This window comes from Ictalurus furcatus, chromosome 19, assembly GCF_023375685.1.
Source record: "Ictalurus furcatus strain D&B chromosome 19, Billie_1.0, whole genome shotgun sequence".
In the NCBI taxonomy this organism is placed as follows: Eukaryota; Metazoa; Chordata; class Actinopteri; order Siluriformes; family Ictaluridae; genus Ictalurus; species Ictalurus furcatus.
In genome coordinates this window covers 14,868,987-15,013,165 of record NC_071273.1, presented here as the reverse complement: position 1 = coordinate 15,013,165, position 144,179 = coordinate 14,868,987, and the positions used below count along the sequence as shown (strand labels likewise).

At 39.3% G+C, this 144,179-nt stretch overlaps 1 protein-coding gene across 2 annotated transcripts; it reads left to right on the top strand.

Moving 5' to 3' along the window:
- The first annotated feature begins 27,233 nt into the window (after positions 1-27,233).
- dock4b (dedicator of cytokinesis 4b) lies at positions 27,234-138,756 on the top strand. 2 transcript variants are annotated; one of them, XM_053650738.1, is made up of 52 exons: positions 27,234-27,485; positions 60,828-60,911; positions 66,131-66,171; positions 66,368-66,423; positions 66,630-66,726; positions 66,972-67,120; positions 68,358-68,442; positions 72,341-72,492; positions 78,835-78,916; positions 79,025-79,085; positions 79,250-79,382; positions 81,648-81,736; positions 84,325-84,450; positions 88,301-88,425; positions 88,758-88,920; positions 89,325-89,431; positions 91,915-92,068; positions 92,257-92,354; positions 93,456-93,539; positions 95,182-95,282; positions 97,285-97,366; positions 97,601-97,771; positions 100,872-101,064; positions 101,755-101,882; positions 104,665-104,799; positions 105,857-105,955; positions 106,410-106,504; positions 106,605-106,680; positions 106,953-107,053; positions 107,306-107,364; positions 107,489-107,637; positions 107,747-107,832; positions 110,751-110,846; positions 112,067-112,127; positions 112,613-112,706; positions 112,836-112,984; positions 113,892-113,978; positions 114,094-114,198; positions 114,765-114,906; positions 117,567-117,733; positions 118,947-119,033; positions 119,137-119,313; positions 121,953-122,036; positions 122,332-122,451; positions 122,565-122,686; positions 123,035-123,155; positions 123,639-123,720; positions 124,650-124,759; positions 127,174-127,246; positions 128,100-128,201; positions 131,418-131,479; positions 134,925-138,756. In XM_053650738.1, the coding sequence occupies exons 1-52, from the start codon at positions 27,449-27,451 to the stop codon at positions 135,324-135,326; spliced, it is 5,841 nt and encodes a 1,946-aa protein (XP_053506713.1). In that variant the 5' UTR covers positions 27,234-27,448; the 3' UTR covers positions 135,327-138,756. The 2 variants fall into 2 exon arrangements, with proteins under 2 accessions (XP_053506713.1, XP_053506714.1); XM_053650739.1 differs by lacking the exon at positions 128,100-128,201 and having other exon boundaries at positions 134,925-138,755.
- The last annotated feature ends 5,423 nt before the right edge of the window (positions 138,757-144,179 follow it).

The window sequence follows — 144,179 nt, the reverse complement described above, 5'->3', positions numbered from 1 at the left end:
CAGTTTTTAAATGATAATGTTATTTATTGAAGAAAAAAGTTATTCAATACCAACTGAGCCTGTGTGAAAATGCATTTGCCCCCATAGTTACTAATTCCCAAAAGCTATGAAACTGCATTCAAAATGGAGTTCAACTGGACTAGACACAACCAGGCCTGATTACTGCAAAGCCTGTTCAATCAAATCAACACTTAAATAGAACTTTTTCAACAGAATGAAGTGGGTTAAAAGGTCTTACCCAGTAACACACTATGCCAAAGTTGGAAGAAATTCCAGAAATGATGAGGAAGAAGGTGATTGAAATACTATTTCAAAGGTTCTGGGACTCCAAAGGACCACACTGAGAGCCATTATCTCCAAACGGAAAACTCAGCATAGTAGTGAATCTTCCCAGAAGTGGACGACCTTCCAAAATTCCTCCAAGTGCACAGCAACTACTCATCAAGCAAATCACGAAAGAGCCAAAGAAACCATCAAAGGAACTACAGGCTTTCCTTACATCAATAAAGGTCACTGTTCATGACTCCACTATCAGAAACACTGGGCAAAAATGGCATCCATGGAAGTGTGGCGAGGTGAAAACCACTGCTAACCCAGAAGAACATTGAGGCTCGTCTGAATTTTACCAAACACACCTTGATGATCCTCAAAGCTTTTGGGAGAATGTTCTGTGGAGTGATGAGGCAAAAGTGGAACTGTTTGGAAGACAGGGGTCCTGTTACATCTGGCGTAAACAAAACATCAAATTCCACAAAAAGAACATTTTTGAACCGCGTTATCGAATGGGTAGAACTATTATTCCAACCACCACGGACAGTTTCATAAGTAAGCTGTCTGAACTGTCCTAACTGCGCTGTGTACCTATAAATAAGACTGAACTTGATATGGTGACTAGCAATATGGGCACTATGCTCTCTCTCTAGATAAGGTTGCCCCTATCAAATTAAAAAAGATTAGAGAGAAACAACCTGCAGTGTGGTACAACAGTCATACTCATGCACTCAATAGAGCAACTCGTAATCTTGAGCGCAAGTGGAAAAAGACTAATATAGAGATTTTTCAAATTGCGTGGAAGGACAGTCTAGCTATAGACAGGCTCTAAAAGCTGCTAGGGCAGAGGATCTACGTAAACCCATAGAACGTAACCAAAACAATCCTAGGTTTTAATTCAATTCAATATCTAGATTAACAAATAATAAGATGTCGCCCAAACTGAATATTCCAACACAGTTTAGTAGTAATGACTTCATGAATTTCTTCACTGAGAAAATTGAAAGCATCAGAAATATAATTAGAAATGTACAACTAACAGTAGCATCACAGGTTTTAGCCTTCAATATAGTCTCCCAAGTACAATTGCAGTCCTTTACCGCTATTGGACAGGAAAATTTACAAAACTTATCAACATATCAAAATCAACCACATGTATTCTAGATAACATACCCACTTATTTAATGAAAGCGTTGCTTCCTGTAGTAGGAGAGCCTCTTCTCAATATTATTAACTCCTCATTATCTCTAGCTCACATCCTGAGTCACATCCTGGTTATTAAGCCTCTCATTAAGAAACCATAACTAGATGCTAGTAAACTAGAAAATTACAGACCAATCGCAAACTTTCCATTTATGTCTAAAATATTAGAAAAAGTTTTTCAGACAGGTTTCAGGCCCCATCACAGCACAGAGACTGCACTTGTCAAAATGACAAATGATTTACTTCTAGCATCTGACCAAGGCTGCATTTCACTGTTTGTTCTACTTGATCTTAGTGCTGCATTCAACACCATAAATCATGACATATTCTTAGATAGATTACTTAGATAGATTACAACTACATTAGTATTCAGGGACAGGCATTAAAATGGTTTATATCCTACCTGTCTAACCACTACCAATTTGTTTGTTTAAATTATGAACTTTCTAACATAACAGCAGTAAAGTATGGTGTGCTGCAAGGATTGGTATTAGGCCCCCTGCTGTTTTCTTTATATATGCTGCCCCTTGGAATTATTTATTAGAGAACACAGGCTTAATTTCCACTGTTATGCTGATGATATTCAGCTATATATTTCTACAAGACCAGATGAAATTTCTCAATTTTCCACATTAACAGAATGTGTTAAAGACATTAAAGACAAGCTGACTGGTAATTTTCTTTTACTAAATTCTGATAAAACAGAGATATTGCTAATTGGACCAGAAATCTGTACACAAAAGCTCTTAGAATGCACTCTGTATTTAGAAGGATGTACGGTTACTTCATCCACTACAGTAAAAGACCTGGGAGTTATATTATACAGCAACCTGTCATTAGAAAATCGTAATTCCCAAAGTCTTCTTCCACCTTAGAAATATTGCAAAGCTACATAACATCTTATCTTTTTCTGATGCAGAAAAACTAGTTTATGCATTCATGACCTCAAGGATAGATTATATAATGTACAGCTAAGTGGTTGTCCTGTATCCTCAATAAATAATATACAGTTAGTCCAAAATGCAGCTGCTAGAGTTCTTACCAGATCACGAAAATATGAACACATTACCCCAATTTTATCATCTCTACACTGGTTACCTGTCAAGTTCCATATCGATAATAAAATACTGATACTCACCTATAAAGCCATAAACGGCCAAGCTCCTTTATATTTAAGAAATCTTCTATCACGTTACAATCCTTAACGCTCTTTAAGGTCGCAAAACTCAGGACTTTTGATAATACCAAGGATATCAAAGTCTACCAAAGGAGGTAGGCCTAGAGCTTTTTCACATTTAGCTCCTAAACCCTGATAATGTTCGGGGTTCAGACACACTCTCTGTTTAAATCTAGAATAAAAACACATTTCTTTAACCTAGCATTCACATAACACATCTCATAACCTTGTTATGCAGTCACCTCTGATAAAACAATAACAAATGCACATGGTCATCTCTGCCTGAAATTCAATGAACAGCAGCCATGCTAATCCTTCTCCATTTGTTTCCTGTTCCTGGTCATCAGTGAATGTAGGGTTAGGGTTAGGGTTAATGCCAGCTCCAGCTCAGAACCAGCCTCTACGAAGACTCCAGATGACTCCAACGCCTGTGAAGACTTTGGATGATACCAATGCTCTACACGTGTTGCTCCTGGGATAGCAGTGGGCCTGAACTGTTCTGCTCTCTGGGCCGGCCTGGACCGTCCTGGTGCCCTGCTTCTGGATTTCTTGTCGCTTTGAGGCCATTCACTGTTGCTCAGGATGGCTCCATATGGACAGCCTAGGGACACTTGGAAGCCGTGGAGATGGCATTGGACTGCAACTGATGCGGGCAGTTTTGGTGCGGTGTTTTTTGTGCCCGGGTCTCCATCAGTGGACTGTGCATGAGTTCAGCAGAACAGACTTCATGTTGAGACTGTGGTGAATCTCCTGATTACACAACTGCACTTTTGTTTTATCATGTAGAACACAGTTATAAAGGGGATATATTTATAATTACACTATCCGTTGTTACCCAGATGAGGTTGGCTTCCATTTTGAGTCTGGTTCCTCTCAAGGTTTCTTTCTCATTTCATCTCAGGGAGTTTTTCCTTGCCACCATCGACGTCGCCTCTGGCTTGCTCATTAGGGACAAATTTATCAATTCAAAATTTAGATTGGAAATGTATATATTTCTGTAAAGCTGCTTTGTGACAATGTCAATTGTAAAAAGTGCTAAACAAATAAAACTGAAACTGAAACATCATACATACAGTCAAGCATGGTGGTGGAGTGTGATGGTGTAGGGATGCTTTGCTGCTTCAGCGCCTGGGAAACTTTGAAAACAATAATTGAGGGAATCATGAATTCTGCTTTCTACCAGAAAATCCTAAAGGAGAATGTCCGGTCTTCAGTCCGTAAGCTGAAACTCAAGTGCAACTAGATTATGCAGAAAGACAATGATCCAAAGCATAGGAGTAAATCCTAGTCCTAGAAGTAAGTGAAAGACTCATCTCCAATTATCGGAAGTATTTGATTGCAGTTATTGCTGTTAAAGCTGGCACAACCAAATTTTAAGTTTAAGGGGGCAATTAGTTTTTCACATGGGTGATAGGTGTTGGAACACTTTTTTTGCTTCAATAAAAAAAGTAAATAAATAAAAACTATTGTGTTTACTCAGGTTGCGTTTTGTTTTATGTTGTATTTTGTTTGAATATCTACAACTATTCAGTATGAGATATACACAAAAACAGAAGAAATCAGGATATAATATAAAAAAGCAAATACTTTTTCAAAGCACTGTGTATATACAGGCATCAGGCATACAGACATGGACGTCCACAAACATCCATTGATGACGGGACATAGGTGCATAGTCCCTTATGTTTGGAGACTATTGGGATACACTCTAAAGCCATGCAACTCAATCTGATGATATCATCATTAATCTTACATGTGTACTGATTATGATGTATGTCCTTTTGTTATGTTCTTTTAAAAGTATCTTTTATCTTTTATTAGTATACAGTTTCAGTTGCAGTGACCTCACTCACTGAGCATGTTTAAATCACAGTTCTAGTTCAGTGTACCAGGGTGTTTGGCCTCATTTCTTCACTGAGAACTTGTTTTGATGGGCTCAAGTAAAGTTTGCAGTCGATTCAGACAGCTTATTGTCGAGGCACGGCTCCTGACAGCAAAAAAGGATGAAAGAATTTAAGCTGGGTTTTTCCTTTTTTTTTTTTTTTTAATGAAAGCTTGTCACATTTGCTGTGTGCTTTGATAGCAGTGCAATGACAAAGGAACAGTACACATTTTCCATTTAAAAGTTTTTGCACTGGTCTGCAGTCTCTTTTAAGCCAATGATGAAAACAAGTTCTTAGTTGTCCTTTGCTTTATTAATAATGCCAAACAGACAATTCTATTTTGACAATGTGTGCATTAAGTAATGTTTATTTGCTACAGTGGTACGTGAACCTGATACTGATGCAGTAATGGAACATGATCAGTTAATTCACATATGTTTTATGTTAGGACTGCTGTGTGCAGTAAGAAATTAGAGCAAATGCATGTGCTCTAGGTTTATAGGTTGCAGTTTACTAAATTGAGTGCACAATATTAAAAATTTATTAGCCATAATATTAAAAGGGAATAGAGGACACTAGGGGGAGCCCTTCTTTTAAAATACGTGCCATCAGCATACCGGCATACTGTTATGGAAATTCATGCTAATGGGTGACATTGATGAATAATTTATAAAGACAACAGTGCTTGTTGTTGGAATATATGAAAGGATTCCTTTGATAGTCTGCACTCAATCAGATTTAATTTAAGTTAAAAACATAGTGGATATGTTCACCATGGTGTTAGTCTTGGATTTTGGGCTCATTTGTGGAAAATCTCAAATAGGATAGAGCATTTATGGTGCATTTTCTGGATCTGTGTGAATTTTTGTCAAGCAGTTTGGCCGAGAGTAGTTCTTATAATACCGACAGACCTACCACCACCTAAGCTAGCTGTGTGTGAAGTGCAGGGTGAGTTTTACAGGAAAGGCTAAACAGTTCCTTTGTGGTTGTGCTCTGTGTGCCGGTCACGTCCTTCTAACGGAGAGTATCCCTTGCCAGGCCCATGCCATGTGAATGCAGATGACACACAAAACAGGTTGTGAAAGAGTTCAGCCTCTGAAATTGTGAGCTGTACTATGTTCAATAATTCATATGACATGGCCTAAGGTGACTCATCACATGGTACAGCGCGGCATACGTAAATTGAAAGGAAGTGGGTGCTGATGGAAACCACAGCAATTTCTCAGAAATCACAGAAAGCTAAAAATCTAGTTTTAACCAATCAATACAATAGTATACTGATATAAATTAGCTATGTTGTCTTTCATATAGGCCACACTTTCACAGCCTCGGCATCTATTTATTTTGAGCAGCAGCACACTTTCGAAAAATTGCAATACATATGTTTGTCAAAGTTCCTGTTAGTAAACCCCAAGCTAGCCTGGAGTATCCATGATGCTGATTCATTATTTCCATATTAGGGATTTAAAGTCAGATGGCTCCTGGTCTAGTTTGTGCTTTTCTTTGATGCCTGGTGTATATGGGTCTATGGAACCAGAATGTGCCTGTGGCCACCTGCTAGTTATTAGTCCACTTTCTCCATGTGTTAACCTCCAGCTCTCAGCAGTGCTGTGTGCAGTGGTATCAGCTACTCCCACATTCTCTCTGGATGAAGAGCTTTTTTACATTGAACATTGCTGGAAAATGGTGAGTGAGGAAACATGCTCTTGTAAAATCTTACAGTATGTTTGAAATCTTTAATTCATGTCTTTAAGAAAGTGTCATGTTCTTATCAATGGATATGTTACTAATCAACATGAAATTGGATGAATGAACTCTTCTATAATTGCTCGATTAATGACACCTCTGATCATTCACCATCTTCAGAGGAAATACTGGTCCATCATCTGTAGCTAAACACACTCAATCTCACTATGTTTCATGAATATATTTGGTTTCTACAGTCATGTGAAATAGTAAGTGCACCCCATGAATTATTTTTTGTTATTTATTTATTTACATATTTGGACAAGCAAACATTTGATCCTCTTTGAAAAAGCGCCTATTAATAAAGGTGATAGATTCTGTCAAATGGCATAAAATTGACATTTTGTAGTAATTTTCACAATTTAAATGAACACAAAACAGATCAGGCACGTGGAAAAAGTAAGTACACCCCTACTTTTATCCATCCATCCGTCCATCCATCCATCCATTTTCTGTACCGCTTGTCCATCCACGGGGAACCTGGAGTCAATCCCAGGGGGCATGGGGTGCAAGACGCGGGACACCCTGGATGGGGTGCCAACCCATAGCAGGGCACAATCACACACAAATGTTCACACACTACGGACACTTTTGGACATGCCAGTCAGCCTACAATGCATGTCTTTGGACTGGAGGAGGAAACCAGAGTACCCGGTGGAAACCCCTGACGCACGGCGAAAACATGCAAACTCCTCACACACAGAGCCATGGCAAGAATTGAACCCTGGAGGTGTGAGGCAAACGTGCTAACCACTAAGCCACCGTGCCCCACCCCTACCTTCAAATCCATAAAATTAGAATCAGGTGGTCAAGATTGGGTGCCAGTGATTAGAGCCTGCTTAGGGAGTGGTGGTGGAACCTGTCTTATTTATACCCCTCTCATATCTAGTGTCTGGTGTTCCCTTTGTTATTGAGGTGTGTGGTGTCATCATGTAAATATCTAAAGAGTTCTGTAAGGCCTTCAGAAAAAAGGTTGTGGATGCCTATGAGTCTGGAAAGGCATTTAGAAAGATCTCAAAATTATTTGAAATACATCATTCCACTGTAAGGAAAATCATCTACAAATGGTGTAGATTTCAAATGACTGGCAATTTGTCCAGGACTGGCCATCCCAGCAAATTCAGCCCAAGAGCAGACTGTCTGATGCAAAAAGAAGTCTCCAAGAACCCCAAAATTTCATCACAGGATCTGCTAGTAAGTCTTGCAACTGTTGGTGTCAAAATGCATGCTTCTACAATCAGAAAGAGATTGCACAACTTTGACCTGCATGGGAGGCATGCCAGGAAAAAGCCTTTGCAAGAATACAGTTGGCTGATGGGCATATGTGCAAAGACCAGGCCTTTTGAAATAATGTGCTCTGGACAGACTTATCAAAGATCGAGCTGTTTGGCCACAGTAACAGCAGACATGTTTGGCGCAGACCAAAGACAGCTTTTCAGGAGAAACACCTCATACCAACTGTGAAGCACAGTGATAGATATGTTATGGTTTGGGATTGCTTGGCTACCTCAGGGACTGGACAGCTTGCAGTCATTGATTCAATTATGAATTCTGCATCATATCAAAGAGTGCTTGAAGATAATGTGAGGTCATTTGTCCAAAAGTTGAAGTTGAACTAAAAGTGGACCTTTTCAACAGGATAATGATCCTAAACATACTAGGAAATCCACCAAGGAATGGCTCAAAAAGAAGAAATGGAGGGTTATGGAATGGCCTAGTCAAAGCCCAGATTTCAATCCCATTGAAATGTTTGATTTGAAACAGGCAGTACATGCAAGAAAACCCTCAAACATCTTACAACTGAAAGAATATTGCATTGAAGAGTGATCAAAAATTCCAAGTTATTTCTTCTAAACGGGGCAATACTAGTCTCTGAGGCTAAGAGTGCACTTAATTTTTTCACAGAAGAATGTTACATCTATTGATATTTCTGTTGAATAGATTATATATATATATATATATATATATATATATATATATATATATATATATATATATATATGTATGTATATACGCAGTCGGCCAGGTGTGAATGGACTAAGGGCTTGGCGGGATACTAGACATAACCCTTTTGATGCATGTGATGCATCCGGTGTGAATTCTGATTTAAGCTGGAACACCTGTATGGTAGTGCAAGAGAGAGAGAGAGTTTTCTGAATTGACAGGTAAGTTGGTCGGGTGTTAATGGTCTATGTCATTTCTGTTTTTTTCTACACAGATCCTGGGAATCCACAGGGACTTGAGATTTAACTGTAAGCAAATATTTCGCTCATACCTGCCAAAAAGTGAGGAGAACCTCAGTTTTGGGTAATCAATCTGTTTTGAGTAAGTTGGATAAAAATAAATGGTTAAAAGTCAAAATATGGAAAGTGTATTGTGTATTTCTTTTCTTTTCTTTTCTTTTTTTAGTGCAATTGACATTTTAACTCATATGTACACTTGTGAGCACTGCAATAATGTAGTATACACTTTAACACTGTGGGTGTTCATTTCTACTGGATAATGCACATTATCATTACCATCCTCATCACCTTCAGCGTTTTCCATGTGTCACAGCCACTATGTGGCTCCATCCTGCTTCACATCACCAGAATTCTGAACATCTGCCCCTTGTTTGTCCATGTTCCTGTGTTTCTTTATTGTCTTTCTGAAGTCCTGCCATTGTTCCAGACCCAACCTGTTACTGTTATGTCTAGCACTGCTGTTTTATGGCTTTTGTCTTACTTTTAATCATTGCCCCATTTACGTAGTCACTTTAAAACCTAGTGTACTGAACAATTCAGTTGTGGATTATACATTTATGCACTGAAAACAAGGAAACAAATTAAAATGCTCCAAAAACCCATTTGAATATATAAGATTGCATCTTGACTCTTTAAAACCAAATGACTGTTTTCATATAATAATAATAATAATAATAATAATAATAATAATAATAATAATAATAATTATTATTATTATTATTATTATTATTATTATTATTATTATATGACAATGATTATTGTTATTATTATTATTATTATTATCATTACTATTATTATTAGTAGTAGTAGTAGTAGTAGTAGTAGCAGCAGCAGTGGTAGCTCATCGGGCTACTGATCGGAAGGTCATGAGTTCAAGCTGCCACTGTTGGGCCCTTGAGCAAGGCCCTTAACCCTCAGTTGCTCAGATGTATAAATGAGATCAATTTAAGGGCCTCCCCAAATGACATAAATGTAAATGTAGTGGTGGTGTAATAATAATAATAATAATAATAATAATAATAATAATAATAATAACATCATACATCATTAATTATTTTGCAATCCATGTGCCTTAAAGAAAAATCCATCCTGAACAACTTGCATACTAGTCTTTCTAATTAACAGGTGATCTTTAACAGCACCCAAGGTTTATTTTATAATGAAATTCTGAATTTACTTAATTTGATCTATTTTCACTTCGGTTAATGGTTTCCTATGTTACCCACAACCTGCAGATAGAGGTGCCAATGGGATTTTGTCCTTGTATTATCTCTACCTAAAGAAAGTGATGCAGCAGCACTTTGGTCCTTTAATCTGTTCATCTTTCTCACCTTCTCATCTGAACACTCTGCTCAAACAGATCAGCTTCCAAAGCTTCAACTTCCATGCTAATACCAATGTCTTTCGCAATTGCAACTCACAGACCACTAACTCACAGACCACTAACTCATAGACCACTAACTCACAGACCACTAACTCACAGACCACTAACTCATAGACCACTAACTCACAGACCACTAACTCATAGACCACTAACTCACAGACCACTAACTCACAGACCACTAACTCATAGACCACTAACTCACAGACCACTAACTCACAGACCACTAACTCACAGACCACTAACTCATAGACTACTAACTCATAGACCACTAACTCAAAGTCCACTAAGTAGTGAGACAAATCCCTGCTGTATCTCCTTTTGTAAAGTTGTGTTGTATTCTGGAACTTTAAGCCTTTAAATTAAGAGTTTGTTATCTTCACTTCTACATTTGAGTTTTCATTAATACACTGAACCCTGGAAACTGGAGTTAACAGCATGGCAGTTATCCTTCATCTTTGAGGGTTTTTTATTATTATTATTTATCTTAATAAATGTTATTTTCACTGCACTAATTATGTGATGCCCATGCAAACAACAAACTAAGTTATTGACTCCCAAAAGAAGGAACCGAACTTCTCATAATACATCACAAATAATAAAATTTAAACATATTCAATGCGTTTCGGGTGGACTTTTCCTTGTCATAATGCTTTGCTTTGAACTTATGGGAAAGCAGGGCAGCTCTTTGTTCCTTGAGCTTAAGCTTTTATTTGATATTACCTTAATGCTTCAACACACACCCACACACACACTTACACACACAAAACATTGTGGTTTTTGTCATATTTCAATAACATAATTGTTAGTATAATTCTTTTTGTGTCCCTGCCAAGAAAAGTGACCAAACTGGTGTGACAAACTGCTGTGTGTATGGGTGTGGTTTTTTCCCCCCTCTCCTATTAGGTTAATTTAATTTTGACTGCTTCTGCTTTAGGCAATCATTGACAGGTTTAGATGGAAAATACTTCATTTAAAAAATCCTCTTGTTGAAAGTTGTATAAACATATTTTAAAGGACACGTATTATGGTTTTGAAACATGTCTAATTTTGTTTCAGAGGTCTCATACAATAGATTTACATGCATCCAAGGTCAAAAAACACTTTAATGTGCTCATAATTTAAATTGCAGCATTACCTTTTTTCCCCCCAGTGTCACAAACGACTCGTTAAAGGATTCGTTCTGAAGGATTCAGTCTAAACTCCTCCTTTCAGAGAGCATACTCTGCTCTGATTGGTCAGATGTCCCAGTCTGTTGTGATTGGTCTACCGCTGTCAGCGTGTTTCAAAAAGGAAACGCCCACTACCATAACGACTTTCAGCTCAGTCTGTTCTCGAGCAACCGATGAAGACCAGAGGCGGGGTTTTTTGTTACAAACCTCCGTAGGTTAGTACAGGAAGTAAAGTCTGGAATCACTTACGACTCGTTTCAACTGTTCCTTCTTTTGGGAGTTTTTTTAAACTTTGCAGATGTTTTTACATTCACAAACAGCTCTATAACACACTACATGAAAGGTAATATTAGAAAAACCATAATAGGCACACTTTAAAAGATTTGACAGGTAAGAACACCACACCCATGACTCACTCCATAACTGTTCACAATCCACTTTAGTTTTGAGAACTACAGGTCTGTGTGAACAAATGTAGTGTAGTAAGTAATAGGCCTGATCAAAATGTAAAATTCATATACTGTAGTACACTAAACATTGCTAGTTAACTCGGCTAGCTAATACCAGGTACAAATAAACACAATCTAGCACTATTATTTAGATTCACGTGCTTTTTGAACAATGAACTTCTCATGTACAAACGCACTGGAAAGTAGTAAGCTGTTACAACGGTACAAAGCAAATAGTTGCAGGAATGAGGTCAGAGGCATTAACTACTAGAGATACATCTGAGTGTTGTCTGTTGTCGCTGATGTAAAACTCAATCTGGTAATAAAATGCTGGGGGATTACCCAGGATCCTGTGCTTCCTAATTACATTCCCACACAAAATGCTAGGTACTGAGGGATTTTGTGAATGTAGGTTGCCACTTTGGCTTGCCAGCTGCCCTATTTATCCTGAACTTTGAGAGAGTATGTGTGAAGCGCTTTTAAGCCAAACATGATCATAACAATAATGGGATTAATAAAGTGATTCCTTGGTTAATGTCACTGTCTGGCATGCATTCTGTCACCTGACAAATTTTGTGGTCTTGTATGGGAATGTGTGATGGGGAATGGAGGAATGACTTTCAGCATCGGTGCTCTCTTGTCTCTCAGGGACATCTGACAAGAGGACAAACAGCAGAGCAGCAAGGCATTTGCTTGTAGAGCAGCTGTGTGTGTGTGTGTGTGTGTGTGTGTGTGTGTGTGTGTGTCTGTGTGTGTGTGTGCATTTGTGCATGTTTATATGTTATTAGGAATATTACATTATATTTGTCAGTTCTGTGATTTTATGATAATGAGCCATTAGGTTTTGACCAATTTGCCAATGATTACTTTTTTTTTAATTAAAGAGTGGTACGTTTTACTTTGTATCCATTTATAGTTACATTTTATAGCGTGGATGATACAAATTAGTTCTTGTCACTTTCATTAAAGCAGCTATAAACACCAACCTTTCTTCTTTTTTTTTTAAAGTTAATGTGCCAAAAAAGTGTTACTGAGAAACTGAAAAAAAAAAAGTCCTGAATTCTTAATGACTGTTAAAAAATGCTGACACTGGTGACTCCTTCCCTAAAAGTTATATACAAACTACACCAATATCAGCAACTATATGTTTTCCTTTTTTAAATAACAACACATTTATTATTATTATTATTATTATTATTATTATTATTATTATTATTATTATTATTATTATTTGAATCACAACACTTTCTGACCAATCAGAATCAACCTTACTTCAACAGCAGGGTGGTATAATTAACATTAACTTCTAGTCAGATAGGATCTGATATTTCCAAATGTCAATATATTGTAATATATTGAAAAATCAGTGTAAAATATTTATGCATATGAATGTTGAAATATGCACATTTTCCCAATGTTTATTCATTTATTCATTTTCAGTCTGCTTTTCATGATAAGAATAATACATATGCTTTATGCCACTTTTTGTGTTCCAGCCTTCTGTCAGCACAAAGCTCCACTTTTGTTATCATTGTTAAATAAATACAGTGCTTTGTGTTTCTTGTGCTGCTGTAAGACTTCATGTATGATTAAATTAAACTCATGCATAATTAGATGCGAAGGGCAGCACTGTTGCACAGTGGATAGCGATGCCACCTCAAAGCTCCAGGGTCTCTGGTTTGATCATCAGCTCGGGTTTCTGTCTGTGTGGAGTTTCTGTACATGTTCTCCCTGTGTCGGTGTGGGTTCCTCCAGGTTCTCTGGTTTCCTCCCAACTACCAAAAACATGCCAGTAGGTGGAATGGTGAAGATAAATTGTTGTGAATGAGTGTGTGAATGTGTGTGCATGGTGTGCTGTGATGGACTGGTGATCTATCCAGAATGTTTTCCCACCTCACACCCACTACTCCCAGGATAGTCTTATTGAAGATGAAGAATAATCATATGCACGCTATACAATAATCAACCTACACCCAGAGATTCATAGGCTCCAGCCCGATCTCCTGAATCCAGATCCCTATCCTCTTCACTCCAGACATTATTATCTAATAACTGCTTGTGATTTTATCCAATCACTCCACCTCATTGTGGCACTGAAATATGAAACTGCTTGACACTATGCTGTATATTCTTCCATATTATAAAATAATAATAATTTGTACATGGCAAAAAAGATCTATCTTATAATATATTTTAACAGAAATACATTTTTAATATTGTTTATATGTTATTGATGTACACAAAAGAGAAAGAAGGCCTGACTGAGATATTGGCCCAATAGAATTATATTATATTATAATATATGTGCTTTGCATAAGGGTGTGTGGCAGGAGGTTAGCTCTGTCTTTGCAGTACAGCTTTCAACTGGAGATAAACACACCCTGCTTCTTGGCAAGCTCAGTTGTGGATAAGCCTGGAGGAAACTGAAAGGTTTTAGCTGAGACATGGCACTGCCAGGACTTTGCAAAGTACAGACAAATAACCTCTTGTACATGATGCGCCTTGAGCACCTGTTTGGATGGGGTGTGCAAGCAATAAATAATATTAAGAGAGCGAGAGAGAGAGAGAGAGAGAGAGAGAGAGCTGTGGGCATTATTTAAATGAATTTGGCAGTGAAACACAGCTCAGTGTGAATTAATTCATTGCAATGCTCAGTGGGGTTGTCTAGCTGTGAGCTAGCTAAAATGAATATATACAAATCTGAAAAGAGCATATAAAAATCCCACAGTGCTTCTCTCTCACGTGCACCTTACTCCTCTCTCTCCCTCTCACAGAGCCTGGCTCAGCACTCTGGGGCAGTATGAGGCCAGTAGGTCCGTTCAGGCCCAGGATGATCACTCTCTGTGGGTGTGTGTGAGTGTCCTGCTCCAGGTTCACAGTAGCAATAGAAAAATATAGAGATCAGTATGGTTCTATAAAACAGTATCAAAAACATGGTACGTGGGCCTGAAATAGGTTTTAGTCTGGTCCATCAAATGATATTAGAATCTGTCCTCTAAATTAAAATTGTCTTGTGGACCATACATGAATTAAACTATTTAAGGAAACAAAGAGAAAAAAAATCACTGTTACTCCACTAGAAGTCAAAATAGAGCAATAAAATCAGGATCATATACTTTGCTATTGACAAAATGTGCTAATGATACCATCCATCCATTTTCCATACCGCTTATCCTACACAGGTTCACATGGGAGCCTGGAGCCTAACCCAAGGAACTCAGGGCACAAGGCACGGGACACTCTGGACAGGGTGCCAACCAATCGCAGGGCACAATCGCACCCATTCACACATTACAGACAATTTGGAAATGCCAATCAGCCTACAACACGTGTCTTTGGACTGGGGAAGGAAAGCAGAGTACCCTGAGGAAACCCCCAAAGCGCAGGGAGAACATGCAAACTCTATGCACACAGGGCGGATGTGGGATTCAAACTCCCAACCCCGGAGGTGCAACGGTAAGCTGCTATCCATTAACCACTAACCCATCATTCCCCCTGTGCTACTGATAAATAGCACCATAAATATGTCCATTTCAGTTCCGGGTCACATAAAATCAGAATCAGAAATCACATTAATATACTGTACATGAAACCCCAGGGCTCAAGTGTTCTACGCTAGTCATTATCCCTCTACCTCATCCCCCAAATCCTCCCTCTCTATGCATAGCCATGCTAAAACCACACCCTCACCTATTACATAGAAGTTTTGATTAAATCTCAAATTAAATTGTTTCAACTGACCCATCACTATTAGAAAAAGGGTTTATTATTTTTAAAAAGAGGTCTACTTGGAACCATTTCTCATTTCTACAGCTGTAGAGAGCAAGGCTTTGAGAATATTTACAGTCAGTTACAGAATTACTGGCACCCTTAAATAGAACATTTACATTACATATAATGTTAAATATATATGTCAGGTACGATTGTGCAGACACACGATTATAAGCCATATTGTGATGATGTTTAGAAATGTATTATGTCAAGGTGCACATAATTTAATTCACACAGCTTTTTCCTTCTCTGCATTTAATCTTCATCTACTTACAATTTACAATGAGCACGTCAGCAGAGAGCCAAAGCCATCACGCCACCTGCAGTGGCCACCAGACTATAATATGCTCCTCTTCCTCACGTGTCTGCTCTATTTACTGCGCCTCTACATCATCTGTCCCCCACTGAGAGCTGGGCTGAGCGTCTATGTTTCGGGCAGTTTCCGTGCTCAGCTTTTTTGGTGCCCTGCCCTGCACGTGCTGTCCTTTTCATACCCACTATCTTGCATTTTCTTGCAGTTGTGTGCACAATTGAATGCCACATAAGCCTTGTGCCAAAAGGATCCTGCAGAGCTTTAGGGAGATACAGCTGTTTCATGTTTATGTGTATAAAAGGCACACTAGAAATAGAACACAACAGCATTGATTGTGTACCGAGGCTGAACACCTGCTCCATTCATCCTGTTCTGATACCGGAGACACTAGACTTCCATTCTCTGCCTTTATTCCTTCCAGAGAAAAAATTAAAGCAGCTAATGTGTCTGTAGGGCTTCCCTAAAACACACAAGGCACTATTTTTTCCCCTCTGCATTCATTGATTTTATGTTTGACATGCCCACAGTCCCTGAGGTGCACCTTTCCTTGCTGTAGCTGTTTATGAGCTTGTGTGTGTGCATGTGTGTGTGTGTGTGTGTGTGTGTGTGTGTGTGTGTGTGTGTGTCTTAGAGAGATTGTGTGTTTATGTGTGAGAAAAACAGTTTACCAATATTAATGTATCTTCATCATGTAGTTTATGATCACATGAAACATATATGTGCAATATTTCAGAGTAATACCAGCAGAACTAGTAACAGGCCTAATAGTATTTTCTCTTTTTGTTTGTAACAGTGAATGAATGAATCATTCACAATTCTTTACATCTGATAATCATTAATCATTGAAACACTATTATAACCCAATAGTACACATGTTGTGCTTTCTAAGGAAGGCCACTAAGTATGTTTTTTATCAAATGTTCTGAGCCATTTGCACAGTATTGTACATTACCCATATGGAACATGAGAAGACTTTGTTGTGTAAAAACAGGAAACTGATTCTAAAACATCAAAAATACAGAAGTGGGAAATATTGTGCAGTGTACTCTATCCATAGAAGGTACTGAGCATATTAAATATGTTGAAAACATCCTTTGAAAAGCCCCTACTACTGTGGAAGCTATGTTACACTCCTAAATACAGTCAGCGCAAAACCACTAAAGTCAATAAATACACAGTGTAACTTCAGGACACACACACACACACACACACATAAATAGACCTGTTAGCTGTATAAGAAGAATCAAAAGAACTGAAGTGCAGGAAGAACCAGCGAGTTTGGACTGATATTGGTCAAACATCTCAGAAAAGAATTACAGTGGAGTGAAATCAGTGAAGTCTACACCTCTGAATGTATTAATCCTGATGAGAAAGGCCAACGCTAAACGCTTATATGAAAGCCAGACCCAGCGTTTCAGCCACTGCTGTCTGATCCAGGCACAGGGCATGGGGAAAGAAGTGTGATCTGTGATCTGTGTTTATGCAGAGGAACGTGGCAATTTTCCACTCAGGGAAGCAGATGGAATAACGTGTTCGCACAAAAGGAGCGACAGGACATGGCAAGAGGAGGAAACAAATGAAACAAGACATGCACACTTAGATACACACACTCACGCTGACTCACAGACTTGCTAGGCTTGTCTGCGTTTGACAGCAGACATCAATGCTTGAGGTGATGGACCATCGAACAGATCTCAGCTGCTGCACTTTTCTTCTCATTCTCCCACCATTACAGTGTGTGAATCGAATAACCATAAGATATTTATATGGCATGAAAAGCTAGTTCTTTGATATCACATGACAACCACCAGTCTGTGAGGGTGAGGGCTAACACATGATCCCTTCAGGACACCAGAAGCAAGGAACCACATCTTTCACATCATAGGGCAGATGCTTGAGATTAGCTGATGTGACTCTGATTCAGTAATGGAAGACCACTCACAATCTCTCAACAAGCCTTCCAATGGACTGGCATCCTATTCAGGGTGTATTCCTGCCTTCAGTTCTTCTGGATCCACCGTGACCTTTAATGAGACAAAGCGGTTACTGAAGATGAATGAATGAATGAATGAATGAATGAATGCCTTTATGAATTTCTCAAAAAGCAAGAAATGTTTAGACCACTGAATCGCTCTGGAACGATTTTTTACTGAAAATGATGTGCACAGTCAGCCATTGTGGGTAAAAGGCATGAACTTAGGCCTTGTGCACCTTAAATGTCTTATCTTTCTGAGTGATAAGCCTAGCTCAATATCTTCTCTGCAAAGACAGATGAGACTACACTCCAGACATAGCTCACCTCATGTCAGCGCTGATATAAGCACACACATATATCTAGTGCCTCTGGTATTCTCTGCTCCTCAGCCATATAGATAATGTTTGTGTGTGTGTGTTTCTGGTCTCACTTACAAAATTCAAATCTATTAAGCTAATAAATAAGCACGACCTTACTCTCCCCAGTTTACTGCATAAACAACGAAAAACTGTCAACACTGCCACACACACCAAATTACAGCAGAACATGCAAAGCCTCTGTGAAATACAGCATCTAGCAGCAATTTTCCCAGAACATGAGGCTTCATCATGCAAGAACACGAGGAAACACCACATGTGCTTGCTTTGCAATTAGAAGTGTGAGCCTGTACTCAGTTATTACTGGTGGTCATTGCTGTTCTCCACTCCCACATGTGCATTAGTAAAGCCTTAAAGACATGCTTGCCACTATGTTTTGCTTGTGAGTTCAGTAGCTCTGATGGCTATATCTATGTTTGGTGACGTGCACCCACTAATCAGCTCTTGAAGGCTGTTCAGCGATTTTATAATGGCAGCCTTGCAAGACTGCTGGCGTTGTTAATGACTAACATTGAAGAATGACTCAGATGTTTTTAGAAGCGTGTCACGGACAACATGGCTGAGGTTATATGTATCATATACCTTAAAAAATAATATAATGTCTTTTATTTTTACAGGCAAAAAAAGAGTTTAATCTAACAGCCTAGGGGATCCTATGAGTTTGCCACCTTACAACAAAGGATTTCATTTTATACAAGGCATTAAGTAGAACCTCATTTAGATGGCAGAAACTGTTCACCATCCAAAGAAACAGAATTTAAAAACCAAAATTTGCCAATAATCTAATAATGTGTTGTACATAGAGAATCACTGCGGTTTCCCTGGTAGCTCACACCACAGCCGGTTAAAGAGTCTTATTCAGAGTGTCAAAACCAAAGGCGTATTTTCAGATGGAGTAGCACAATTAATTAAAGTGTATTCTGACTGACTGGTTCTATATTCAGTCTACAATGATGTGGTGTGCTGATATAGGAAAATAATCAGCAATGACGTTACCACACAGAAGCTTTTTTCAAACCCCATTTTCTCCCTAATTGGTCATTTGCAAATTCCTACCCACTAGCTTGCACTCCTCTATCTCACAAGAGCTACCAACCTGGAAGGGTGAGGGTTACCACGTGCTTCTGCTGAGACATACAAAGCCACTGCATCTTTACAAGTGCTGCTCATGCTACATCACAGGGCAGCTGAACACACTCAAAGGAATGCACGAACTGCCCTCTTTCACATTCATGAGCTCACAGTTGTCAAAGATTGGCTAGTGTCTGGATTTGAACTCCAAAATTGTTTTATTCATCTTATACATCAGGAATTTGTCAATACTAACAATGTTTTATTCATTAAAGGATAAAAAAAACATGTATTTCTGTTTATATTTACATATAATAGTATGAAAACAAGGTAGTTCCTGACATCAAGTACATTATAGCAGCTATAAATGGTCATTCATTCATTCATCAGCATGTCTTATGTTCTCTCTCTTGAAGTTAATAAGAAAAAATGCAGCTTATCATGTTTACAAGAAACTGAAAAGGTGTCCTCCCATTTAGGAAAACTATGATACTGGAGAGGTTTCCTCTAGGTTTCCTCTAGGTCGACATGTATTGTAAGCTGATTGGTATCTCTAAATTGTCCATAGTTTGTGTGTGTGTGTGTGTGTGTGTGTGTGATTGTGTGTGTGTGTGTGTGCCCTGCTCTGGGTTGGCACCCCGTCCAGGGTGTCCACCACCTTGTGCCCCAAGTCCCCTGGGATAGGCTCCAAGCTCCCTACGACCTTGTGTAGGTTAAGCGGTATGAAAAATGGTTTGATGGATGATACTGGAAACTCCTTCTTTAAATGTTCAATATGTCTCCTTATAGAACACATCACCATATCCATGACTATACTTTTTCTTTAGTAAATAACAACATATTTTTAATCTGTTTATGATTAGCTTCAGATTACAAGTCCCTGTGTATAAGCCGCTACTATAGACAAAAATTGCCGCTCATTAGCAAAAAATCACAAAACCCTCCTCCCTGTTTCAGAAAGCCTAAAGTTACAGCTTTACCTCTGAATGTTACAAAGCGCTGACACTGAGCACTCCTTCCAAAAATGTTAAATAAACATCTCCATGTAAACATCACCATATCATTAATTAGACATGTTTATTAAATCTGGTCATGTGGCATGTTATTAATGGTTAATTAATTATTATCAAGTTAGTTATTATAGAAATTATAACATATTACAACAAGCACAGCTGAACTGTTGTCAGGGCTGCTGTTAAAGAAAATTAATCACCACCTTCTGACCAATCAGATTCAAGAATTCAACAGTTCTTTGGCATTAAAGGCCCAAGTATGGCTTGCTTTAGGTTCTTCAAAAGTTGCACCACGAAAACAACTAACTGATTAATTTGAAAACTCTATGCTAACAGAAAGAGATAAATGGATATGTATATATGGTTATAGCTCATTATCTAGGCTGAGTCATAGCAGGAGGTCAGGTCAGGGTTGCAGCATGGGTGTGTGTAGGTGGTTGCTGCTGTGTAGTAGTTGGGATGAATACTGACTGTATTTTCTGTTGCGTGACACAATCTGTGATTTCATGCTGCCCAATTGCTCAAATGCAGACCCTAAAGAGATGTATGGGGGGTAAGATATGATCAAAAGTTTCTTTTCTATATGACAAATTTCATTAGTCACAAATGTATGATGCCGTTGTTATGGTTAGAGTTATAATATTCTATAAAACTTAGCAACGTCCTGGAAATAGAAATCTTATGTCAGGTGCAGTTTAAAATATTTATAAGCAGGTTGCTGGTTATTTTACAAGCACACTACCCTTCTCCACCCCCACTGTTGCAGAGATAAAGATCCGACTGGCAAGAGGATTGGAGTGTGCTTCTCTTTGAGGAATCTTGCTACACTCCAATTCTACTCTGCATGTGGGAGTCAGGGTTAGACACTGCTACTGAGATAGAAAACACCCCTGCACACACATAGAGAGAGTGAGTGAGAGAGAGAGAGAGAGAGAGAGAGAGAGAGAGAGAGAGAGAGAGAGAGAGAGAGAGAAAATTCCATATTTGAAATACCAGGATTTTGTAAATATAAAAAATAAAAAATAAAACTGCTCCGTTGCAACCCTGAGCTGAAAAGCAGTCACACAAAAAAAAGATTAGAAATGTCTTTTCATTTCATTGATAGATGGAAAGACTCTCAGCACAAAAAAAAGGAGAGCTGTCGACTGCTTTCACATGTGCTACACAGTTTGCAGACCCCTGCTTCCAAGTCCTCCTGTGTGTTTTCCACATGTTCAGAAGATATAGTCACATATCCTCCTCATGGGTTTACCTTTATGTACCTGCATATGTGATTTATGTGAGATCAAATCCCTAGAACAAAAGACAGGAAAGCCACATTAAACCATCAGTGCAATAGGACCTTTAGTTGCTGAGCTGTATATGAACCTCATAACTTCACAATAAAACCCAAGTCCTCTTTTTCTCAAAGGACTCGGTAATGTTAGTGCTCATCTGTGATGTGCTGTGCTGGCAAGATTGCTTAAAAATGTGCAGTACTGTCTTTCATATCGGAGGCCATACGGCAAACATTTAACCTCTTTCTTCATTTTAATGCTCCTGTAGTCTATTCACTAATGCTAAACATCCATCGTCAGTAAGAAGAGGAGCAGATGGGTTGGTCTGAGTCCCATTTATTGGACAGCATGAATCAATAGTTGCTGAAAACCTACAGCAGTTATAGTATGCAGTGATTATTGGCTGCTTTATTACTTTCCTTAATAGAGCCAGTTACCATCCAGTCAAGCACTATTCACTATTGACTCTTGTCTGTAGTATCTCTGCCTTAATTTGAAGGTTGGAGCACAGGGCAAGCTACTACTAGTGCACTTCTGTGTGTATTTAGTATGCAGGGTTGGTTGTGGACTGTCTCACAGCCCTCTGTGGATTATTAACACAGTGTTCTGACTTTCAACAATGAGAGGGAAAGTGGATTAATATATTAATAATTGAGCACTGGCACAAAGTAGGATGATTATCTGATTGTCTTTCATCTTTTTCCTTCCTAACAGTATGCTATGGTGTGTTCACTATGTGGAATTTATACATTTGTGGAAAGGAAATGGGAAGGTGAACATATGACACATTCTGACTTCAAGTGCAGTAATTAAAGTCATGACAACACTGTTGTTAGGCAACTGGGAAATATGTATGCTGAAGCAAGCTAACTAACTAAGACTAGCGATTACCTACGTAGCTAGGACATAGCTAAGTCTCTTATAAAAATAATGTAAAGGGATATTGACAGAAGAACTGAGGAAAAGCTGCCTGGAATATTAACATTTTCCTCAGATGTGTTGCTAAATTACTATGAAAAGACTCTTTATAACTAAAATTATGGGTAAGTATGATGCGGGTAACAATACATCACAAACAATTCTGGTTTTCCAAAAAGAGGACACCGTTTTTTTTGTCTTAATAATGTTCAGAACAGTGTTACTATGAATGCAGATTTTAATACACTGAAAAAGACACACTATTAGCACCATTAGCATCACATAAATATATATATAAATTCCTAGAATCTTTTGAATGTCCATGGAGTAAAATAAAATATTAGATGCCACGAGTGTACCTTCTGCTGCTTCTGCCATCATTTACACATTTGAATGGCCATGTAATACGAAGCAATATGATAACATTCAATTAAAAATGACCTTATATGGCCATGGGCATTGTTTCGACTCAGGACAGCTGTCATTTGCTGCTATTTGTCAAGCAACTGTTTGACGCTGTACACAACAGCGCTTCACCTTCACACAGTCGCTGAGAGAAGTCTAATGGTTTAGAGGCAGGAATTTGGCCAATAGTTGCTGCAAGCCTTTTCTAATCGACCAATTGCTGTGTGAGAAGGCGGGAATTACAGAGAGGGGTTAAATCAATGCAAACATGTGCACACATGATGCAGTGTTAGACCATAAACACATCATAATGAAACTAAAGCTGAATCATGGACATTTTCCCAAATTTAAAAATCCAGACGCTTTTTTAAGGTCTGAAAAAGAGGAGGTAAGGTCACCCTAACAAAAGCATTTCAGAGAACAATTTGTGTTCATTTCTACCAAATTAACTTTGCACAATATTTATTTGCGCATGCACCAGGAGTTTGCTCATGTGAGCCATGGCTGGCAAGAGAGAACCAGAACTATAATCATGCAGCTGTCTATATTGTGTTATGTCAAAAGATTCATTTCTTTGCTTTTAAATGAAAACAAATTTTAATCCTGATAGTATTCCCATTTTTTTTACAAAATGTACCCGTAATCTGATTACTTTGTTTTTTGATGGAACTGTAACAGATTACAGTTTCCAGTTTTTTGTATCCTGATTACATAATGCTGTTACAGGTATTTCTGTTACTGCCCAAGTCTGGCAATAATTAAGCTTTTGAAATGCTCACTTACCTTGTTTGTAGTTTGCCCCTTGTTATTCTGCTCATCCCTTCATTACCAGTTATTCGTACCATTCATTAGAACAGGAACTGTAACTTATGCATGGCCCCCAATCACTAAATCTGCCCCTGCATATGGAGAATTTAAAAGCAGACTGAGTGTGGAATTTAATTTTAAAAAAACCCAAGACATTAGGAATATCAACATTTCCCTCAGACTAATCCAGGCTCTTGTTATCTCAAAACTGGACTATTGCAATGCACTCTTGGGCCTCCCAGCCAGTTCCATCAAAACCCTTCAGATGATTCAGAATGCAGCAGCACGCCTTGTCTTCAACCAGCTCTAAAGAACCCACGTCACACCCCTCTTCAGCTCTCTCCACTGGCTTCCTGTAGCTGCCCGCATCAAATTCAAAGCTCATTCAAAGCAAATTCAAACTCAAAGCTGTCTGGAACAGCACACCCTTACCTCAACACTTTCCTTGAGGACTATGTTCCCTCACGCAACCTGCGATCAGTTAACGACCGATACCTGGTAGTGCCTACTCAGCGAGGCATGAGGTCCCTTTCCAGAACCTTCAAACTGACTGTCCCTCAATGGTGGAATGAATTTCCAACCTCAATCCGGACATCAGAATCTGTCACTATCTTCAAAAAATGGTTAAAAACCCACCTCTTCCATGAACACTTAACTAAACCATAACTTGCCCCCCCCAAATGACACTTGGCATGGACAGCAAACATACTGGAATATATCAGCATTGCATTACAACAAGAGATATTGTTTATAAGAAAACTCCTATGGAAATCATGTGGAAGCTTCTTGTGAACACTATAAATCTCTTTGTCTAAACTGTCTGCTGTTTGCTGTCTGTTTAGTCCTGAAAAACAAGTGAGTCTGTTATTCAGCACATCCCCACATGCAGCACCAGCTATTCTTCACATGGATCACTTTATAAGAGCTATAAATAGCTGTTCCTTAAACAGCATCTTGTATTTATTTCTCTCTTTTGAAGTTAATACGACATAAAACACAGCTTGAACTCTGAAAGGTCAAAGTCTTATGTCCTGAAGACTTACCGACCATTACGAAGTGGTGGCACTGGAGACTCCTTCCAGAAATTTTCACCATAACAATGATTATACTTATTCTTTTGTTAAATTAATACATTTTAATCAGTTTGTTATGAGATGTTGGTTGTGTGGAGCATCTGCCTTATAAGTCCCTGTGAAGCAGCTATAGAAACTATCATTTTAGTACGAGCGCATAAATATATCATAACACACACTCTGATGCTCTTGCAGTGCTTCATTATGACTGGCTTTCTCCTCCTTTTGCCCTTTCTTTATTCTTTTGTGATGTGTGCAGTTGTATTCCCAAAGCTCTTTGCTCAGACAGCATGCCCGTTCATGCATGTAGGGCATTTGATAGAGGTTACTCTGGCATCATTCTGTGTGTGTTTGGCTGTTTGTGTGTATGGGATTAAACTGCTACGAAACAAGCACTCTAATCTGCCAATGGCAACTGAAAGAGCAAAGCATCATTACACAGGCACAGAAAATACGTATATTCACTATTATAATGAGTATGACCTCAATTCTCAATATGAGTTCGCTTCACAGCTAGCATACACAACGACACAGTATTCATACTGTTACTGAGGGTTTTTTTTGGTGACTGACAGAAAACAAGAGTATTATGAGCATCTATTAATGCTGACATTATCAGTCATTATACAACTAATTAAGACGTGATTCAGTGATAGGTTGTTGTTTTTTTGCGCATATGAGGAGACATTGTCTTTTATATCTCATCAGAAGATCTGAATATGAACTGCTGTGTGAATAATACATTATGATATCATACAGTGTATAACTTTACACTTTATATTATAGTTTATACATTTCAAGTGTCCTGTATATTCCCTTGCACATGTATTGTATATGTGCTTTCAGCATGCCAGAAGGTGAACCTTATTTATTTTCCATGTTCAGACACCACACTCAGAAACCATACAGCTTGTCCATAGGGTAAAGGGCTCTTCTTTTCATGTGAGCATTTACTGTATGTATACATTAGGTGGATGGCACATTCAGTTTTTTTGCATAATATTTTATAATATCTAAATCAAACCTCATTGTTTTAATAGTATTATGGTAATGGTTCAATCACAGTGCTTGGACCCCATACAGTACCCCAGGGCTATTCTACCTTGTAACAGGTGAGCCAGAGTGAAAAACAACAACACCACCAACAACAACAAACAAACAAACAAACACATAGGGCAGGTGGGCTGGTCGGTCTTTCCTCCTGCCTCCTTTCCTTCCTTACTTTTTATTTCCAATTGCCTTTCAGGTGATCCCACAAGGAAACTATTTCAGAATGATTGATGCTGGGTCTGACAGTGCTGATTCTCAAAGCATTCTTTCATAACAGACGCTCATAACTAAAACTCTTAACACTGATTTGGGTTCATATTGGTAGGTTTCCTCTTAACTTTTCTCTTTCTGCGCTTCGGCAGAGATTTTTTGGATTTAAAAATATATATATATATATTAGCACAGAAATCGCTAGCTAACAACTTTTGCTTGTTACAGCTAGCCAACATTCCAAGATAGATAGACAGGAAATACAGTGGCGCCAAAAAAAAAAGTATTTAGACACTTAAGCCACGCTTACAAATGTATGAGTTTGACTGCATTAGAAAACAGCATGTCAAACCAAGTACCATTTATTTTAAAGAAAGGTACAATTTTCAAGCAAAAAAAAACATTTCCCAGAAAATTGATTAAGTTTAAAAATATCTATTTAAAAATAGATATACTGTTCAAAATTAGACAAAACGTCATTCGATAGTGGCTTCATTAGAGATTACAGTTATAGTGTTTTAACATTTTGTTTCACAGAACGTCTCAACATCTGGGCATGGAATCAAACGGTTTCTGTAACAGTTGTGGTGAAAGATTCGACAAAACCTCATCCACACTAGAGCTTCAATAATATGCTAATTTCTTCTCCCATTGTATCCCATAGATGCTCTATAGGGTTTAGGTCAGGGGCCCTGGAAAGTCTTCTTTCAAAAGGCAGGAGGTCTCATTTGGATCATTATCCTGCTGAAAAATTCCACTTCAAAGTTCACTTCTAAATGAAGCTCACCAACGCCACTGGAGGAAAATCAGCCCCAGTCACCTCAGTGCTTTATACTGTGACCAAGCGGTGACTGTGGCTCAGGTGGTAGAGCAGGTTGTCCACTAATCGTAGGGTTGATGGTTTGATTCCTGGCTCACGTGACTCCACATACCGAAATGTCCTTGGGCAAGACACTGAACACCAAGTTGCTCTTGATGGCAAACTAACACCTTGCATGGCAGCTCTGCTACCATTGGTGTGTGTGTGAATGGGTGAATGAGACACAGTGTAAAGTGCTTTGGATAAAAGCAGCGACCATTTTAGCATTGAGAGGAGACGTGAATCTGTACCATTTTGTACTGTAACATAAATAAATGACCCATGTTTGTGTATGTATATTCTTTATATAGATGGCTTAGCAATGAGATATTTATTTACCTAGTGAGATGTGGCAGCCATATTCCCTGCTTTTATTATTAGACTCATAATGTTAGCATTTTCCATTGGTATTTTCCCATTACACACGTCACTGTGGTACACGTCAGAGCGTGGACTCTTTTCATACCTTGTTTCATCGACATTTAGTTGGACGAAGACGATTACGCTATAATCACACTGTTTTTTTTTCTTTTCTAAACTACACAACCTGTGCAACTTTTCATCTGACGCTTTGTGAGGACGTCATTGCACTACAGCTCCCAGAATGCAGCGCGGCGCAGCCGCTACGCTGGTACGAGCGCTGTCGCTCTCGCGCGCCCGTATACTTGGTTGCTCGGGCACTCTGAACAATGAGTGTCGGCGGAGCGCGAGGAGCCCGGAGAATGTGAGCGTGTGATTTAGCACCAATGTTCAGCGCCGTGCGATTCTCCTCGTGTGGTCTTTCAATGGGCGAAAAAGCGTAAACATGTGGATACCGACGGAACACGAGAAATTCGGAGTGGGTAAGTTTTGCGCGTGATTTTGCGTGACAGAAGTGTAAAGTGCGCGTGAGCTCGAGTCGGAGCCGGAGAGGAAAAGAGAGGAGAGGAGATTAGAGGAGAGGAGAGGAGCGAGTTTGGTGAATATGTGCCGCTATTTTATGTCTCTCACTGGAAAACAAGTCAAACGCACAGCTGGTGCGGTGTTTATCCCGGTTTTGTTTTGATTAATGCAGCACCTGGAGTGCAGTTTATTTTCCAGGAATGTTTGTGGCGTTTCCTTCACCTTCTCCAAGTGTTTGGAAGACGTTTGTTTGTTTATTTACGTGTGACAGACCGTGTGTATTGTGTAGCAGTTGGCTATTGAATACCTCGTTCGTGTGGTCACGGTGTTATGTTTCCGTTTAAAAGCAGGCGCACACACTTTATTTATTTATTTGTTTATTTATTTATTTATTTATTTATAAGAAGCACCGTTTTACAGCGGCTTTAAGTCGGCGAGAGTGAGCAGAGAGGAGAAAACCCAGCTGTTCACACAGCATTGTTTTAGCAGCATCCTGGAGCTGAAGTGCCTCAATCTGCACACTGAACCAAAATCAGTGGGAGAAAACACACACACACACCCCCACCTTACTATCCTTATGAGGACCTTCCATTGACATTAATGCTGTGTAACCCTTGTAACCAAAAGGAAACATTTTGGCTCTTTTTTTGTTTTGTTTTTGTTCGTAGGACAGAACAGATGTTCCTACAAGGTCAGAGCTGTCAGATATTCCTATACTTACTGGGACATTTGGTCCCCACCAAGATATAAAAACATGCCCACACACATGGTTTCTAACTAGTTAGTTAGTGTGATGCTTCTGTGTCAAATGGTCACATCTGTCTCTGTTTCATTCATTCATTCATTCATTCATTCTTGGGGAGTTGCTCTTTTCTTTGCTCTCAGAAATAAAGGTTCCAAACTGTACTTTTTTCTTCTTGCTTGTGTTGTGCCAATTACATACACCACATACACCATCCCAGGTAAAAGATACACAACACAGCTGAGATCCCTTGAATAGTACCACCCCAGAGAAACAGAAGAGTACACATTGGCACCTTTATTTCTGAGAGTGTTTTTTCCCCCCCAAGAGCTGATTTACTGACAAGAAAATCTTAACTCGAATTCTTCTGCTTTCTTTCCTCGTTCCTGTGAAATCTTTTTTTTTTTAATGCTTGATTGATTCTAGGCTGATGGAGAGTTAGATATTTTAACTCTGTTAGTCAGAGTAGGTTCTGTTTTATATAAAATCGCTTCCTTGATGTTATTTTTATGCTTTCGATAGTAATCATACATGTCTTCGAGGTTTATTAAATGGCATGATTAGTTTGAGTTGAGTTCAGGTTGTTCCTGGTTAACACCAGCTATGCATTGTTTTCACACACACCAAACCAATAGTGCCAGTTTCATGTTCCATGTGCTTTTGTAAAATTAGTTTGGAAGGATTTAAGGTAGGAGTTACACATTTTGTGCTCTTAGAGCTCAGTTTTTAAATCGCAGCTCATCAGTGCACCGTGCGTGGCCACGTTGTTAATAATTGTTTGTTTGCTTTCAAACTTCGCGAGTCTAAAATCAGGAAATGGAAGTTGACACATAGTGACACTGAAAATGGAACGTAAATATAAATTACTTCTGTCAAATTCGTTTGAATATTAACTGAACGTCAGTCGTCGACGATTAAATATTAATCCCAGCAGGCTCATGTTACAAAGAATGCATCTTTAGTGTATGTGCAATTACCACAGGCGTGAAATTCAACACATTTACCTATACTGTGCAAATAAAAGCAGGACGTCACTCATAATAGATGTTTTTACACGAGTCAAACAAAACTCTGCTTAAATCGCTGTGTCATGATTAGTTAGCGGTCCATCCACAGAAAAATCTCTGCTCATTTTGCATCACTCCTGATCCAACATGCCGCTAATCTTTAGGGGAAGTGGCTGCTGCTGTTCAGACAGAAACTGTGCAGTTTCCCCTGCGCCACTGCGATCTTACAGAGGAGTTCTGTACAGTTTTCGCTGTTTGGTTTCATCTCAGTTAAATGGGCCTGGGTTCTTAAAGCGTGTTTGATCTTGGTTTCAGATTTCACCAAAGACAGCGATTTACATACCAGTGTTTAATTTGAGATTTTGAGATGTGTTTGATGTTCACATGGGTGAGATGCGGAAGTGGGCCAACCGCCAGCTATTGATAAAATATGAATAGACTGACTAAATTGTCACAAATATTAACCCTAGATTGGGTCGGTTTCTCTCTCTCTACCTCTCTCTCTACCTGTACCTTATTGAATATAGATATTCAGTTTGTGCCACTTCCATGGTCAGTTTGTCCACTTGTCTAGATCAGGGGTTCTCAAAACATCCCCAATACAGGTTTTATTTATTTATTTAATCCCCCCCCCCCCCCCCCCCCCCCCAGCATAACACATTAGGTCCCATAGGTCATGGTTTACAGTCCTACTTGTTTTCAAGTTGTTGAGATCTGGATTAAAGGCATCTGATTCAAGTGAGCAGTTAAATGAGGCTATATGAATTCAATAATAGTTATAACTGGGATTATGGTGGGATGTGATTTACAAAACTGTAACAGAAAAGAAAAAAAATGGATGGAACCTGTTTTGAGAACCGCTGGTCTAGGTGAACTAGACTTGGGCAAAGGTGAAGGAATGTCATGCTGCGATTGGACAGCTGGAAATACTCATATGCTTCGGGGAAGTGTTTTAACATTTTCCTTCTTCTTCATCTTCACAAGACTGTATGAGCTGGAAATAGCTCAGAATAGACAGAGCGTGAGACGTGTCAGTAGCTAGAGGTGTTTGTCCACAGCTTTTATTGCTTGATTTCTAAGCGAAAAAAAAAAATGTCCCTCATTAGGTGTGATATTACAGTCAGCCAAGCATGTTATAGCTCATCATAATTTAGTGCCACAATTACTCCTTGGGACGCATCAGTGATTCTTGTGTGTGTTTAGTTTCCGATAGCTCTTTAAGAATTCAAAAATTCAAATGAACTTTAGTTTCTCTGGGTCGATTCAGTGTTGTGTGAAGCTATGCAAATGTTTCAAAACTGAAGGAAACTCTGGCAGGAAAAGGGTTTGAATAAAGAGGTCCTGAATATTCATGACAAACCGGAGATTTTAGGTAATTTTGTTCCCCCTCAGACTGCTGTCGATTTCCATCCCCGCCTCCTGGGGAGGGCAGCGAGAGGGTTGGCAGCGTGTAATTTGCGCTCGTTGTATAAGCAGCCACCCTGCACGATGCCCTGTGGGATTAGCAGGTTGTTTGGCAGTGCTCTGGACCATTCCTTCATTACACATCGCATGCTGTAATGACTGGAGTCCTGAGGTCAGAGGAGGTGGGCCCAAACAAACACCTCCCCGAATGTAATTGTCTCTTCATCTGCTGAGCTGAACCACATATTTAGAGGCGAAGCTGTTTCGGGAGTCGATAGCCTGATTCAGTCTGCTGCCTGGGGAGCTGCTTTCTCTTCTCATGTAGTCCTTTTGATATGAATAGCATCTCACACACACACACACACACACACACACACACACACACTTGCAATACTGAACATGTAGAACAAATAGTACTAGTTTCATGTTGCATGTGTGTGATATTTGATAGGCAGGATTTAGGCAGGAATGCTTTTGCAGCTTGTCAGTGCATTGTTCCATTCCCCCATGTTATTAATTGCTTCCCTGCTAAAATCAGGAAATGGAGGTTTACACATCATGATGTGTAAATTTACAGATTGTAAAAATAAATTTGGAAGGCAAGTCAAGTTCTTTTGAGCGTTAACTGAATGTCACTAGCTGACGATTAAGCATTAATCCCAGTGTTAAAGAAATACTTGTGCGTTTTTCAACCTAATGTCTATTTACTGTATCTTTAGTGTATGTGCCACAACAGGCCAGAATTTCAACACATTTACCTGTACTATAACTGGAAAACGGGATTTTTATGATCCCTCTTATTTTGTTGAAAGTATTAAGATTTTGTAGATTCTACAAGGGATATGTAAACTTTTGGGCACAACTGTAAGTAGGTTGTCACTGCTTCAACATGGAAAAAATATACTGCTGTAAACTGACAGGGATACAAAGAAAATATACCCAAATATATCTAACGTCTAAGCAAAATGCTGTTTTGTTAGACCCCCATGTGCTGTTTTTTTTGTTTGAAGAACATCAATTACACGCAGCCACATGTTGTAGGGAAAGAAGTTGTTGTGGTAGCTGTGTTTTCTATTGCTCCTGTCCCTGTGTGTGGCTGGGCAGAGGGTGATAATCTGTCACCCACAGCTCAGTGTGACCACGGTGACTAAAGCAGGATCACGTTGACAAATCAGGCTCACAGACTAGTGTTCGTATTTAATCAAGACTAACAGAACGGCTGACTCACTCTGAACACAGCAGGGAAGTGCTTTATGTCATTTCCCTGCAGACTTGAAACCATTTTATTGTCCCTGAATTTTCTTTATAAATCCTAATCTGGCTGCAGTGACCTGACCCTGTGACCCCTTGTGACCTTAAAAGTCTGGCAGATCAATGATCGTGTGTAATTAGGTGCAGTGCAGTTTTTTTTTTGTGACTGTCGTGTTAATATACAGATTCTGATCTGAAAAATACTAAGCTCAGAAACTTTAAACACAGCTTTTTGAAAATGTCTTCAAAGGCAGAGACATTTGAAAATGTTTTATGCCATCTTTGTGTGGATGGAAAGATATCGTATATTTTTTTTTGAAAATGCTGATGTTACAGCATCAACCAGCAATGTAAGAGCAATTCAATGAAGGCTTTACTTTTCAGTGTTGTACGTTTTCTCCATGTCATTAATGAAACACAATAGTGTTTTTTTTGGGGGGGGTCAACTTTTTTGGCAACTTTTTGGCCATAAGTTGGGACCAGTGTCTGTGGAGGAAGAGATCCTGACATTTGAGGAACGTGGTTAGCTGTGGCTTCCCCAGGTCCAACACAGTGTTTTGGCTCCAACTTCATATAGACGGGCAGTTGGAAGGGCCCGATCCAACCAAGCGGCTAATCATGACATGCCCTCGCTAGATACTGGCAATTAAATCAGCTGTATGTTTCATTTCTCTGCAGGTGGTGGCTTAGGGTCAGTTGATCAAGTTGAACCCTCTGTTTTTCTTGCAAGAGTATACCATCTTGCACTAGGCCATAACTCTCCACAGTTGGAGCCCCATTCCTAAGAGTAAGAGTAGAGGCTGGGTACTGATCCTACTGACATGATAGATAACTATCATTCAGTGGAACTGTCGAGGTGTCAAGGCAGATTTTGAAGTGCTTCAGTGAGTAGCCATGATACCCAACCCTCTTGCTTTTTGTCTCCAAGAAACACACATAACACCAGACAGCCCTATGTCTCTGAAAAAGTTTAAGACCCAAACATAAATCGTTACTCTGGTGGAGCAACCATCTTGGTTCGACATGATATAAGTCACAGCCAGATCACAATAGACAAGGGTAAAGGTTTTGCAATCCACCATTCAAAGAAGACTTTGAGAGCAGAATTGTAGAGGCCATACCACAAGATGCAAACCACGAATCAGCAGTAAGAATCAGAAATCCAGATTGGAATTCACAAAGAAATACAGAGATGAGCCACAAAAGTTCTGGAACCAAGATAAACTTCTACCAAAGTGATGGAAAGGCCAAATTGTAGAGAAAGAAAGGATCTGCTCATGATCCAAAACACACAAGCTCATCTGTGAAACATGGTGGAGGTAGTGTCATGGCTTGGGCTTGTATGGCTGCTTCTGTAACAGTCTCAGTGATCTTTATTGATGATAGCAGTAGAATGAATTCAGACGCCTACAGAAACATTCTGTCTGCCATTTTACAGAGAAATTCATCCAGATTAATCTGGAGGAACTTTATCATGCAGTAAGACACTGATCCAAAACAAACTGCCAACTCAACAATGGACTTTATCAGGAGGGAAAAGTGGAAGGTTTTAGACAGGCCAAGTCAATCACCAGACCTTAACCATATTGAGCAGCATTTTACCTCCTGAAGAGGAGACTGAAGGGAGAAACCCCTCTAAACAAACAACAACTGAAACAAGCTGCAATAAATGCTTGGGAAAGCAACCAAAATTTGTCATTTACTTTAATTCACTTCAAGACTTATCTGTTCTTATACTTTTGCCCTCCTACAATTGGTTGTGATACAAAAGGCTCTACGGTATTCTTAAAGTAGTTTAACACATCTAGATGTAAATACCAGGAAATAAAAGCTGAAATCCTAAACTTTTGTCTCATAAACAACTTCTGATCTCAAACACCAATGTGTTTGGTGTATAACACAAACAACTGAATTGGCCTTGCTGTTCCAATAGTTTTGGAGGGGACTGTATATAGTTTTGTAAATTGTACATCTTGTATTGTTTACCGCACTGACCAGCATTAAAAATCAATAAACAAACTATATTTAACATGAGGCTAATAAGGATACATATTTGCCATCTATTAAAAACCTAATTTCACCAAGAATAAAATTATTGCAAATAAAATGGGAATTGTAATATTTTGCAGTTGTATTGTAAAAAAATTGCTCAGTGAATAATAATAAAAAATTAGATTTATTTAGCTGGTTGGCTGATGAAATAATTTTTAGTGTGTCTGGTGCATTAAATTCAATTATTTATATATTCATATATATTCTGTTTGGTTACATATTTTGGTGGCCTGTCTGTGTCAATATATCCAATATATTTGTTTGTTGTAGCATTTTTTTTAGCATCTGAAGGTTGCACTCAGTGTAACTGGGGAGTTTCATTTCAATTGAAAGTTTTATACATTTGAAGAAACGCAGGCTTGTAATGTAAAAGTGAAACAAAAGGCTAATTTCTGCTGAAATTCTAACATGCTGTAGAACTAAAAATTAGTTGTCGCATGATTTCAGTATTGAGCCAAAAAATTGTGCAATGAGTGATTGAACAAAGAGAGCCATCATACAGCCCTAAGTATTAAATTATCATTACTAAAAAAGGAAATAAAAATATTATTTTTATTTTTTCGCGCTACCAGACGGGGGGTAGTGTTCAGGGCTGTGTTCAGGCTGGGACGCCCCCCCCCCGCATCTGCCCTTCCACTTCTGAGTCCTTTGAGTCTGAGAATTGGTGAGGGGGGAGGAGAATACATTCTGTCCTGTCTTTTCCTTCCTCTTATTCTTTCCCCATTCTTTGTCTTCTTTCCTTTGACATTCTTTGAGCAGTGTTTCTGCTTTTCTGCCTCCGGTCTAAGCTTGTGCAATATAAGTTTAATTGTCCCTACGTGATATTACACTGCCATGATATCCAATGACGTTTACTCTGATTTTACTCTATTACCAAATCTGCCTACCTTTATGCATTTTGTGTAGGTGTGATGCAGTTTAACATGAGTATTCTAGTATGAGTTATCACTAAAAATATGCTAAACGAGCAGTCTTTTTCCTTCCCTTTTTCTCTAATGGGAGATGAGCCACTCGGCATATGAATGTGTAAAGATTTGCGCATGAGTTTTTGAACTGACACCGCCTGAAAGCTCCACCCCCTTCCCCCATCTCACAGGACCTCGACTAGATTTCGGCGGCTCCCTTGCTTTCGGTCAGGGTAAATGCAGAATGGTTTGAGTTCATTAATGTGAAATACAATGCATCAGTGTATGTTCGACTTGGCTAAAATTAGACAAGTATTCACTTAACATCAGTTAATTATATTAATTATGGACCATTTTCACCCCAAAATTCTCAACAATGCCTCTTTAGGTTTTCGGCCTTGAGAGAAACGAGGGTGAAAATTTTGACCTATTGGCCTGCAATGAACTGCCATTTGGAACACTACAAACAGTGTTAATGGTGATAATAATTTAAATGCTCAAAGAGCACTTTCAGCTGCAGATCAACAGTGTAAAATGTCATTTGGACATTAGACATCCAGTTTGTAAAAGCATTGTATCAACAATGTACTTTTATTAATTTTTTTTTTTTAAAAACAGTTTACTGCTCATTACTGCAGAATCACTTAGAAATCTACCATTCAGCTTTATTTATCTATTTATTTATTTTTGTGATTGCTGCTGCCAGCAAGCAACACCCTTCCATTGGCAGCTGTGGCTCAGGTGGTAGAGTGGGTTGTCCACTAATGGCGGTTCGATTCCTGGCCCACATGACTCCACATGCCGAAGTGTCCTTGGGCAAGACACTGAACCCCAAGTTGCTCCTGATGGCAAGTTAGCACCTTGCATGGCAGCTCTGCTACCATTGGTATGTGAGTGTGTGTGTGTGTGAATGGGTGAATGAGACACCGTGTAAAGCGCTTTATATAAAAGCGCTATATAAGTGCGCCATGTACGCCATTTTACCTTCCATACGTTCCTTAAACCTGAAGTGGTGGAAATGCATTGTGTCCTTGTCTTTTTTAGGTTATTGCATTTTGGTGATTGAATCCTTTATCATGACTTTTTAAACCATGAGCATGGAAAAATCAGCATTGCATAAACCTACTCCTGTTTCTTTTCTCATACATTTTTTTAGTCACCCTGTTTTTCTTCTTCGCCGTCTCCTTCGCCGTCTCCTTCTTTCCAATTTCCCCAGAGCCCTCCAGTCTTCCTCCTCTGTAATATCAAGTCTGTACGTTGTCTTCCTTCACACAAACCAAAACTGTGTATGATGATGATAACGCCAGACGTCCCAGATCTGCTATCACAAGCAGCATGTAGGTGCCCTAAAGATAAAAGTATATATCCAAACGTGAACAACTGAGATCTTTGCACATTATGGTTTTATTTTCTGACAGAAGTTATAATTATCCTAATATCAGGCTGCTTGTTTTTACGAAACATGCAGCGTTGTGGGCAGAAATCTTGCTGTTCTGCAGCTCTGCCATGAACATAGACTTCAGGGGGCTTGTTTTGTTGACTTGTCATGTTTCTGGTTTACGTCTGTGATGAAGAACACTGAGCATTCTGGCTAAATTGTGTATAATCACAGGCCCCACATTAAGAGCTTCTGCCTGTGTGAAGTCCTCTGTCACACAGTGTTTCACTCGTTCAGGAGCAGTGAGGATGGGCATGCGTCCAACGCGTGGGAGATTGAAGTGTAGACAGGAAGTCTTTTATATCTTTGTCTGAATTTTTCTCCAGACAGACACACACACACACACATACATCTCTTTAGATGTCCTTAGATCCCCTCATCGTTTCGCATGATGGCAGCGAACTCAGAGAAGCTTACCTGCCAGGTGTGGAATTTCACATTCACTCAGCCTTGCTTGGCTGCTGCTGTCAAGTTCACTGCACTGAAACTACAACCCCAATTCCAAAAATGTTGGGATGCTTTGTAAAATGTAAAAAAAAAAAACAACAACCCAGAATACAATGATTCGCAAATGTCAAACCCATATGTTATTCACAATAGAAGATAGAAAACATCAAAAACTGAGTAAATGTACAATTTTAAGAAAAATAATAAGGTAATTTTGAATTTGCAATACATGTCAAAAAAAGTTGGGACTGGGGCAACAGAAGGCTGGAAAAGTAAGGATTACTAAAAAGAAACAGCTGGAGGAATATTTTGCAACTAATTAGGTTAATTGGCAACAGGTCAGTAACATGATTGGGTATAAAAAGAGTATCTTAGAGAGGCAGAGTCTCTCAGAAGTAAAGATGGGATGGAATCTGAATGGAAGCGTATGTTGCTCTAAAACCTGTATATACCTTTCAGCATTGATGGTGCCTTTCCAGATGTGCAAGCTGCCCATCTTGGTCACTTTGTTCACTTTTAAATTTAGGAACTTGTAAAGAATTAAACATTAAACACAATGGAGCGGTTTCCAATGTAGTTAGTTTTTAGGAAACACTGGGCAAAGTTTTGTTAACTGTAAAAATGGCTTATTTTGCAGATTATTTATAATACATATGTATAACAACAAAAACGGCAACGTCTTTAGTTAAAGAGTGCTATTTTGTTAGATAGTCTAGCAGCAGTAAAGACAGAACTTTTGTTTAGAGGTGTGCATTGGGAGTCACAGGAGTGGGTGATTTTTACTCTCATGCAGGTTGGACTGTGCATCAGATATGAAGCGCATGGAACTAAGAAAAGACACTTTCATTCACAAAGAAGCATCTTCAAGATATGCTTTCTATTTGCCAGGGACAATGGTCTAAATTATTAATCTGTTGTATTGTGGGCAGGCACTAACCAAAACTGCATGAGTGAGCAGGATTAGACAAGCTTTTTGTGGGAGTGAATGGAATTGGTCAAGCTTTCTATAGGAGTGGGTGCAATTGGTTAAAATTTCTGATGGACTCAGTGGGATTGCTCAAACTTTCTGTAAGAATGGGTGGGATTGGTCAGGCTTTCTGAGAGTGGGTGGGATTGGTCAAGCTTTCTGAGAGTGGGTGGGATTGGTCAAGCTTTCTGAGAGTGGGTGGGATTGGTCAAGCTTTGAGAGTGGGTGGGATTGGTCAAGCTTTCTGAGAGTGGGTGGGATTGGTCAAGCTTTCTGAGAGTGGGTGGGATTGGTCAAGCTTTGAGAGTGGGTGGGATTGGTCAAGCTTTCTGAGAGTGGGTGGGATTGGTCAAGCTTTCTGAGAGTGGGTGGGATTGGTCAAGCTTTCTGAGAGTGGGTGGGATCTGTCAAAATTTCTGCAGGACTGGGTGGGATTGGTCAAAGTTTCAGGGTGGGATTGGTCAGATATTTTGCGGGAGTCGCAGGATTAGTTTAAATTTCTGCGGGAGTGGTTGGGATTGGTCAACCATGCACGGTCATCAATGCATATTCACACTGGGGATTTTTTTTTTTTTGCCCTGCCAACAAATGGTTTTGCAGAATCCCAAAGGACTTCTTGTTCACTAATTACATGCTCTACCAAAGGCACACTCTATGTTGTGCTCTACCATTTTGAGATTCAGCCACAGAAATAAATGGATCTGAAAAACAGCTTAATGTTACATGGTATTACTTTCAGTAATGGTATCAGTCTTTTTATATTTACTCAATATAGATCACAAATTAAATCCCCATTTAAAACTACTTTTACAAGTACAATTTAATATATATATATATATATATATATATATATATATATATATATATATATATATATATAAGTCTACAGCATGAGAGAGACTGCACATGAAGCAGTTTCAGCATCATATTTACTCCCATCCTTCACTGGTATTGGGTTGTTTAATTACAATACTCTGATTTTTTTAAAAAAATACTACTTCCTGCATTACACTAATGCTGGGTGCTTTGATTTGTGTCTCTGATTGGAACCTTTCATCACATTACAATACACTAGCGTAGCAGATTTAGTTTCCTGGAACAGGTTTGTCCTGTGCTGCTACTTATCACAGAAATTTGTCATATAGCAGTGATTCATGCCAGGGCAAATGGAGGCATGTGTGTCAATCTGGTTTGCATTTGTCTTTATTTCTATGTTGTCTGACAGCAACCTTTTTGCCAGACCCTGTTTCTTTTTTCCACCTTTTCCCTTTTCTTTGGCTTCCCCAGGGCACATGCTGGCCCTTAAACGAAGTGCCACTCAGCATCAGGAGCTGTAATGTATCTCTTTAGTGTGGATGAACGGCTGTGTAAGTCTGTTCTGTCCCCACAGGGATGTCTCTGGTACAGTGAGTTATTGCAGCCCATTCTCTCCTCACCACGCCCAACGTCTAATGTAGTGCAAACTGCAGCATAACAACACAGCCACTTGCATTGTGTGCTGAGTTCTCATGATAAAAATAGCACTGACCCAAATCTACTTTACTCACCAGTCTTTGGAAGAATTGACACATTTCAGGCCAGGGCAGTAACATTGGCAATGAGCTGTCTGCTTCCTGCTGTACTTAGTTTGGAACAAGTTTGCATCCTCAAGGTCGTCTAAGGATAAAAATAGAGAAACATGGGGTGTTGAAACATCTTGCTTTGATGGGAAACCAGTGCAATGTATTGGATTTCAAAACATAGCTCGGCTCCATCATCACACTTCTCCTATTGAAATCCCTAGGGGTACCCTAGAGTATCAATTTCAGTGCAATATTAATGTCGGTTGAAACCTGATACCTATCTTAATGTCCTCTTAGGGTGCTTCCATATATGCACTGGTTAGTTTTTTGAAAGAAACCCTGATCTGTTTTACCTCTTGTCGTTGTTCAGTAACACTGATAGGATTACATAGCAGTCTCACTTGAGGTACCAGAATAATCAGGTTCCAAGCGTACTTTAGCATGGCTTGATTGCAAAGAAAGCGAAAGTAATTTGAGTTTGATTTGAGCCAACTGCAGGAATTGAACCAAATAAACTGTGTATTATGGGTTGCGAGCAGCATTTTTCTTTAGAAGTGAGCTACTAAATTGAGCCATAACTGAGCAAAATGGGCCAAAGGGCAGAGCTGTAGAACTTCAGAAATGCCATGTGTTCTGTATGCAATACACAATGTTTTACATTAGTTGTTTATCTCAGAGTCCGTATTCTCCATGCTTGGGTGAACGAAGCCGTCGGAGTAACAGTGCCTTAGTAACCTGGACAACTCTCTGCAAAGTTCCTGCTGCAAATTTATGCAAAATATCAAGGGAGCAAGGGGAGCCAGCTTTAATTTGTATCTAAAACAAGCTCTGTCATGTCAATCAAAACCACACACATTCACAGGATCAAATATAATGTAGCCAGCATTAAATTCCACCCAGGACTGAGCCACCATTTCAGGACACTACCAGCCCCAATACTGCTACACTGTGTTGGATCAGTGCATCCATAGATACCCCTTTTTCTAATAATAGCCCTACTCAACTATTAGAGGGCAAATTCATTAAGCATAAAAGGTTGGACGCTGTTTAGAACATGACTGATTGCTGTATGTAAAGGCAGTTGTGTGTTTTTGAGGTCAGCACAGACAAGGCAGTATGATCAGCCTGTCTGTGTAGCCTGGTTAGCATAGTGAGTGGCAAGGCTAAAAATACTGAAGTGCAAATAGGACACACTGCATCACACACATGTGTCCTCAACAACGACACAGTCTTCAAATAGTACCAAGTGGCACTAATATAAAAGAAGTAACATTCTTCAGATCATCCTAAATAATTTGGGACCTACCAGTCTTTCATGGCATTACCAGTCTTTCATGGCAAATCTGTCCTTCAATTCTCAGTATAACTCGAACAGTGCCCCTGAGAGAAAACAGGATTATATTGGGGAAAGAGGACCATGAGAGTTTTCATATGTCTATTCTAGGGATGTCCCGATACCAAAAATCTAGTAGTCAGTACCGATACCACCAAAAGTACTCCATACCAAAGTCGATACCACGGTGTGTATAAAAATAAAATTAAAAAAATTAAATTAAAAACTCTCCTGGAGGGGACACAGACGCACACACAGACGCGCGCACCCGTTATACTCTGAATACAAGCATTAGTTTAAAGACTGATATGGTGGCAGGCCATAAAGATTTATTAAAATCATGAGCATGTGAATAATTATTAGTGACATTAGGCTACAGTTTGCTGACAGGACACGAGCTGAATGGCGATGCATGGTGGCTCATTAGGAGTTAGTTTATAACATCGCGATGTGTTTGCATCGTTAACAAATAACTGGCTATCGCTAACATTACATGGAGTATAACATTAGCTGGTTTCACGGCAACAATGCCAGCTGTCTCAAACAAATATAATATAGGACCGTCTTTCAGGTGCTTCGTCAAATTCCAGGTGTTTCCTCGCTTTGTTTGAAATGAACGATGGCATCGGTTGCACACCAAAAACTGATACTAGCTTTCCTCTCTTTTCCTCTCAACTAATCGGGGCGGAGCTAAACTTGTTAAGCTAAGCTAAGCTAATCTTCTGTAGTTTTTCCAGTGTGCTTGTAGGCGTTCTTCTTCTTCTTCACCACTTGTGGACCGACTAAAACACTAGCGCGTACTTGCTGCCCCCATCAGGTCCGGAAGAATTGCAACCTCGGTACCTCCATTAGAACCGGTTCCAACGATAGTGCAGAAAAACAAGTACTGTCACGTTTTAAGAATGTTGGTATCGAAGTATCGGTTCTCGTGACATTCCTAGTCTATTCTCTTGGGTCTAATTTTATCTACCAGTACTTTCCTGAGTCATGAAGGTGTTCTTCTCATGGAAGGAATATTTCACTAACTTTTATTTTCATGCATGTAAAGTAGAATTGTAATTTTATTTGATATTAGATAGGCAATAGACATTGCCACAAAGCAGTGGAAGCTTCAGATGTACCTGAACAACATGCCATGTGTTACTTGCTCAGAAATAAACACTGCAGACTAGGGCTGCAACTAACGATTATTTTGATAATTAATTAATCGATTAGTTGGATTAAAAGGCCAATTTTTATTCAGTAATAAAATTTTTATTCAATTTATAAGAATGTTTTTCAGAAAAAAAACATGTTCTTTCACATCCTGCTTGAAAGTTGTCCTTCAAACATTGTGCAGCTTGAAAGCTTTGAAAAAGGTATTAAATGGAACCATGTGAGCTATGCTATAGATTGTGCAAAGACTTTATATATATATATATATACACACAATATATATATATATATATATTGTGTATATATATATATATATATATATATATATATATATATATATATATATATATTGTGTATATATATACAATATTAACATGTTTATTTCTTTTCATAATATAAACTGATTGTCCACAAGCTTTAAAGCAGAAGTTAAATCACTATATGCAAATGCTATAAAAGAAAAACAAAAGCACAAACTAAGTGTTAACTGGTAAGAGGATGAATGTTCTGCAGTAACACACACATTCACTCATCTGAACACAATAACGTTACTTTATTCTGTAAATGTATGGCACTTCCTGTAAATATATGGAACTTCCTATTATTCCAATCATTTTTTGTACTAGGACATTTATTTATGCTGTGCATTTCAGTGTTAAATTACAGTGCTCCAGCTTCATTCAATTTCATCAGACATATGGTGTTCCATGCAATTCCAGAACATATGACAGTTCAATAAGCATTCCCTGACTGGATTCAGTAAGGTCTATCTAGCACATTGACCACAGAGGAGAGATGGAGCTATATAAGCACCAGTGCAAGCAGAAATGATAAAGGCCTCATACCTAGATATTAACTGAACAAATTGTAAATATAAGAAAAATAACTCCCATAGCTCTCTCCTCATGAATCATTCAAGTGAATCTCCGTTATAAAAATCTAAGGCTAAAAAGCATTCAAAGAGTTGCTATACATCATTGGCAGGAAGAAATTGCTATTGCTTTGAATGATATTTTTCTGCCCCATTTTACCATTTGAAAATGTGCCGTGGGACTATATTAAAGAGGTTTATTCTGAATTGACAAGTATTTGTACTTAATTATTTCTCTTTGTTTAAGTAGTCTATGTTAATGTTTTTAAACAATAATACTGTGTTCAAGTGGACTGTAATCTGCTGTGCACAGATTTGTAGAGCTGAATATGACTGACTGACTGGAGCTGCACAGTGTACAAGCAAACTGTTACTGCAGCACAGTTTATCAGATTATTTGTAATACCTAGTTACTAGCTAGCAATAACTCACTTTGTGTAATTAAGATACAAGTATTAAAAGGGAACTGGGGCTTGGCTTGATTGGTTAGTGTTGGTACTGCTGTATGCCACCTCCCCCTCCTCTCTGCTTGCTTCCTGACCCCGTGCTGCATTCATGTCACCTCTAAGCTGAAAATAAGGCATGTTGTATTCTCAGAATGAATTAATATATAGGAGTAGGACAAAATAAACCTGGGCGTTTATCACTATACCTAGACAAGTATCACCTAAAGTCGTAATATGCAAGTAGACGCAAGAATACAGCAGTACCGACTACTGGAAAGTTTAAAAGAGAAGCCAACAGAACATAAACTCTACACACCATGCCATAAAAACAAATATGCCAGGGCAGTTGGTGTGAAATCGCTAATGTTTTACAGGACAACATAGAAACCTGTCTGCCAGGGATGCAGTCTAACTCTTAACACTCTTCTAGAGATTTCTGTGCAAGCTCCTGCTGTTTTTTCCCTCCCCTTCATTTTTGAATGCTTGCAGTCGCACCTCATTTAAAGCTCCTATTTTCCTGGCCTCTGGGGATGTGTAAAGATGGGACGTTTGCATGGATGAGTCTGTTTTACCATTTTGTTGATGCTGCAAACTAGAGGATGCAAAAGAAATCCATATTCACAGCATGCATCCTGGATGTTTTCTCACTCATAGCTGTCTGATTGTACTTTGGAACAATTTTAGCGTATTTTTCTCAGGTTTGGTTTATTCTAGCTATTTATAGAGGGTGTAAATGATCGCTTTTGACCCACTTTAACGTGGAAACTGGGGCATTAGCTGGCTTCACCCGGTCGATTTTTGCTCATACTGAGCTCAGCATGAACAAATTAGCCAAGTTTAGCCTAACAGTGTCACGGGCAGCTGTTTCCAAAGCAAGTAAAATCAAGGCGCTTTCTGGACTGCCTGTCAATTTAATCACGCGTTAATAGACTGATTAGAAGGACCTGCTCTGCGAAGTGCACTAAGTGCTGAAGTACTCTAGTGAAGACAGCATAATAAGCTTGTGGCTGTGGTTAAGCTATAAGCATACATGTGTCTCATTAACAGTGGAGTAGATAATGAAGCGCTTTGAAGCACTTGTTCATAGAAGAGGGGAATATTGACCTCCAGATCGCAGTGCAGCCTCATATAGGGCCTCTCTGTCTTAAAGCTCTCTCTCGCTCTCTCTCTCTCTCTATCTTTCCGTCTTCATGAAAACACACAGGTTGTGTGTGGCTCCTTGAAACGCAGCGAGATAAGCAGACAGCTGAAGCGCTTAGCCTCTGTGGAATTTTAAACCATTATACCACGTGTGCCTGCTCACCTTTATACCTTATACTGCCACTCATGTACCCAAGTGTTCTCTTCTTACAAGCAAAGCTGTATGTTCGATGAAGGATGTACATCTGATTGAGTCTTATGTACACCTGATTCTGAAACAGAGTGATTTGTTTGCTGTGTTCGGCTGGATACATGGCGCTCCACGTTAGCCAAGGCTGTGTTTCAGATTTGTGGCAGTTGGATGGATGGGAGTTTATTGACTCTTTTTAAGCTGAAGCAGATGTTGAGGGCGACCCTGGTATGCCAGTGGCTTACGCTCTCGCTGCTGCCCAGTGCACATACAAGGAAAAAATGACAAGCACATTCACAATGCTGCTGTGGTTTTATTCTCTGTGGCTGGAGGGGAAAAAAAACACTCTGGACATGGACTCATCTTGGACAGCCTGCCTGGATGACTGTGGTCTTCTTTCTGCAGTTTGTAGGATTCCAAAAAAGCTGAAGTCATAATAAGCCGTTCTTCTCCAAATAAAACAGCTATATAATTTTATTTAAGACATTGTCCCTTTGTATTAATTCTGTGTTCTTTTCTAGAGTTTCCAGCTGTGATGGATTAAAGGTGGGGTCAGTGATTTCTTTTTTTTTTTAAAGGTTAAAATAAAGTAATATTTCACAAAGATTACATTCGGCAGCTAACAGAATATTGACTTGAAAGAAAACCACTTATAGCTGTGGTTCCCCAGGCTTTGTAAATATAGGGGGGAAAAAATATTTTTTTTGTTTGAACAATTGTGTCAAGCTTTAACAGGCAACCAATCAGGACAAGATGTTTTTTCTGCTCACCTGTCAATCATGTTACCGGTCAATTCAGAAAGCTCCAAAACTAACATTGTGTTTTAGGGTTGTAGCTTTGGATGAGGCCCTGAAGGATTTGTTCTGGATATGTTTGATTTTTTTTTAGTTTGACAGCAGCTATATATAATATCTCAAACACAGCGCCCTCCAATAATATTGGCACCCTTGGTAAATATGAGCATAGGAGGCTGTGAAAAATTTTATTTATTGTTTAACTGTTTGTGAAATTTTTGAACAAAAAATCAAAAATACTCTGGTCTCATGGATATCAAACAATTGCAAACAAAGCACAGGTTTATCCAGAAAATATATCTTTGTTAAATGTAGGTGTGCAACAAGTATTGGCACCCTTTTATTCAATACTTTGTGCTACCCCCCCTTTGCCAAGATATCAGCTCTGAGTCTCCTATAATGCATGATGAGGTTGGAGAATAAATGGCAAGGGATCTGAGACCATTCCTCCATACAGAATCTCTCCAGATCCTTCACATTTCGAGGTCCATGCTGGTGGACTCTTGTCTTCAGTTCACCCCACAGGTTTTCTATGGGTTTCAGGTCAGGGGATTGGGATGGCCATGGTAGGACCTTGATTTTGTGGTCAGTAAACCATTTTTGTGTTGATTTTGATGTATGTTTTAGATCATTGTCCTGCTGGAAGATCCAACCATGGTCCATTTTAAGCTTTCTGGCAGAGACAGGCAGATTTTCATTTAATATCTGTTGATATTTGATAGTCCATGATGCCTTGTATCCTAACAAAATATCCAGATCCTCTGGCAGTAAAACAGCCCCAAAACATTAAAGAGCCACCACCATATTTAACCATGGATATGAGGTACTTTTCCATATGGCTACATCTCTGTGTGTGCCAAAACGACCTCTGGTGTTTATTCCTCTATTTTGGTTTCATCTGACCATACAACCCGAGCTCATTTGAAGTTCCAGTAGTGTCTGACAAACTGAAGACGCTTGAGTTTGTTTTTGGATGAGAGTAGAGGCTTTTTTCTTGAAACCCTTCCAAATTACTTGTGGTGCTGTAGGTGACTTCGGATTGTAGTTTTGGAGACTTTCTGACCGCAAGACGTAACTAACTTCTGCAATTCTCCAGTTGTGATCCCTGGAGATTTTTTGGCCACTCGAACCGTCCTCTTCACAGTGCACTGAGACAATATAGACACACGTCCAATTCCAGGTTGATTCATAACATTTCCAGCTGACTGGAACTTCTTAATTATTGCCCTGATGGTGGAAATGGGCAGTTTCAATGCTTTTGCTATTTCCTTATAGACACTTCCCATTTTGTGAAGCTCAATAACCTTTTGCTGCACATCAGTCATGCATAACAATGGGTAAAACCAAGGAATATAGATAAGCAAATTTTCCCTAAGTGTTACCTCATATTTATACCCATGTGAAACAGGCAGTCACGAATAATTTCTTGTCACCCAGGTGTACTAAAAAATGTAAAATGCATTGCACACCTATATTTAGCAAATATTTTTTTTTTTTGGATAAGCTTGTGTTTCCATGAGAGCAGAGTATTTTTGTGATATATATATATATATATACACCTTTTGTAACACGTTTCTACAAGTCAGAAAGTTAATTAGCAGATTTGCATGGTGAGAAAGCACAGAAATGATGTTTATAAGTCATTCACAGTGTGAATTAAAAAGCACAGCTGAGTGGTTCTGGCTTGCCGTCCTTGCTGTGTTGCTTCTGGTGTAAAGCGGGTTTTATTGACGGCACAGCTGAGTTTATGACTTCACTGTGTGTTATTAGCATCTCTAAGCCAAGAAAACAGTAAGCCATTATTGGCCCATTTGTGCTCCAGCGCCTATGCTTCTCTTCGACAGGCTGACTGCTTACTGACAAAATGTTGGTTGTTTGTCCAGAAGCAAAGGAGCATCAAATTGCCATAGCAGGAATTATTGAAGTGTTTCAAGTTCTCACTGTCACACTCCCTGCAGTATGATGCTGTCTAATCATCACTCAAGACAGCTCTTCCAGGGCATCTCACAGCTGGCACACTGCCAAGCTGTACCCTCATTGCCTTTGTCCCCATGTGCCACAGACTACTGTCAGCTTACTCTAAATCAAATGCAGTGAGGTAGTGGTTGTGCCTTTTTTTTCATAGAAGCTCATGTTTTAATCTGAATATCTAGTCACTGTTTAATTTCATGTTTAATCTGAATATCTAGCCTCTGTTTAATTTCATGTTTAATCTGAATGTCTAGTCACTGTTTAATTTCATGTTTAATCTGAATATCTAGCCACCGTTTAATTTCATGTTTAATCTGAATATCTAGCCTCTGTTTAATTTCATGTTTAAGCTGAATGTCTAGTCACTGTTTAATTTCATGTTTAATCTGAATATCTAGTCACTGTTTAATTTCATGTTTAATCTGAATATCTAGTCACTGTTAAACTCTGCATATATCGAGGCTCAGGCATGCCATAATTTTCCTCAATTCAAATCAGGAGCAGCTGAAGTGGCTGCGTCCTTCCTGACCATGTGTTAAGCCAAAACACATGCTGGTCACAGGCCTCCAGAAGACCACTGGTCCTGCTGTCTGTCCACCAACATATGGACGGCCAACCCGGTCACATGATTCGCCTGTTCACCTGTTACAGTAATGTTCCACATCGGTGCTCTGTGCTTCAAGCCTTGCAAAGATTGCATTCGTTTCTGCCCGAAGGTTCATTTCTATGGATGAAATATTACATGACACAAAGTGTCATTCTTTGCTGTTATTTGCTTGGCTGCTTCTCTCCTCTTTATATGACAACACAGCAGGAGGGAGGTGTGTATGTGGAATTGTAACTGCAAATTGTTCAATTTTGGAGGTCAATCAAGTTCAGGTTGATCATGGACAATGCTCAAGTCCCAACGCTTCTGCTGGGAAGAGGGAGGATAGTGGCCTGCCAGCTGGGGCTTTCTGGAGTGAGACAGAGGGGGACACAAACAGCAAAAGAGTGTGTGTGTGTGTGTGTGTGTGTGTGTGTGTGTGTGTTTGTGTGTTCGAGTGTCTCTTTGTGTGTCTGTTTAACCACTTGTGATGTGTCCTTGTCCTTGTAGTTGAACATCTCTCTCAATCTGGCTGAATCTCTCCTCGGGCTGGTTCTGCTCTTCCTGCCCCATGCTGCTCATATTCTTGTATATCATTGTACAGATTCATGATGTGAATGTCTGCTGTTTGTTGAAATGTAAATAGCTGGTGGTGTCATTAGTTATGTTTTAATGGCTGAAAAGATTTTTGTGCAACTTTTTACATGGATATTGTCCATTATGTGAAGATCATGTTTTAGACATCTTTTATTCTTTTTTTTGTTTGTTGTGGTGGTCAATTTGCTCTCTTTCAAGCCCTTCTGGCTATAGGCTGATTATCTGATTGTCAGCAATGATGAACGATGATGTAAATGAAAAAGGTAATAATGATTAGTGTGATTATATATATATTTTGTCATCTCCAGTGTGATGGTGGTTGCCAGTAGCTCTGGGCTGTGTGTTTGGGGGTGGGCTTGGAGAGAGGAAACTGCTGTGAATGTATGGTCTCATACAGAAATGACAAGCATTGATTGAGACTATCTAATGTAACCACTACTCTCTAGTGCTCTTCGCCTCAAACCAGTTATGATCTCTCAGCAGGACTACAAACTGAGAATTGCTATTCAGGATGGTCAGTAACCCATTTACCTCAAATAATGTGCAAACTAATGTTGTCCATTGTAAATATATTCCAGTGTATATAAATTCCATTGTATATAAATTCAGCTACAGAGCAGATGCTTTCTTTGACAGCTTTCAGTCAACTGGTGAAAACTGCATTATTGTCAAACTCATTATTGGACAGCAGTGTGAAAGCTCACCTCGTGAAACAGCTCATAACCACTGTGTTTTAGCTCGTCCTCTTTGGCCCAGAGGCAGTGCTTATAATCAGATTAGGCAGCAGTGCGCTGACCGTGGCCCCACGGGGAGCCTGAATGTTGGGTCTGCTGCTGTTGCTGAACCTTCTGTCTCCACACCGCAGCAGCTGCCTCCACACTTCACCTTCATTTATCTTCACTGCAGTGGATCTAGATCAGTTTTTAATCAGAGAGTGTGGATCGGGATGGAGATGTGCATGGTAGTACCAATACAATTGATTGATGTGCAGTTCATTACAGCTGAGAGTAAGCACTGATTATTTACTGTGCATAAACACCTTACAAGTCCCTGTGTTTATAAAAGATGAATCAATGAGTGTGATATTTGTGATAGAGATCACTGGGTTATATATCACTGTTCATTGGTTCTGTCCATTAAATCATGAGCTGTCCATTGATATGGATTAGACACTAGTTCATTGTGCACAAATGGTAAAATAATTTGCTTCTCAAACTTTAATTCCTTTTCAGTCCTCATGGCACTTTTAGGCTATTAATGTTTCTTATCTAAAAGCTACACATGGCCATATGGGCTTCATGTCTCATTGCAGTTTGGCGATATGTTGATAGCTTGATTTCTTATAAACTGAATCCCTGAATCCCATCTGTGTTGCCGTGGGGCATTGAGCAGCCACAAAAATACTGACATCCTGGTTGTTTCTTGGACACTCTGGAAATAAAACTCGAGTAATAGCTCTAAGTACGAATGGAAAACACCATTGCTGTCCCATTTCTGGAGCTGTGTGTTTTCTGTCTGAAACACACTGTCCTGTTTTTCTTTTGTGTCTGGAACGTAGCACTGTGTGAGCCACATGAGCTGGGTGCTTTTCAATGGAATGTCTGCTGGCCTTGAAGATGAAATGATCTGACGAGCTTTTATCTCTCACACCCATTCTTTACTCTTTTCTTTTTATATAGCCTACATCTTTATTCCCCACCCTTTTCCACCTCTAACTCCTACTTTGTTGACTCATTGGTGTAAAGTCTTACATCTTCCTGTTTGGACCACCAGTTTTCTGAGCTCTTGACTGGAGGCGAAATGTATCCTAGAGTCGTTAAGGCCTGTTTCTGTCACATCTTGAGCATGGAATAGACAGTGAGGATTGTAAACTTCTATGAGTTCTGAGAAAAGGGAACTTTCTTTGCACACACAAATGAAGAAAGAAAGAAAAAATGTTGTACTTGACCTCTAAGAATGTTATCACTATGAACCATGCCACAAATATGTATTACTTATGGGGATGAATAAATCATATTCAGTAGCAAGCCAATGGTGCATGGATAAGCTCCAATATACCTGCGCAGACTCATGTTTAGTTGGCAAGAAACCCAATTAACTAGGCTAAAAGGGTAGATAATGGAATTTAACCCCAGTGTAGGACATGTAAGACAAACAACATCGCTAGATAAGTGAAGTAATACAGACTAATGAAAAAAGTGAATGCTGGAACCCTCCGGGAAGGTACACTATGTGCTTTATTCTATCCTGATAACATTTGATGTAGCATATTGTGCTGTCGCCCTCAATACAGCAGCAGTCTATGGCTAATGCTTAGGCTATGGGCTGTAGTTTTATCTCCTTACAAAAAATATTTTATTGATGTCCAGAATGTGATGGGACACTAGGAACCACCGTTGCACCAAAAGGAAATATTGACCAACTAGCGTGTGACATTTATATGTACGTATCAAATAACATTGCCTTGTGAATATAAATAGGGCATTTTTCTCTGGTTGGTGAATGAAAGAGAAAAGAAATACTGACTACTTTTGCTGGACAGCTATAAATACAGAGGCAGGCATAGAAGCCACACCTCATTCACTGGGATACTGGCGTAGAGGCCACGCCTCCTTCACTGGGATACTGGCGTAGAGGCCACGCCTCCTTCACTGGGATACAGGTGTAGAGGCCACGCCTCCTTCACTGGTATACAGGCGTAGAGGCCACGCCTCCTTCACTGGTATACAGGCATAGAGGCCACACCTCCTTCACTGGTATACAGGCATAGAGGCCACGCCTCCTTCACTGGTATATAGGCGTAGAGGCTACGCCTCCTTCACTGGTATACAGGCGTAGAGGCCATGCCTCCTTCAGTGGTATACAGGCATAGAGGCTACGCCTCCTTCAGTGGTATACAGGTGTGGAGGCCACGCCTCCTTCACTGGTATAGAGGCCACGTCTCCTTCACTGGTATACAGGTGTAGAAGCCACGCCTCCTTCACTAGGATACATTGTGGATTGTCAGGATGCTTTAAGGAGCTTGTGGCTGGTGGATAGGCTCTGCTGATTTCAAACACAGTATGCATCTGATCTCATCTCTGAAAACCATGTGTAAAAATGCAAACCCATTGGTGTGTCACATGACTCCTCGTAGCTCTCTCCTTTCTCTCTGGAACAGACAAACTTGGCGAGTCCTCCTCCTCTCTTGCATTATATGGACATGTATATTTATTTACTGCTTTTTAAAGAAAAGAAAATCTTCTTATAAAGAATTTCCATTGCTTGGCCAAGTTATTTCTGCTGGATTGTGCTTTTAGCACATTACCAGGCTGTAAAAAGCACTAAGTGGAACATTCCATTCTCGAACAGATGCCAAACCCAGGCTGCTGTCTTTGACTCAAGTACTGAAATTGTGGCTGCCTTTCAGTGCACACACTGTTTTAGTACTTTCACACTTAAAACCCAGGACATTATCAGAATACCTTTTGCTGGTAATGTTTATGGTTTCAAACATTCAAACCCACAGCCTTCAACTCTTTTATGGGGATACTTGAAGTTACTTGAAGGGTGTGGAATAAAATGAATGAATAGATTTGGTTGAATGTACACTTAAAACATGTGTTTTATTTATTTATTTTTATTACACAGTTTTCCCAGAATCATTAATGACTGCATCCTGTGCTGAGCCATTGTTCTGTTGAAGGACTGTGTCCTTGGCACACATTTCTGCAGCTGATGGATATATCTCCTGTTATTTTTCAGACTTTTCCTCCTATTGGTGCTTCACTGTGTTAATGTTTTAAGTCACTTGCTGTCATTGGATACATAATCATTAACAGCCTTTATCCTGGTCATTTATGGAGTTCTGTTCAACTGAAGCCTCCACTAATTTCCAACTTGCAGTAATTGCAACAACTTTATTAAGGTATACTTTGACCTGTAAATTCACAAACTTTGCTCTTGTGAGACAACAGAAAACAAGAGGTGGGACAGTGATCTCTTTGGTTGGTGGAAAATGGAGGTAGCAAAACTCTTGTAATTGCCTAACATTGTTCATATGATCATCATGTGGTATCAGAAATTGGCTAAATGTACAGTGGCAAGAAAAAGTATGTGAACCTTTTGGAATTTCATGGTTTTCTAAATAAATTTGTCATAAAATGTGATCTGATCTTCATCTAAGTCAAGGGTATTGACAAATATAATGTGCCTAAAATAATAACACAAATTCTGATCCCTCATGTCTTCATTGAACACACTCATTCAACATTCAAAACGGCAGTGGAAAAAGTAAGTGAACCCTTAGAATTAATAAATGGTTGACCTCCCTTTGGCAGCAATAACCTCAACCAGGCACTTCCTGTAGCTGTGGATCAGAACTGCACATCCTTCAGGAGGAATTTTAGCACATTCTTCCTGGCAGAACTGCTTTAGCTCCATCATATTCTTTGGACGTCTCATGTGTATGGCTCTCAAGTCATTCCGTAGCATCTCTATTGGGTTGAGGTCTTTGCTCTGACTTGGCCACTCCAAAAGGCAGATTTTGTTTTTCTGAAGCCATTCTGTTGTGGACTTGCTCCGGTGTTTTGGGTCGTTGTCCTGTTGCATCACCCAACTTCTACACAGTTTCAGCTGATGTACAGACATTCTCACATTATCCTGAAGAATTGTCTGATATACTTGGGAATTCATCTTCCCCTCAGTGATTACAAGCTGGTCAGGCCCTGAAGCAGCAAAGCAGGCCCAAGTCATGATGTTTCCTCCACCATACTTTACAGTTGGGATGATGTTTTCATGATATGCCGTGCCCTTTCTACACCAGATGTAGTGCTGTGTGGTTTTTCAAAATAGTTCAATCTTAGTTTCATCAGTCCACAAAACATTTTGCCAGTACTGCTGTGGAGTGTCAATGTGCTGTTTTGCAAACTTCAGGCTTGCAGTAATGTTCTTTTTAGTAAGCAGTGGCTTCCTTCGTGGTGTCCTGCCATAGATACCCTGCTTGTTCAATGTTTTACGTATTGTAAACTCGTGAACAGAGATGTTAGCCAGTTCCAATGATGCCTTCAAATCTTTGGCTGTCATTCGGGGTTGTTTCTTTACCTCATTGATGAATCTTTGTTGTGCTCTTGGTGTCATTTTGACTGGGCGCCCACTTCTTGGTAGAGTAGCAACAGTCCCAATGTGTCTCCATTTGTAGAATGTTTACCTAACTGTAGACTGGTGAATTTCTAAAGTCTTTGAAATCACTTTGTAACCCTTGCCAGCTTTATGTAAATCAACCATTCTTGATCGTAGATCCTCTTAAAGCTCTTTTTGGTGAGGCATGGCTCACATAATCATGTGCTTCTTGTGCAGAGCAAACTCCAAAAGTTTGAGGGGTTTTTATCAGTCAAAGTAGCTGTAGTCCACACCTTCAAACTCATTTTCTTAATGAGACTCCAATTAGCTTTGAGGTCATTAACTCAAGGGTTCACATACTTTTTCCACAAGCAATGAGGTTTTTTTTTGGTTGTTCTCAATAAAGACATGAAAGATCAGATTTTTTTTGTGTTATTATTTTAGGCACATTATATTTGTCAATACCCTTGACTTAGATGAAGCTCAGATCACATTTTATGACAAATTTATTCAGAAAACCATGAAATTCCAAAAGGTTCACATACTTTTTCTTGCCACTGTATTCACACAGGTGTCATATGCCTTATTTGTTTTATTAAAATTATTATATTTTTTGTACATTTCTATGTCCTCAGACAATGCAAAGGGAGTATGGTGTTGTGTTGCAGTTTCACATCGTTCATTATGCAGTCTGTACTTAAAATTTCTTAAATATATTATATCTTACATTATTAAATATATTGTGTTCCTATTTGGTCAGACAAGACTTGTTTGTTTGAAGTAAGCTTATACACTCAGCTGGTTGCAAAATTCAGTCCATACAGCATTTCATGGATTTAGGTTTTTTTTTTGATTGTTGCAGCCAAAAATGCTTTGGCTTTTTTCACAATTTTCAATTTGTTGAGTTTTTTGTGCTTTTTTGCGGAAAACTACTTGAATTGGCAAAATTGTTTTGCACTGTCTTTCACAGTGATGTTTGTTCGGTAAATGAGACCTTTTTAGCTATACTCATGTTTGACGCATGTGAATCAAAGGGGGCTTTGGCTAAATGCGTGTTGTGATGATGTCACATGATTCGTCTTGTGGTAATTTTGAAAAATTGCAAGCTCCTACGAATATGGTGGCGTTTCCTTCCTCGATCACAAAATCGCAAAATCCTGGAGGGACTGAACGTTTCTGCAGATTGCAGTTATATAACATTTAAACCAGTGCATTTTATATCGTTTATGATGTTAGTATGGAGTTGTCTCATCCAATGTTATGTGCTAGGGTCTCTGTGGTAAAATTCTGTATTTCTCTCTGATTTACTTCTTAGCTTTACTTGTTGACACTTCTGTGACTACTTTCTAATGAATTATCAGCAAATAAATGCATTAAAGTGTATCTGTGAAAGAGGGTTTTATAACTTGGGCATGTCTGTGTGCCATCCAGAGATCCAGAGATGGCACAATCGGCGCAGACATGCCAAGCCAAATGCCAAAGAGCCTCAAGCTCCTATTTGAAATCTCACATGAATCACTGGTTTGTGTTCCTGGCAGTGCATTCAAAGTCGAACATCTTAAAGCTTGTGTTACATGAATGCTGCGCAGTGTGGTTGAGGTCTATAGGATTGAAATGGCTGTGAACTGACATGCAAATTCCCCAGACTGCTGGTGGTAGAGCGCAAAGTGCCAGGCTTTTTCTTTGCATGAGGAGGAGTCCGTCACATCCCACATCTAATACCATTTAGTGCTGATTAATTGTTTAACAACTTCTGAATCAGTGCAACTACAGGACTGTTCCCGAATGTTGCATAATTTATCCGGCTTAGCACATTCCAGAGGGGTAATGGGGACGTATACCTACAAATAATGTGTTAATAATTTATGGCTGTTTAAGAGGAGGGTCAGGGATCCTCCCATCACTTACTATGAGCTCATGAATATTTAATGAGATGAAAGGTGGATGATTAGCGAGGGTGCATGTTAGGTCACAAATCAGAGGGAATGGGGGTGTGTTTGATTTTAATGAGGTTAAAAGCACATTTAGAGGTCCATTTAAACTCAGATGTTCGATTTTGTGCATGTGCGAGAGAGAGAGAGTGAGAGAGACGGGGGTCTTCTGTGCTTCTGGAGGTGATGCAAACATGATGCACTCTGAATTTGTAAACATTTTTTTGTAGAATTGCTCAGAAGAAGGAAAAAGCTCTGGAACTGTTATATATGTGGCCTGTCCTGTGGACTGAGCAGCTAAATCTCATCATTCTGCTCACTGCAGCATGCTGTACAGAGCTTAGACCAACCACTGCTTCTGCTTTAAAGCTAATCCTGAACAACTTTCATGCTTCTTTCTGCCTCTCTGTCGGTTTCTCTGATTTAAAGAAAGATTTAATGCCTTACAGAGTTTTCAGCCTGCTCTTTCCTCCCCCTGGCTCTGCTCTTGTCACCTCAAATCCCTCTGTTATTTTTTCACTTGCCTCACATTAACTGAGTCACAGTTCATTGTTGATTCCGTAAATCTTCTCCGGCTTAAAAGAATACATATGTAATAGAATACCAGATATATGAATTACTAATGGCTCGACAGTTCTACACAAGCAACCCCCCCACTGCATAGTGCGACTCTGATGACATAGAACTATACCATCATACATCTTTGGAATTGATGTTGCAGATGCCGAATATGACTCTTGGTTGAGGAATTAAAGCACTAAAATGCATAGACACTGCCTGGCCCAGAAAAAAAGTCGCACACACTAAAATTTCATTGTACCACCTGATCACACTTTGATCACACTATACATTCACCATGGCATTGTTTCGACAACCTTGTGCAATATGACATTTATTTCCATCCAGGGTTGCATACATTTTTGGCCGAGATCTCTTGTTGAGGACGGGAGAGTCAAACCACTCTGTAAAGGCTTCTCTAGCACATCCCAAAGATTTTCAGTGGTCAGGACTCGGTGGTGGCCAATTCATGTGAGAAAATGATTGCTCATGCTCCCTGAACCACTCTTTCACAATTTGAGCCCGATGAATCTTGGCATTGTCATCCTGGAATATGCCTGTGCTGTCAGGAAAGAAAAGAATCCATTGATGGGATAACCTGGTCATTCAGTACATTCAGGTACTTATCTGACTTCATTTTATTGCCACATAATGTTGCTGAGCCTAGACCTGACCAATTGAAGCAACCCCAGATGCCTCCAGAGGCTTGTACAGTAGGCACTATGCATGATGGGTCCATCGCTTCATGCACTTCCCTTCTTACCTTGATGCATTGCTTTGGAATATGGTAAATCTGGACTCGTCAGACCACGTGACCTTTCCATTACTTCTCAGTCCAATCTTTATGCTCCCTAGCAAATCTCCTATCACGATCATTCAAAATTTTGAGCATTCATTTTTCCGACCACATTTCTTCCTAAAAGTCAAAGTTGACAGTTCACCACTCTCCTTCCAGGTGTTAATAATGTGTTGGACAGTTCCAGGGATTTCAGCAATCTCTATAGTTATTTTCTTCGCTTGGTGCAGGGCAATAATTTGCCCCTTCTGAAACACAGTAACATGGTTGTTTAAGAAATAAGCATTTACACACCGCATCATTTAGGGTTAAAAGAATTGTTGCCAGCTGAAACATATTAATCACTGCAAGAATAATCCAGTCATAGTCTCTTAACTATTTGCTTATTTAAATCCAAACAGCGACCTTTTTTTGGCCAGGCCGTGTATCTATATCATAAATGGCTCACAGTTTCTGTTGTCTTGCAGAGTGTGAGTATTAACTAGGGATGCAGCGATGCCGATACCAGTACTCGGGTGTCGGCCCGATACTGTGCCCATGTACTTGTACTTGTAAAACTACCCTGATACAACCACACCGATACCACTTTATGACAACGTGACATAGCCCAACCTCTCGTCAGTTGAGCAAATAGTCGGAAGAGGAACAATGTCAGCAATTTGGAGATATTTTAAGATAAGTGATGATGATAAAAGTAGAGCAGACTGCAAACTCTGCTCTGCTAAACTGTCAAGAGGAGTGGTAAAAAATAGCTCATTTAACACAAGCAATTTGATTAAACATCTAAAGAACAAATATAACGCCGAGTGCAAAGAGTTTGCTAATGCTAGCAGCAGGAAACAGCAACAACCAACTTTGCAGCAAACGCTGGAGAAGCGAGAGAAAATAACCAGATACAACCCACGGGCAGTAAAAATAACAGAAGCTCTTACACAGTTCATTGCTCTTGATGACCAACCGTTGTCAGTTGTCGATAATACAGGATTTCGTCATCGTCTTGGTGTACTTGAGCCGAAGTATGAGATTCCCAGCCGTCACCACATTACAGATACTGCAGTACAAAAGCTGCATGACTTGGTGGAAAAGCACATCAGGAACCTGTTGCAGGACATTTCGGCCTTCAGCTTCACCACTGATATTTGGACTATCAGTGTCAGCCCAATGTCTCTTATAAGTTTAACAGCACAGTGGATTGATGAGGATTTTACCCCCCAGAGAGTCGTTTTACAAGCAACGCAGTTTAGGGGTTCGCACACTGGCCAAACCATAGCAGGTACGTTTGATGACGTGCTTCAGACGTGGGGCATTCCGAAAAGTAATGTCCACGTTGTGTTGCGGGATAATGCCAACAACATGATCAAGGCTATGAGTGATGCTGGACTGATTGTGAAGTACTCGTATCGGTACTTGATATCGGCAAGTACCAAAATGTAAGTACTTGTACTTGGTCTGAAAAAAAGTGGTATCAGTGCATCCCTAGTATTAACTATAGTTTCTATGCAACCAGAAATGAGACTGGGTGAGCACATAGGATCTTTCACTTACCTGAGTGGCTCAAATTCGACTCAAACATAAACATACGAGGCAGTTTTGTAATGACAGGAGAGAAAGGACACTCTGCTTATCCCTGATGAGGCCTGAGCATAGCATGAATCTTAGCTGGAGGGTACAGCGAAGTGCTGAAGCACTTAACAATGCTCATAGTGGACGGGCCTTCAGGGAGCAAGGGCAGTTGGAAGAAACTTTAATAGTTTAACCATGCAGAGTTTAATTTCACGTCTTTGACTTTGACCGGTTTGTGCCAAGGGGTGTGGGGGTGTGTGTGCCTGTGAAAGTAATGAAGTAGAATAGAGAGAAAGACATGGACATAACTAAACCTGAAACTGAAAGATTTTTGCTCTGTCACATCTGTCCTGCTTTAAAGCTCATATAGGCAAACTGTAGTGTACTCTTAATGTAGTGAGGGAAGAATGAGTTGTTTAATCTTTAAGGTAAATTAATTTCTTCAACACACATGTAGGGGAAATCTAAGAAAGGTATTAGAAAGCTTTGATTTTTGACATCCCCTCCATAGCATGAAATTAACTTTAATTAAAATCTAATATATTAAATTAACACGGTATGCATGTCAACATGTTCGAGCGAATTGTAGTTTAAAATGTATGTCTCACTCGCGCTCTATCTCTCTCTCGTTCTCTATGTATGTGTCTTTGTCTATCTGACCCTCTGAATTGCTTTTTATGTCCCTGTCTGTTTTCTCAATAATACACGGCTATTAGATTATATTACAAGAGAGTAACAAAACAATGAAACCAATAGCCTCTGGGGAATTATTAGCTCCCAGGTAATTTAATCTAAATGGGTTGCACAGAAAATTGAAAAGCACCTATATAGTGTGAGTCTGAATACATAGAACTTCACTCACATAACTACAGATCAATCCCCCCCCTCCATTTCTCTCTCTCTCTCTCTCTCTCTCTCTCTCTATCTCCTGTTAATGTGTCACATGATATCAGCTGTGTGTGTGGCTCAGTGGTATCCCACCGCAGGTTCACAGTGAGTCACATGGAAACAGACGTGTGTGTAAGACCGTCACAGCAGTGAGCTTGTTAGCTGAGGGTTTGTGTTGTGCTGCTTCTGGGATTTGATATTCATCTGATTCAGAGGTTTTGCTAGACTTTGTACTTCACCCATAATGGCTGTATCGAACTTCCCTTGGGGAAAAAAAAAGAATCCCTGTTGCGAGACTACTGTTCAAGTGTCATCATGGTTGGATGCTTGCCAGCCCACTTAGCAGCCAGACAACAGCTGGGATGTGGAATAGCAGGAAGGAGCTGAGCTCTGTCAAAATATCACCTCTCAGCTGATGTATTTAGCATGCTGCTGCTTTAAATAGCTGTGTAGAACCCATTTTACAGTTAAATCATATTATGTTATAGTTTGAGCTATAATTATAGTAATATTATCCCTTTATACATGCCTAGATGCCATTGGTATGTATTACTTTATAAGCATCTTTCTGTGGAAAAGCAAACTAAAAATGATTACTGAAAGACTTGTTTGAATATCATTTAATACTGACTAGTTAGTATGGTCATTCACTAGCTTTCTAGTGACATGTAAATCATTAGACATAAATAATTTCGATTCTTTAAGTAAGTAGAGTCTTTAGTAACTTTCTTTAAAAAAATAGTGAAATGTAACACATCAGACATGAAGATTTGATTTCGCGGCGGCTTTTTTTGTGCTTTTTTTTTTTGCAGAGAACTACTCGAATTGGCGAAATTGCAATTGCACTTAATTGTTTTGCACAATCTTTCGCAGTGATGTTTGTGGGTAAATGAGACCTTTTCGCTGTACTCATGTTCCACAAACATGAATCGAAGAGGGCTTTGACTAAATATGTGTTGTGATGTCACATGACACATCTTGGCCCAAATCTGCAGTAATTTTGAAACATTGTGGCTTTTGCTTGGTTTTGCATTCATTTCTGCGAAATCCTAGAGGGACTGTATGGAGTAGACTGCCATACTGTTAGACCATCAGAAGAGGTTTGACTAATTTTATGTCTGCCATCATCACATATACATTTATGTTTACTCATTTGGCAGACGTTTTTATCCAAATCGACGCAGAGTTGAGGTGAACACTGGCAGTATGGTGATCCTGGGATCTGAACAGCACTTATAGAAGTTGAACTCATATTAATTTTTCTTTATAATGGTTTTCCTTCAAGTGGAGTGATCTGGCCTTTGCTGCTGTTGTAATAACAGGAGCTAGCTTGTTTTGCAGACATTCCACATAACATATTGTTCATTAATACATTTGAAATAACGTAATTGCTGGCACCACTTTGGGGTGGTAACAGTAACTCTGGCAGCCTGGCCTATTTAATAGTAGGGAGAGTGCTGCAGTGCTCCAGTAGCACACAAGGCTTGCTGTGCATCACCGCAGCTGGGTTACTGAGTTTATAGGAACCTAATTTTCTACAGAGGTGAGTGGACTGATTTATGAGCTGTTTGTTTACCCTCCCTGTCTTTGTCTGTTTTTGTATTGCAGTGCTGGCCAGTTTTCGGGGGACGGTACAGCACGGCTTGCCTCTGGAGATTGGTGACACGGTGCAGATCCTGGAGAAATGTGAAGGTACGACAATGCTTTAGACCTGCTCGAGCTCCGTTGTATCCACTGGTACGTCAAGGGAGCAGTGCTTAAGCTGACATGATACTATACAAGGCCTTACCCATCTTTTTTTTTTTTTTTTTTTGCACAAGCTGAATGTGTGGAGACATGGGAAAACCCTTCACATTTGTGAAACTTCAGCATTTTCTACCATGTAGTTCTGAAACTACACGCTTTCCTGAACTGAAATATGTTTCCTTTTTTGCATGCATCTCTTCCAAATGCTGGTTACCCCCAAAAGTGAAAAAAGGAGAAAATTGCATCCAAAGTTTTCATCCCAACTCCGCTGAAACAAGCCCTGCCTTCCTGTATATTTAATCTGAATAAAATATAATCTAAACTGCTTATGGAAAAATAACATTGCTGCTGCACTGTAAAGAACGATCAGTTTACAATAGGAAATGAGTTCTCACTTTGATTGATTGCAGAATTTAAACACCAGCTTCATTGTTGCCTCTTCACTAGACCGATCTTTGTTCTCAGCACAGGAGCATCACAGTTATTTGACACTTTTTATTATGGCTGCAATTAATGATTATTTTCATATTTGATTAATCTGCCGATTTATTTTTTTAAATTAATCAATTCATCTGATTAAAAAAAACCCCAAAACTGCAGACTGAAGCTTTACATTAACACAAGTATTTGCCATATATATATATATATATATATATATATATATATATATATATATATATATATATATATATATATTTGGAGGCATTATTTTTTTTTATAGATGCACAAAAAAGCTCTGATAAATAAACTACAATCCAAAATTAATAATACAATCTCCCTTTTACTGCACCTTAGGTTTTCTGTCTTTAGGCATATTGTTTTACTTATGTTTACTTTGATCGTACCGTATTAATGAGACATTACAGATCTCGCTTGCACTCCCACTGTTCATTATCGTGTCTACGCTGCAAGTGACGAGCAACGCGGCCTCATTACAAATAGATTGCTCCCATTATAATAAACCACTGAATCTACACCGCAAGCACGCAAATACAGCATATAATGACAATAAACATGAATTAAATGAAACCTTTTAAGCAAATCCCCAGTTTCCCCAACTCCTTGCATTCCGTGTAGTATTTTGGATATAAATATAATTTTGTGCTCGTGCATCGCTGTCGTGCTTCCGTGTTATACAAGCTCCGCTTTGTAAAGTTTGCAGGTTACAATGTTATTCACGGCATTGAATATAAAAAGGCCCTACGCCTTATTGGGTCACACAATTTATTCTGCTGTCACTTGACGATTAATGCTCTGTCTGATGGTGACTGATGTCATTATAATAAAAGGTAACATTGGGAATAAAAGGTAACATTGACATGATCAGTAAACTGAAGAAGCTCATTGTTGTTGACTCTGGGTATCCGCTAAAGCTAGCGGCGTCGCATTACGTCCGTTTGGCATCATGTGCCATCGACTAGGAAACGGCTTATACTTCCGATTAGTAAAAAACGGCTAGTGTTCCATTTGAGATGATATTACCTTTCTAAAATTCATACACTAGACAGTAGAGTGCACAGTGTAAGTGTATAGTACGTCATTTGGGACACAGCTTTGGTCTGTACTCTCCAATGCGTATTTTCGGACCCGAAGTAACACAATGAGTAAACGAGCCCTGTGCTGTGCACAGACCAACTAATCCATAATGAGATTCATTGACAACAGTTTTCATAGTTGATCATCCGTTTTATCAATAAATTGTTGCAGCTCTAGTTTTTACCCCCATGTTTGTTAAACTGGCTTAATTACCCAGCATGATCTTTGTGAGAAGCATAGGCAAGGCAAGAGTGAAAATATAAATGAAAACATTTTTATTCAGCCACAGTGACATTCAATATGTTTTCCCACACCATCACACGTTAGAGAACTGTATAGCTGACAGAGGGACACTCCCCAACAGTCACTCATACTCTCAACCGTCACTCATACACTCAAGGGAGGTACCAATCCCATCTCTATTTTATCAGTCAACATCACATGCATTCATGGCACAAACAAAAGCATTAGCTGAGCAGATCAGAATTTATTGTTTTTGATCTGATACTGATCCTGTGTTTCAGGCTGTCATCCTTAATTCTGATGCTTTTTATCAGATTGGAACAGTACTTTTTACTACCTTGCATTTCTAGTCTTTTCTATATCTATACGAAATGTAAAACCATTTTTTCTGCAGATAACATCATTGGATTGATCTCAATATAAGTACATTTTTGTTTAATAAATAAAAAAACAAACCTGACCATCGTAATCAATGATAATTTCTTTATACACCTGAAAATTTGTTCCATTCCACCACCTGCCTTAATCACTCATGTGGAGCCTTCTCTATACTAATTTAATAAATGACTTAATGACTTGGTGGCACATGTCTCAGTTCATCAGTCTTACTGAACGCACATGCAGATAGTGAAACAGTCACACACTCATTCACACAAGCTGTTCAGCACTACTTTGTGACCTGATCTTGCCTCCACTGTTCGTCCTTGTTTCCTGTTTCCACTCTTTGAAGGCATACTCCTCCAAGTTCGTGGTGCACACGTCTTACTTCCTGTTTTCGAATGATAGAAAGCTGACTGTTGGTTGGACGGCATAACCACTATTACAAGGAAAGGAAATGTATCACACTAGATGTGTTTGATATGAGTAACAATGAGGCTCACCACATTGTCGTCACACATCTTAGTAACAAATTTTGTGTATATATATATATATTTTTAAAGTTATGTAAATGTGTAATTATGTGAATGTGCATAGATGTATTATACGGTGAAATTCAGAATTCAGTCTTAACTCAAACTTTGAACCCGACCTAATATCAAAACTGACGTTTTAAACCTTAAAATTGTACCCGAATTAACTTTTTTTTTAGTTAAAATTAATGTCATTAAAAAGACAAAACCCTTTGAACTATTTTTTATTTTATTTATTTTTCTGTAATTGTCCATCTAAATGCAATGACATTTAACTGCCTCTAAACATCTGATTATTGATTACATCACTGTGCACTCGTGGGCAGAGATAACAGCATTGATTTTATATCATGTTTGACTATCTTTCTCATATTTTGCATTTCCATTTCGCATTATCTTTATAATGAAGAGATCCGGGCTTCTGAGACTGTCTTGTGACTTTATCACGCTGGTGACAGTGGGCCTGTTGACAGTGATGTGTGAGGGTGTATGGGTGTATAATATATTGAGTGTTGACCTTGTGCACTTTTTTTTTTTATCACTCCTCTGTCTCTGGACAAAGAAGGCTTCAGTCAGCAAGTGAACTGGTATTTAGCACAGCCATTTAACAGTGGCTTCATTGATTAAGAGGGCAGTGTCATTCAAGCCAGAGCCTACACACACTTTCCCACCCAGTGTGTGTGAACGTAGAAAAGCACATACTCATAAATATCTAAATAGTCAAATGGCAGCACTCTCAGAAGTTGGAATGAGTGATACGGCAAAAGCATTGTCGCCTGGTACTTGAATACAGCTTCATGAGAAAAACAATTGACCCCTGACTTAAATACTGAATAAATAGGAGTAAAATATGACCGGGTGTGCTGTTATTGGCAAAATAATCAGTGACATAAGTTGATTGTTTTCTTATGACAGCACATGCTGAAGGGTCTGTTTTCCACTGAAACCACAGCAAATTTACATTACATTACATTTATTCATTTAGCAGACGCTTTTATCCAAAACGACTTACAAATAAGGAAATACAAGCAAAGCGATATATCAAGTGGAGAACAGTACAAGTAGTGCTACTATACAAGATTTACGATTGAGTTCTAGAAAAGCAAAATGTGCAGAGTCGAGGTGTAAGTGCCAGAGTAGGTGTGTGTTTGTTTATTTATTTAGGATAATGTGGGGTTGGCATTTTTAGGGGTTAGGTGTTCACGGAAAATTGCTATGACTACGTTTACATGGACAGCAGTAATCTAATTGTTGACCTTACCCTGAGTAAGATAATGTGATTAAGATGTTTACATGAGTCGCTTTTATAATGCTCCTTTCTTGTACCCGTTTTACATGTTTTAGAACATAATTAGATTAACGGCACACATCATTACGTCACCGCGCCACGCCGTCCGACGTCCCTCCAGAATTTCACGTATCAACATACAGTTAGTCTTCGTTATGGAACCGTATACAGTTTTGGGTGTTTTGATTTAAATTTTTTACGGACTCTTTAAGTGCAGTTAATTATTTGTCATGCTATACGTGCAAATAGACAACTGCTTGAAGCCGTGGGCTGCGTCCCAAACCGCGTACTTACCGTCTATATAGTAGCCGATACGTGTATTTTTCCCCACTACAGGCCTATAGTAGGAAAGTAATTAATCAGATTAAGGTAATTAAAAATTGCTGTTTACATGCTAGTTTCTTAATCAAAGTATCGGGTTATGAGTGGATTATTGTTGTCCATGTAAATGCACTGTATTACAATTTTTATTTGCATGATTTAACATTTAATGCTGTGGAGCATAAATGGAACAATTTATTTTCTTTTATCACTTACTTTACTTTAAAGAGATTCCCTCAATTTTTGATACTCGACAAAAAAAAAAATCCAACTTGTCATGTTACCGAGAAACCGCAAAACTAAACATCCTCCGTTCATAGACTCGTGGTGTAAAACTTAAAGGAACAGCTTTAAGGGCTGACACTGGAGACTCCTTCCATACGTGTTACATAAACATCTCCTTACAGAAAGCTACAGAAATTTTATATAGTTTTTGTTAAAATTAACAGCACATTTGTAATCGGTTTGTGTGTGTGGGGGGGTTTGCCATACAAGTCTCTGTGAATGAGTTGTCACTACTGAAACAATAATGTATTAGAACAAGCTCATTAATAGAAGCATGTGATTCTTATTACAGCCATCACTTCTGACAGAACTGCTGTTTATAAAAATAATCAATAACATCTGACCAATCAGATTAGAGAAATTAGAGGTTTTTATATAGGATATTATAATTATAGTGAATTATGGACCGTGGCCTTATAGAAGTATTGATGTTGATGACATTGGAAGGTCATGAGTTCATACCTCACCACTGCTAAGCTGCCACTATTGGGCCCTTGAGCAAGGCCCTTAACCCTCATCTGCTCAGTTGAAGGTGTCTGCCAAATGCCATAAATATAAATGTGACTGTTTTGTCTCTGTAGGCTGGTACAGAGGCTTCGTGCTCAAAAACCCAAATGCCAAGGTAATCCAGAGACAGACACATGGCTTTTTATATAGCCCGCCTTTTTCTGAATTCTATTTTAAGATGTAGATGTATCTGTCGAGACACTCTTAGTTTGTAGCCTATCCTTACACATTCAAGATGGAAACATTGTGTTGTGTCCTCTGACCTCATTATTAGTATTGCTCACATGTCTCTTACCTTCTGTCTGTTGCAGGGGATTTTCCCATGTAGCTACATTCATTTGAAAAATGCTCAAATCAAGAACAAGGGGTGAGTAAATGGAATGGTCCTGTTCAAAAAGGAAGTGCTTTTAATAAACCTACCACAGTTCACACTATTTATGCAAACCAAAGCATTTAAATGGTGTCATGGGTCAAAGCTACAAGTCTTTGGGGGGGACCTAGTAGAGCTCAACGGTACTAATGCTGTGTGATGTGCTCTATGTGACTGGGTACTGTTTGCATGTTGACCTGCAGGCAGTTTGAGACTGTGGTGCCCACAGAAGATACAGTCATTACAGAGATGACGTCCACATTGCGGGAATGGGGCACCATATGGAAGCAGCTTTATGTGGTAAATTGTGTACTCCGAGTTAACACACTCTGAGAGAAATGTCTGTCTTTGTAACATCTCTCTGTAAACTGCTGCCAGTGCAAGAAAGATTTCTTTTTATTTATAACCCATTTAAAGCACCATCTGAGACATTTTCCAAGAGGAAATGGCAGTGAGGATGTGTTTGTAAAGATAAGACAAATCAGGGCTAGATCTCTTCATCTGTCACTGATGTCACTGAGTCTCTGTATCTCACTACTCCACAGAAGAATGAGGGAGACCTCTTCCACAGATTGTGGCATGTGATGAATGAGATCTTGGATCTGCGGCGGCAGGTTCTGGTTGGTCACTTGACCCATGACCGCATGAAGGACGTCAAACAACACATCACTGCACGCCTGGACTGGGGAAATGAGTGAGGGAGTCTCTCCTTTGTCTCTTAATCTCTTTCCTCTAATCTCTTAGTTGCTTTTTCTTGGACTGCCAAATTTTAAAAATGACTTTGTACTCTAAATGTGTGTAAGATTTACTGTGTGTATGCTTTTGAATATTGACGAATCTTAGACAGAACAGAAAATAGCAGAAGTGCTAAACTTAAACAATATCGCATGAGAAAGGGTGCAGTTATACTGAATATCAGGACGGCTGTGATTCGCCATAGGCACAAGGCCATAGGGAATTACAGCCTTGCTGATATTCAGTAAAGCCACACAGTTGGGTGTGCGATATTGCTTTTATGCAACCGTACTATAAACAAGAAATTAATATCAAGCAAGGGACATTTCAGGCACAATATGGTCAAATGTTCTGTTTATTTTTGCTCCGCTAGTGGAAATAGATCCCGAAGAAGCACACACTCACTGATAGCCCGTTGGCTAGCTGGCTAACTAGCACATATTGATTTGTACATTACCATTAAAGGTGCTTCCGGTGAAATTGATGTCCCTTCTTCCTCTTCAACTGATGAGCTTTCATATTTGAGGCCAGAAGTTATATTCCTGAAAAGTATCATTTGCCATGTCTGCTGATGTCGCTAGCTACTGTAGTAACTGTTTTGAACTAGGAAGTGGAAATTTACGTGGTGAACACACACCAGCGCAGTGATGCACACAGTGAAATGTTCCAGTGCAGTTATAAGAAATATGCTGTCTTGGAATGCAATCAAATTCTCTTTCCAACCCAGTTAACATATTATTCACTGTACAAAAAGCCCAATAACTGTGTAGTTATTCATGCCCTTGAGATGTTCCTTGAGATTCAGTGATTGATATATAGTGAGTATCACAAGAGTCACAGTAAATCATGTGTTCTTTTTAAATTAAACTAAAAAACAACTTGTAAAAAATTGCTATATGACAAATTATACAACAAACTATTTATTGTGGTCCCTTTTCTTATGTCAAGCACAAACTTCGATGATGTTAAAACATTTAGGAATTAATTTTAGCTAGACGTAAGTTGCATGACTAAAAATGGAGCCCGCATGCCATTTTTGAAAATATTATGAACATTCAAATACTACTCGAATAATGAAATGTGTTCTGGCAGCACTAACTCTGTCTCAGTATTTTCTTGTAAAATTGTGTTGTGTTGTATGTATGTGATCCTGAAGAGACCAAAGTACAAAGTTGTTTGTGTGTTTGAACTTATAGGCAGCTGGGTCTGGACTTGGTCCCCAGGAGAGAATTCAGCATGGTGGACCCTGATGACATCAGCGTCACTGAGCTATACAGACTGGTAGGCCCTCTTCTGGAAATCGCATTGCCACGGCAACGGCATCCTTTACTGCCTCAGGGCATCATAATGCGTTCTCTGAACATAATGTAACCACCTAATCTCTTTCTGCTAAACACAAGAAGCTGAAAACGCCTAATGCGTCTCCATTACGAAGCGGAATAGAGCACTATATAATTACAGTACTTCAGCAAGCAGGTGACAAGGTAAAACAATGGCAATTAGTGTGTTCACAGAGGCAGGAGGCAGCCAGTAGAGGATAGGATGCTGCTTGACAGTGGGGAGTCTTCTGTGTTTCACAATTGCAGCTCCAACATGTGACCTCAAGTCTCCATCATCACTGCTCTAATGCAATCTATAGCTGCATATATATATATATATATATATATATATATATATATATATATATATATATATATATATGTGTATATATATATATATATATATATATATGTGTATATATATAAAATATATATTTATACATATAATTAATTTCCCTCTATATCATAATTTCACTTACTGGATTTTTTAATCAGTAAATGTGGAGAAATTAGCAACATAAAGATGCCTTAAGGAGGATTATGTGGCTCAGCAGAAGAAATGACGTTGTTATTCAGCCTGCTTATAAAAGGTGATGGTTGTCTCTCTGCTAATTCTTGATGCAGTCGTTTCTATCTTCTCCCCAAAATGCACACAATGAATCCTGGATGTTCTGTTGTATCTGTTTGTTCTAGTCCAACAGAAATTTCCTTTACCTACACTTGTTAAAACTCTTCATATTTCCTACAAACCCTTGAACGCTTTAAGAGCAGTCTCTACATGCCAGCACTCTACATAAGTCTATACACAGTGATTCCCTAATGAAGATGGATGGAATAAGAGCTCATTTTCTCCATGCATGTCTGCAAAATAATACACCCATTGATATTCTTTTAATGTTATCCCAACTTGTCTTAACAAGGTTTAATTCTGCTGCATCACAGGACAACATAACACAACATAAGGAAAGCAAAGGAAATCACTATCTGCCCTGTTCCACATACATGATCTCACAGACGCTTCTGATTGGCTCTTGTCACTGTGATTGACAAGACAAGAGAAAGTAATACCATCCAGCGTGGCTGGTTTTGCTCCCTTGGTTCCTGGCCACGGATGGCTGCGGCATTGTCAGGATTTGAACTTGTGATTTCCTGACACTTTTCTACTGCGCCACTTGTGAACCCTTTGTGAGTTGATTCAGATCAATGGCACCAAAATAGAGGATGCCATCTTCTTTGTTGGATTTGTTGGTGGAAAATAAAAATCCCTGTGCAGGTTAAATGACACCATTTTTGGAATAACTACCTGTTCAGTTCTTTCCTTCTCCACATTTCACCCAGCTCTGCAGTATAAATGCTGTATTGCATCACCCTGGCTCGAGCATAACCTCTTTTTGGACATGATACATGATGTTAGAAGAATTTTCAATTCATTACAAACCTACAGACTCTCATTCCTTCTTCAAATACAATTTTCCCATTTCAAGCCACGGTAAAAATCTGTTCCTTATTCACCGGCTACTGAGACTTTAATCACGTTTGCAGCAAGAATGAAGACATGCTCTAGAAAAGAAATAATGTGTGATTATTTATATAACTGTGAAGTCTGTAAAGAGATGATGCCATGGCTTATGTTACTGCTTTTGAGAGAATGGATGCACTGAACTATAAATAATCCATTACTAAGATGCAATGAACTCCTTTGGTACTCCTGCATCATCTCACTAATAAAAGAGCCACTTGAATTATGGGTAGAACCTTTCTCCAAAATCCTTCAGAACTGTCTGAGACTGCTTCCTTTTATTAATATTAAGCATTTTTGTTAGGAATTATTCGAGTACGGTTGGTGTCTTTATTATTCAAGTACGATTAGTGTCTTTATTATTCGAGTACGGTTGGTGTCTTTATTATTCCAGTACGGTTGGTGTCTTTATTATTCCAGTACGGTTGGTGTCTTTATTATTCCAGTACGGTTGGTGCCTTTATTATTCGAGTACGGTTGGTGTCTTAATTTTTTCTTGACATGTTTACCCACCAGATGCCATACTGTGCATGTTGTGCTAGCAGAAGTGTTAGATTACAACTTTACTCTGCACTATTTTGCACTGTTTTGTCAGTGTTTTCCACAACGTGCATGTTCCTGATGATGAAAATACTGTTTGTCATCTGTTCATGATGATGAATAGTAAAAGTAAAAGCCGATTTTGCCAAATTTAAAATTTTGTTTCTTTGTCTGGTTGTTGAACGAGACAAGAAAAAACACTGCTAGTCTGCTGGACAGCTATGAATACAAATCTAAGAGCTTGACTTCTTGTCCTGAATGGTTGAGCTAGTGATTTTTCTAACCTTATATTGTGCACATGTGCACATTACATCTGTAATCGCTACCCGTTACACAAATTCAGACTGAGTTAGATTCAAATTGAATTTATTTTGCTCTAACAAAGTTTGCATTCACTTATCGGCACTGAGGATTGTGTCATGCTGACATGTGTGTGGGTCTGTGCATCTGGTGGTGTAGTGCAGTTTTGAGTTCTCTAGTGGAGTGTAGCTTAAATATTTGTTTTTATTGACTCATTAACAGTGACACATTCAGTACTGTGTGATAAATGGCACAGGTCTAAAGCAGGTCCCACACTCCACCCACACACATTTTTATTAGGTGCTGAGGAATCACTGAGTGCGTGTGTGTGTATGTGCAGGCAGGCAGGAGAGGAAGAAAGACACTACATGGGAAAGCAGTTGCCGAGAAGTTTGACATCATTTAATACGTCAACCTAGTTTCAGGTCCTGTTTTTCTTTTCTCCTCGCACCCTTTTTAGAAGCGATTTTGGCATTGAAACACGTCCCGCCTCCACAGTGGTCACTGATTGTGGTCATTGTGCTTTATGTGAGTAATGCGAGGACACGGCTGCCCTTTGGGCCGTGATTAGCAGCAAGACTAAGAGGTTTAAGGACTATGTACAGTTCTCTGTTCTGTGAAGAGGAGGTGAAATCTTTGATGAAATTCCACCCACTTCATCACATAATCCTGTTCATTTCAGATGTTGCATAACCGTTCCTCTATTTCATCTCCTTTCTTTATTTATATCATCTCATCCCTGGTTATGTGCAATATTATCTTCCTGGCCTCCTTTCCTCCTGTCGGTCCCCCCCCCCCCCCCCCCCCCCCCACTGTGCGTCAGTCAGCTGTATGGTAGCTGAGGAAAAAGGATGCAGAGCTGCTTGTTGGCACCTCTCTCGCAGACCATCTGGAAAAGTAGGGGGCTATGTTCTTGGCTGAATCCCTCAAAGCTAGCCATTACTGTTTCTGTACACACACGCATGGTGGGACTCCAGGATGTGGCTGTGGCATGTGTGCAGCTCTGCTAGTCTTTTTATAAAGCCTTGTGGCATGATTGTGTGGATTGATGTGAATTCAGGGTATTTTGTTTTGGAAAGACTCGGTACTTTAAAGAAAACCTTCAACTACCACAGTGTTATCCTGCTCAGATATGATTATTCTGTGCACTGTTCGCCTTTCCTCTTAACAACTGTGCACTGTAATGATTTAGAAACCCTGATTTATGATTTATAAACCATTTTCCAACGTTCCCTTTAGAGTTGGAGTCCTCTCAATGTTTCTTCCTCATGTCGCCTCAGGGAGATTTTCTTCTGTTGTCTCTGGCTTGCTAGTTACGGCTCTAATTCTAAACCTACATCCAGAAAGCAAATTCTGTAAAGCTGCTTTGTGATGATACCTGCTGTTAAAAGTACTATACAAACTATATTGAGTTGAAATGAATAAGCTGTTGGTGAGAAGGATTGTATTGTGTGTATCTAACTGGCGATATGCGTGTCTGTGCATGTGTGAACAATCTCAGATGGAGCATCGACACCGTAAAAAGGACACGCCGGTCCCAGCCAGCACACATCACCTGTTTGTGCACATGAAGAGTCTGATGAGCTTGAACTTGGGCGAGGATCTGGATGTTTTCTTCTACATCTACGATAGCAGAGAGAGTCGACCTCTCAGGTGAGCCGCTAGTACATCACAACACAGAGGAGCTGTTCGTTCATTATGCAATCTTTTATTCACAGTTTGGAGTTTACTGCTGATTGTTAATGTTGTGATTTGGTGTGACTTTTGCAGTTTCTTAATGGTGCATTAGGAAAACTTCACCAAGATTAGGTCTCTAAAATTTAAGTCGGTGAAGTCAACAAGTTCAACTAGAGTTAGCATTTGCACAGAGTGTGACATGACTTTCAAGTATCATAAACATTGTTCGTTGCATTGGAGTTAGCTAGCATTACATGGTTCATCGAAAGCATTGCCTTACCTGGCCCTTCAAGTGATAAAAACTTGATTCATTATGTAAACAAGCCATCCAAAAAAATTTGAAGCTTTATACAAGACTGCTTTGCATACCTGTTGAGAAGCGATTATGCATCCAGCTTCACTGCGGAGTTATGGTGCATTTGGGAGTGGCTACAAAAAGACTGACAGAAGACCCATGTGAACAAAAACAAGCACTCTGGGTTATAACACAGTTTTCCAAACAGGTTCTCTCTGCATCTTTAACCATAATATTCATACAGTTTGAACGATGTGTACATGATTTATATCCTCCTGGCAGTGGATTTGTTGAGAAAGTTTTAAACTGGTTGTCAGAATGATTTCCAACCATTTTGTTTTGATCCTCTCTCATGGATTTTACTTCCTTATGAGTACAGTGAGAAACAAGTCTAGGGTTATGGAGTCTACCTCATCCTGAGAAAAGAGGTGTGTGTTGAGCCTTTCAGAACTGGAAATTTTGGCAGTGGTGTCTCAGCCGTTAAGGGTCTGCGTTACTGATCGGAAGGTCGGGGGTTCAAGCCCCAGCACCGCCAAGCTGCCACTGTTGGGCCGTTGAGCAAGGCCCTTAACCCTCTCTGCTCCAAGGGCGCCGTATCATGGCTGACACTACGCTATGACTTCCTAACAAACTGGGATATGTGAAGAGAAGTATTTCGCTGTGCTGTTATGTATAGGTGATGAATAAAGGCTTCTTCTTCTGCTTCTGCTTCTTCTTCTTCTTTTTCTTATTCTGCTTCTTTCTCTTCTTATGAGAAAGGATTCAATGATTTATTAACATCCATTGAGTCTTAATAAATCATCTCAAACTTCCACCTTCATCATCTTTTTGTTGTCATCGGTTAAAGCGAAACTCCACCCTAAAGCACATTTCATGGGTCTGTATTGAATGATGTGTGATGTGCTAGTGATCATGGTAGTTGGTGCTGTATTTTCATTATTCCAGTGAGACGTTCGTGGTTGTGTCCTATGCTATGCTGATGTTATATTGCTAGCACAGTTGAAATGACGTTTAATAAGAGAAATTTGAAGATTTCAAACATAAGTGAAAACAGCCAGGATTAACTGTTTGTTTTTTTCCCCCCACTCATTTACGTCTATGACTTATGATTTTCCAGTAATGTTTTATGTATTGATGAGACCTCCTAAGTAGAAGTAGTGAAGACAGCAATGCTGGACTCAAAGTTCCTGAATGACAGGAGTTGCGCCAAGTTAAAGCAGAGATTCAGCGTGTCTAGTTCGTGATCTATGAGATGACAAGTGTGATGGCGCTGATGGATATTGGCATGAACGTTGAGACTTTGGAAGCTGATTTGTTTGAGTGTACAGGTGAGGAGGTGAGAGAGCTACACAGACAAATCAAAAACAGCAGGTAGTTGACTGGCATTGTGGGTAATGTAGGAAATGTAGGAAACTAAACTTTCAATGGACCAGCATGTTAATAAATGGACTCATTAGAAGACAAATCAAGGATGCCAGTGAACATGTTAATTATTCACATTCATTTTGTTTAGGAGTTCCTTTAACACTCTACTGTGTGCTGCCTTATCACAGTCTCTTTGTATAGAATACAGCAGATTAGGTATGTTTTTGTTGGGTAAGTTGACAGGGTTAACACTAGAATAAATGTTGTGTGTCCTCATCTGATGGACCTCAGGGTCTGAAATTGTGTTCCACGGCTCAGTGGCAGCTCCATGCATATTCCAGTACTCATTTCTATTTTGATATTTTACTATACTGCCTTGCGTTTGAAAAAGGGATCTAATCACCTTTTCCTGTGGATGATTTTAAAAAATAAATAAATAAATAAATAAATAAACTAATTAAAAATGAAAGAAATTGCTGTGTCACTTCACATTATACTGAAATTCTTTTCCCAGCTCCTCATATTTAAGCAGGACATTGTTTACTGACTCACGGGCATTTGGATCAGTTTGCAATTTCCATTTTATAAGAGGATGAATTCCAGTAATTGGTGGCTTGAGTCAGACAGGCACTAGAGCAATTGTTTGAGGATCCTTTCTTTTTTTTTTTTTTTTTCTTTTCTTTGGGTAATGAACAGGTTATTGCTTGATGGATTAGAGTGTTGTCAAAACCATAGGAAATATTCTCACCTAGGTGAAGATGTGAAAAAAAGAGCCACATCTTTTATAATGTGTGTGTGGGTTTAGCTCTCCCAGCTATTGTTAATTATGGACTCTGGCAGACTTAGCGGAGCGATACGGCTGCTCCGGCTCTTCTCCGATGGTCTGTGTGTTGGGGGATTTGTATCTCATCCTGCTGTTGCCTTCAAGGAGAATCTGCTAATGGCTCTCTTCCAGGATGGCTGCTCAGCTGGCTGGCTTCCAGCTAATTATTCTCTCGGCTATAGCGTGAGGTTGGCGTTCGGGTCCAGATGGCATGACAGCGCCCAATCTTTCCATACCGCTGCCAGAGACACTCAGGTTCAAACCAGGCAGGTTGCTGGGAATTCAGTCAAAGAGCCGTTCAGCTCTTAACCTTCGCGCTGACATGATATACACCCCTGACTCGTATTATAGCTCTCCAAAGCAGCATGTTTACACTTAGACTCACGTTATCATGTTCTCTCTCCTCTGGGCTTTGGATGACTGTTGCAGCAAGCCTAATCCTATCTCCTCGTGGCTCACACACAACATGCAGCTGTGTGTGTGTGTGTGTGCGTGTGCAGAAGGAGGAAGAGGCAATCCACTTTCTTTCCATCCACAGAGGGATTAAGATGTGGAGCTACTGCCTTTTCATATAGAGACCAACAGGGAAGAACAGATGTCATTGTGTATTCCTGGGGGTATGTGTGTGTGTGTGTGTGTGTGTGTGTGTGTGTGGGTGTGGGTGTAGAAGAGCCCTGCATCTCTGTTGCACAGAGCTGGATTTATCGGCAGCACTGAGTGGCAGGCTTCAGGATAATGACTTCCCCTCTCTTTTCCCGGGGGGCCGTTTTTGTCACGGTTTATATCTTCAGCACTGTGCACGGGGATCACTTATGGGCATGCTTAATTTACCGAGCCGTGTCCGCAGAGGTCATTTAATTCACGGCTCCTGTCTGAATGCGTCATCTGACAATCACACACACCATGGGAGTAAATATCAAGTTCCGGCAGAAGCGCTTGGGGAATATGCGCTTCAGTTATGGCAATCAGACCAACTGATGTGTGATCCGTGTGATAAGAATCCTTCAGTGACCACATGCTGCTGTTCCGGAAGTGCTGCTGAAGCCTTATCACTGTACACACAACCCACACACTACACTTCAACCTAATTGAAAACTGCAAATTCAGTTACACACAGTTAATAAGCAGCTGTGTGTATATTTTTGTGTGTGAGTGCACGTGTTTATCTGTTGGCTTTAGTTATGTACAGTGTGCGAGAGACAGTTAAGCTGTGTGTGTGTGTGTTATGGAGGTCTAATTGCTGTACTACTGTCTATTACAGAGTGTAATGGGCTCCACTACATGAGCAGACTGCTTTCCTCTGCTTATCACACTGCTGTGAAAGTCACGTAACCGGATTACATGACCACTTGGCAGGAGAGAGTGTGTCTCTGTGTGTCTATTTTGTGTGCATTTCTGTCCATGTGTCTGTTTCTGTGTTTGTCTCTGTGTGTATCTGTGTCTTCGTATGTATTCGTCTTATTGTATGTGTGTCACTGTGAGTGTCTTTCTTTGTGTGTGTGTGTCTTTCTTCATGTGTGTGTTGCTGTGTCTCTCTCTCTCTCCCTCTTTCTCTCATGCTCCCTCTTTCTCTCTCTCTCTCTCTCTCTCCCTCTCCCTCTTTCTCTCACTCGCTCTCTTTCTCTCACTCTCTCTCCCTCTTTCTCTCACGCTCTCTTTCTCACTCTCTCTCTCCCTCTTTCTCTCACGCTCTCTTTCTCTCACTCTCTCTCTCCATCTTTCTATCTCTCCCTCTTTCTTTCTCTCCCTCTCTCCCCCTTTCTCTCACGCTCTTTCTCTCACACCCTCTCCCTCTTTCTCTCACGCTCTCTTCCTCTCCCTCTTTCTCTCACTCTCTCTCTTTCTCTCACTCTCTCTCTCCCTCTTTCTCTCACGCTCTCTCTCTCCCTCTTTCTCTCACTCACTCTCTCCCTCTTTCTCTCACGCTCTCTCTCTCTCCCTCTTTCTCTCACGCGCTCTCTTTCTCTCTCTCTCTCTCTCTCTCTCTCCCTCTTTCTCTCACTCTCTCTCTCTTTCTCTCACGCTCTCTCTCTCCCTCTTTCTCTCACTCTTTCTCTCACTCACTCTCTTTCTCTCACTCTCTCTCCCTCTTTCTCTCACGCTCTCTCTCTCCCTCTTTCTCTCACTCTCCCTCTTTCTCTCACGCTCTCTTTCTCTCTCCCTCTTTCTCTCACGCGCTCTCTCTTTCTCTCTCTCTCTCTCTCCCTCTCTCTCTCTCTCTCCCTCTTTCTCTCACTCTCCCTCTTTCTCTCACTCGCTCTTTCTCTCACTCTCTCTCTCCATCTTTCTATCTCTCCCTTTCTTTCTCTCCCCCTTTCTCTCACGCTCTCTTTCTCTCACACCCTCTCCCTCTTTCTCTCTCCCTCTTTCTCTCACGCTCCCTCTTTCTCTCTCTCCCTCTTACTCTCACTCTCTTTCTCTCACGCTCTCTATCTCACTCTCTCTCCCTCTTTCTCTCACGTTCTCTTTCTCTCACTTTCTCTCTCCATCTTTCTATCTCTCCCTCTTTCTTTCTCTCCCTCTCTCCCCCTTTCTCTCACGCTCTCTCTCTCACACCCTCTCTCTCTTTCTCTCATGCTCTCTTACTCTCACTCTCTCTCTCCCTCTCACTCTCACACTCTCTCTCTCACTCTCACACTCTCTCTCTCACTCTCTCTTTCTTTCTCTCACTCTCTTTCTTTGTCTCACTCTCTCTCCCTCTTTCTCTCACTGTCTCTCTCCCTCTTTCTCTCACTGTGTCTCTCTATTTCTCTCCCTCTTTCTCTCACACTCTCTCTCTCACTCTCACACTCTCTCTCTCACTCTCTCTTTCTTTCTCTCACTCTCTTTCTTTGTCTCACTCTCTCTCCCTCTTTCTCTCACTGTCTCTCTCCCTCTTTCTCTCACTGTGTCTCTCTATTTCTCTCCCTCTTTCTCTCACACTCTCTCTCTCCCTCTTTCTCTCCCTCTCTCTCTCCCTCTTTTTCTCACTCTTTCTCACTCTCTCTTTCTCTCACTCCCTCTTTCTCTCCCTCTTTCTCTCACTGTCTCTCTCCCTCTTTCTCTCATTCTCTTTCTCTGGTTGTGTTTGTTTGTGTGGCTCTGTCTGGACAGCACTGGAGTGCACTGCATGCCATATGTCCTGTACACACTCCAGTTTTTCTTCCATTTTAAGTTCACAGTGTGATGAGTTATGAACTTATTCAGATTTTTAATAGAATGTCTCACATCTGATTAAAAAAATAAGATTCTCTCTCACTCCTGCACTGATGCACAAAATGTTACAATTAGACATTTATGATCTGTTTTAAAAGTAGACAATGGCCATATTGGGTAAACTAGATAAATAGTATAAACTGCAATGCATAAAGAATGTTTTATGCTGGCGGGTTGCCTGAGGACTCGCACTGCTACTTCTGATAACATTCAGAGATCTGTGTTTGCAGATTTGCCTGTCCTGCCTATTTTAAAAGGCATTATTTGGCGTGACGTCTGCTCCAGTTTCTCATCAGCTCAAAATCAATGTAGAAACATCATTTGAGGATGTGAGATTAACTGAACTAATGTTTTAGCAGAAATTGTGAATTAAACGAGTTTTCAATTGTAGATCCATGTGAAGCGATTTGGTTTCAGCAACGCTGGCCTGTAAATAATTGAGCTGCAGCGATTCCTCTCCCATGTGGGTTACTACGGAGCAATCAGTTTTCTGTGTGTTTAAAAACCATTCGTCTCGGTGATGAAAAACACGATGCTTTGTGAAGCCTTGGGACCACATTGGTGCTCTTTGTCTCTCCTGTACTATCTGTCTCTCATTTTCTCTTTTCATTTCCCCCTCTTTGCCATCCCTCCCCTCCAGTGAAAGGTTCTTTGTGAGGCTAAATAAGAACGGAGTGCCCAAGTCTCCAGAGAAGACAGAGACACACTGTACCCTTTTTGTGGTGAGTGTTAAGAGAGTGTCAAAACAATTCTACTAATTGCACAAAGAGAAGGCTTCTGCAGCGTTGCAGCAATTTGTGTCCATTAAAGATTGCTCTGTTTTCATTTAGGACTTGGGGAGCAGTGACCTGAGAAAAGATGTGTATATTGTTGTTCACATCATTAGGATAGGTAAGAGTGCTCATTTATTTAGTTGCATTTAATGATTTATACAGCTCTTTCATCTATACTTATCCATCTGGTACCCATTAGCAGTGGTTGGAATGGGAATAAATTTGTGTGTGTGTGTGTGTGTGTGTGTGTGTGTGTGTGTGTGTGTGTGTGTGTGTGTGTAGGGAGGATGTGTGCCGGTGAGAAGAAGAACACATGCAGCGTGCAGTACAGGCGTCCGTTTGGCTGCGCTGTGGTCAGCATCGCAGATCTTCTCACTGCTGATACGAAAGACGACCAGGTCCTCAAAGTCTATGCGTGAGTGATGCACCATCACTCCTGCCTTATTCATTGCATAGACACGATGGATGGACACAGATATACATGCTTATGGACACACATACAGACACAGATGTGGCAATGAAGTGTTTCTTGTTTCTATTGACCACTCTTGGTAAAATTCAGTATGATTTATTGAATCCAGTTGTCAGATATCTCACTGCATTATTGCACTGTTCGTTCATTTAATGCGTACTATTTCCAGTGGACTGCGCAGAACGCGTGATAATCTTTTTTAAAGCCTAAGACAGCAGGACTCCAGTGAAGCCGTTTCTATAAGCTCCTATGGCAGATTCAAATACTGTGTCTTAATGGGAGTGAAGATTAACGCTGATTGGACAACAGGCTTTTAATATGTCACTAACTTTTACAATGAAATTTAACTAGTTTGTAGCAGCTTAGCTAACAGACCAAACAAACATCAAACAGCTAAAATAGAATACACACCGACATACAATAAATAACAGATAAAACTAAAATAAAAGATTTTTAATATAAAAGAACATTCACACACATACTAGGGATGGGTGATGTATCGATATAAGATTATGCAATATCGTTGGTATGGTGATGTTTTTAACGTTTTTAATAATTACAAATTAAATGGTACTGAATGGATGTCATTGATTTTACTTAATTTTTTTTTAAAAAACATAATCATCTTTGTGTTGTCTTCAGTTCATCCATTTTTTTTTTGTTTAAATTACTACTGTTTTGCGAACAGTTTGTTAGTTAAATTAAATATCCTGATGCGCATCGTGTATCGTAGAAATGTCCTCAGGTGTTGTGATATGATATTTTTGTCATATCGCCCAGCCCTAAATATATACAGTACTGTGCAAAAGTTTTCAACACATGCAAAGAAATGCTGTAGAGCAAAGATGCCTTCAAAATAATGAAATTAAATGTTCCTACATAAATTTTTTTTTAAAAATACTGTAAAGAGCAGTACACAGTAGTAAATGAAATAAAGTCAATATTTGGTGTGACAAAAAAACATAAATAGTATTCTCCGGTACAATTAGTGCAGTTTTATAAGCAAATGAGCTGTAAGTTTTATTGAGCATTTTGCAGAACCAGACACGGTTCTTCTGGAGACTTCTGACTGTCGCACTTGCTTCTTATTTTTGCAGCAAAATCCGGAAGCCTTCATTGTGTTTTGTCTGAAAAGTGTCTCTTACCTATAATATGCTGCTTTCTTTATTGGCATACAAACATTTTATTTAGAGCTAGAAAACTAATGTTTGGGAATCTAAAATGTTTTTGTACTGACTTGATAATGTAGAATTCATAAAATAAAATAATAATAAAAAAAACTATAACAAAGTTTGTACTAAAAAATATATGCAGTACTGAACATACCAGAGTTCCCGTTAGCCGGAAAATACAGATAAAATCAAAAACTGCCAGACACAATGTCCGGTAAAAATATTTAAATAAAGCAGATATAAGTTGGACAAAGTACGCTTGCATTTGCATCTGTGCAATTATTCTTTTCACATGCTTCTCCTGTAAATTGTACTCTGCTTTGCTTGCATTATTCAACTCATTCAACTACACACACGCACATGTCTTTGTGCTGCTTGTCTCTCTCTCTCTTTCTCTCTCTCTCGTTATGGGAGGGACTGAAAGCACAGACACACACAAGGAAATTCAGACTGATCCAACACAGGTCAGAATCACACGTTACCTGCCAATTCGACCCGCCTCTTCTACATCCACAGCTAACGCTCAACCACGTCCTCGCCCCCACAATCGCATATACTATGTGTAGTCCAAAACATTACAGTACAAAATAAACATCGGAATGAGATGACCGGATTTTTTCCTGTCTGTCCGCTAAACTTTATCATTCCCGGACACGTTGGCCGGCACCAAAATTTCTTAGTGGAAAAACTGATACAGCGTTGGAAGAAATGGATATGTTTACATTTTGACTTTCAAAACTGCCCAAATGGCTTACTACAGCTTTAATCTGTGTCTTGGGAAACTGCAAATATTGCAGAGGTTCCTCACATTAAATATGAAGCCATATAAAACACCCAATGACCATTCAGTGGCACTGAAATCACCATAGACGCGTTTAGTAGCATGACCTACATTGCATTAAAGTGGGCAGAATAAGCTATTTAACCTGGGCACACAAACACACACACATTGTAGGTATATATGCAGTGGTGCGATATGTAATACATTGTGAATATGGAAATGTCTGATTTTATTGCTCCATGCTCTGTATTGCAGATGTAACACTGAGAGTGATTGGAGTCAAATCCACGACAACATCATAAAAAAAGTGAACTCCAGATATAACCTGTCAGGATCCAACACAGGTAAGTTCCACATCCACACCTAGGAAAGGTCTGGAGGTATTGACTGAACTCGATATCACCATCAGTTTAGAAGAGCTTTAGCTGAGGAGCTTTCTGCTGGAGTTGCTATGGAGTTTCTTCCTGCAGTTCATAGAGCAGTATTTACTCAGCAACAACTTCACCTAGAAACAGCATGAGGCATGTAGGATTTAACGGCATAACAGGTAGTGCTATGTCTCTCACACAAGCTTGATTTCACTTGATTTAAGGGCTTAGTTGAGAGTTAGAATAAAGGCGGTGTCATGGTGGCTCATGCATGCATTAATTGTGTAATTATTTATGCTAGTTAAGTGCTGTATTTCACAAACAAAGAGAGATAGCTTAAGAGATTTACATATGATGTGTGCAGAATGGATTTGTCAAAGATCTTCAGTTTCATTCAATTTTGACTCGCTCCCATAATTGTTGGTAGCATCAAATACGTGGATCTTGAATAATCACAAGCCGTATGAGTGAATACATTAAATCCAGTGACTGACACAAAATCATTTACTCGACTGTCTTATCAGCACTGATGTGTAGCGTCTGCCTGGCGAGCGAGAATAACTCATGTCCTGCAAAATCCCCACTGACTGATTCATTCTGAATAAATAGAGATGTGATTTCTTCACATGGGAATTGACGTGTAGAAAGTTGTATTAATTTTAATTAACCACTGACTGGGAAACGCTTAGTGAGCTCATATTAATGTGCATGGAATGATAATTAATTATTGATCATTTCTGCATTGTTGCATTAATCTCCATACATATTACGCGTATTACATGATTGTAGGCCGAGACATTGAAAGGGGCGTAATTTGATCTTATTAACACCATTGCTGGATTTAATATGTTAAATCTTATATTTGTATAATGGAAAAACATGAATTAATACATGCCTCTCTTTGTGTTTTAACCTTGTCTGTATGACTATGAATGTATGTTTGCGTGCGTGCATGTGTGTGCGTGCACGATTGCTTATTGATTGTTTGTTCTGTCAGGGTAACTGGGTTTCCTCTCTAGCTGTGTGCACTCAATGAATTGCCATGTATAATTAAGTGTTAGTTAGTCCAAGTATTGGGTTTATTCTTAATCATGGACATTTCAGGTTCTCTTTGTTAAATACTGATTACAGGACATGAAACTTGTAGACCCTTATAACACTGATTAGCATACCTGCCATGTAAGACGACGTGTAATATTCTAGAAATGCTTGGCTGCTTTGTCCTTTGCATAAGTATCTCTCTGTTACACTGAGTTTTGTCAAAATGTTTCAGTGATATATTTATACACCATGAAAAACCTCTGCTCTTATCCACAAGTGCTGTGTGTGCACATGGCTGAAATGTGTGAGCCTTCCCTTATAGAACAGAAGTTAGACAAGAGAAGTGAAAGTATGTATAAAGCACAGAAGAAGGGAGTGCAGCAGACAGAAAAGGGGGCACTCAAGCTTCCTGTATAAGGTTGATGCTATACTGCTCTGATCAGGTAAATTTTCAGTCTGATTTTCTCGACTGATACTCCTACACTCAGTTTTGGGCAGTAGTGTCACTACTTCGGTGCCAAGTGCTACTTTTTCGCAGTTAAATTCTACATAATGTGGATGCCCCATTGTTTCATTTTCTAACATACAACATTAGATATTAATTACTTTAACTTATACGGCACTGTGCAAAAGTCTTAGGCATGCTGTTTATTTTATTTAGTACAAACATTGTTATAGATTTTTATTTTATGACTTCTGCATTATCGAGTCAGTACAATAACTTTTTAGATTCCCAAACATTAGTTTTCTAGCACAAAATGAAATGTTACAGAAAAATGCTTCTATGCCAGTAAAGAAAGCAGGATATTACATAAGAGACCATTTTTCAGACAGAAAACATAATGAAGGCGGCTGGGTTTTGCTGCAAAAATAAGAAGCAAGTGCGACAGTCAAACTCTCTAGAACTGTGGCTGGTTCTGCAAGATGCTCAATAAAACTTGCAGCTAATTTCCTTATAAAACTGCACTAATTGTACTGGAGACTAATTTTTTTTTTTAAAGCAAAGGGTTGTCACACCATATATTGACTTTGTTTCATTTATTACGCTTTACTGCTCTTTGTAGTATTTTTTTTTAATGTATAAACATTTCATTTGATTCTTTTTGAAGGCATCTTTGCTTTACAGCATTTCTTTGCATGCGAGTAGTAAGTCTTTTGCACAGATATCTCTTATATTTGCACTGTATATCTCCTGCTGGTTGCCTGAAGTCACTGTTTGATTGGCAGTTGCTGGCTGCAAAAGAGACGCTCAGACACTGACCTGAGAAAAACAGAAACTCTGAAATCAAAGTAACTCCGTGCCAATGCTAGTCCAGTTTTATGTTATGTGACTGAAATGCCTAAAAGGGATTGTAGTTATAATGTAAGCCTTTGCAAGACAAAGTACTGAACTACATTTTGGACAAATAATGTGTGATGTTATGTATGTCAGAACACTATGCAGTGCAGTATTTCCTCTATGCACAAGTAGAACTTTAGAAACACGAGATGCGACATACCTGTTATGTTTGTTGTGTCTCCAGGCCTAGCAGTGACTCTCCAGTTACTCCACGGGGACATTGAGCAGTTGAGGAGGGAGTACATGGTCATTTTCTCCCGGGGTGTGTCCATCACCAGGAAACTGGGCTTCTCTGACATCATCATGCCAGGTGAGGAAACCCAACATCTGTCTGTGTTGTTCCAGGATGTCAGTAATAGATCAGTGTTGGACTATACAAAGCTCTAGATATAGATATACACAGATGTAGATATTATATGGGGGGAAAAAAGTGGAATTGATGCCTCCTGAATCACATGTCACTGTATTCATTTCCACACTAATGTTTTCCAGTAACTTCCACTACTTTTCATGGCAGAACTCAAATTGTCTGCTTCTGAGACTATGGGTATGCACATATATTAGAAGTACAAAATTCAGTTTGACATGATAAACTAATTAAGGCAGGGTTTCAAATATTCAGGCCACACCTAGTTTATATGAGCTATATATAAGCTGATTTGAGGCATGTACATAGGAAATAAGTGTGCTCTTTTGGCTAGCTTTTAGTCAGTAGCTCCAGGATTGTTGTCTGGTTTCAGTTTTCTGTATGTGGCTTGATATCTTTGCCTTGTACAGTCATTAAGAAAATGTACACCCTTAATGTAATATATATATATATATATATATATATATATATATATATATATATATATATATATATATATATATATATAATATATTTACTGTGTGCATTTGGCCATTACCTTAGCAACAGTTGGTATGACAGCAAAGCTCTCAGTGAGAGAGCACACAGTGAGCGGACGCACACGTGAGCAACGGTAGTTTTTTTTTCTTTTTTTTTCTTCTGCAGATTCTCCATTGCCTCAGTGCTGTACTTCTCCAGAAGCTATTTATTTAGGGAAGTTTAGCACAGTTCTGTTTTCTTCAGTGTTCACCTTCCCCTTTATCCCAAGCTGCCTGAAGCAGACTGGCCACCCATGCATGGAGCTGTCTGGTCTATAATTAGTTCCCCCTTAGAGCAGCAGGCTTTCTCTTCAGTGGGATATTGCTGCTCTGTGCTACAATGGAGTAACGTACTTATAGACTTTCACTCAACCTTTGGCCTCTTTTTTATTTTATTTTTTTGATCGAGTTTTTGAACACCAGTGGAGGAACAGTGCTTGTGCAGCACTTTTGCCCTGTGTGTTTAGGTGTGGATGGGTGATGAGAACAGAGAAGGTATGACAGTGAAGGCCTTCTTCCTGTCTGTATGAATAACAATGTGTGTCTTGTCTGTAGTGAGGCACAGGACGCACCTGTTGAAAGCAATATTGTAGGTCAGTGTGGTTTTGTGTGCATGCCCTGGGTGTGTATGCGTGCATAGAAGTAATGGTAGTTTCAGTTTGTGTGTGTCAGTTGAAAGTACTCAAATGTGTGCTCACGGGGGTGGACAAATCAGTAGCCTTAGCTGGGTTTTTTTTTTTTTTTTTTGGGTGCTTGGCTTGCAGAAATGTAGGTTCAACAAGAACAGAACGAAAACCTTACTTCCTGTTGACTTTCTGGAAAAACAAGTTTCCATTTGGTATTTTCATGTTTAAATGTAATGCACTTTACTGCAGTGTGACCCACCTCAATATTGTAACTGTAGCACAGGCCTCATGAATCCCACCATCTGCTGCACTACACATATCTGTGGAGGTGCTGTTTGGTTGATGGTAAAATGGTTTATACTAAGCAGATTAATTAATGTATATGGATGACAGACCATCTTTTTATAATTAGGAACACTGATGAAATAAATAAAGTGCAGTGTAAAACTATGATGTAACTCCTGCTTACTGCACGCAGACATCATATAGTTAAACATATGAAGAGAAGACACTAGAGAGACTGGGATAATATCTTTTTATATGTAATGTGAGGACAGAACATATCTCATTGCTCAAACAATGCTCAGTGTCTTGCTGACTTTTTGCCACAAACACGATGTGATACATGATCATATATATGATTTTGTTTCCTTTGATACATGACAATCTAATTATTACAGTGGTGCTTGAAAGTTTGTGAATCCTTTAGAATTTTCTATATTTCTACATAAATATGACCTAAAACATAATCAGATTTTCACACAAGTCCTAAAAGTAGATGACAAGAACCAAATTAAACAAATTTGACAAAAATATTATACTTGCTCATTTATTTATTGAAAGTGATTCAATATTACATATCTGTAAGTGGCAGAAGTATATGAACCTTTGCTTTCAGTATCCGGTGTGACCCCCTTGTGAAGCAATAACTGTAACTAAACGTTTCCAGTAACTGTTGATCAGTCCTGCACATCGGCTTGGAGGAATTTTAGCCCGTTCCTCAGAACAGAACAACTTCAACTCTGGGTTGTTGGTGGGTTTCCTCACATGAACTGCTTGCTTCAGGTCCTTTATTTCTATTGAATAAAGGTCAGGACTTTGACTTGGCCATTCCAAAACACTAACTTTATTCTTCTTTAACAATTCTTTGGTAGAATAACTTGTGTGCTTAGGGTTGTTGTCTTGCTGCATGACCCGCTTTCTCTTGAGATTCAGTTCACAGACAGATGTCCTGGCATTTTCCTTTAGAATTTGCTGGTATAATTCAGAATTCATTGTTCCATCAATGATGGCAAGCCGCCCAAACCATGATCTTACCAGTGTTTCACAGATGGAATAAGGTTCTTATGCTGGAATGCAGTGTTTTCCTTTCTCCAAACATAATGCTTCTTATTTAAACTGAAATGTTCTATTTTGATCTCATCCGTCCACAAAACATTTTTCCGATAGCCTTCTGGCTTGTCCATGTGATCTTTAGCAAACTGCAGATGGCCAGCAGTGTTCTTTTTGGAGAATGGTGGCTTTCTCCTTGCGACCCTGTCATCCCCACCATTGTTTTTCAGTGTTCTCCTAATGGTGGACTCATTGGTGGAACATTTAACATTAGCCAATGTGAGAGAGGCTTTTAGTTGCTTAGACGTTACCCTGGATATGTGTGAAAATTTGATGAATTTTAGGTCCTATTTATGCAGAAATATAGAAAATTCTATTCAAACGTTCAAGCAGCACTGTATATTATGTTAGCTAGATAGGGTCATACTGCAACTTTAGTTTTCCCCATGGGCTAGATTAATGAATTTAATATTTGTCCACTCTTCACATAAATTTAACAAAGAATAAGCTTCATGCAAAAATACCTTTACAACAACATTTATTTTGAATCGGTCAAGCAACATGATGTAATCTAAATCTTACATCACAGACACTGTAAACTAGCAAACTTAACTCAAATCCAATTACAAAACTAAGTGAAATAGCTGAAATACCACATTGATAGGAATTGAGATCAAGTTAAAGAGAAGCAAAACAGTATTAAACAGTAAACTCACCTGCCTTTGCTCCTGCATGTCTGTCATAAACTACAACACTGATTTTTCCAAGCTTTTTTCCTCCCATGTAAGTTCATTTCTTGTTCTCTTGCTTTGAAGTGTCAGGATTTTTTTCTATCCAAATGCTGCATACTCCGAGTTTAATTCAACTCAGTAGGGATAATCAGCCCACAAAGAGAGTCCAATTTTAGCTCAAACAGGCATCTACGATATGTATATATGATGTGAACTGAATAGTTTGTGTTGCTGCTGTGGTGGTCTGTGTGCATTGTGACTCAAATGCACATGCACAATATATATGCCAAAATTGTGCACATACTTTAATACAAATGTTTTATGGGGCACATTATTTTAGTTAATGGAGCATTCTCTATGATTAATCAGTTTTGAATCCAGCTGAGCCATGAGTCGGCTTAACAGTTTACTAGACTACATGGAAATGTAGCTACTGTGTAGTATTTCAGATGAGCTGCTATTTAAGCTTATTCTACAAGTGTTATTAACTGATCCAATAATCTACTATTTTATGTGTAAAAACCTAATATATACTTTGCACAACATTTCATGCATTAACCCCCATCATCTGTCTGCTTTGTCTCAGGGGAGATGAGGAACGATCTGTATGTCACCCTGGAGAAAGGAGAGTTTGAGAAGGGAGGGAAGACAGTAGCCAGAAATGTGGAAATCACCGTTTATGCACTGGATGCTGATGGACAGATTCTCCGGGTATTCAGTTTTACACGGCCTTTGGTTAAAATTTTGCACGTTAACACCTCTGTTGTATATGTGCTATTAGTATTTATAGAATTAACCTCAATAAGCATGCAATACCAAAACCATGCAACAGTGCAGCAAATCTAAACAAACATGACAGGCTTATTTTCACGCTTACCGATAGTGCTATTGTTGGCTTGTGGTTTTCCTGGTTCAATGGAAAATAAGAGTTGATGGGCAGCATGCATCACTTCTTTGCTTACTTTGTGTGTGTGTGTGTGTGTGTGTGTGTGTGTGTGTGTGTGTGTGTGTGTGTGCATGCATGTATGTGTGCTGGTCTGCAGGGCTATGTTGCAGCGGGTGCAGGTGAGCCGGGGGCTGATGAGTACCACTCCTTTGTGCTGTACCACAACAACAGCCCACGCTGGGCCGAGCAGATCAAGCTGCCCATCCCCGTCGACATGTTCCGCGGCTCCCATGTCCGCTTTGAGTTTCGCCACTGCTCCAGTAAGAAGGCTTGTTAGATCCTTTATTACACTGACACTTCTATATCCTACACATACAGCTGACTATTTGAGCTGTGTAGGATACGATAATGTGAATTCATCAAAAAAAAAAAGTTCATTTCAAACCCTGATGAGATTTCCTACATAAGGATGTCTAATTTTATCCAGAAAGGGCTGTTATGGGTGCAGACTTTCATTCTAACCAAGCAGAAGCCATGCCTCTTAATCTTCCACTGGAATGAAAGCTGGCACCATTTGTGGGTAAAATTGGGCACCCCTGATGTAATGAGATGAGATTCAACAGTGTTATTGTGCAGTGTTACTTGTACAGAGACAATAAAAAAAAAATGAAATCTGAAAATGCAAACTATGACATGTTATTTTGTGTGTTTGTCTATTCCTTAGCTAAAGACAAAGGGGAGAAGAAGCTGTTCGGCTTCTCGTTTGTCCCTTTAATGCAGGAAGATGGACGAACTCTGCCTGATGGCACCCATGAGCTTATTGTTCATAAGGTATTTCCTTTCAGCTCATATACATAATGAACATGTAAGTTTTTCGTGACTGAGGTTTTTTTTTTCTGCCATTGAATGTTTATTGTTTATACAGTATGTTTTGATATTCCTGCCACCAGTATGCCAGGTTCAAGCAGTGATTTTGTGCAAATGAATATGCTTGAGGAACGCTTGGGATACAAGGGTTGTGCAGATTGCTGTTTGAAGGTGTCTCTTGCTAAATTAAGATTTTAGATTACAGTATGAATTTACAGAAATAGCACAAAAATGAGCTCTGTTTGTCCCCAGGTCAGCTCAGATGGCAGTATATTGCATGCATCTGTGACCGCTTTCTTAAATATGGCATCAAATAAAAAGAAACACACACACAACATAACCACTCTCATGAGTAAAGACACTGCCGCGTGCCAGGAGAGACACGTTCGTTTAAGGAAAATGAGCAAACCTCTCATTATTTTCTTCCACAACAAGAAAAGCCAGTGATTTTTAAGTTGATGCGACTCCATACATAAAGCGCTTTCGCTGCTGAGCCAAATATTCAGCAGAAAGTACATTCAAACACCAACAATGCAATAAACAGATCTTTTCAGTGGGCTTGTACAAAGAAAGAAAGAAAGAAATCGTCTTTCCACTAAATGCTGACACAAACGTCATCCCTAGTTTTAACCACATCCTCTTACGCTCGTGTGTGTGGCTGTCCTTCAAATAACACATGCTGCACGGACATCTTCATATGTCAAAAATATGCTGTGATTTTGAGTGTCAGCATGGTGATAAGTGCAAAGGCTTTACTAGAATAGAGAAATATATGTACAGTGTACACACTCAAAAAAGAGGGAAATTTGCTTAATATATAAGCACTCTTAAGCCTCAGTGTTTGTGATGACAGTACAAACTAGCGCTAGGCGATATGGCCAAACAACTGTACCATGATAACGTGATAAAATATCAAATATTACCTTTGTGCAACAAAATACACTTGAAGCAGTTTCTTTGAAAAAAATCATTAAAAAGGAATTATAAAGTATCTGTGGTGGTTTATTTCTGGAGTTTTTTTAATCCATGTTTATAATATTTTGGTCACTTTGTTTTCAGCTTTACAACTTATTATATACAGCTTGTTTTATTGTTAGTTTTTTTTTTTTTTACTACAGTTACAGCCCTTGATGTGGGTGAAAGTGGGTCGTTTTTACTCTAGTGGGCAGGTTTTATGCTCATGGACAAGAGTGGGTGATTTTTTTTTTTTGTTTTTACTCTCGTGTGGGCGTGAGTGGGTGTTTTTTTTACTCGTGTTGGTGGGAGTGGATGTTTTTACTCTCGTGTGGGCGTGACTGGGTGTTTTTTTTTTTTGCTCGTGTTGGTGGGAGTGGGTGTTTTTATTCTCGTGTGGGCGTGAGTGGGTATTTTTTACACTGTGGCTCAGGTTTTAGAGCGGGTTGTCCACTAATTGTAGGGTTGGCGGTTCGATTCCCGGCCCACGTGACTCCACATGCCGAAGTGTCCTTGGGCAAGACACTGAAACCCAAGTTGCTTCCGATGGCAATTTAGCACCTTGCATGACAGCTCTGCTACCATTGGTGTGTGTGTGTGAATGGGTGAATGAGACACAGTGTAAAGCGCTTTGGATAAAAGCGCAATATAAGTGTGCATTTACCATTTACTCACCTGTGGGTGGGAGTGATTGTTTTTTACACTTTTGTGGGCAAGAGTGGGTGTTTTTTACTCACCTGTGGGTGGAAGTAGGTGTTTTTTACTCACCTGTGGGTGGGAGTAGGTGTTTTTTACTCACCTGTGGGTGAATGTGGGTGTTTTTTACTCACCTGTGGGCGGGAGTAGGTGTTTTTTACTCACCTGTGGGCGGGAGTAGGTGTTTTTTACTCACCTGTGGGCGGGAGTAGGTGTTTTTTACTCACCTGTGAGTGGGAGTGGGTGTTTGTTACTCACCTGTGGGTGGGAGTGGGTGTTTTTACTCACCTGTGGGTGGGAGTAGGTGTTTTTTACTCACCTGTGGGTGGGAGTGGGTGTTTTTACTCACCTTTGGGCAGGAGTAGGTGTTTTTTTTACTCACCTGTGGGTGGGAGCGGGTGTTTTTACTCACCTGTGGGTGGGAGTGGGTTTTTTTTACTCACTTGTGGGTGGGAGTGGGTGTTTTTACTCACCTGTGGGTGGGAGTGGGTTTTTTTTACTCACTTGTGGGTGGGAGTGGGTGTTTTTACTCACCTGTGGGTGGGGGTGGGTGTTTTTTACTCATGTGGGTGGGAGTGGGTGTTCTTTTTACTCGTTTGGGTGGGTGTTGGTGTTTTTACTCACCTGTGGACAGGAGTGGGTGTTTTTTACACACGTGGGGTTTTTACTCATGTGGCTGGGCGTGGGTGTTTTTTACTCACCTGTGGGCGGGAGTGGGTGTTTTTGCTTTGATGTGGGTAGGAGTGAGCATTTTAGGTGAAAATTAAGAGTTAATGTCTGCCTTCTTTTTTTCCAAGTGTGAGGAGAACGCTAATCTTCAGGACTGTGCTCGCTACCTCAATCTACCCGTCTTCAAAACCAACCAGTCGGGCAACAACCAAGCTGTGAAAAGCAGCAAGGAGTCCTTCTGGATCACCTCATTCCTCTGTTCCACAAAACTCACTCAGAATGGTACACTATTCTCCTCATATTGTGTGTGCCTGGATGTGTGCTGGAATACCTCTCATTGTATAAGAACATTACACAGTATGTGGTTTCTGCATGGCTTGTGTGTTATACTGTGAGATTTTAGGACGTTAAACAGCAGCAGGATTAGCAGTGATGCAGAGATAACATATTGCACCGCTTGCTCTGTGCAGGTGATATGCTGGATTTGCTGAAATGGAGGATGCACCCTGAGAGGATCAGTGACAGCCTGTCCAAACTGAAGGCAATTGATGGCTCTGAAATAGTTAAGGTAGACTACACTCACAATCTATCACAATTTATTTATATAGCACGTTTAAAACAAGACGAGTTGACCAAAGTGCTTTACACTCAAAGTTACCATACACACACACTTAAGCATATACAATATAACACTTGAACACCAAATCTAATACATTTAAGGACAGTTATACCCAGAGTAAAGAGGAGTCTTCAATAGTGATTTAAAAGATTCAGTTTCATCACAAGCTCTAATGTAGACCAGGAGGCTGTTCCAGAGACGGGGAGCTGCATCAGAGAAGGCACAATCTTCTTCTTTAGATTTCATTCGTGACTTTGGAGCACTTAAAAGAAAACTGTGTGGATCTTAAAAGTCTAGGTGATTGATATAACTGTAGAAGATCTGTAATATATTCTGGTGCCAATCCATGTAAACTCTTGAATACCATTAAAATACCATATATTGAACCCTGTATTTAACTGGGAGCCAGTGCAGGGAAGCAGTCACTACTGCACGACTACACTGCATTTACACTTCACTAATGAGCGTGTCACTAGCCATACTCTCTGTTTAACTATTGCAGAAAGAATGGCTAGTGCCCTTGGGTCAAAATTAAGTTAGCAAAGAAATTTGTAGAAGCAAAGCATTTAGCATGATTGAGAATTCACATTATTAAGTAACAACAAATAGTAAACTAGTGTATTTTAATATATTATTAGTGAACAAAAACACAAGTGATATTAATATTGTCTAACTTGTTTGCCAGCCCTTTTCCTTTTAATTCCTTACATCCTCATCCATATCTTCTAAACAGTTTTTGGATGCTCCAAGTTATAATATTCTTCTCGATATAACTATTCCAGTTATCATACGTTGCCTTCTTGAGGTCATTTTTGAAGACCGGGTCAAGGCAAAACTTTGTATTTTGGCAAAAACTCTTGTATTTTGTTTTGTGTTCTTCACAAACATTTCATTTTAACATCATAGAGTTTTATTATCGGGTAGATAAGCAGTACAACGGAGGTGCATTATATTCTTTGTTCACCCATAAACCATGGACCATGGGGATGCAAACTTTTGCAGTGAACTATATCTGTTTTATGTTTCTAACTGAAATCGTATGTCTCCCAGTTCTTACAGGATACACTGGACACGCTCTTTGGAATCTTGGATGAGAGCGCGCAGAGATATGGTCTCAAAGTCTTTGATTCTCTTGTAAGTTTTAAAATCAGTGTCAGTTGTACCTTCAGCTTGGTACAATTTTAGCCTTAGGATATTTATGTTTAAAAAAAAAAAAAAAAAAAGTAATTGTAACAACATGTCCTCTTGCAAATTTGCTACTCAGTATCTGATTAATGTTTAACAGAGAGCTCTTGTGGATCTGTGCAACACATGGTGGTGAATTTTGGTTCATCAGAGCTCAACTTTATGTGAATTTGCAGCATTTTTAGCCATTCAGGCAAAATCATCAACTTAAATTGCTTCTAAACATTATACGATTTGAGGCCCTGTGTTTTCACTTCATTTATTATGTGAAATAATACACAAGTGTTGTTGCACAGCTTAATTCAGATGCAGCTTATAAGGTTATTTGCTATCATACTACAATGCTGTTGTATTTACAAATCTGAAGGTGTGGATTCATTTTCCTTTCTTAGGGATGTTCCACAACATAAAATGTAATCAACCATACGTACACGTAGTTTTATGTGTAAACCATACGTACACAGGTTTCTATGCGTTGAATGGGATTTTTGAAGTTTTGCTTATGTGTAAGGATGTGTGTATGTTTCCGCACACTCCTGACGACGCATGTGCATGAACTCCTAGTGGTAGAAAAGTGTGATGTCAGGTAAACTGACTATGTGGAGCTTCTATATCTTCTAAGTACTGTCTATCATATCAGCATAACTGAGAGAGTAATTACTGATTTCAATGCTCATAAGATGCAGACAGATGTAAAATCGTATAAAAAGAACATGTATAGATCGATCAGAAATATTCCTCATTTGAAGATTTGGCTCTTGTAGCTTTGCGGAGGACATTTGTTTTTAGCACCACTGTAAAATCTATGCTGAGCGTGAGAAGTGGATCATCAGTCGATTTCGTTTGCCCAGTGCCGTTTTAGTTGGTCGCTATTTAAGGGCTTTTAGCTACGAGTAGATTTCAAAGAAAAATTGGAGCTTGTACTGGCAACCAACTACGAGTTGAATAATGACGCATTTTATCTTTGTTCATATAGCTCACGCTGCAATACATTACATTTCCAAATTGTAGAATAAGCAGTGGAAAAACAGCAAAGATCATGAATTTTCATGCCAATGCGGAGTTTCTAAATGTAATTGGAGAATTAAAATGCACGCACATACTCTTTTTTTTAATTCGTTATTTATTAGACACACTCGTAAAAGTGCCAAATAAACCATTTTTGTTTTGCTCTGCTTCATGCAACGATATCTTTACTTCATAGTTATTGAAGTTCATCATTTGAGACCTTTTGGCATGTTCTATGTCATCTGAAACAAGCAGCACCGCGAGTAGGCTACTGTGCATTTTACAGGGAAGTAGTTTACCACTTACCGTTTACCATCTTTATGCAAATGAGAATCCACATCCACAAGTACATCAATTAAAATCAGTGGCCATTGCGTACAGCTGTGCGTACACATGTAATAAATATCAGTTTACATATGTGCACAAGTGGGTCTTGCTCACAAATTTAGTACTTGTTTTACACTCCCGTTGATAAACGAGAGCCCTGGTCATTTGCTGAAGAATTGTCTAATTTTAACTTTAGCTTAGTAAAAAAAAAAAAAAAAATCATATAGTCTAAACCAGTTCCTATTCCTTTCCCCAGGTGCACATTATAAACTTACTCCAGGACAGCAAGTTCCAGCACTTTCAACCCGTCATGGACACCTACATTGAGAGCCATTTTGCAGGAGCGTTGTCATACAGGTATGTAGTGCTTGAGCTCAAGTATACTTGTTCTTGAGATCTGCCTACAGTATGCCTTCATGCAGCGAGTGTATATAGTGCCTCTGAATAAAATGCAGAAAAGTTGGCCGATGACCATGTTGAGAGGCTGTGTTACTGGATCTGCATGACGATTCAGTGAAGTGTAAACTGGTCACCTGCATACCACCGGCTGTCTGCAGAACAGTCTGTTCCCAAAGTAACTCCACAGGTCTGGGTCTCGGTGTGATGCTACATTCTGTTCTCCCTACTCACACACTGCCAACAGATTCCTGTCTTAGATACACTCTCACACAGCCATACATACACAATGTCCCTCTAGTAGGTGACCCAGTAGTAATATTATAAATAGAGAAATGGAAGACTAGAGTATGCTTGATCTTGCTTATACAGCCAACTGTATTTGTGTCCTTAACACTGTTAGCATTGTCCATAGGCCTGTCTGTGGTACAAGACATTTATTCAAGTCTTTCTTTATTTTCAAGTCTCACATCTTCATTTTGTCTTTAAATGAAAGCTGATGGTGCGTTGTATTAGCTCTAGAGTTGTAATGGCAGCTTTGTGGTGCATAAAGGCTGATTTATACTTCTGTGAGCGTGTATCCTCAAGCACCTCAGGGCATCGTGTGTAGACACTTGCACAGGGTGAAGTCTTCATACTTGCATATAACCTGAATGTTATCTACCCACTTTTTATTTATATTTGTCGATGCAAGATGTTTATCATAGGAGACATTAATTAAAGACACCAGCCTGAGAACCTAACAGCATGAATATGTCCAAACTGATATTTTTTTTTAGAACGTTTTTATCATCTCATTTCACAAGCTGTTGGGTTGTGGAGCATGAACAGGTCTCCAGCCTGTAAAAGATGTTAAGTACTGGATGCAGTAGGGGAAAATTGTGTTGTTTGCAGCTTATTGTTAAGCACACCACACTGTTGGACTAGCAAGAGAATGTAAAATGTGTCTATGCATTCAACACTTGCTCATAAATCCCCTCTGTACATTGTGACACAAATATGCATAAATACAGAAATATAATCTAGGCCTAACTCTGTGTTGTTTTCACATCAGTGCATAGTAGACCTAATATGGTGGTCTCCAGCATGTCTTCACATTACCGTTCATCTGTGCAACTTCTGTAGACCATAAGTTCCCGGTCCCTTCTGCCATTGTAACCAATCAGAGCACAGATTCTACCAATGCCAGTATAATTAAACGATACAGTTTAACAATACAATGACATTCACACATGTTTCTTGCATGGTGAAGTCTGGTATTAGACTTGCTGTAGTGTTAAATTTGTCTTTGGTACTGGACTCAGCAGTGTAAAGTTAATAAATAAATTAAGAATTTTCATTTTTGTGTGTTCTGTTGTCCAGCTTGAATTTTGTTTTCACTTCCAAATATTTGCGTATTCGTGCCAGTGCCTGAAACAGACATGCACAATGATCACTGATGCAGGGTTCACGCACACACACACACTCATTCTTTCCCTGCCTGGAAGGCAGATGTTTCTTCTGCTTGTGTATCCGTCACTTTTCCAACTTCTCCTGCAATTCATATAGCCTCAGCTACCCGCTGTTTCATAAAGGCTTCATCACTAACTCTCTGTTTTAGTGATGGATTTATCAGGATCACACTCCTGCAGTCTCTTACATTATGCAACAAATTATATAACATGCACGGACACACTTCTTGCTCACAGAAAGAGAAGTCTAACTTTTTGGTGAAATGACTTCAAATTGTTTTCTTTAGGTGAGAAATGGAAAACAGTTGCATTGATACAATGTACCGCACTGATGGTGTGTCTCTTTGACATTTATTTAGTTTATTCCATTTTCCTAAATGGCAAGTCAGAAGGCTGATGAGTGCAGATTGCCAAGTCATTTCTCACAGTTATAACCTCTATCAGCGTAGTAAGAATGACATCCTGACTTGGAAGTTGTTACTGATCATGACACCATGATGTCTCATCTTTAGGGACCTGATTAAGGTACTGAAATGGTACGTGGACCGCATCATTGAAGCCGAACACCAGGACCACATCCAGCGAGTACTCAAGGTAGGAGCTTATGCAATTTCTTATTGTTTTATTTTTAGCTTTGAGCACTTTCCTCTAATGCTGTAATATTAAAGATTGACTTCTTTTCTTTAATAAGAGAACTCAGTGGGTGCTCTGTTTTTCTCTGGACGCTTAAGGACTTCTATGATGCATTATTTTCAGTTGCTCCTGCATGTGTAATTAGAGCACTAAACAAGTTGTCTTATTGTTCCATGACTGATGTTATTTTTGCAGGCGACAGAGTACATCTTTAAGTACATTATCCAATCTCGGAGGCTGTTTGCTCTCGCCACGGGAGGCCAGAACGAGGAAGAGTTTCGCTGCTGTATGCACGAACTGTTCATGTCCATCCGCTTCTTCTTGTCGCAGGAGAGCAAAGGGTCCGGCGCTATCACGCACACACAGGTGAGGCCAGTGGAACGCAGACTATTTGAATGTTAGACAACCATAAAGTTAACGTCGATTAACTATATTTAATCGGGATGTTCAAAAACAGCGCATTTTTGTTCTTGACTGAAAGAGAAATAAGCCTAAAAATTCACAAAGCCTACAAAGAAATGTCAATTATTCATGAAGTGTTAGATCGTTAATGTTATAAAGCAAGTGTGTTTGAACAATTTGCAGCAGGTGAACAGTGAAAATGTCAGCCGAACATCGCACTTCAGGGCGACACATTATTTCTTTTCGGGATAGGATGATCTGCTTTTTATAATTGTTAATTCATCTTTATTCTTTTCTGCTTTGCAGTATCAGCTGTAATTGATAGTAATGTTCCCTCATCAGTTGTTTTATCCTTAAAGACAAAATCCACACAGTTTTTTTTTGTTGACTATTCTTAATTGAATTTCTATGGCTTTAGGGAGATAATTCATGCCTTATGGTGTGTTTGAGGAGGAGTCTCAGCACAATGGCTCTCTCTAGGTTGAGATAAAGTAGCTGAAGACACCCGTGAATGAGCTTGACTAAACGATCAGCTCTGTGTACAGCCTGACTCTCTTTCCCTGAACAGTAGTGTGTTTGGTGCAGTGTACTCCCTCACCCCCTCAGTCCTCATACAAGACCAGTCTGCTTTCACGAGATCTGCATTGTGCTCGTATGAAAAGATTAACACGGATAAAACCGTTCTAATAGAGCTAATCAGACAGACTGTGAAAGCAGCATAGTGCAACACAAAACCTGAGAAAAACAGAAGTAAATCTGGTAAGAAGAGATGCAACGACAGAAATTGCTGGAAAATGGAAAGAAACCTCAACATCCTTATGAAACTAGACATGACTCTGTTTTCCTTCTTTATGTGTACTTTCTCTGTAGAGGACTGAATAGAAAAAAAAAATCTCTTCATTCCCGTTTAGCTGCTAAATTGGGTTTAACTTGTTCATGGGCACATTCACATTTATTTTCTCCGTTCTTTTTCTTTTTATAGTTTATTATTAATATATCATTTCCTTCTGCTTTTCATTTTTTAAAATTATTATTATTATTATCATTTTTTACATTTATTTTTCTCTCCCTCTCTTAGGAATAGCTTTAATCGTCCAATCAGTTTAGTTTCATATATATTTTTAACAAAGTTCTTATTATCCTGTGAAGAGCAGGCAGCAGGGGGTTAAAAAAATGTCATTAATCATTTAATAATGGCCAATAAAGTCTACTTTATTTTACCTTGAATACAACTGAAAATACAGCTCAAAAGACGAAGAGCATTTATAGGCGTTAATCTGGCTCCTGCCACATGTTGTATTTATCCGTGTTGTAAAGCCTGGGTGTTTTAATCTGTATACAGAGCAGGAGAAAAGCAGTAAGAGAATGCAGGGCAGAGCTGTTCTACAGTAATCTGTGCTAATCCCTGGCCTTCTCCACACAACAGTGGCTAGAAGTGTGTTGTCCATTTTCATTCACTTTGCCTTCACTGTAGACAAGCTGTAGCAGCAGCAGTCCATGATACACTGTAGTGCACTGTAGATGTGATGCTTTGTTTGGTTCCCAGTTGTCCACTTCACAGTGGACTAGCTAATGCATTTATGATTTGTCCACCCCTCACTTAGAAAGCTAGGGTACATTGCCTTTCAAGTCAGGAGTCAACAAATTATAATGTTTCATGTCTCATAAATGAATGTGGTTCTGGCCCTGTAGGCCCTAAATATCACGTGCTGTCTCCATCAGCTTTTTCCTCACCAGTTCTTTGTTGAATAGTGCAGAAATAACTGTGGTCCACAAAGAAACGGCTAAAGATTTATGGGATCATATTTCTAAATTGCATAGATCAGCAGATGGATATAAAGGAATTTCAGTAGCCGTTAATATATCACTGAACACCGTAAAACCATGATTATGAAGTGGATTTTGATGGCTGTAGAAAGAGAAAGGTCATTAGGGGAGCTGCTCAGAGTCCAGTGGTAACCTTAAATGAGCTCCAAGAATTTATGGCAGTAAGTGGACACTCACTGAATATTATGACCGTTTCATTACTCATGAGAGAAAGAAGAGAATATCCTAAATCTTTGTATTTGTGAAATACCTAACTTCCCAAATATATGTTGAAAAATGTATTGGTGTTGATTACAGAATATTGGCACAATTCCAACACTATGCATACCTACAAAGAGGCTTAGAAGGGACAGCATCTTGTTTTTGTACTGTTGTTTTTTTTTTTTTTTTTCCTTTGCTGTGACTGGTGTTTTTGGCACATGCTGCCTTCTTTTGGAAAGCATAAAAAAGTCATTTTAGCTTTCAACATGCCATTGATCCAAAACACACAGCCAATTGAAACAAGGAATGCATCAAGGAAATGAAGATCAATGTCATTAAATGGCCCAGTCAGAGGTCTGACCTCAGTCCAGTAAAAAGCTGTGGACTGGCACAGATTGCCTGTCAGTTTGACTGAAGTTGAATCCTACTGTATGATCTTCAGCATTGATTTTTTCTGTCACAGACCAAAAAAAATGGGACATCGTAAAAGAATTCTTAGGTCGTGTGTTGAGATCTTTGAAAGCACAAGGTGAGAAGCTCACTGGCAGCCAAGTTAGTGCCATTGCCTCCAAAGGCGGCTGATGACTGCCTGTCAGCAATTCTTTATTAAAATTATTAAAAATGTTTTATTAAAATTTCAGCATCTGAATGCTGCTGTGACACTCATTAAAAGGCCCCAACAGAGGACAGCATAGTATAATGCAGAACTTACATGACCGCTACAGTATTGATGGTGGTCAAGCGTGATAATGGACAGAAAAAAGATACTTATTACATCAAGCTCACTTTGAGCAATGTTTCTGATTATGTAGCACCATTTTCCCTGATTGCATAGATTGATGAAAAAAGCAGAATTTAGTAATTTTTTTTAAGCATTTTGTTAGAGGAAATTTATATTTACATATTTTATTGTCAGTAAACTGTTGTTCACAAAAGTTTATTAAAGGTGAAAAATATCTGGCTTGATATATTTTGATTTTCGTGTAGTATATTTTTAAGTCAGTTATCCACTGTGTGTGTCTGTGCGTGCATGTAGGCGGTGTTTTTGCAGGCGTTTCCTGCAGTCTATGGGGAGCTTCTGAAGCTGTTCACTGTCAGAGACGTGGCCTCGTTCGTGCGGGAGACGCTGGGGAGTCTGCCGGACACCTCACAGTCAGACTGCTCTCTAGAGACTGTGAAACTGCAATGCATTTCAAAAACCGTGGAGAGTCAACTGTACACAAACCCAGGTAAATTATGACATATGACTTTGCTAGTTTGTAATTGGCTGTATTTGTACTTGTTTATGCCAGAGCCATATCATCCTGCAGCTCTTGCCTGGTTTCCCACTGAAGCTAAAGCAGGGTTTAGCCTGGACAGTACCTGGATGGGAGACCTCCTGGGGAAAACTAAGGTTGCTGCTAGAAGTGATATTAGTGAGGCCAGCAGGGGGCGCTCACCCTGTGGTCTGTGTGGGGCCTAATGCCTCAGTATAGTGACGGGGATGTTATACTGTAAAAACAGCACCGTCTTTCGGATGAGATGTTAAACCGAGGTCCTGACTCTCTGTGGTCATTAAATGTATATCAATGTATATCAATATATTATATAATATTTTTCTGATGCCTCAGGCTCTTTGAGCTAGAGAAAAAAAAAGATAATATAGAGCACTAACATCCAACCAGGCAGGACGTTGCTTGCCTGACAATTATGGATGTGTCTCCTCTTGCACTAATCTTTAGAAGTTCTAGCCTAGTTCTGGTGTTTTGGGGTCGTGGCTTTGGAGGGAACACTGAAAAGACAGGCTGTATTGTTTTAAATTTTAAAACCACTACCTCCAGCTAACTTCTTCCCAGATCACTGACAACACCTTTAATGAATGTGTGTGTGTGTGTGTGTGTGTGTGTGTGTGTGTGTGTGTGTGTGTGTGTGTGTTTCAGAATCTCGGTTTATCCTGCTTCCTGTGGTCTTGCGCTTGTTACAAACTCACATGCAGGAGCAGCGGGATCTGGTGATGTGCGCCCAAATACTCACCAGCATGCTGTCCATCATAAAGAGAGACAATACGGTGAGACATCAGCCTGTGGCCTGAACCACTCCGAGAGAGAGATAGAGGGGGAGAGAGAGAGATGAGCTTTGGAGCTGAGAGAGTGATGCAAGCTCTGAGAAACACAGCTCTCTAAATAATGGCAGGAAAGAATGAGGACTTTAAATAGGAATACAACACATCCTGTGATTTACTGTGAAGTGAGATTTAAGAGAGATTAGTTGAAGGCAGTAAGACATGAGCTCATACTCACTAATGGCCGTTTGGTTTTGTGCAGTCAGATCTATTATCTGAACTCTGATGGAATCAGTCTAATGTAGAGGCTACAACAACTAATAGACACAATTGATCAAATTGGATAATAAAATAGTTGGCAACAAATTTTACAAAGCACTAGCTTGCTTCACTTTATGCCACAAGTAGTGAAGATATTTAAATCAATTCATTTAATTAGTTTAAAAATCTTTTCAATCATGTAGTGTTGATAAACACTATATTGTTTTATTTTCTTCATGTGCAATGATATACACTCACCATCCACCTTATTAGGAACACCTGTAGACCTGCACATTCATGCATTTATCTTATCAGCCAATCATGTGGCAGCAGCACAATGCATAAAGCATTCAGATACAGGTCCAGAGCTTCAGTTAATGTTCACATCAAACATCAGAATAAGGTGACTCTGTGACTTTATCCGTGACATGGTTGTTGGTGTCAGATATTCAGGTTTGAGTATTTTAGAAACTGCTGATCTCATCCCTGCTGAGACATTACAGTCTCTAGAGTTTACATAGAATGGTGCAATGACCAGACTGGTTTGAGCAGCCAGGAAGTCTGTAGTAACTCATGATCACAGCTGTGGTGAGCAGAAAAGCATCTCAGCATGCACAACACATACACAAACTTGAGGTGTATGGGCTACAGCAGCTTAACACCTCATCAGGTTCCACTCCTGTCAGCCAAGAACAGGAATCCGAGCCAGCTGTACTAAAAAAAGTAAAATATCATCAATAATTGATCCACACCTATATTTAAGAAGGATATTTATTTATTTATTTATTTTATATAAACCTGCGTTGTTGTTTTTTTGCAATTGCTTGATATCCATGAGAGCAGAGTATTTATGTGAATTTTATTTAATAAAAGATCAAAAGGTGAAACAATAAAGACAATTTTTCACAGCCTTCTTTCCTCATATTTAGCAAAGGTGCCAATATTAGTGGAGGGCACTGTATATCCTTCTTGGCAGCTCAGACCAGTCTGGTCATTCTCCTCTGATTGCTCTCATCAACAAACAGCCTCTCGACCCACATGATGTTTTTGTTTTTCGCACCATTCTGTGTAAACTCAAGAAAAATATCCCAGGAGATTAGCAGTTTCTGAAGTACTCAAACCAGCCCATCTGGCACCAACAACCGTGCCATGGTCGATGTCAAAGAGATCACACTTTTTACCCCATTCTGATGTTAACTGTTGCTCTTGACCTTTATCCTCGTGATTTTATGTATTGTGCTGTAGCGTTGGATATTTCCATAAATGAGCAAGTGTGCATGTGTTCCTTAAAGTGGACGGTGAGTGCATAAGTGTGCAGGACAAAGAAAAGAAACTAGTTTGGATGTCTGGTTTGGTGAAAAAATATACACATGATAATGTTCTCATAACCTTAACAGATTGTCTGATGAGTATAAATATTGTATTTAGAGACATTATTTAATTAAGCCTAGTAAAGTGTTCTGTAGTAGTATTAGTTGCTTGAAATATATTTGAATAAATATTTTGGGTATGTAATTTATCTTTAATCCAACTAATTGATTAATCAAAAGAATATTGGTAGATTAATTAATTATCAAAACAGTCATTAGTTGCAGTACTAGCTCTAAGCCAGGACTGTCTCTGGAGTGGCTTAGAGAGGCTCTGATTGCTCTCTTGTTTGGCATGAGATGAACCGTGTGTATGTGTAAGTGTTAAACAGCTTTCACACACTCAGCAGGGCCACTCTTAAGAGAGGCATCACCTCCACTAACCCCCTTTTCAATCTGGCTGCTTCTCACCCTCTCATTATCACCCTGTCAGGAAACACTCACTACTTACACCCTGCTTTAATATTCAGTTTCTAGCTGCTTTATTGGCATGGCATATGTGTTGCCAAAGGTAAAAAAAAAAAAAAAAGTTTGTAAATATTAAATAATAAAATAATAAATTAAACATTTTAATTATGTATACAAAAATGTTTTAAAAAGCTGTATAGCAGGAGTGTCGGACTCCTTTTAAATAACAGGCCACATTACATTTAGTATGCGGTCAAGTGAACCTTGCCAAAAGATGAAAATAACTGTCTTAATTTATCAGTATTTATCTTAAAGTTCCAAATAAAATACATAAAAGTGATTGAATAAGTATTCACCCCCTTTGCTGTGAAACCCCCTAAATTAGTTCTTTTGGAAAGAGCCACAGCTATATGGGTCTTTTTATTTTACATTTCTCAAATCTTTCAATTCCTTTCCAGTCAATTCATTTACAATTTATTTGTAACTTGAATTCTAGCCTCATTATAACCCACAGTCTGTATGTTCAACACCCCTGCAGTATAGCATCAAGTATGATATTTTAATGCAATGTGAATGAACCTCCCCAATTCCTTGGATTAATTTATGCTATATATATATATATATATATATATATATATATATATATATATATATATATATATATATATATATATATATATATATATATGTATATATATGTATATGTGTGTGTGTGTGTGTGTGTGTGTGTGTGTGTGTGTGTGTGTGTGTAGGAGCCAGTCATGTCTGAAGAAGTGGACCTGATAGTGGAGAGCTTACTGAGTGTATTGTTGAGGACCATACTGGAGATTTCCAACCGTCCGCAAACCCCTGCATCGACCTTGCGTCCTCAGAGTCAGGATGTCACGGTGAGAGAACAAAGATAAAGCATGAGAATTACAGTGAGAGTGATACTGCAGTTAACATGGGAGGAAAAAAAGAATAAAGAGAAGAAAAAGAAACTTAAAAAAAAAGAGAGACAAAAGCCCCTGAGGGTCCATTAATTACTGTGCAACAGCTAAAGCCCTTTATACTTCAAAGCCGCTGTGCATCAGGTGAATTGTGGGAGAGCTTTTCCTTTAGATGTGATCTGTGCTTTTTGCGTTGTGCTGTATTGTAGACGCCAACCTCACTGTGTCTCTACTGAATGCTGCTTTTCTATAGCTCCACTGACCTTTCTGTGTTATTTACTCTCTGGGTTGTGTTCAATCAGTGCTGTGTCAATAGAGGAGATTTCTGGCATTTGATGGTTTAGCCTTGTTCACCAGAGCTGTTAATCACATATATTGCATATTTTTAGACATGTATCATGAATCCATCAGTGCAGGGGTCATCACCTGGTGTCTAGTTATATGATGTGGCCCACTGTGGACTACAGTACTAGAGACATTAGGTCGAAAAGGGAAGTTACCTTGTCTGGTCTGATTAGTGAAGTGACAGTGTTACTTGGACAGGGTCATATGTTGTTTGTTCTCTACTTCAAGTTCATTACAGACATGTCTCATCAGTTTAGAGGTGTGTAGCGGGAAATGCGGTGTGCACTTTTATACAGACAGTTGATATGAAGGCCATGTTCATTACACGTTGCTCATGCTGCATTTACAAACATAACACATTTACCTCATTTGTTCATTCATCCATCCATTCATTCATCATCAGTAACTTGTTTATTCTGTTCGGAGTCACTGTAGTTTAAATGACTAGTTTGTGTATATTTTGGGAAATGGAAACACGTTTTTAAAGTTTCTTCATGGGCAGGTACAAGCAAAACTTAACTGTGGATCGAGGCAGGTTTAGTCAAACTTTTTGTGGGAGTGGGAATTAAACAGGTGAAAAGCAAAACCACTTGAAATGGTCATATTGTGTAATTTTATGTAATTTATTTATTATTATTTGATGTATGATGTCCATACATATCTGTTTCAGGGGGAGTTTGTGGCATGTCTTTTGGCTCTACTGACGCAGATGGGAGATAAACACTACCAGCAGCATCTTCAGCGTTTCACCAGTAAAGATGAGCTGAGGGTGAGAGTTGCCTAAGAGTAATGCTTTTCCATGAACAAAAGTGCTCATGCACAGAATATACTAGCAGCAACTAAAACAATAAACATAATTACACCTTGTTGTCCCCTTGTGACAGTGTGGCTGCGTCAAGCATAAACCAGGCATCATGTTCAGCTAGCACCAATAAAACAGGGACGCAGTGGGTTTCTGAAATAAACAGAAGTAATATGAGGAACCAGTTAGAAAAGGATTGATTTGGAGCTATTTATATGCTTCTTCAAATAGAATAGTAAGAACAAATACTGGTTTGTGTCATAATTCACTATAACTTTTCCCGTTTGCTTCAGATCATGTTAATAATACAAAATAAAAATCATGAAATATTCCTAGTGCTCTGCAGTATCAGGTTGAAATGAGGACATTTTCTTGTTTTCAGTTACTGAATTGTTTTTGATTTTGTTTTTGTTCCTGACAGGATTTCCTCCTGCAGATTTTCACCGTGTTCCGGATCCTGATCCGGCCCGAGATGTTTCCAAAAGATTGGACAGTCATGCGGCTCGTCACTAATAAGTAAGAACCTTACCAGCTCTTGATTTCCTAAAGGTAAATAAATAATGGAACCTGGTAGTGCTTGCATTCATGCTTATTGATACACATGCTTCCTTTCCAGTGTCATCATCACAACGGTGCTCTACCTGTCAGATGCTCTGAGGAAAAACTTTCTCAGTGACGGGTTTGATTATAAGGTATGTGTGTATCGTAGCGTCTGCGTATGTGCATGTGGCTCAGAGTGTGTGTTCAGACTGTGGCCTCCTGCCGTGTGTTAATTGTACTGTTCTTCTGGGTCTCAACACACAGCACTGAGCCAATCGTGGTTGAGAAAAACAGGAAATATTTAGTGTTATTGGCTTACACAGCTACCTTCTGTGTAAACACACAGTTGAAGGTTGTGTCTTTGTGCTTAACATGAAAACATCCTCACTGACACTGGGTGTGTGTTCACATGTGTTTAATATAGGTCTGGGACTCGTACTTCTACCTATCTGTAATCTTCATCAACCAGCCCTGCCTCCAGCTTGAGACCTTCTCTCCTTCCAAACGCAAGAAAATTCTAGAAAAGTGAGTATCTTACATACTCCTCTCCTATGCACTACGTAACTCGTACTGTACTTTGTTGCACTGGATATTATATGATACTTGCAGTTGGGAGGTACTTCAGTCAGTGTGAAATGTACAAGTATAAAAGTTGCAAAATACAAAAAAAAATTGTCATTGGTGTGGCTTGTGAGTACTCAAATATTCATGCTCATTTGTAATGCCACTATTTATGCTGGTTCAGCATCTGTTAGATTTGTGAATGCATGTGTGTAGGTATGGAGATATGAGGGTGATGATGGGCTGTGAAATCTTCAGTATGTGGCAGAATCTAGGTAAGAGATTGATGGCATAATCTATAATCTTTTCCTTCCCAAAAACTCAGTCCAATGTAAAAGTTAATCTCTGTCTTTCTACCCTCCCTCTGTGTCAACTTCTATCTCTCTCTTGATTTTAAAGGAGAACACAAGTTAAACTTCATCCCTGCTATGATCGGCCCGTTTCTCGAGGTGACGCTGGTTCCTCAGCCTGATCTGCGGAACGTGATGATCCCCATCTTTCACGATATGATGGACTGGGAACAGCGGCGCAGCGGCAACTTTAAACAGGTACAACAGTGCCCCCTGCTGCTTCACTGAGCCTGTGCAAGAAAAATAACCCTGTTTAATTACACATGGGTCGATTTAACCTATAACCCTGGATGATGATGTGTCTTAGGTGGAGGCAAAACTTATAGACAAGCTCGACAGTCTGATGTCAGAAGGAAAGGGTGATGAAACTTACCGGGAGCTCTTTAACAGCATGTGAGTGAGAGCATATGCTGATTTAATATCTCATATTGAGTAAGTATTTTACAGGGACATTTAGGACTGTATAGTTAATCACAATTAACTGATAAGTGCAATACACATTAACAAACCAAAAACGTGACGGCAAAACCAAGAGCACATTAATATTTACTCAAAACAGAAAGGGTAGGCCTTTGTTGAATATCACATGCTCATTGCTGATTGGCTACAGAGAGCATGAGTCGAAATGAAATGGAGCAAAACAGAGAACTGGAGGATGTTTACGGAGGAAATATGAGCCTCAGTGTATCCGCTGAATCTACCTTTATTAGTGCTTATTTTTATCGAGGTCATTTGTATGATGATTTTTTTTAGATATGTTGTTAACCTGGCATAGCATTAATAAGAAAGCCTGGTTATTCAGAAGGAAGAATTATTCCTCACTGTAACAACTTTAGTAACTTCACATAAAATGATTTTTGCCAGGCTTTTCTTTGTCATTATGATTATGATTGTCATAGTCTGTAGATAATCATCAATGAGCATGTGATGTTCAGTAAGGACCTACCCTTTCTGTTCTGAGTTAAATGTTGTGTTTCTGAATTTGCTGTTGTTGTGGAGGCATTATGTTTTTGTGCTAGTGAGATTATCATTAGCGTGATATCCCAAGAACAAGTGGTTGAAAGTTTTCAGGATTTATATTGAATTGTCATTAACCAGCAGATAAACTGAATCAAATTTGGAATTAATCCAAACAGTGTCAAGGTTATAGTAATGTCTAATGGCTGAAATAGTTTTTCTTCAATAGCTTCCTCCTAGTTTGAAGTATAGTCCCTTCTGAAAGTATTGGAACAAGGCCATTTCTATTGATTTTGTTATGTACTCAAGACATTTGGGTTTGAGATCAAATGATAAATGAGACAATGAATTCGAATTTCAGCTTTCATTTCCTTATATAGATGTGTTAAATAACACAAAATGCACCTTTTGTTTGAACCCACCCAGTTTTCAAGGGATCAAAAATACTGGAACATATGACTGACAAGTGTTTCTTGTTGCTGGGGTGTGTCATGTTAGATTGATTGTTTAAATACTTAATAGCTCTGAATGTTTACTTATAATTTGAGACAAAACCAGCCAGTGACATCACGAACAACCTCCATAGGGCAGGGGTGAAGGTATCACAGTCCACCGTTTGAACAAGACATTGAGAACAAAAATAGAGAGTCTAAAAAAGATGCAAACCTCTCATCAGGCCATATTGGAATTCACAAAGAAATACAGAGATGAGCCACAAAAGTTAAGTTCTGGAACCAGGATTAACCTCTAACAAAGTGAAAGGCCAAAGTAAAGTGTGGAGAAAGAAAGGATCTGCTCATGATCCAAAACATACAAGCTCATCAGTGAAATATGGTGGCGGTAGTGGCATAGCTTGGACTTCTGGAACAGGCTGACTAATCTTTACGATGTAACTCATGATGGTAGCAGCAAAATGAATTCATTCTGTCTACCAATTTACAGAGAAATGCATCCAATCTAGTTGGGAGGAACTTTGTCATAGAGCTGGACATTGACCCAAAACACACTGCCAACTCAACAAAGGACTTCGTCTCATGTTCATTTTTGATCTCAAACCCAAATGTCTTCAGTGTATAGCAAAATCCAAAAGAATTGGCATTGCTGTTCTAGAGGGGACTGTATATTTTAAGGGTATTTGAGACATACAAATTGCCAACAGGAAGGACTGTACTTGGTGGTGGTGGAGGCATCCCTGTTGATGCTGTTGTTGTTGTGTTTTCAGTTTTGCGGTTGTGTTTCTGGTTTGTTAATCTGTTTTGCGCACATGGGCCACCGTATCAGTTGTATACATTTGTAGATAAAGAAGTCATCCTTCTGTATTTTTCAGAATGATTAGGGATCGTTACTAGCCAGCAATATTCATATTGGTTCCTTTCACCTATTTGGAAACAATGGCTTACATTTCTGACTTTACAATCATAATGTGTAATAAAGTTTTTTTGCTTTTTTTTTTGTTTAATTGGCTTAATAATTGTGATAAATCTTCATAATTATAATTTAAAAAAAAATTGTTTTCAATGATCATTTTAGCCATTTACATCCAGTCCTCTCATTGTCCACATATGGCACCAAACACTTCCTACCTCCATGCCTCCAAACCCTAGTGTAATGGCGGTTTATACTCGACTCGCTATGTGTCTTATACGTTGTTAACTGCTTGGTTCTGATAGACGTCCATGTGATACTTGCGTATAAATATTTTATAACGGGGGATTGTGAGCTCCTTATGCTTCACGTGTGTGTGTGTGTGTGTGTGTGTGTGTGTGTGTGCGCCTGCATGCATATACCTTGGGTTTCTGTACACATAGCCTACGGGCTTATCACAGCTGTATTTACACTGTTCTGTTTGTTTAAGCTGGTGCCAAACAGAAGAATCCCCAACATATCATTTCTGTTTAATATGCCCAACATGACCTTTAAAGCAGCGTTAGCCAACTGTCTTCCTTTCATATCTTTCTTTAAAAGCTTTGAAATGATTTCTTTCTGATATCAGTACAGAATTTTGATTTATTAAACACTCTTTCTCCTTCTTATGTGCTCTCTTCTTCCTTTATCTTATCTGCACTAACAGTACTAACCATGTTACTAACCTGTATGAGTGAGTGTTTCTGACTTAATCTATTAATATGACTTTGTCTCATCTCTGCTTTCCTGGAGTAGAATTCCTCTGTTCGGTCCGTACCCTAGGTAAGACACACTACTCACTGTTTCTGTGGTTGGATCTGTGAGTAGGGTGTGTGTGTGTCTGAGTGGGAATATTTCTTATGGGAGAGATGGTGAGTGTGTGTGCACAGGATGCAAGTTGAGAACTAATTAACGACTTTTACTTTTTTCTGGGTGTGTTTGTGTCTCAGTCTTTTAAAGAAGATCGAGAGAGAGACATGGAGAGAGAGTGGAATCTCATTAATTGCGACAGTAACGCGTCTAATGGAGAGACTGCTTGATTACAGGTGAGTATAACAGTGCACACAAACAGACTTGTGCAAACTTTCTTCAAAGTGCGTTTAAATTTTAATAACTTTATAATGTGCCAGAGACAACAAGCATTAGTAGTAGGTAAAGATTTCTTAAGCAAGAGGAGGCAAGATTATCATTTTAGCATGGAATTTTATGTTTCAGCTTCTTTTTAACTTATTCACAGTGTTTACACATTTCTTGTGCGACCTTGAATCCATGTGAAACTCTCTCACTCCATCTTCAGGCCAAATTCCATATTAACTCCTATTCACTACACATGCACACTATATAGGGTATAACATTGTGCCAGTCAAGAACCTGCATAGTGCAGTGTTCGGATCTCATTGGTCAGATGGTGTTGATTAATTTTCTGTAAGAGCAGCTCTGACAGTCATGCCAGCTGTAATTCAAATCACTGGCTTATATTAATGTGCTTATTGTCATAACTTATTTCTATAGTAACAACTAATTCACAGACACTCTCCACAGTGATATATGACAGTTTATAGCTACTATAATATAAGTGATAACAGGCACTAACACATTTCGCGGATGTTCCTCATCATGAAATGTACCTATGAACAGATAAAATTATGACGTGTCCTTCATTAATAAATTAACCTTTGTAATAGTTGACGCATTGCTCCAATATAAAAGGAATAAAACACTTCAAGATATGCGGGTATTGGAAAATCATCAACTTCTTGGTTGTAAAAGTAATTTTGCTTTACGTCAGGCTGCATCACACGACCCCGTTGTTGATTGTTTTCCTGTAACAGCATACCCCGTCATGTTCTATTCCTTACACAGGACAAGACCGAGCTATAGATAAAACTGGTACATATAATAATATTGCTTTTAGTTAACATATGTTCATTGTTATTCATTTGAAAAATGATACAGAATTTTTAAAATATGTGAGGATCATTTGGCCAAAAATTTCAGGAAATGTACAGGTTAGTTTTAATGTTTTGGTTGACATTTCATGTGCAACTGCAGAGTAGGTAATTATACACTTTATTGTTTTTTTGAAAAAATAGCAGTTAATGCAAATGTAATTATCTTCCAGAAAAAAAGTAAGAAAAAACTGTCCAAATATACTTGTGTACTGACGATTATACAGGAACTGTGTACATCCTCAGTAGTTACATTATAGTTGAAGGTGTAGTTTAATTTCATTCTAAGGCAATGAGTTTCTGTGTGTTTTCTCCAGGGACTGTATGAAACTTGGAGAAGTGGATGGGAAGAAGATTGGCTGTGCTGTCAGTCTGTTGGTAAGTTTCTTTCTGCATGCTCACCACCAGCATTAAGGCTGTACCTGCCTGCCCACGCTGGCTTTCACACTTTACTGCATCCCTCTGCTGTGGAGACAACAAGCTGTCAAGCACATCCAAACCGAACAGGCCGCCCACGAAGTTTGATTTCTGCAAAGCTGCTAATTTAATGTTTTCAGAGCAACAATGGTTTGGATTATTCAGCCTTTGAGTCTTTGAGCGTCGAGTTGAAAAGGTTTCTATTGCTCACGTCAACGCTCAAGTTGTTTCCCAGCATTTCTTGTTTCTTAATTTTGTTTTCTGAGTTCACCCCCATACAAGAATCCATAGCAACAGCCTGGGTATGTGGGTGGACAACTCGGGTCTCATTAATTTATAAAGCAAAAAACACTTGGTCCTTGGCCCAGTTGTCCATCTCTCTCTCTCTCTCTCTCTCTCTCTCTCTCTCTCTCTCTCTCTCTCTTCATTTATCTCTGTTTGTGCAGAACTTCTATAAGACAGAGCTGAATAAGGAGGAGATGTATATTCGCTACATCCACAAGCTGTATGACCTGCACTTGAAAGCACAGAACTACACAGGTAATGGCACACGTGGGTGGAAGAGTGATGCTCTACAGGGGCATGTGAGGTGGATTCTTTAACGAGAAGAGAATGATGGCAGCCTGGTGGGTGTGTTGTCGTGACTCCGTGTGCTTTTTGTGTGTCTAGAGGCTTCTTACACACTGCTGCTGTACGATGAACTGTTGGAGTGGTCAGAAAGGCCACTGCGAGAGTTTCTGAGTTACCCTATGCAGAGCGAGTGGCAGAGGAAAGAATACCTGCACCTCACCATCATCCAGAACTTTGATCGCGGCAAGGTCCCAGCTCTACTTTATGATACCCAAGTCTTTTTTTTTTTCTTTTTCTCCTGATACGGTTTCTTCTTCTTACACCTTTGGCTTTAATTGAACTCATACCACCTAATGTACAGCGCAAACCCTTCTTTCCCTTGTATATTCCTTCCTTCCTCCCTCCCTCTTTCTTTCTTTCTATTTTCCTGTCTGTCTCTTTTTCTTTTCATTTTGTTTCTGTTTTTTCTTTATTTTCTCTGTCTTTCTCTGGCTATATCTGTCTTTCTCTCTTCTGTTTCTTTTCTTCATCCCTTCCTTCCTTCTCATGCTTTGTTTCTTACACTTTCTTGTTTAAACAACGCTTTTGTGTGATTTTATTTGTGATCTGTTATTTGTACATGATGTGTGTATGATTTTGCCATCACTCATCACTTTTATCTTCTTAAAAGCACGCTACTACCTTTAGGGAATGCAGTTCTAGTTTACCCTTTTCCTTATTCTCAAGGTTGTTTGGAGCCTGCCTGCTGCGTAGAAACATTTGCGTGTCATCACTTCGACTCCATCACCTACTGATCAAAATAGCAGTTGGAGATCGTCTTTTCATTAGTTACCCATCACAATAAAATGACATTTATTGTACATAATTAGCACACTCATCAGCAGCAGCTTGAATGAATGTAAAACCTCACTGCTCCCACTGCCTAGTCTCCTTCTGTACTCCTGAATCAAGCCATGTGTGTATCATTGCTAAAGGATTAGGAAGCAGCAGGGAAGAAAACATTTCGTTTAATTACCATCACAGCAAAACACTCTAGCTTCACTGTGAAGTAAGTTTTAATGCAAGTAATTGTGTTGTTGATCATCTGCTGCCCCCCACTGGAAGTTAACATGGCTGCTTACATGGTGTGACACCTGCTTTATCTTTTCCTCTCAGTGTTGGGAGAACGGCATCCTCCTGTGTCGAGAGTTGGCTGATCAGTATGAAGCATACTATGATTATAGGAACTTGAGCAAAATGAAGGTATGTTCCTCTGTGGATTATTGTGTTTACCTCAAGAGCTGTTTATTTTACAGTGCAGCACAGAGCAGAATTATGTGCACTGACATTCTTCTTCTGAAATATCCTGAAATATCAGATGATGGAGGCTTCCCTGTATGATAAAATCATGGACCAGCAGAGACTGGAGCCCGAGTTCTTCCGAGTGGGCTTCTATGGGAAGAAGTTCCCCTTCTTTTTACGGGTAAGTAGTGACACCTACCAAAAGCTGAGACACCGTCTGGGCAGTATATTCCTAAAGGCTTGGATAAACAGCTTTAAAAATCCAGTCAGATACACAAAGTCTAGGTATTGCATATTTTCCATTGACTTTTATTTTAGATTTTTATAGAGACTGAAAAATTTGGGAATTAGGAAACACATACTAACTACTAGGAATGACACACTAATATTAGCTTTTGATGGACTGTTTCGATTTGAGACACTGTAAGGTTTTCTATCTTCTTCTGTCTCTGAAAGCAAATGATTGATGATGGGTCTGAGAGCTTGTCTTGCTTGCACACTTTAAAACATTTTCTTCCCCTAAATGTCTATAGATCTAAATGTGAATCAAGGCTATAAACATTATGTAGTGCGAGTCCAGCGTTTTCCATGTTTTTATATATTTTACAGTCAACAGTGTCTTCCTATATTGCTTTCAAGTCCACTTGGTGGCACTCTTACCCACTATGTATGTTTGATTAGGCTGTTTGTGTATGTATTTGCTTGTGTGTGTGTGTTTGGGTGTTTGTGTATGTGTGTGCTTTTCAGAATAAGGAGTTTGTATGCCGTGGTCATGACTATGAGCGTTTGGAAGCTTTCCAGCAGCGCATGCTCAATGAATTCCCTCATGCCATCGCCATGCAACATGCCAACCAGCCAGACCAGACCATCTACCAAGCTGAGGCCCAGTGTATCCTTCTACCAACATGCACACAGACAAACACTACAAGATAACGACGATCACAAAATAAAACTCTCCATTATTTATGTGCTCTACATGCGAACAGATGTTTGCAGAGTGTGTAGTATAAAATGAATCCCAGCTGTGTTTGCTGTTGCTTTTCAGGTGTGAACGGCACTCGCAATTAGGGTACGTAGCATTTTGTGCAAGCTCAGGACTACTTCTGTAAATACGCGTCTGTACGGTTGCAGAAAATCGATTCTCTCCCACAGCGACTACGAGCTGGCTCCGGGAGATGCTAGGTTGTGGATACAATCTTGCACGGATGGCGGAACAAATATGTGGAAGGCTGGAGCATGTCGAATGTGGGCCTTTCTCTTGAGCACAATTAGAGCAGACATGAGCGGTCAAACTGCATTAGCCTAGTGCTTTGTTATCCTTGCAAGCAATTAATCAGAACCCTTCCTGGATTGCTGCCATACTTAATTCTTATTTCTGTGTTGATGAGTTCTCATAGATTTGCTGTGTGACCCACAGTCTCGCACTCGTGTGTACATATGCTCAGGGGTTAGGACAGGTTTGGCTGTCCTTTTAAGTGCATGCATTTCAGTGTATAACTTGTATTATAGAGCCTGTATACATTTATATGTATGGCATTTGTCAGACGCACCTTGCAGAAGTGCTTTCAATTCTCATCAATAAATGCATAATCATACTGGTTCACAAGGTCAGGGACTAAAAGATCCATCAGTCTAAAACTCTACTGGGGAGGTTAGTGTACTATGAAAAATACACACTTTTTTTTTTTTAATTAGTGAAGTGCTAATTTATGAATGCTCATGAAGAGGTAGGTCTTTGTTTGAAGACAGCCAGTCACTCAGCTGTTCCGAAATCTAGGGACCACCTAAACACCAGAACAGAGAAGAACCTTGATGCATGCCTTCCTTGTACACTGAGAGATGGTGGGTACAGCCGAGCAGTGCTAGAGGATTGGAGGGAGTGTGGTGCAGGGTGTGAACTTTTTTCAGATGGGTGAGTCCTGGTCCATTTTTTGGATTTGTAGATGCTGGTAGCTTCAGGAATCCAGTGGAGGGAGTGTAACAATAGGGCGGTATGTGGGAAGGTTGAAAACAAGTATCAGTTACAGAGGTTGAATTGTCCTCAGAGGCAGAGGACTATTGTTTGGGGAGATCACAAAATTCTGACATTGGGATGCATCTCCTGAGATGAACAACAGTTCGGTTTTGCTAGGATTAAGTTTCAGCTGAATAGCTGCCATCCATGTTGATATTTCTGCCAGACATGCAGAGATCCAAGCAGAAATATGAGTGCATGAGGGAGGAAATGAGAGGATAAGTTGATTGTCGTCCGTATATCAGTGGTATGAAAACCCATGTGAGGATATGACCTCATCAAGAGATAAGATGAGACCAAGCACTGAGCCTTGTGGGACACTAGTGGAGAATCTGCATGGAGTAGATTCTCTCTGTTTTACCTATTATGATCGTCCCTCCAGGTAGGAAGCAAACCATTTCCATGCCATGCTATGAATTCCAAGACTCATGAGAATGGACAAGAGAGTCTTGTGGTAAACTGTGCTGAAAGGTTGAGGAGGATGAGGACTGATGACAGTTTGGCTGATTTAGTGGCATGGAGCTTCTCAGTGATGGTGCACGGCAGGTTTCTGTGGAATGTGCCACTTTGAAGTCATACTGGTTAGGATCTTCTCGGTTGTTCTTGGTGAGATAGAGAGACAGTTGATTGTACACAGTGCATTCGAGACTTTTAGAAAGACAAGATCGAAGTGATACCGGTTGGTAGTTGCTGAATTGGTTTCTTCAGGCTGGGAATAACACTGTATACTAGTAGTGTTCTTTGTACTGTATACATATGCGTGGCTGAATGGTACCCGTAAAATACATGGAGAACATGAAAACATTTATTTATCTATATAAAAATCCATTCAGTGTTGGAAAGTAATTGCTTCATGGGTAGTAAAGAGCTGCTTATAGGGGCAGCAATGGAAATGGCAATTAATGGAATAGAGAAAATAATTTAAATAACTTATTTACCAAAAAAAAAAAATCCTTTCATGGATAGTCAGACTTTCCATCTCTCATTAGACAGAAAAAATTTTTAGACTTTGAGTGGAAACATATTTTTTGAAAGGAATTCATTCATCATCATTACTGGATGGAGTGAGGGTTTTCATTTTGTAATACACTTGTTTGTCAGTAAATGTATTTGTTTAAAAATAAATCCCCAAAAGAAACCCCAAAAAATCAAAAGTCTTATGAATACTTATTACAGTGTATAAGAATAATTAATAGAGATTTATGTTCTGTACTATATTCAACTATATTGATTTCCCCCCACAACAGTGGTATGGTCTATTCTATGTAAATTCATGACATATAATCCCAACTATGTCCATTGGTTGAATACTTATCAAGGCTCTGTATTTATTATAATCGGACAGTGAGGGGACAGAGATGGGGTCTGCTGGGATAGTGTTCGAGATGGGAAGAATATGTGCATACCTAACTTCTGACACTGTTGTTGTTCATATTTTGTATTCAGTATTGGCAACAGCATTCAGTGATCTATTGATTATCATTCTCACACCTGACCACATCTCTGTAACACTCCTTGACACAATCCTGACTCAGACCTGCAAATCTATGCAGTGACTCCAATCCCAGACAGCCAGGACGTCCTCCAGAGAGATGGTGTTCCGGACAACATCAAGAGCTTCTACAAAGTCAACAACATCTGGCGTTTCCGCTATGACCGCCCCTTCCACAAGGGCACCAAAGATAAGGAGAATGAGTTTAAGGTGGGCTGGCACTGCAAGGTTTCACTTGTTTCTCTGCTGTCTACATGCGTCTTTGTCTCTTTTCTCATTTCCCATCTCGGATATATCTGTCCTGTTTCCTCTGTATGTGACTTGGGTATTCATGCCTGTAAAGTGTGTGTGTGTGTGTGTGTTTATGTGTAGGTGTGCAGCATGTGTGTAGAGCTCAGGTGTGCTCTCATGTGTTGCATTATTCACTCTCAGCCCAGTGAGGCTAATTAAAGTTTTAGAGGCCAGGAGACGAGCTCATTCCAAATATCGTTTTCCCTCATCTCTCGCTCAATACCCAGCCCAGAAAATCACATCCAAAAACGCGGATCATATCTACCACCGGGGTTAGATTTCCGGCGGCCTCTAGTGGGTATAACGTTTGAAATAAACAGTTTAGCCTGCCAGATATTACATTTTCCCTGACACTGAGGTGTGTTTCAGCCTGCCTCACTCATCACGAAGTAATATTTTTTTCGAGAAATCTCATTAAGAAGTTAACTTAAGATGAGATGATATTTAGATAATAAGATTATATTGGAGACAGCAGTTTGTTTGAATCTCGTCTTCAGTATCTAAAGTTCTCTGCGAGTTCTCCCTCCGTAATATTACCTGTTCTTTATGCATTAGGTGAACCAAGCACTAGACACCTACTGAGAATGCCATCCAGAGTAAGACTAAGGGATATGAGATTTAATCTCTGTGAAGAAAAACACATAACAAACTGAGGATAAACTTTGTTTTGGTGGAAATGGAGTACATGCAGTGCTCAGGAGTAGAGGAGGAAGAAGTGGCATGTAATTTGCAGTGCCCCATGGAATAATGCACTTTGAGAAGCAATGCTGCAGGAATATTAGGACCCGTAACCTTTAGTGATGATTGATTTAGCCTGGAAATCTTCTGAATCCACTGAGCTGTTTCTGTTCATATTGCAAAACCGCCTTACGTAAGAATTTGTGTTTAAAAAAAAAAAAAACAACATAATGTACAACGCATTGTAATAGATAATACAAACGGCATTCAATAAGCAGAACAGCATTTAATAGTAGCTGTCAAGCCAGAGATGATAATGAATGCGTAGGGAGTGATGTTATTGTATTTCTGAGCATGAGTCAGTGTAAGACTGTCAGTGTTAGCCTTTTACGATGCCTTGTGCTTGAGGGCACAAGCAGCTCACATGTTAATGTCTGTTTGCTTTGGCCCACAGAGTCTGTGGGTGGAGAGGACGACGATGACCCTGGTGCAGAGTCTCCCAGGTATCTCCCGCTGGTTTGAAGTGGACAAGAGAGATCTGGTGAGGGAATCGATCCTCAAAACCACTGCTCCTCTTTTGAATTTGGATCTGAGCTATGCCCCCTGCGGTGGTCCATCTGTAACGGCTGTGTGTTGTGGTACAGGTGGAGGTGAGCCCGCTGGAGAACGCCATCGAGGTGATTGAAAACAAGAACCTGCAGCTGCGCACACTCATCACGCAGTGCCAGACACGACAGATGCAGAATATCAACCCGCTCACCATGTGCTTAAATGGCGTGATCGACGCTGCTGTGAACGGAGGCCTTGCTCGCTACCAGGAGGTGTGCAAATATCTTGCTAAATTGAACCCACTTTAAATTTGGGTTGTGGGTTTAGCTTTAGACGCATAATTGTGAAGACAAAGTTCAAGTGAACTTATAGCTGTAGCCACATCCTTTTTGGGGCGGCTGTGGCTCAGGTGGTAGCGCGAGTTGTCCACTACTTGTAAGGTTGGCGGTTCGATTCCCGGCCCACATGACTCCACATGCCGAAGTGTCCTTGGGCAAGACACTGAACCGCAAGTTGCTCCCGATGGCAAGTTAGTGCCTTGCATGGCACCTCTGCTACCACTAGTGTGTGAGTGTGTGTGTGTGTGTGAATGGGTGGATGAGAAAGCGCTTAGGGACCAGTAAGGTCAAAAAAGCACTATATAAGTGCAGACCATTTACCATTAAACCATTTACACACTACGGAGAATTTTAGAGATGCAAATCAGCCTACAATGCATGTCTGGACTAGGGAGGAAACCCGAAGGAAACCCCTGAAGCACAGGGAGAACATGCAAACTCTGCATACACTGGGCGGGAAGCGAACACCCAATCCCGGACGTGTGAGGCAAACATGCTAACCACTAAGCCACTGACCCCATTTTAAGGGCTCAAAATTCTTGCAAACCTGGCATCCCATAATTATGTGCTAGCAAATGATTGGGTTTGTTGGTTTAGTCAGGGTCACACATTGCATTTCACGTAATATTTGCATGAGTTTAAAACCCATTTCACACCAAAAGCAATTTGGCCCATGAACATCAAGAAGTGAAACTTTCATGTCTGTGCTTTCTTGCACATGATCACATACCATAATCCAATGGGATTTTCATTTCTATGCTCTGTGGCAGTTAGTTATACACGCTGCTGCTGAGGTCAGGTGTAAAAATCTCAACCCTGTCCGTATCGCAGGCGACCCCATGTGGAGTTGTGACCTCAAGGTTGAAAAACTACGCTGTAGAGGCTTAGAAATATATTCGGATATTCTACACTGCCTCATTAATTGCAGAATGGCGCAGCTAGGTTTTTTTTTGTTAGTAGTGCAGCGTCTTCACTTAGATGGAATCTTCTAGATAACCCGCTGTTTTTCCACTCTCCTGGTGCACGCTGTGCAGTAGAGAAATGAACGAAGAGCGTAGCCTTCAAAGCACCTTTATTTTCCATGGTGTTAAAACTCTCAAAGTGTTCAACATTTTGAAAGCTGCATAAGCCTGAGCTGGGTCAGAACTGCCATGCTCTGAAGTGTGCATGGACAGCTGTTGCATAGCAACCTTGTTTTAATAAGGGTTCAAGTCTGTATGTGGCACTACCCACCAACGTGTGTGTGTGTGTGTGCGCGCAGGTAGGCGAGGCGTGGCATGGCAGAGAGTCATTAGTGTGCATGTGTATTTCTCTCAGCCTGCAATGCTCCTTTAATTTACATTTCCGGTTGAAATATTCCATCTATTATTGTAGCCTCATTCTGCTGGTTTTTAACTGATCTGACTTTTTTAAATTAATATTTAGATTTATAGCTGCTATTTAGTTTCAACCCTTAAGGAGAAATCGGTTTCTCTGCTCACATTTGTAAACCTCTCAGTTTTAATTGACTCACTCTAAATTTTTTTTTATTATTATTTATTTATTTTTATTCACAAATCGCAGGTATTATTTTGTATTCATCAAAGATGTGAAACAAGACTATGAATAATCTCTATTTTGTAATGCATTTCATGAGACAGTGCTTTTTTGTCTTCATCAAGTGAGAAACAAACTTTTAAGGAGTATTTGCAGTCATTTTTATTGATTCATAGTGGAGCCAGGCACAAAATGAGCCTTAAGACTTGCACTTAATTACAGAGATGATGGTAATTCTTCCCTGAACATCATTTGATGTCGTAAGCGGTTTAATAGTTGCCTGGGAAACGGTCTGAACGAGTTCAAACAGTAGTAGTTTATTAGCTTGTCATCAGATCTTGAGAGTGATTCTGAAACGTGTGCCATATCAGATCTACAGCACTGGAGCCTCTCTGTGTGACTCTCTGTGGTGGGAGGATGGCGCACCCCCCTGCAGCTTCTCCTCTCTGGCTGGCTCTTTGGAGATACACAGCCATTATTCTAGGAAAAGATTGCAAACACATCTAGCTCAGTTTTCAGGTTTCCCCTCATGCGGTCTCTCTCTCTCTCTCTCTCTCTCTCTCTCTCTCTCTCTCTCTCTCTCTCTGAATTTTTGAAAAGACTGGGAGCTCAATGGCATATAAATAAAGTGTTGTGTTTACTCAAAGCATGTGCTTTTTGACATTTCTAAAGTAACAGTTTTTTGGCACCTTGACTCCAGTAAATATCATTAAAATGTATATGTAAACAATTAACATGTATAAATAGTGTGTGTCGCAATAGCATAACACACCTGGAAGCAAGAAAGTGACTGATCAACTGATGGAACTTTTTTCTTTTTTTGTAATTAATTATTATTGCCAAGGTTTTGTATATAAAGCAGCAGCTACAGAAAGATTACCATCCTCCAATTTTTTTTTTTTTTTTTTTTTGCTTTGAAGAGTGTGTGGGGCGTGTATGCACACATCATCAATCATGTTTGGGTGGGGTAACTGATTGTAAGTAACTGTGTGTGTGTGTGTGTGTGTGTGTGTGTGTGTGTGTGTGTGTGTTTGCAGGCATTCTTTGTGAAAGATTACGTGATGAATCACCCTGAGGACGGAGATAAGATTGGACGCCTCAGAGAACTCATGTTTGAGCAGGTCGGTATTGATTCATCTTTTAACACAGAAGCAATATACTTTACCTTCCCAGTCCTTCATTTAATCTTTCTTAAGGTAAATTAGCTTATCCAACACACATGTAGGGGAAATATAAAAAAGGTATTAGAAAGCTTTGACAGTTTTGACATCACTTCTATAGCATGAAATTAAATACTTTCATGCTAATATATTAAATTAACACGGTATGCATGTCAGTAGGTTTGAGCGAATTGTAGTTTAAAATGTGTGTCTCTCTCTGTTGCTCTCTCTCTCTGTCTCTCTCGCGCGCTGTCAGGCACAAATACTGGAGTTTGGCCTGACTGTCCATGAGAAGTTTGTTCCACAGGACATGCGGCCACTGCATAAGAAACTGGTGGATCAGTTCCATCTTATGAAGTCTAGCCTAGGGATTCAGGTAATTCCTGCGGTAAAACTGCTGTCAAATATAGGGGATCAGGAGCAGACTTTGTGTTCCATAGTTATGAATCCCCCTTATGCCTTTTTACTATTTCCTTGCACATCCTTCAGGAGCTCCCCGCCTACATGAGAGCCAGTCCAATCCATTTTCCTAATGGAAGCCCACGGGTCGGTCGCAACTCAATGCCCAACATCTTGAATGTAGAGGGAGGACGTGTGGTGGCTCGCCGCAGGTGAGAGACTCGAACACATGGAGGCTGAACGATCTGATCCAGTGATCCATATGGATCCATATGTAAGAGTAGGTGTCAGTCTCAGGATGTGAGATGGGGTGTTTTGCTGCGTAGGAGTGTGGAGATAAAACATACGCCACCAGGAGATGATGGCACCACGTCTATATCCATTTACACTCCTTAAGCTGCAAACCTGTCAGCTTTAGCGCAATTTTTAACAATTGTCAAGCTGTAATGCCAGCTAAATTACAATATTTTTACTCCATCACTCCTTTTTATTGATATAAAAGCACCATATGGTAGCTGAAGTCAAACACTGTTTGTGGCTGTGTATGTGTGTGTGCGCAGTCCTCTCAGCTATCCAGCAGTGAACCGGTACTCGTCGTCCTCTCTGTCATCGCAAGCCTCCAATGAAGTGAGCAACATCACTGGGCAGTCAGAAAGCTCAGACGAAGTATTCAACATGCAGGTGAGCACTCTGGCCCAGTACACACTGCCTGGCTGACAGCTCAACACACACACAGGCTCAGTCAAGCTCAGGAAAGTTCTCAGGCTCAAAATCAGCCTGCCATCTCAACCCTAGCTTCACCTCCTCTTACATCTCTTTATACTCTCTCTCCCTCCCTGTGCCCAGTCTTTCATCTTTTCCTCTAATCTCCCTCCTTACTTTTGGTTTTATCTCCCCCTCAATTGCCCTCATGCTATTTTCATCTATGCCTCCTTTTCTTTCTTTTTCACACTCCTGCTTAATCTTTTCTCACGTTTATTTTTTTTTCTCTCAGTGACAATAAGATTCTTAAGTATGAGCTGAAAAATAAACTGGATTAGAATGATAATGACACCCTCAAACTTTTATCTTGGATTATATCTTCATCCGAGTGTCTCGTCAATCTCTCGTACAATTTACAGTTTGTGACTGTGCGTTGTTGTTTTTATCTTTTTCAAATCTCAGCCTAGTCCATCTACCTCGAGTCTCAGCTCCAATCACTCAGCATCTCCAAACGTGACCAGCTCAGCCCCCTCCAGTGCCCGAGGTGAGGACACACATTCCACATGCCCACAGAGCTCAGAGCGTGTATTTCATCATGATTACAGGTCTATAAGACACTGCCTTAGGCTTTATTTAGGTCACACACCACACACTTCCCATTTTAAACACACACACTTGTGTGTGTGTGTGTGTGTGTGTGTGTGTGTGTATATATATATATATATATATATATATATATATATATATATATATATATATATATATATATATATACACACACACATACATACATACACATATCTCACTCACCAGCCACTATTTGCACCTGTACATCTGCTCATTTCTCATCATACCACCAAGGGAAGATCTTTTGGAAGAATGATGTTCATCCCTCCAGTACAGTTTCAGAGCTTAGTGCCAAGGAGGTGGCTCATGGTGCCTGAACACCCTACTATGCTCACACACAAACACATGCCCATATGCCTCTTTATCTCTCTCCATTCAGCTCTTCACCGGTCGGCTCTTTAGTGTAAACGGATGTTTAAAATAAAAATGTACTCCGGCATTTATGGGTCTCATCTCGGCAGCCTCTCTTACTCCGGCTTTCACTAAAGCTCAGGCTGCCTATAATGTGTCCAGGAGAATTACAGGCAGCACTGTCCAGACAGTGTGGCTGGTGGATATCCTTTTGAGGTGAAGTGGCATGTGAGTGCTGTTCCCTGGTGATGGAGCAGAGAGAGCACGGGCTGTTCTATCCGTCTGGAACTCCATCTCACTGCCAAATAGCCGTCTGTCACCATTGGAGGCCAATTCTCACCCCGGCAGGAGGGTTACGTGGGTAGAGGAATATTGCTTCTGCGCTGGCTACTTAGCAAGACAGGAAATGCGGCACAAAGCCGGGGAGTTCTGGCTGTGTGTCATGTTTATAAGCATATTGTGTGGCTCATTTTTACCTCTGTATATCTTTCTCAGGTTCACCTCAGTTGTCAGAGAAGCACAAGCATGTCCGAGAGAACTCTTGCCTCTCTCCAAGGGAGAGACCCTGCAGTGCTGTATTTCCCAATCCACTTGATTCCACACAGGTGAATACACTATACTAATTAAAACATATTTCCAGACACCCTTCATCTTTTGGCTGCTCTGCAAAATATTTATTGCAAAGTCTTTCATCCTATACTGCATGTAACTCAGTCCTGAGAATATACTTTGTGGTGTTTTTTTTTTTTTTTTTTTTTTTTAAATTAGTTACAAATATCCTTTATTAGGTACAAAATACCTATATTCCTTGGCCATATAGGAGTACTCCGAGGGCAGACAATTACTGTCTTGTACAGCTACAGTCATGTGAAAAATATAAGTACACCCCGTGGAAATTCTTAGCTTTCTTGACATATTTGGACAAGCAAACATTTGATTTGTTCCTCTTTGAAACAGTACCGATTATTACAGTTAATACACTCTGTAAAATGAAACACAAAATTTACTTTTTTTAGTAAATTTTCTAGTAACAAAAAACAGATCAGTCACATGGAAATAGTATCTACCCCTACATTTATCACACCTTCAAATCCATCAAATTTGAATCAGGTGTTCAAGACTGTGTGCCAGTGGTTAGAACATGCTCAGGGAGTGCAGGTGGAACCTGTCTTATTTATACCCCTCTCATATCAGCCCAAGAGCAGACCATCTGATGCAAAATCAAGTCTCCAAGAACCCCAAAAGTTTATCACAGGATCTGCTCGTAAGTCTTGCAACTGTTGGTGTCAAAGTGCATGCTTCTGCAATCAGAAAGAGATTGCACAAATTTGACCTGCATGTGAGGTGTGCCGCGAAAAAGCCATTGCAAGACTACAGTTTGCCAATGTGCATATAGGCAAAGACCAGGCCTTTTGGAATAATGTTCTCTGGACAGATGAATCAACGATAGCATTTTTGACCACAGTAACAACAGACATGTTTGACGGTGACCAAAGACAGCTTTTCAGGAGAAGCACCTCATACTAGCTTGCATTCATTGATTCAACTATGAATTCTACATTATATCAAAAAGTGCAAAATGTTGATATTTTTGTTGAATAAATGATTGAAAAAGCTAATTTTCCTTGTGGTTTTGTTCAAGTATATCAACTTTATTAATAGGCACTGTTTCAAAGAGGACCACATGTTTACTTGTCCAAATATGTCAAAAAATCCAATAATTTCCATAGGGTGTTTATTTTTTCCACTTGTCTGTATGTATGATATGTATCAGTCCCATTCTACTGTACCCCATCCATCATTTGAACAGGAACCACCACTGACCAGATTTGCACTGTTCTCAGTATAGCAGTGATATTGACCTGGTAGTTGTAAGGTAGGTTGCGCTAGTGCAAGTGCATCTTTTTGCGTTGCTGGGTTGCTACTGGAATGAAACCAAAAATATTCAGCCAAATATATGCTTGATCAGAAACCCACACTGAAAAAGGGTAGAGAACAATTAACACACTGTACACAGATGATCTTTTGTGGACCAATTGTTATTGTGGGTGTATTAAAGTAGGCAGAAAAACCCCCAGCAGTGCTGCTATACCGAATACACTCCTTGCAGCACTGCACACAATGCCTTTTCATTGTCACTGCTGAGCTGAGTATGGTACTTTTCCCAAATTAAATCTGGTCAGCAGTGCTCCTGTGTGGGTATTTTTCTACTCTTGGATGTTCGAACTGTTCACAAAGAACAGTAATGAAAATGCTTTCAAATGCTGTTGGCATGGGAGGAATGAATGTGCAGTGAATATCACTATTTTGAGAAACATTGATTTATTTGGAAAACTAAGGCCTAACATATATAAACATAATATTTCACATAGTAAATAGTATAATTTTATGTTCAGCTGGTGGAAACCAGTTTTTTCATATTTAATATATGCTCTTCGGTCGTGCTAATTTGTGCTGTCCCCAATATTGCTTTTTAAATCACCTTGCATATTTAATTAATTTGCTCGAGCACACCTGTGTATTTTAAGGTAGAAATGTACCAAATTACATATTCATTAGGAGAGACGTGCATTTTGCTCAAGTAAAAAGACAATCCCCCATCGACCCTTTTAGTAAATCAGCTTGCATGTTTTTGTTTTTGTTTTTGTTTTTTTTGTTCGGAAGTTTGCATGTGTTTTTAAACACTCAGTCCTTTAAGAAATCAGGGCCTGAATGTATAGTCAGTATATTACTGTACATGGTATGATACAAAGGTAAATATTGTACCTGCAATTTTATATACTGGGTAACATGGGAATAAATATTCTATATCATTATGGATACATTATGAACCTCAGACAGGGAAATAAATATAAACCCCAACACCCCTTAGATTCTGAAGCAGTACACAGTATATTGACTTATTAGCAGTTCCATGCAGCAGTTTCTGTTGAAACTTATGTTACCAAAATTGACATAAAAAATGAGGGGTTACAAAAAGTTTGACTTCCATAAGCATACTGTTGTACTTCTTCTGCAGAGGACGATCCCACAACCAGCAGGTGATGCCTCTCTGCCTCGCAGCGATCCCAACATCTCCGTTCCAGACAAAGGTAAGCCGCATTTATCAGTGCACAACTTCGCACTGCTCTCTCCTATACACACACACTCCTACAGGTCTCAGTGTGGGTGAAAGGTATGTTTTGTGAAACATTCTGGAGATTACTTAGCTTGATTTGATGGTAGCTGACAGCTCAACTTTCTTATACAGTCTCAGTTTCTTGCGGCAGCTATAGTTGTGACCGGTTCACCCAAGTGTGTTAATGCTGCTGTCATCACTATTCAAATATATGTAAGAATTTTCAGCCATTTATCTACTTGAAATCTCAGTGAAACCTGGATTTCATGCCATGTGGGTGCAGAGGCAGGCCTAGATTCCCAAGAGCAGCTTTTTTTTCCCTCTGTTGGGTTTCACTGAATAGGAGATTCAAGTCAAATGTTTGTTTATGAATTCTTACTGTATGTGTATGTGTTTTAAAGGTGTACAGCCCACAGTAGAGATCTACCATTGTATATTCCAAGGGAATTCATTAAATCTAGTTGATATACTCCTTTGTTTAAAAAAAAAAAAAAAAAAAAGACCAATGTTTCGATTGCTTTCTTTGAACTGTTGGAAGATTAGAAGACTTGAAGAAACTGAAGCAGAAATTGCATTTAAAATGTGAAGGCTTTATTAACCTGGAATCAAAGTGGATGTGGGTCTCCTGTGACAGCTGCACTTCAACAAGCCAGTGCAGAGAGAAAAAAACAACAACTTGTTATTCCATATTTACCTGATGTGTAGCAATCCGTGCCTGTGGCAGTTCTTCTGTGAAAGCTGTAAATAAGAAACATCTGTAGTCTGTTGGACTTTGATGGTGCTAAGCTAACCAAACTGACTAGAGCTGCATGTTTTGTGTGTGAAAGTGGTCAAGCCTGCCCCAAGCAGCTGGAGTCTTGACACAACGTTCTCTGACTCTGTCGGAAAGCAGTTTTGCCCCCCTGTCCCTCCTAGACCACCATACTCAGGTAAAAAGAAAAAATGCGCCGAAAAAAACCTGACCACCTTTTTCCGACACTAATACTTTACTACAACTTAAAACTTGACCTTTTATCTACCGTCAGGTTTGTCTTCTTCCTGGTTTCTCACGATCTTTAAAATTATCCCTACTCTAATCTTATTGCTAGTCTTTTTTAGTGTTCATCCAGTAAAAGGATATTTTCAAAGGTCTTATATTTGCTTGTGCTGTTAAGACTTTTTGGTTTTAAGTGGCTGTCAGTTGGAATCTCAAAGTAAACTTGCCTGCATGTGTTAAGGGGGAAAGCACGTCTACTTAAAGGGATTGCAGTTGCTCTCACTCATGATATAATCCCGGTTGAGGAGATGAGCCTTCTTATAGCATTTCTCTCTAATCTGCATGCCACCTCTAGGCTTAATTAAATCCTCAAATGGTGATCTAAAACTCCTGCTTTCCTACTTGACTCTGCTTTTGCCTTTTTCTTGCTCTGGTTCTATCTGTCCCCCCCCCCCCCCCCCCCACCACGCACACACACACACATTTTCTTCACTTATCTTCACTTGAGTTCAGTTTAACCTGGTTTGTACAGCGATTTTAACAGCATCCACTGTCACAAAGCAGCCTTAAAGAAATCCGGGTCATAAATAACAGTGATGAGAAAAAAACGTTCTGAGAAAGCACAAGGGTGCAACAAGCAGTGCTGTGAAAAAGTATTTGCCCCCTTCCTGATTTCTTCTGTTTTTGTGTATATCTCATAATAATTTTTTTTTATTTATTTACATTTTCATTTATTCATTTACATTTCATTCATTTAGGTTGGGGACAAGTTAGGGTTTAGTTAAGTGTTCATGGAAGAGATGGGTCTTTAGCCATTTTTTGAAGATAGTGACAGATTCTGTTGTCCGGATTGAGTTTTGAAGTTCATTCCACCACTGAGAGACAGTTTGAAGGTTCTGGAAAGGGACCTCATGCCTTGCTGAGTAGACACTACCAGGCGTTGGTTGTTGACTGATCGCAGGTTACGTGAGAGACCATTCATTTCGAGGAGAGTGTTGAGGTAGGGGTGTGCTGTTCCAGACAAGGTCTTGTACATGAGCATCAAGGCCTTTTTTTTAATTGAAGCAAAAAAAAGAAAAGGTGATCCAACTCCTATCACCAATGTGAAAAACTAATTGCCCCCTTAGATTTAAAATCTGGTTGTGCCACCCTTAGCAGCAATAAATGCAACCAATCACTTCTGATAACTGGAAATCGGTTTTTCATTTACTTCTAGGACTGGGACTTACTCCTATGCTTTGGATCATTGTCTTGCTGCATAATTCAGTTGCGCTTGATTTTCAACTTTGGGACTGAATATATTCTCCTTTAGGATTTTCTGGTAGAGAGCAGAATTCATGTTTCTCTCAATTATTGCAAGTTACCCAGGCCCTGAAGCAGCAAAGCATCCCCACACCATCACACTACCACCACCATGCTTGACTGTATGTATGATGTTTTTGTGGAATTCTGTGTTTGGTTTACGTCAGATGTAACAGCACCAAAAGGGAATGTAAAAGTTTTGAGGATCATCAAGGTGTGTTTTGGCAAAATTCAAGCTGAGACGAGCTTAATGTTCTTCTGGGTTAGCAGTGGTTTTCACCTCACCACCCTTCCATGGATGCCATTTTGCGCAGTGTCTTTCTGATAGTGGAGTCATGAACAGTGACTTTTATTGATGCAAGAGAGGCCTGTAGTTCCTTTGTTATTGTCTTTGGCTCTTTTGTGACTTGTTGGATGATTAGTTGCTGTGCTCTTGGAGGAATTTTGGAAGGTCAGCCAAATCTGGGAAGGAGTTTTTCTATTTGGAGATAATGGCTCTCACTGTGGTCCTTTGGAGTCTCAGTCTTTGATAAAACAGGGTTTGCAGTAATCAGGCCTGGTTGTGTCTAGTCCAACTGAACCACATTATGAATGCAGTTTCATAGATTTAGGGAATTAGTAACCATGGGGGCAAATACATTTTCATACAGGCCTAGTTGCTATTGGATAACTTTTTTGTTTCAATAAATAACATTATCATTTAAAAACTGTGTTTTGTGTTTACTCCGGTTGCCTTCGTTTTATTTATTTATTTATTTTTTTGTTTTAATTTCTGAAACAAATTATGAGAGATACACAAAAACAGAAGAAATCACAATACTTGTTCACTGTACTGTATATACAAGGTGTTGCAATTTGCTGCGTTCTAGGTTAAACAGAGCCTGTTTAACATCCCCAAAATAAGATGATACAATAGTCCAAGCTAGATGTGGTAACGGAAACATTTACAAGAATAGCATTGTTTCTTAAATAAGTTTGTTAATGTTTCTTAAATAGATTTTTCCTAGTAATGTTCTAGGACCACTCCTGTGTTTAATCCACTGAATAATAGCCTTAAGAGGAATAACATAATAATAAAGCATGCCTTTAATGGGTAAAGTAGTCAAGTTTTCAGCAACCAGTCTTATATCCTTACACACTAAAACATATTAAATTGCTGTCCCAGTTGTATGTCATCACTGTAGGAATGGTAGCAATGAACTGCCATGTTTACAAATGGCTGCATATATAAAGGGAAACAGCAGTGCATGTGTGCATGGTGTATTCCTGCCTCACACCCAGTGTTCCTGGGATAGGCTCCGGATCCACCATGACACTGACCAGGATATAGCAGTGAGTGAATGAGATTGGTAAAACATGCTTTTGAAGGTTTCCTTTATTTCTATTTGCTTGAATACACAGTTTCAAATGGTAGGAACTGACACCTCAAGGCAGGTATCAGACATTTGATGTAGTCTTTTTGTCTGTTCGCTGGTCTTGGTTTTGGATTGTCAGTGACTACATTAACATGTAAAGTATCTTCTGTATTACATCAATGTGGCTTCTTCCTGAAAATGATGGATACTGTCTTGCCATAAAAGCCCAGACTTGACCTCAGAAGTGTTCCACTAACAAAGCTCACATAGTTTATAGACCATAATCTGTTGTCTGTCCCCCTGTCTTATAAAGGTGACAGTGGTGGCTTTTAATGGAGCTTGTTTTCCTGAAAAATAACAGCTGGCAGATGTGCAAGCCACTTAGCAGGAACCTTCAGCGTATAGCAATATGTTTCCTTCCTTCCAAGATGGCTGATGGCCATGTGGCTGATGGCTAATCGTCTCAAATGTTTGTCAAATAGTGAGGAATGTTTATGCATCTTTTTGAACAGGGTCTCCTGCTAAAAATATGAGATCACAGTCACCAGGTCCAGTATCAAGGTCACCACAAAAGGTAGGTTTTGGTTTTTTTTGTTTGTTTGTTTTTGTTCTCTCAAAGTTTCATAGTATTAATGTGATGGTGCTTATATTGATGCCCGCTCAGCCTTTGGGTTCACTGTTGTGAAAAGTATGGTGGAGTTGCCTGAACTGGGATATGACAGTAAAATACCAATTCTCGTTATATGATCACATTTATTTACTCTCCATGATTTATCCAGATAAGCAAACAAATAGAGCTTTGTTTTAATATTTAATGCAACATATCAGACACTACCAAGCATGATCTAATATACTTGTGTGCTTATATGCACCAAACTAGGAGGCATACCAGTTTGTGAAAGCCAGATATATCTCTCTATGTCTGTCCCCAAAATGCACGCGCGCACACACACACACACTCACACTCACACCCACTGACTTTCAGATGTATTAATTAGGAATATGCCTTCTTCCTCATTTTAATATTAGGAATATCAGTAAGGGTTAATGAATGCATATCGGTTAACTGCTTGCAGAGGAAGGAAAAAAGTCTTTCATGTGGCTTAATGAATGATCATTTTCTTCCCGTCAGTGGCTACACGTGTTTGTGTTTGACATGCGTAATATGGAGACATGTCAAACCTACTACGAAAATGTTACTGAATATCAGTTCACGATTTCAGCCTATAGCCCTGCTGTAACAGTGTGCACTCTGACATTAGTTTAAATTCAATGGCAGACTTCGTGAAAGTTCTGTCAAAGTGTAGGAGTAATAATATCATTGGGTTAACACTCCTTCCATGGTAGTGGATGTCTTTTAATAATCTATTGGGCAGTACAGGTATTTACATGTTATATTTACTTGAAGTATTGCATGAAAACACAAGTGAATGCTCCATGCAAGCACACCATGAAAATTGGAGCAGCCGTGACGTGCAGTGTTGCTTCTGGTGTAAATTGGCATATCTGCAAACCTGAGGTACCTGGTTTATGTCCAGTGCAGTTTAAGACTTGAGGTTGTACTGAATGCAACTGGAAATATATTCTCTTTTCTTTTGTTCCTCGAGCTCCATATGTGACCACCTGCTCCTGCAAGCATGAGAGTTAAACACCTGCTTCTGAGAGTTTTTCCAATCCCGTTGCACATGTGAACACCAGGGCACTGGTGCTCTCTGCATTATAACATTACTAGCCATAGCTTTTCCTTTCTTATTTTCTCACTGACTTCACGTGCATGCTGTGCAAAACAAATAACCAGAATAGTGATTTCAGTTTTTGAATTCTAGGTATTTGAATATCTGTGCACACTGACTTGCAGGGTAGCTACACCTCAGAATGGTCCATATGACTCCATAAATTCATTTTAAAATCCTTTCTGCTGTATGAGCAGGGAGACAAGATCATTGTGTAAAGGAATATATTTGCCTTCAAAAGTGAGAAGTCTCTAAGCCAATACAATCCTCTGCTTCTCTGACTAATCAGAGTTTCATGCAACTGACGTTTGAATTAATTCGATCCAGAGCCTGTAATTGTGCCTTTTTCTCCTTTGTCATGTTTTCAGTGAGCAGTGCATATAGATTTCAGTTGAACCTTTCTGCAAGCCAGATTATTACTAATTACCCATTTATTCTACATTAAAAAAGTATGTAGAGAAACTGAAAGGGGTGTGTGTGTGAGAGAGAGAGAGATGTGGTTTTCAGAAGCAGTGGTGAAAGGTTTTTGTATGCTGTATGCTTGGTGTAGAGTGTAGACAACTATTGAGACCTGGACACTGAAATAAATACACAAACACACACGTGCGCACACACGCATACACACAGAGACACATACACGTGCCCGGACACACACAGACACATACACACACAAAGAGTGACATAGAGACACATATAGAGACACATATAGAGACACATATAGAGACACATATAGAGACACATATAGAGACACATATACACACAGACACAGAGACACACACACACACACACACACACACACACACAGAGCCCTTCACTGGATTGTCAGTTCACAGGTACAGACTGTGAAAGGACAAAGTTTTGAGTGTATTTGAGTGCCATGAAAACCCCTGAACAGCACTTCAAAATGGATTGGCTTGCAGTTTGTTTTAAATTAGGCCTCTCATACAATATGCATCATTTATAAAGTCCAAAGAGTGGGTGGCTGTGAAAATACACTTGCTAAATTAATTAGGTGTAGGTCTAACTGTGCTAGTTGGAAAATTGAACATTCATTTCTTTTGAATTTATTTTAAATGTGTATGTTATGTATGTGTTGTATATGAAATATATATGTAGTCATGTAATTTGCTAATAAAATACTTTAACAGCACGTTAAAAACAGTGCTTTAAAATAGTACTTTATGAGGACCAATTGTTTCCGCAGCATCGTTCCAATTGGACCAAGTTCAATTGCGATCCAATCTAGTGCAGCACATCTCACTTTAATGTTAATTGAATCCTTAAGTAGCCTTATCCCCTGTGTCATCTCACATTTTCACGTCTACATGAGGTTTCATTAATATTGGAGCGAGATGTTTTACCCTACATTCACTGTCATTTGTAGGCATGCACTATGTGGCTTTTTTAACTTCTGATATGGTGGTAGACTAAATATATGGAATAAAAATTTATGTGTTTATCAGTGTTGCTTTAGTTCAAAATCCATTTCAAACTAAAGTAGCAAAACAACCAGCACAGGCTGTAGGGTTTGTACTATCATTTACTCAAACCAGTTGTTTGCATTTGTTGCTTTCCTGCAGTCCATGTAATCTGTCTGGAATTTTTATTAAATTTATTTGTTAAAAACATTTCTTCATGCTGTTTCATTGTTGTTGATTGAATAGCAGCACCATGCTGCGCTCTTTTATAGCAAATACATTTTTGTTTTGTCACTTGCTAGTGTTGTTAATGTAAGCTTACAGTAGTTTGAATCTAAATCCTACCGGATGTCAGGGTAGAATATAATTATACAGTGCCCTGCATAAGTATTCACCCCCTTGATTCTTAAGGCAGAGTTGGGGTTATGCCATATTCTTTCCATTTTTGAATAATGGTGCTCGGTGGGATGTTATAATATATAATAGCCAAACCTCATTTTCCAGAAAATTGTCCCCAACTTGTTTTCATTGCTTCTTGGTCTTCATGTTTGCTTAGGCATGTTTTCTAACAATCTGTGGGGCCATCCACGATCAGCTGTATTTATACTGAGATCATGTAACACTCTAATTGCACGCTGATCGACATGATGATTATATATCGATGATACATAAATGATGTATAATCCTAATTAGATCCCTCTCAGTTCCAGGTTGTAACAGTACAAAATGTGGAGACATTCAGGAGGGATGAATACTTGTACAACTCACTGTTCCAGATCTTATGAGTCATTTTTGTGTTTATTGCCCTGACTGTGTATTATCTGATTGTCGACAGTCTTGTGACATTTGTTACTGTGTGTGTGTGCAGTACTCTGTGCCTCCCTTCACACCCTCGCCCACGGAGTGCCCACCAGCAGGACTCGTACCCAACTCCCCAGTGCTCTCTGGCAGCTACAGCAGCGGCATCTCGTCTCTCAGCCGCTGCAGTGTTTCTGAAGCCTCAGGCACCGAAGCCACACCCTCCACTGACCATGCTCTCCCCACCTCCACCTCTAGTGGCTCTGATGAGCTTTTTCGGCGAGAGAACAAGACTCCACCCCCTTACAGCAGCAATCCGCGGCGACCGGTGCCCCTCCCTCACAGCCTTTCCATTCCTACGAGTGCTGATGCTCCACCCATTCCACCAAAACCCCACCAGCTTCGCAGTGTTAAGCCAGTGGAGCAGCTGCCCAGACCCCGCCCCCTTCCCAGGAAAGTCTCTCAGCTTTAATAATGCTGGAAGAAAATACCATGCACCACCAATTGCACTTTCTCTCTTTGGGGTTGATTAACCCAGAATTTCAATTTACATAACAAACAGACTGGGTATGTAGGAGGACATGGCAGGGGTATTACTGCTAATTCCTGCACTTTTCAGCAATCACAGATCAAGATGCTTTTGCTCTGAGTACCAGGGCATTTTTACATTTTGTAAATACTGATATGAAACGTATGTTTTGCCTTAAGTATTGAAAACAGAATATTTTACTATTGGGTAATGCACGTTTCTAAGTACATTTTATGTACGTTCTACTTTCTTTAAATGGCTCAGAGGTGCTAACGGCCTCCGTTGGGCTCTTCTTGTAGGCACTAGATAATATCCATGGCTTTGTTCACACTTGGACTCATACAGTAAAAGAGGCTGCTTTTTTTAAGAGGCCAGTTCACCAAACCACTTTATCCATCTGCAGGAGCATGTTTTACATGATTTCAGAGGTCACAGGCTTGTTGACTTGAGCACATCTGTAGATAGAACAGCAGTCATTTAATACAGAACACTCATCCTTCACCTACTTGTTAGGATGAGGCTTATGGTTTACATTATTTGGTCAGCACTCACAGCTGACACTTCAGAACTAAAGCCTGACCACACAAATGCTTGAGTTAGTTTAACATATATTGTGCCAAAGGAACAGGGAAACTGCATTTATGCTGAGGCAGTCATGCTGTATTTGCATTATCCAGCTCAAGATTCAAATTAAGTCTGTTTTCCATTTTTTTTGTTTTGTTTTTGAAAGGCAGTCATGTTAAAGTACGATTGGGTTAGTCAGTGGCATAACTGGATATGCCATGACAGGTTGGTACTCACGTTACACTGCCTGAGTAATATTTCGGACAGGAGCTGAAGGCAGAAGCATTTGGCTATGGGCATAGCAGGAGCTAGCCTAATTAAGGTGCAGTGCATGGTGACACTGACTTTTTTTTAACACATACTGAAATTGCTGGAGCCTTTACAAAAAACAAAGCCTTCCATTCTTCGTATTCACATTCTACTATGCCTATTACACGTACTATTCACATACAACGCCAATTAAAGGCATTGAAATTTGCCCATGTTGCCAAATCTCACTCTCAAAACTGCCAGGAATTTTAGGTAATTGTTTATTTGAAGGTCTCGAACACAAGACTCTATAGTGGGCTGTGACAATATATCAGACTAATGAGTAATTATGATATTAAAATTTTGCTATTTCTAATTATACGAATACACTGTATAGTAGTACATATTTTTGTACACCTCATTAATTGAGGTATTTAAGGCAGTGGTTCATACCACATCAGTCAGTTTTAAGGTATGAACTATGTAAAGAAAAAAACATGGGGTGTTATGTTAGGGAGAAATAATCAGTGATGTTGATTAAGAAATTACAGAAATGTATTTTTTTCTAATAACAATTTGCCAGCAATTCATTTTTTGTTTATTATGGAACAACATGCCATCATTTCTATCCATTTGCAGTTACTTTTAATGTTGTGGAACATCTGGAAAACAAACTAGTTCCTGTTATTATTTACATTATAGCAGCTGTAAACAGTCATTCTCTCACCAACCTCTCTTTTTTTATCTATCATGAAGTTAATAAGACAAAAATGTAGCTTGTTAGCAGGAAACTGCAAAGCCCTCCACCCTGAAGACTTTCCCCTGGCCGAAAACCTAAAGGAGCAGCTTTACAGCTAACAAGCGCAATGATATATACCTGCCAATTGCCTTATAGCTGGCACTACTGCCAGAGCTGCCGCAAATTAATCAGCTAATTTTGACCAATGAGATTTGAGAACTCAAGCGCGCTGTAGTATAATTATAGTGGAGTTTGTTTTCAGTTAGTTTTTTTTTTTTTTTATGAAATATGTTTAGAAATGTTTGTTTTTTTTAATTTGATCATTAAAATTTTTGCCTTATTGTAATGCATCAAACATCATGTATTTGCAAAAATTACTGTTTTATATAGATGTGTATATTGTCACAGCCCTATTTATAATTTAATCTATATATTAATCTACTACATTTTTGCTATACATAATCATTTACACACAAATGTTCGACAACACACTGATTTGGGCATTTGTGTTTTTGTGCCCTGCAAATGAACAGGAGTTCATGGATTTTAATGGAAAATATTGATCACCTCTCTTACGTCTACATTCTTATTTCTGTTTATTTCTGGAAAATTAACTATTGTTCACATTTTCTAAGCCATTTTTCAAACTTGGATTTGTTGAGAACTTTGGACAAACCTCTTAACACGAATCAGTGCTTGAAAAAAATGTAAATTATATAAAAATGTTCTTGTAACTATGCCAAATACAATACCTTCTCTATTGTAAATATAATGTTTTTAAAAGAAAGTGTAGCTATAACAAATTTACAGCTTTGAATGTTGGAACAAATTATAATTATAAATGTTAAATATTTATGTTTTTTTTTGGAGGGGGAGGGGGTGGTTGTAGAACAAATGAGGTTGTGCTTACACTTTTACTGTACATTCTAATGAATTCATGTTAAATAAAATTTTTCAACAAGCACATTGTGTTGGATATATCTCTCCATACCCTTTCCTTCACTTTTCCTATATGTATGCAAGATATATATTGTGAAAGAGGAATGTAGACAAGGGAAATAAGTACGCTTTTCATAATGCTTTAAGCACTGCCGTTCAAAACAGTTGCTATTCTGCTGCATTTATTACTATGGATTATGGAACTAAATCATATCAAACCAGCTCAAATTGATTTCCATAACCCGACTAAAGTCTTTGTAATTGACCCGAGGTGAGTGTGTGTATATATTTGGTGAGCTGTTAAAAACTGAGTGGAAGAAAAATGTTTAATAGCACTGAAATATTCTCAGGTGTATTTGCCCTTGATATACAATTATGATGCAGGATTTTACAGTTTGCATATTGTTCAGCTAACATGAACACTGAATTTATTGATGTATATAAAACAGATCACTGCTAATTAGGTTTCCTCGTGGTGTGTGTGTGTGTGTGTGTGTGGACTCTTCTGTATTACTCATGCTGTTGTCAGAGCTGTGTGTGAGACCTGGATTTGCACACATCTCGCTGCCACAGGCTTTTTGTTGTTGACACAGTGGTGTTGGGTTTGCTCCAGGCTTTTTCAGTAAAAGTACACACTTTGCTTAACAGCTGCATAATTATGACCATAAATATAATTCATTGTCTACTCTGACAAAACAAAGTATTTCCTGCAATCTAAACAATCTTTTAGTTACCGTCATCTGCACTTTGTTAAATCATTCAGTGATCAAATCATCTTTCGGCTGCTCTTGTTAGGGGTCGCCACAGCGGATAATCCATCTCCATTATGGAAATGATTATGGTTTACGATCCACATATTTGATCTGGCACATATTTTACGCCGGATGCCCTTCCTGACGCAACCCTTCATTTTATCCGGGCTGGGACCGGCACTGAGAGTGCACTAGCTTGTGCAACCCCAGTGGCTGGGTTTGGTGCCCAATGTGCGGCTCAAACCCACGATCCTGAAATTAAGAGGATCATGGCCTACCGACTGACTGTTGGTTCCCTTACAGACAAATCACATCCATAACATCATGACACTAAAATGTGATCATGTCTTTTAAAAAAGCAATTGGAAATAATTGAATCGTGCAAGAAATAACACTTGACAACAAGCAGATTATGCAAAAAAATCATATGTGAAAAGTGAACTGTGTAAAGATAATCACATGGTAATTATGGAATCATATGTTTTTTTTAAAAAAAGTTGTGAAAAATTAATTGTGTAAATTAAAAAGAATAAAAATAAAGGAATAATGTAAAAATCCACACGAAAATAAAGGAATAGTGTAAATGAAGCACTTGAATAAAAATCAAATATGAGTAAAAAAATTCACATGCAAAAATTAATGAATTGGAATCATGAAAATCATGTAAAAAAAAAAATCAAATGAAAATTAACTTTATTGTAGAAATCATGTGAAAAAGAATCATTAAAAATATCACATGAATTTAAGTGAATCATGTAAAAAAAAATACATTTGAAAAAGCAGTTGTGTAAAAATCATGGGGGAGAACTGTATATATATATATATATATATATATATATATATATATATATATATATATATATATATATATATATAATGTGAAAAATGAATCATGTTAACTGACCTCACTTGTGAAACTGAATGAATTGTGAAAAAAAATCACATTTGAAAAAAAAAGTATAAATACATTAAATTTGAAAATAAATGAATAATTTGAACAAAATAGGAAAATAAGATTACCATGTTGAAGTTCCAGTTGAAAATTGAATGATGATTATTAGTAGGCTTGTGAACTGTGTAAAATTAATCACATGATCATAAATGAGTCAAAATGAGTGAAGTGTCTAAAAACCATGTGTAAATTTTAAATGGGATTATTATGTAAAGTTCATGTGACTTTTCTGTAAGGGTTGTTAGAGTAACCTGTCAGTTGCTGCTATTTGAGACAATTCATCTCGTATCTCATAAACTCTAGCAGGATTTTAGCATGTATGAACACTGAAATCAGCATAGGCAGAGCAATCTATATATCTTGCCTCCAGATGCTAAACAAGTGGCGAAATGTTTGTGTGTGTGTGTATGTGTAAGTGAGAACAGAGAAAGAGGAGCAGACCTTAGTGATGCAATGCCTTCAATAGATTCAGAATAACACATAGCTTGGGAGAAGCTTGAGGTGTTTTTCTGGTTGGACAAATCCCTGAGGAAGAATACAGGCTCCTGCACATCTACAGGGAGCCTGATCCATCGATCGAGAAACAGATTTCAGAGAGAGCTTAGGATAATAGATCTGCCTTTTCAACCTCCTTATTTCCAATATCAGCACTGTTGTACTCAGACTTAATGGGATTTGCCTGTCAGCTTTAACTGTGCACATTTTTCCTTCTTTTTTACTTTAACACATTGTGACCTTGATAGAGGACTTTCACCATATTGTGTTTTTTTTCTTTCTTTCTTCCATTGTACATCAAACACCAAAGTTGCTGAAGATTGAATTCCCTTAGTTTATTGTGTTATGGGAATTTTAGCCTCTTAACATTAAAGTCAGATGTTGAACTCATCTCACCTGACAGGCCATGAACAAAGAAAAGGAGCATGTTCTTTTGAAAAACTGTCTGAAAAGAAAAGACCCATGGATATTTGCTTTGGCAACATGTATCCTGAGATGTGGGTTTGAATAAATCCCACTGTGACTCTGAAACCCTCAAAAGCAACCAAGCAGTGCTCACATACAGAACTCACAAAAGAACATGGGTTATGTGTTTAGTCAACCAGAATATCTTGCAAATATTGTATTTAACTTCCACAGCTCCTTGGTATACGCAGGATAGTTTGTAACACTTTAAGAAGAGTGTTCATAGAGCTACATAACCATGTACACAACCCTGCATAAACATTTAAGGTTATTTTGATATGACGTTGTGAACAGCCAGAGAATTGTCAGATTTGTGGTATGTTTAAACATCATGACAGTTGATGATGTTACTCAGACTTCTTCTATATCGATCATATAATAGTGACGACGTAACGTCAAACATCAAAACCAAATTCAGGCTAAAGTCTTTGTTACACTAGGATTTTTGACCTGATTTTGCTGTTCCAGACAAAAATCATACATTATTAAAAATTCTTTGGAGGTGTGGTAATCAGTGGTCTTAACGCAGATATGTGATGTGAGCACCAGTGGCAGATTTAGTGCCAATGCGATGAAAGACAGCTGATGACAAAAATCTGGCAATGCCAGCTTGGAGTTATAAAGTCAGTTGTCATGAAACTCTTATTCAGTTTGGAGCTATAATGTCATTCTCCATGACATTCTTAATCAGCCTGGAGCTATAAAGTCAGTATTATGGCATTCTTAATCAGCCTGGAGCTATAAAGTCAGATGTCATAACACACTTAATCAGCTTGGAGCTGTAAAGTCAGATGTCATAACGCTCTTAATCAGCCTGGAGCTATAGAGTCAGTTGTCATGACTATTAATCAGCCTGTAGATATGAAGTTAGTAGTCATAACACTCTTAATCAGCCTGGAGCTATAAAGTCAGTTGTCATGACATATTTAATCAGCCTGGAGCTATAAAGTCAGTTGTCATGACATATTTAATCAGCCTGGAGCTGTAAAGTCAGATGTCATAATGCACTTAATCAGCTTGGAGCTGTAAAGTCAGATGTCATAACGCTCTTAATCAGCCTGGAGCTATAGAGTCAGTTGTAATGACACTCTTAGCCTGGAGCTGTAAGTCAGTTGTAATGACACTCTTAGCCTGGAGCTGTAAAGTCAGTTGTAATGACACTCTTAGCCTGGAGCTGTAAAGTCAGTTGTCATAACGCTCTTAATCAGCCTGGAGCTGTAAAGTTAGTTGTCATGACATATTTAATCAGCCTGGAGCTGTAAAGTCAGTTGTCATGACATATTTAATCAGCCTGGAGCTGTAAAGTCAGTTGTCATGACATATTTAATCAGCCTGGAACTGTAAAGTCAGTTGTCATGACACAACATTTATAAATGTCTACAGAGATTTGTCAGTTGTCTGAAAGGGTGTATGTAGCTCTATGAACTTAGGTAAAGTGGTACTAGATATTTTCTCCCACGCTCACGGTATGTGATTATGACACACTGTGGCTCTAATCGTGCTTAACATTGTAGAACACCCAGTTCTCAAGGAGAGTCAGTCACCTTGAGAACTCCGTAAACAGCAATGTGTATGCATGACATGTGCCTTTGGCATGGTGGGTGCTCCAGTGGCATGCTGAGAGAGCGAGGTTATTTCAGATTTTAGATACAACCTTTCTATATCCACATCATTAGTACAACTTTTATTATTTTACCACATGGTCCTGAATGCTTGCTGTTAAAAAAAAGCAATACTTCCACCCACCATTTTCCATTCCTTATCAACAGCTATTCCCAGATTTTCTCTACAATTAGTAGTCTGTAAGGCCTTTATTCAGTCAATTTAATCAATGCTCAAGTTCCTCGCTCTTACGCTCTCCGTCAGAGCATGGGAAGTGTGGATGCAATGGGCCTGAGTTCTAATTGCACAAGCAGGCAATGAGGAACCACAGGCCCATCTCCTTAATTAAGCACTCATCAAGATAAATCAATCCTCCAACCACTCCCACACCACCCATCTGTCTCAGTCCATCCATTAGATCAATAGCACATTCACCTAAGGTCACTTAACTCCTCTTTCTTGGCACATTTCTTACTGCTTAGAACAATGTTACTTTATGACACTGTCTTTGAAGCTCTCCTAATTGATATTTTTGCCCAGTAATGGGAATAGCACATTTTTAATTGGCAATTTTCTGAGCTTGGAGTCCATGCATAAAAGTGTCTTTCTTTAATTCAGCCATTTCTCAGTGCGTTATTGAAACCAACACATTGATTAAGGCAGTGATTTTGGCAGCATATGCCCAGTTTGGATCAGTTTGTAGTTTCTGCCTGCTTAACTTTTCATCAACTTTTTAAAGTCAATTAACCTTAAAGAAAACTGTGTATTGAGGCTTGGTTAAACACCGATGCCTCATCAGTTTGTTTTGGGTCTTATTACTACGTTTTTATCAGAAGTGTTTTTCCCCCCCCTCAGTTAAAAGGTGATATAGCTGTTGAGTCAGAATGAGTGCATTCTGATGATCTGGGTCTCTGTAAGCTTGGAGGCATTGCAGATCCAGACCCAGCTCCAGTTTTCTTCATTACTGCAGAGATAAAAACAGAGTGTCTTTTGCGCAGCTCTAAACTTTGGGTCACGCGTCCTCTCCATCTGTCTCTGGGAGCCATTGGGAGCTGATAGTGCGGCCTTTTGGCACGCAGCAGCTGCTGGCCTTCTTTTTCACTCATAGCCACCAACTGTGGGGCCGTGGGCCACTCTGAAAGGTTTTTGTTGTATTCTTGGTACCATTAGCTGCCTTTACTTACCATTTATTAAACTGGATAGCGTTCTGTGGTCGTCAGCAATTATTCTGTGCATGGAAAACTTTTATTCTGGTCTTTGCTTCAATATTTGCTCTTATTAGTAAAGTGAGTGCGCTTTAAGCTCTAACAAAGGGCAGGGTGAGAAGAAAGCTTACTGCTTCCTATGAAAATATGGATCTTCATTATTGCTGTATTTTACTGTCACAGAGCTCTATGGCTTTAGCTCAATTCATCATTAAGTTTTTTTATCAAGGAAGATGACATACTACATAATAACTGCTGCAAAGGGAAAGCACTTTCATTGTACCAAACATGTATCTCAACATTTTCTAAGATTGAGTATTGACTGTTTTGTAAAGAAAATAAAAAACAAGCAAGTGCACATAATACCTTCATAATGTTTAAGAACTAAACCAATCCCAATCTTAGCAGGTAAGAAAAACTCTAAGATGGACAGGGAAAAAAAACCCTGTGGAAAGGGGTACTCCTCTAATGGTATGCATTGATTAATCTACACTATCCTAGCATCTGGAGCCAGTGTGTTGCTTAATTTGCTGTGGAGTGCTGTGCCCTTTCTTTCTTATCGCTTAGGGTCACAAGATTTCCAACGATTCTGCAGGTTGGAATCCAGTGCAGAGGGGTTTCTGTTAAAGTCAACATTGATAAATGTTAATCAGACATAGACTTCATTTATTGCTCTGGAAGATCACGACCAAACATCCATACTGTCTATCAGCAGAACTACCCATGCCACTTACAGTTGCAATCAAAATTATTCAACCCCCATTGCAAATCAGGTTTATTGTCAAAATATACAGACTTTCAGCTGATTGCAATGAACACATCAAACAAAAGCAA

What these genes read in the sequence shown, in the direction of transcription:
- dock4b (XM_053650738.1), top strand. Translation starts at nt 27,449, where the DNA reads ATGTGGATACCGACGGAACACGAGAAATTCGGAGTGG. An exon ending in GCAGGAGCGTTGTCATACAG is followed by an intron (nt 95,283 to 97,284) that starts GTATGTAGTGCT and finishes TCTCATCTTTAG; the next exon opens with GGACCTGATTAAGGTACTGA. An exon ending in CGTGTGGTGGCTCGCCGCAG is followed by an intron (nt 122,687 to 123,034) that starts GTGAGAGACTCG and finishes GTGTGTGCGCAG; the next exon opens with TCCTCTCAGCTATCCAGCAG.